The sequence below is a fragment of the Alosa pseudoharengus genome, unplaced genomic scaffold (assembly GCF_046254945.1).
Source record: "Alosa pseudoharengus isolate Yale_2024_CS ecotype anadromous, Long Island Sound unplaced genomic scaffold, YU_APseudo_1.1 YU_APseudo_1.1_scf_2, whole genome shotgun sequence".
Classification (NCBI taxonomy): Eukaryota; Metazoa; Chordata; class Actinopteri; order Clupeiformes; family Clupeidae; genus Alosa; species Alosa pseudoharengus.
The window spans coordinates 26031742-26174794 of NW_027468663.1; the positions used below are offsets into that span (position 1 = coordinate 26031742).

Below are 143053 nucleotides of genomic sequence, written 5' to 3' on the forward strand. Positions count from 1 at the left end.
CTGAGAGAGAGAGAGAGAGAGAAACACACACACACACGATAGATTTAGAAAGATTTACAAACAAATATTTAGCAGCTTTTCTAAAACCTAGCATCGCTGGCAGAGGCTAGACTACACAACAACACTGACCTAGGGTCATGTGACCATTTTCATGAGACATGACCTAGACTCTGAGTGTGTAATGTGATGAAGTTCCCAAGTGAACGAGCTCCCGAGTGCCTGTGAGACTGCATCAGTATGACAGGCTCCTCACGGGAGCGCCCCGGGGGAATGGCGCCATCGCCTGCAACACCTGCCAGAGGCTGATGCAACCCACCAGCCATCGCTCTGACTGCTCGCCACACGTCTACACCCACGGCCGACCGCCGCCAGGCACAGGAGCACGAGCGGACCCAACACACACACAACCACACACAACATACACACAACCACAAACACAACCCCCCACCCACAAACACACTAAACAAACAAACACACACACAAACAAACTCAACAGGATTTGGAGTCGTTCCAGCAGAAAGAATTCCAAAAAAGCACGCACCTGTACAGCATCACATTGTAGGGGAGAAAGGAGGGAAGCAGGTGCTTGATGATTCGAATGGGAAGCCACAGCATCAGGAGGACTATAGACCCAAACACCACCTGTGAGAGGACACACACATCACACACACATCACACCACACATCACACCGACACTTGATGTTCACACCTCCACACACGCTAGCTGATGACACTAGACCTCTGAGAAGGAGAAGGCTGGGGGGTCATGAACCCACTCACCACAGATAAAATGAACCTGCGCAGGTGTCTGTAGATTGGCAAGTGGATCATCTCTTGTACTGGGTTGAAATCAGGGTCATTTAAGTTTCGGAGGAACCACAAGACACCAGGCCTGAGCACCTGTATGTTAAGAAAGGAAAGCAATAGGAAAACAATAGCATCAATGTCATGTGGGTAAACCCTGTGGGTGTTGTAATTGTGGATAACGGGGCCAGCCCAAAGTGAAGAGCAGTCCTATCACCTCGCGCAGTAAGAGAATGAATGAGGCAAAGTAGAAGACGTAGACCATCCCAACGAGCCAGTGGAGGAACATGGTCGTGCCAGGGGCAGACTCAAAACTCAGCTCTCGGTCCTTCAGGGACGCATCAAACATTTCCTGTCACACACACACACACACACAGACACACACACACACACACACACACACACACACACACACACACACACACACACACACACACACACACACACACACACACACACACACACACACACACACACACACACACACACAGACACACACACAGACACACACACAGACACACACACAGACACAGCAAGCTTTAGAAGGTTGGCCCCCATTCAAAATACTGGACATTTACATTGGTCATTTCATTACATCAGAGCACCCCCTTCGGGCAGACCCATCTGTGCACTTCAACACACCAGGGAGCAGATATCCAGCCACCAGCCACAGATAAGGGGGAAGACGCCAATCTCCACCACCACCAGCAAAGACACCTACGTTTGGATAAAAAAAAACACACACACACACACATATGATGCATCAGGTGATGACAATGCTTTGAATTTATTGGCTTCTGATCTGTCACTTGTGTAGTGCGAGGTGGTTTGAGTTTACCTTCACAACGATGTAGCACACCCCTAATAAGCGTCGTGATCTCTGGAATCTCACTAATGCCGCTAATCCCTGAGATCATGCATAAGGAACAGAACAAGCACACGGAACAACTCGGCACACTGGAGTTCTACTCACACTCCAAAAGCCCAGGAAACAATAACTTACAGGCAGAAAGACCAAGACCATCACACATTTGGACATTTAAAGGCACTTTACAACCAGTGAACTTGTAGACTAATAAAACAGTACTATTATGTAATCATTGGAAACTGAACTCATAGCCCTTGGTATGTTGATACCTGAATTTTCCAGTCAGGCTTAAGGAATAGATTGTGTTCACTGGTTGGGGTCTTTGTTAGGCTATGAATGCTGGCTGTTAAGACCCATTATGTGTGAGTGAGACAGTTTGATTTTGATTTCCACTGTCCCCACTGTCTCAGCTGCAATGCCTGTACACATAGTCCCAGTTAGACACCGTGGAAGGATACGTGACACACGATCAGTGTAACAGCGAGTAGAACATAGCCCACAATGGTAGTGATGAGTCCCTCGAAATGGGATGCTTTCACCTGCAAAAGAAAAACAAACAAAAATGTAGACTTACAAAAAGACAAAAGCTTCGACACAATAAACAGCCTAAGTTGATCCTCCCTTGTGTAACAAAATGTATAGTACCACTGGTGGGGGCACGTGGTATAATTACATGTGATTGCACAAGATGGTGGCGTTCACATGAGCTTGAGTCAAGTTTGTAACAAGTTTGTAAGCTACTTGAACATGAACATTGTAAAAGCTGTTCTACACTTAGTGGTGAAAAAAAACATACAAAAGAATCTTATTCAAAAGTCTCAAAAATGTTTTTTGCTAATCATGTCTGTTCATTGACCAATACATCTTCAATAACAAGTCAGGTAACTGTACTTGGAGATTGTTTTCTCAGTCAACACACATAATATGTAAACATTTTAAATTAAAATCTTTCCCACATTTGGTTTAAGTATATAGTTGTAATGTACAACAACAACAACAGTAATATTACAAGGTCACTTACATATTCTTCAAAGCCAAGCCCCACCACTGAAAAATGCCCAATATGATATGGACAAAAAGCTGAAAAGACAACAACAAATGCTCAATAATCTGGTCATAAATCTGAACATATGTATGCCAGATGCTTAGATGAGAAAGGGACAAACACTTCAGATCAAATTCTAGATACTTACCAAACACCAAGATGAAAAGTGTATTGAGTGAGACCACCCAGAAGACATGCTCCTGAGAAAATAAAACAGAGGCAACAATTAGGTAGGAATCAGAAATACCACTTCCTCTGACATGCTTACTCAAATCATCCTGCAAATTAAAATACTTCTTTCCATACATACCAAAAAAACTAAAGAGCCATCCAATCCCAGCATCTGTTTGACAAGAAAAGTCATGTGATAAATTTATGATGTTAAAATAAATACACAAACAAAAAACAAATAACTAGAAACGAAACAGGAGCAAAAAGTCTAACAATTGTGCTGATTGCTGATTACACACATAACAATCACATTTCCTTTAACTGAGCTATTGCAATCTCAGCTCCATTCTATATGGCTTAATGCTCTTTTGGGCCCCCACCGTCGACTTCAAGGCACCTAACCGTAACCGTAACCCCAACCCTAACACCGCCCAGGCAGCGTTGCCTTGCAGTGGACGGTGGGGGCCCAAAAGACCATAAAACATTCTATATGTGTGAGTGGTAGTGAGTAGTTGTAGAGGCTGAGGAGGCGTGTGCGCCTGCAGTGTGTTCTCACCCTCTCCCAGGTGAGCTCTTCCGCAGCTCGGTCCCACTCCAGAGCATTCCAGTTCATGTCATCTACGACCAAAACACACAGATCAGCCACACCCAAACACACATCACGCTACAATAGCAGCAGAACGACACACTGGTCTAGGCACTCATGACGCCTTTCACATACTGTACAGTATACAGCAAAAATGTATTTGTAGAAAACAAGTATGTGCCGAAACATATATACATCATTATTATTCAGACAAGAATCACACACAAATGAAACCATGGCCTTGGCTTCAGTTGGACTAATAGAACCCACAACAAGGGGAGGGGGGAGGTCCAGGCAAAACTTATAGATGGGTGCTGTGGGGCGGTGGTTGCATAGTGGCTAAGGAGATGGGCTAGCATGCAGTAGCCAGTTGTGGGTTCAACTTCTGGTTGCTACCATTGTTCCCTTGGGCAAGACACTTCTCCTCAAGTTGCTTTCAGGAGAATGGCCCTTGTCACAATTGACGTAAGCAAGTCGCTTTGGATAAAAGCATCCGCCAAATGAGTAAATACATAAAAGTAAATGTATAGAAGATTACCCTTAACCCTTGTGCAGTTTTGGTGTGTTCGCTGTACTGTGCAGCCATAGGTGTTTTAGTGTGTTCGCTGTACTGTGCAGCCATAGGTGTTTTGATGTGTTCGCTATACTGTGCAGCCATAGGTGTTTGTGTAAACAGTGCTGGAGTGCTGTCATAGGTGTTTGTGTAAACAGCGCTGTCATAGGTGTTTGTGTAAACAGTGCTGGAGTGCTGTCATAGGTGTTTGTGTAAACAGTGCTGGATTGCAGCCATAGGTGTTTTAGTGCTGGAGTGCTGTCATACAGTAGATGTTTGTGTAAACAGTGCTGGAGTCCCTCACCCTGTGCAGCGTTGTTGGCGTCGGCGCCGTCCTCTGCCCCGGCCTCCTCCTCCTCCTCGTTGTCCAGCTCCAGCTCCTCTGGCTCGGCCTGCGCCTCAAGGGCGTCACCCAGCGGCGCGTTCTCCTCCGGAGCCGGGGCAGGACCCGCGGCCGCCTGCTGCTCGCCCACACCCGCCTCGTTACCGGCCGCAGGAGCCTGGAGAAACAGCGAGGCACGGAGGGATAAAGAGAGGAGGGGTCAGTTCAGTTCAATGCCATATTAGCATCTATCGCTATACCATGACAACATTAGAAGTTACAGATTAAAAAAATAAATGTAAAACATAAGAGGGTAAACAAAAGTGAGGAAACTAAACTCAACACAACACAGGTGGAACAGTAAAGCTAGACTCATAAAAAAACAGAAAGTGAGACACAAGTAAAACACAGAGGGGACAGAGGAGAGAGCAGAAAATTGCACTTGTAGGCTTGAATATCAGTGTAGCGTCTCCAGAGAGTGTCGCTGGAATAGCGGGCAGTAGACTATACTAACTGGAAATAAGGAGTGGAGGAAAGTAAAGGAACAGGGGCACTGTGCTGCTAATGGGTCCCTACAGAGTCTCTAGCGGCCTTCCAGGAACATTCTCTATTGATTCCAGCACAGCTCTGCTAGGAAGTGCTGTACAGTCTGACTGTGTAGTAACACACGCAGCAATACAATGCCATGACTGGGCTCTGCAGCTGGCATACTGGATACACAATACCATATCTCCATCTCATCTCCCTGTCATTTGTGTCTTTAATATTTCTATATAAATACTGCCACGTACAGACACATCTGATCATAATAACAGTGCTAACTGTCAACTTTGGTGGTCCTTAGCAAATTAACTGCTTAAGGAACCTTATACAGCTTTCAAAGTCAATGGCTTGCTCAGTTAGACCAAACATTTATTTTAGGATGACGACGTTGTTGTTGTTGTTATTGTGTGTGTGTGTGTGTGTGTGGGGCGGGGGGGGGGGGAGGGTCATACCTCGTTGGGCCGTACGGCTACGTTGGCAGCCTGCTGCTGATTGTGCTCCAGCCACAGCGGGGCGCCGCCGTGCACGATCTGTTCCCGGAGCCACACCAGACTGATGAATGCGCAGAGCGTGCACGTCACCACAAAGCAGCCCTGCAGACAGTCCGCCAGCAGGTTCTCTCTGTGGAGAAAGAGAGAGACATACAGAGAGGGAGAGAGAGACAGAGAGACATACAGAGAGGGAGAGAGAGACAGAGAGACATACAGAGAGGGAGAGAGAGAGAGAGACAGAGAGACATTCAGAGAGGGAGAGAGAGACATACACAGAGGGAGAGAGAGAGAGAGAGACAGAGAGACATACAGAGAGGGAGAGAGAGAGAGAGAGACATACAGAGGGAGAGAGAGACAGAGACATACACAGATGGAGAGAGAGAGACAGAGACATACAGAGGGAGAGAGAGAGAGAGAGACAGAGAGACATACAGAGGGAGAGAGAGAGACAGAGACATACACAGAGGGAGAGAGAGAGAGAGAGACAGAGAGACATACAGAGGGAGAGAGAGAGCAACAGAGACAGACAGAGACATACAGAGAACGAGACAGACAGAGAGAGTTCAAGATGTGTGTCTGAATTCATCAGACTTCCAACAAGCTATCAGCGTAAGTGTAATAAAGACAGAAAAAGACATAAGTCCAGTGATTCAGTTTAGCCATGTTCTGCAGTGCACTTACGTGGACAGCATATCCAGTGGCAGTGTCAGCAGTGAACTTACAGAGCCTGTAAACAGACATTTATAGATGCGACCTACAGGAAGAGACAAAAGGCAGTCACCCAGAGAAAGATGCGGTTAGGCAAAGGTTTGGACATTATAAATGACGCAAATGTCATCAGCAGACTACTTACATGCTGTTAAAGGGACAACACCAAGCCAGGCGAAAGCCACCAACGTGTAGTGGAACCAGTAGCGGATGGCTGTGCCTATACTGGTGACCAGACCAGCAAAGATATCCTGCACTGGCAGTCGGGAGGGCATGTCTGGAGAGTAGACTGGGAAAAAGGGGGAGGGCAGTTGCAATAACTCCTCAATAATATAAAGCCCTATACTGCTGACAGCATTATAACATGACACACATGCAGGGCTCTACACTAACATTTTTTTCCAGGAGCACTTGTGCGTCCAAGTTAAGAAATGTAGGAGCACAGACAAAAATTTGGGCGCACAGTCAGTTCTGTACTTAACTTACACATAATCTAACATTACACTCCAGCTAACAGTTAAACATGCCAGTGCACCAATTGCGAATATTAAGAATGACTGACAACATTTAGGCTACAGGAAACAGGATTTTAAAGATCAGTGCCTACTTTATTTTCAGTCTGTTCTATTTTCCTACATTTTGTTAATGTAAAATAATATAATACATTGCCATATTTGCATTTAGCCTGTATATCAAGTATCCTGCCAAATGTAGGCTAATTTATTTATTTGTGAATCCATCTGTAGCTAATCCAAATATGCCCATGGTGACCTATCTGACTGCATACTGTCTAATACTACTACTAAAACAGTCCATTTTCTCTTCCACAAAACCTAACATAGGCTATCAAGGATGTATATTTTTTTATCCTTTTATTTTTTATTTGAAATATTTGCATTGATGGGCGCAGTAGGAAAACGTTAGGCCTACTTTCGTTTTGCACTTCAGCTTGTATTCGGTGTAAACAAACAAGCATGCGTGGAAGCCTGGAGTTGTCAGTAGCGTTCTACCTTTGAATAAAATGGGAGTATTACGGGAGGCTACTTTTGTGCCTGTTCGCTACAGTTATATTTTGCATATTGCAGCCAATACGTCAACTGGCCTAAAAGGCATGTTAGGTTACCTTTCCTTCTCTCACTGCATTCTCAGAATCTCATCCTGTTCCTCCTATATCCGATGAATTCGGTGGATAGAAGCACTAATTTCTTCAATCTTTGCATCTTGGCTGGCTAGTCTAACTTTCCGCTTTTTCTGCGTGCTCTTGGATTTGATAGAAGCGACTACTAGCGAGTCACAACGTGAAACTGCTAACGTTGATGGGAGGTGTAGTTTTTATGCTGCATTCGCGACGTGATTCTATGGTTTGCACTAGTAATGTTTCTCGATGTTGCGGTGTATTTTGTAGACAAACACTGACATGGTTAGAAGTCATTCGCACCAGTGCGCCTAAATATTTTTTTGCACTCGCACGCCATCATTTTTACTCGCATGTGCGAGTGAAATGGGCGCACTGTAGAGCCCTGCACACTGGTAATATTTGAACAATAAAAATAACAATAAAACAAAAAGATAAGAAAATAGATTAATAATCTTTCAAGAAAGTTGGAGTTACAAAATAAACAATGAAATGACTTTCAAAATGGCAATGGACCAAAATGTGACACACTTGGCTTAAGCTTTAGTGGGCGCTAATGCGGTGATCCCAAAGTTTCTGCTCCAAGTAGAGCGGTCAGCATGAATGCTTATCTAGGCCCACATTCACAAAGCATTTTATCTCACCACTGAGAGATCTCCTAGGTTGCACTCAAGTTCTCCTCAATCATTTCAAAAGAACAAGCTGCTGAGACCAAGTTTTAGCAAAGGTGTTTTTAAAAAAGATATATAATAATAGACATGCCATGGGATACATATTAAATACAATCAAATATGCTACGCACACACACGCAACTTTGAACAGTTTTCAAAACGTATCTGTATGTTGCCATGCTTGTGTACAAGTATAATTCTACAATAAAATTATACACCAATTTCTGTGAGGAATGGGACCTTTGGGTTTATTATTGGCATTACTGCATCCCTTACAAGCTCTACAATCATGATAGAGACAGCATCTTTCAAGTCATTTTGTAATTGCATTTCAAAATATTTCAACATGGGATTTAGAGAGTTAGTCTGGGAGTTTATTTTAATGAGCAAGGAGTCCTTATGACTATCTCTTAGTTCTCCCAGACTTAAGTGCTTTTAGCTTTAAAGGGCTTTGTGAATTACTCTTTATGAAAATAAATTAGGAGTGCCGAAACTGACAAGACCATCATCAACAAGGCTTTCTCCTTGTTAGGAGCTACTTGGCAAGGAGATTACAATCTGGCTCCGTACAATCGGAACTCCAAGGAGGGTCAGTCTTGTGTCATGGAAATGTGTCAACAAGGCCCGGGCCAATACCAGAACACAGTCCAACATTGTTACACATCACATTACAGTTCTAAGCCACACAGAGTGTGGTGCTTTTCCAGCAGTATTGGCATAGACAACTTGACGATCTTCAACAGTTATAGAATAAGACCAAAAGCAAGGGACACTTACTTGGTGTGAAGGCAAACCTGTGTTTGCATAATTCACAGTACTCCTTTCTGCTGTGTTTTAGCCATTGAACAAGGCTGATGGGAAAGAGCAGAAAGGGATGGTTTAACAACATATTTTAAAACAGTTCCTGTTACATCAACAACTATCTGGGTTCTACTTGCAACCAGCACTTTATGGTTCTTATATCATGATGATATAGCAAGTTCTTACCATTCTTGATGGATGAACTTAATGCTCCCGGTGCAGACACAGGGGTGATAAAGGGGCTTATCCGGGGTCCCCTCTGACCGACATACCCTGCATATATCGGCTGACAAATCATAAAAGGCGAAGTCAGACTTTAACCAGTCACTACAACACTGTGCCAGTAAAGCCAGACTGGGAGAGGAAAGCACTTAGGCTTTTCAATGGCACACCATTCAGAGCCAGTGATTTCTGGATAGGTGAACACAAACTCAGACAAGCAGCGGGCTTGTTCAGACTGTCGGTCATATGAGATTAAACTGGAGCTGGAACGCTGTTATCAACACACCATGACTTACATGTTTAATCGGATAACCATGATTTATTGTTTACACATAAATATCAACGTGCCTAACATCACGTTACTAAAAAGGCATCTTGCATCACTTGTGCCACTGCTCCATTGATTAACATTAACGTTAGTTCACAAATTTGAGCAAATGTAAGCAATACAGTGTAGAACTGATAAACGCTTCTGTATCAGTATGTTTGGTCAATTATGCAACAATAATTAATTAGCTCGATGTGTTGACATCGTCAGCAGAGCTAGTTAATGTTACACAGCCAACAACTTATTAACTAACTAGCTTGAGACATTCTCTGTTTTGGCTAAATAAATGTCAGTTAGCTGGCCGGTAGCTAACGTTACAACCAAACTATCCTAACATTAATTAGCAAGATGAACGTCTACTGGCGATTGTGGAGATTCATCGTCTTACAATTTCCAGCAAATGAGGATGACATAAAGCCTTCAATGAGCTGTTGTCAGTTTGGGTAGATTTATTATGTTAGATCACATAATAGGCATGCTAGTTAGCACGCTATCGAAGCACACTTGCAGTGATAGTCAGTTCGCTAGCTAGCAAGATGTCCAACAGCCTTCAGCCAGTATTACCCACCATACACACACTTCTAGCGTTGCATTAAAGGACGTTTGAGTAGTGTAAAACATAAAAAACGTCACAATATGAAGTGGAAAAAATATTTCTGCTTGATGTGTTATTCAAGTGGTTAGGTTTATTCGGGTAAATTACCTTCTTCGGCAGTGTCCATCTTGAATGGTGACGCACTGTCCTTCCAGTCAACACATAGCGTGTTAGCTAAGCTAACTAGCTAACGACGTCTGACACAGATCAAGAAAATAATGCAATCGGAAAGAAAAGAAAATATCTATACATTTCGGAGTAGGTGTTTCAGTGCAACACCTGGTACATTTCAGTATGCTTTAACTCATTTCAGTTTCTCGTGAATATGAATCAAATGGACGAATTACAATCACCATAGTTTGTGAACTAATGTAACGGCTAGGCTTTCAGTGTTGAATGCTGTGTGTTTGGCAAGAGCCGTGCACTTGCATTTGCGTCAGATGTTTGCGCAAGCGCATGAAGCCACGCTAAGTGGTTCCAAGACAAAAACAAAAGATAAGTCGGGTCATAATTTCTAGAACAGGGATATTCAATTAATCTTCAGCGAGGTCCAGTTACGGAAAATTTCCTCAAGCAAAGGTCCGGAGCATCATAATGTTTAGGCTATGTGTATGTATAATATATATACAGGGGCGGAGCCAGAGGGGTAGCTCCGGGTGGCACAGGCCACCCTTGAGATTCGATTGGCCACCCCAGGTGCCACCCCAAATCCTAGTCTACGATTGGCCATTAACATGGTGTAAGCCGACCTTTCTTGATGCACTCACAAGAAACACACAGCAGTGTGAAGTGTCAGACGTCAGAAATGTAAGTGGCAAACACACTTGCCTTTATTGGCCTGCGGCACAATTGAACTTCGGAACGAAAGGTTTCCCACTGATCAGGAAATACTCCTTAATACACAACTTTGTGTAGGCTTAACAGAGGTAGCCTAAATATCGTGCCTATGACGATGACAGCTTTAAAAAAAAAAAAAACATTTATTTCACTTGTCTCGCTGGATTGAAGGCAGAATGTGGGCTGTTGCACAAATAGATGAATGAGGGTCGGGAGATTCCGTTAACAAAAACCTAAAGTTTTGCTAACATTTTCTCCATTATTATTGTAAAATATGTCTCCATGCAGGGCAGGGCTGGTTCTAACCTATAGGCTAGGCTACTATATTTGGGTGGGCTGGTAGAAATTTTGGGTGGGCAACATAGCAAAGCTGTCAAATTGGATCAAAACTAACATAAACACAAAACAAACACAAAACAATCAGTACTACCTGAGTTGCTGCAGCCAACAGCCAGGGATAGGCAGTATGTCTGATACATGTATGTAAAATACAAAATAGTATGTTGTCATTTTTATTTTATTTAGTTGGAAAAAAATGGCATCATATTTTGTATCAAAATACTTTATAGGTTTGTAGTTTAAAAATAGTGCCAAATTATTTTGGTAAAACCAATAACCTACTTTTGGTGATGTGATTATAAAAGTGCAAAACAATGAATGCAGCACTGGTGCTGACTTGTAATTTGCCCAGAGTTGTTGTGATCAGAATATTGAGATTCAGGCAGATAAGTTTCTTGAGAACTTTAGTCATCCAATTCAAACCCATGGAACCGGTTATGTGGTTGCCCTGCAAGAAGTTGTACCATGTGCAACGTGCACAATGTTTGCACACATCCACAATACACTCCTTCATACCAACCTCAAGTTTCTTGAGAAATTAAAAGTTCTCAAGAAACTGATGATTAATCATCTAATCGGAAGACATGGAACCGGTTATGGTTGCCCTGCAACCCCACGTGAAAATGTATTTAATAGGCTAATTTGCCCAGACTTGTTGTGATCATAATATTGAGATTCAGGAAGATGAAATTGCTCACATACACAATACACTCCTTCATACCAACCTCAAGTTTCTTGAGAGAATAAACAAATAGACAAAAAAGCAGGTCAAATTATTGTAACAGCTACAAAAATAGATGGCCATAGAGTGGGGGAAATGTCTTGGATGAGTGTATGAGTATATCTTCATTTACAGTAATATAATAAAATTGATTATATTTTAATGTCCCCATGATGGAATTTGTTTTAGAACAGCATAGCCCAGTGACAGACAACTTAGATAATTAACTTTAATGTTTGTATTACATTTTATTCAAATCCAAAGACATTTTATGTGAGAGTAAGGTATTTGTGTTTTTTGTCCTTCAATTTATGAGTATGGTGTTTGCATCTGGTTTCCCTAATGTATTTGTGCTAATTTTACATCTTGAGCCTGTTTCTGTTTATCTGGATGTTTTGCCTCATGCCACCCTTGAATCAGTGCCTCACTAGTGCCACCCTTGTTAAAAATGTCTAGAATCGCCACTGTGTATAATATTAGGATGGATGGATGGAGCTAGTTGTAGAGATAGATAGATACTTTATTGATCCCCAAGGGGAAATTCAAGAAGATTGTAGGCCTAGGCCTAATGTTTATTAATGTGAAATAAAATAAGTAGCCTAAAAGGCAACATTCGAAATGAGGAGAAATAAGGCAAGATAAGAGTGATTGGGGAGAAAAACTGAGTAGCCTTGGCTATTTTTAAAATCTTAACGTGAACTTAAAATAAAATTTGAGCTGAGACAAGGCTGGTTCCTTGAACCCATTAATCAGCAAGTTTTATGTTGACCCGAAATCCTGGAAACCCAGGAACATCACGTTGTTGGGCAGTGAATACATGTCGGCTTAACTAGATTGTGGTGGATCAATCATATTGCCTTCTTAAATCGTAAAATATTCTGTGGTCTCAGTTCACTGTTGAATGGGCCTACCCTACCCTATGCTTGCTCAATATGCTTTGTCTAGTTAAGGTGCTTCAAATTGGCGCTTTTAAAAATCGCCTGTCTCAGAATAGAAGAGGTCCAGGGCAATTCTGCGCAAAACTGTCACATCCATATTTAACCTAGTTGGTGTTACGGACGTGACAGTTTTGCGTGGTATTGCCCCCGTATCGTTATATAAAGCTATGTTCTCGCTGTCTAGCTTCCTCCTTTTTGAGCAATCGATGATATAACTTATCGTTAACTTAGATATCCATCTGATTGTTTCTCGTCCCGTCTCCTCTCCTCGCTCGTTTCAGGCTATCAATCTCTTCTCCATAGTAGGCTACTTACTCACTGACTTGACTTTATCAGAATTCACAGATTTCACTGGCTGAGTAGCAGCAAGCGAAATGATGGTTCCTGAAGCTCCTGAAGTAAATGCTGTTATCCTAACCAACGAAACATTTAGCGCAGATTTGAAATCTTACGTGAAAATCTAAATTACGCTATTATGGTCTGGGTCCGGATAGGATCACATCACGGTCCGGACTCGGACCGCCATTTGGTGATCCCTGGTCTAGGCCCATCATCGCCTTGCAAAATCCTTTATCAGTAGAAATATATCAATACGTATATTGTTTTTTACACATTTATTAGACTTTACAAACAATTTTGAATTCACACAACTAGCAGAATACATTCCGTCAAGAAATAGTAAGCCCAGGTCAGTTTACTTTTCAGTTGCCTGGTTTATCTGTGCTTGGGATTGAAATGTCTTTGCATTATACACCCACACAGAGTCTATCCCCTCGCCGACTGTGTCATCAGGAACCCATGAGGGGAAAGGGAAGCGGCAGGCAACCACCCTGGCAGAGTTTTGCAGTTCCTTCCCCAACTTGTCTTCAAGCTGCTCCATCTGTGACAAATGACAGAGGTAATGTAATTTATAAGACATTATAAACAAAAAGGTTAGAGCAAGTACATAATTGATTGATGACCCAGAGGCCAAATTATGCTTACCATCTGTGGAACTCCAAAAATCACAACATTGGAATACTGAGCAAAACTAACCTGGTAAAGAAGATACACTATCAGTATTACTGTAGATAGCCTACTATCTTTCCTCGTGTATTTTCAGTTCACTTATTTGCTATTCACATTCTGTTGAAATATAATCTTGATTAATCTGTTTACCTTCCATAGATCTGATATGTAGAATGAGGTAGAGTGATGAACCCCTTCCCTCCATGCTTTGTAACGTGAATACCAAACCAGCCATGGGTTGAGCTCAAATCCTACAGCTCTGAAGCCCTTCTTGGCAGCTGCAATCACCTACAAACAACAAATTAGGTGTGCATTAGTGAGTGCTGCATCACATTTGTGAGTAAGAACCTAATTAAACGTGAGCAAACAGGAATCCGAGGAATATACTGCCTTTCAACATGGTTACAACAAGAAACACCGCTAGTATCATGTAGGCCTACTTACTATTCTTCCATCTCCACTCCCGATGTCCACAAGCGAGCCTGATCTGTATCGAAGCACCTTCAGCACATTTTCAACCTGAACCGAAGTTGCCGGAACATATGGGAGGCATATTTTTCTTAGGGCTGGGGCAACAAATGGTCCTGCCACAGCATAGAGGGCAACCAGTGACCCTCCAACAACACAAGTCGCGATTATACCCAAGCGCTTCCCAATGCTGTTGCCTTTTACTGCACCGTTTATTGTTTCTTCCACCGCACTCTCATGAGCGTTGTAATTAGACATAACGTTGACTTAATGGTAAACTTATCATACCTTGTCCTATCCTCCGTCCTGCCCGAATGTTCAACACATGCTATATAAAATCGGAGGTTAGCACCAACTAAGACATGATAAGAAAATGACAACTAATAGCCATGTCGCAGTGGATTTTTGCCTTACGCGCTGGTGTTTTAATGGTGTGGATTTTATTCCAAATGGGCAGTGAGCCCCATTTAAAATAACATCTAAATGGCTAGATATTACACAGAGGACAAATTCATTCAGTAGCACCAGAGCCCGTCTATGGACATTCTCTGGTAGCACACCGACGTTGTAGCTGACGCACCGATTTTGTCCGTCAGAAAAAATCCCCCGACTCTGTAGCCTATGATTATTTTCGTTCCGCGAAACAGAACCTGTAGGCTATGCTGGCAGATTGACCTAAGAGTTTATTAACTAGATGTACCGCAGAGCGGTACAAAATATGACCGCCGCCCAGTCCAGCACATTTTTTCCACAAAAAGAAATCACGCTGAAAGGCCTATATGATTCTAACTGTCTCACTAAATTGCATTATCCACACTCAATTCTCACTGGTATCTGCTAGACAACAAGTACCAAAACATGATTAGTTCATAGATTTCACATGTAAAATTCATTTTATACAACCCCACCTCCATCTTGCCTGTTCATAATTCTGAGAAATTCTTGATTGTTTGTGTTATGTTTATGTTATGTGTGTGGGTGTGTGTGTGTGTGAGTGTGTGTGTGCGTGCTTGTGTGTGTGCCTGCGTATGTGCCTGCATGCAAGCGTTCATATGTCTACTGTGTGAGTATGTGTCATACGTATGATTACTGTGAATGTATGTGTGTGTGTGTGTATCCTTTTGTGCACATGTGTGCACATGAAATGGGTTAATTATGACCCCTGGAGGCAAACATACGGAAAAAAATGGTCATCCTAGGCCCTACAGTTCTCAAGATATTCACAGAGAACTGTGTCTGCCCTACCCTCCTTTCGGGGGTCCAGTCCAGCGGGGGGGCTACAGATCAAAACGAAAAATGACGGTTCCATGCTATCCATGTGGGGGTACATGCCCACCAAGTTTTGTGTACCCCGGTCTTTCAGTGTCCCGGGAATCCTTGTTGGTGTACGTCATTAAATGTACACATAAATTATTTTATTGTAAGGCCCCCCATGAACGAAAGTGCACAAAACGTGGCATGCATTCGGAGGGTGTCATAATGATCCTACACTTTTAATTTTGTGCAGTTTTGACCTTGTCAGCCAGAGATATTGTGATGAAAACACCTAATTTTTTGCTTTTTAATTTTTAACTAGGTGGCGCTATACATGAAATAAGTGGTAATGGGATGGGTTGACATGCCCCCTTAAGACCAACATACATAAAAAAGGTGGACCTCCTAGGCCCTATGGTTCTCGAGATATTCACAGAAAACTGTCTCCGGCCACCTACAGGCCAGTTGGTGTATAGTAACATAAATTAATTTATTGTGTGGCCCCCCATGAACGGAATTCCACAAAATTTGGCGTGCATACAGAGGGTGTCATAATGATCCTACACTTCCAATTTCGTGCAGTTTTGACTATGTTAGGTCACAGATACCTTCAATTACAACACCTCATTTTTACTTTTTTGTGTTTAACTAGGTGGCGCTATACATGAAATGAGTGGTTATGGAATGGGTTGACATGGCCCCTTGAGATCAACATACAAAAAAAACCGCTCCTAAACCTTACGGTTTTCGAGATATTCACAGAAAACTGTGTCTGCCCTACCCTCCTTTCGGGGGGTCCAGTCAAGCGGGGGGGCTACAGATCAAAACGAAAAACGATGGTTCCATGCTATCCATGTGGGGTTACATGCCCACCAAGTTTCGTGTACCCCGGTCTTTCAGTGTCCCGGGACTCATTGACGGAAATTTGGGCATGCGAAAAAGAAAAAGAAAAAAAAAAAAGAAAAAAAAAATCTGACTAAACCTATATGACCACCGCTTCGCTGCGCGGCGGTCATGCTATATTACGGGCTAATCAACACACACTAATAACAGTGTTTCTACATATGGGCAATTGAACGATTCTGTCTGTCTATCTACAGTATATCTATCTATCTAGCTACTGTATACCTACCTAACGTATTTGGACACCAGGCCATTACACTTACAGGAACTTAAATGACATCCCATTCCAAGTTTGTAGGCATAGGACAACAGCTTCCACTCATATCACTCCAACTTCAACTGGGAAGGCTTTCCACACGATATTGGACTGTGTCTGGGATGTTTTGCTCATTCATCCAGAAGAGGATTTGTGAGATCAGACACTGATGTTGGATGAGAAGACCTCACAATCGCTTAGTTCATCCCAAAGTTGTTTGATGGGGTTGAGGTCAGGGCTTTATGCACGCTGGCACGCTTGATTTGTACTCTATGACAGCAGGCTCTGCCAGTCTCACTGCGCTCTTCAGAATGATCCACTATTTCACTGTTTGTGAATACAGGCTGCGTGACGGTGCTTAATTTGATACATCTGTGGCAATGGTTCTGAATGAACACAGAGATTGGTTTGGAGCCTATGTAAACTTACATGTACATCCATGACTGAAAAAAGTAGCTACAAGTCCCAAAATCTCCACAAGGGGGCACAACGCCCCCATAGCTTGGCAGATTGGCCTTAAACTGATAGTGGGCCCTATCATGACATTCTAGGGCTATATTTTGGGGCACCAGCGCATGGCGTACAGTTCGTTTTTCAGTCGCGCGAAGTTGAATTCGGTATTTTGCACCTTTATTTTTTAAGCATTGCGCCCAGGGGTGTGGCAATTAACAACCTAGGGCGGGCCCTGGCGCGTTCTCTAAAAATCGCTATCATACACCACCTAAACCTGGTCAGAAGTCAATGGCGAGTTGTTCATATGCTATTTTAAGAGCGCATGTCAACAGTCATATTGGCAGGTGCACGCACCATCCTTCTATCATTCATGAACGCACACCAGCGCACGTCCATGCAAAGCATTACAAATTGCACGATTACAATGTTAAACATAATTAGAATAAAGATATTACGAAATACTGTACATCTCATGATGAGTAGTTATTCACCATCATTTGCAAATTGGTAATGACGGTTAAAAGTTATTAGGGGAGAGGCGAGAGACACGTATGGAGCACAGCTGAAGACGCACTGTCACGAGATATAAGCAACTCCTCTGCAGGATAAATGTTGTTTTATTCAGTCATTTGAGCAACATTAGGGTAAGTGTTGCTTTTTCCAGCCTATGTTTTCGATGGTAACCCATTGTCAGTCAATAGTGAAAGTAACTGCATATAACTGTCTTGTCGTTGACTGACTTCCTTGGTGAAGTTAGTTTCACTTTGCCAATGAGTTCAAATAATAGACGAGTGCAAATGCGTGAAGGCTATGCTAAGTTTTAGTAAAGCATGGTTTAAGAATGACTATTCCATACGGTCTCGCAAGCAGCCTCCTTCAAATGCGCCGTTGAATGCCAAAATACCGATGCATTTATCTGACATATCGCGCGTTGCGCCGTTAAAGGGAATGACAGATGTCATTCTCATTGGTTTAAAATGATGTTACGCCCCAAACACACCCATATGACTGATTAAAAGACCTAGGAACACCTTGTTACGCCATGCGCTCCACTTTTGAGGACGAAAACCCTCCCAATGTGAACTGGACATCCTACTAAATTTGAATAGACTTTTGACGAGTGACGATGCACTTTAGAATGTCATGATAGGGCCCTTAAAGTGCATCGTCACTCAAAAGTCTATTAAAATTTAGTAGGATGTTCAGTTCACATTGGGAGGGGTTTCGTTCTCAAAAGTGGAGCGCATGGCGTAACAAGGTGTTCCTAGGTCTTTTAATCAGTCATATGGGTGTGTTTGGGGCGTAACATCATTTTAAACCAATGAGAATGACATCTGTCATTCCCTTTAACGGCGCAACGCGCGATATGTCAAATAAATGCATCGGTATTTTGGCATTCAACGGCGCATTTGAAGAAGGCTGCTTGCGAGACCGTATGGAATAGTCATTCTTAAACCATGCTTTACTAAAGCCTAGCATAGCCTTCACGCATTTGCACTCGTCTATTATTTGAACTCATTGGCAAAGTGAAACTAACTTCACCAAGGAGTCAGTCAACGACAAGACAGTTATATGCAGTTACTTTCACTATTGACTGACAATGGGTTACCATCGAAAACATAGGCTGGAAAATGCAACACTTACCCTAATGTTGCTCAAATGACTGAATAAAACAACATTTATCCTGCAGAGGAGTTGCTTATATCTCGTGACAGTGCGTCTTCAGCTGTGCTCCATACGTGTCTCTCGCCTCTCCCCTAATCACTTTGCAAATGATGGTGAATAACTACTCATCATGAGATGTACAGTATTTCGTAATATCTTTATTCTAATTATGTTTACCATTGTAATCATGCAATTTGTAATGCTTTGCATGGACGTGCGCTGGTGTGGATTCATGAATGATGGTGCGTGCACCTGCCAATATGACTGTTGACATGCGCTCTTAAAATAGCATATGAACAACTCGCCATTGACTTCTGACCAGGTTTAGGTGGTGTATGATAGCGATTTTTAGACAATGCGCCAGGTCCCTCCCTAGGTTGTTAATTGCCACACCCCTGGGCGCAATGCTTAAAAAATAAAGGTGCAAAATAACGAATTCAACTTCGCGCCGGTGAATAACGAACTTTACGCCATGCGCTGGTGACCCAAAATACAGCCCAGTGTATTACCAGAGACTTTATAGAGGACCAAATGACTGTTATTGTCTGACTGCAGGAATGTTAACAAAAGATCTCATTAAAATGCGGTAGGCCTATTTATTAATGACTGATGAAAAATGTTACAATTTGCAATGACTCAGCCATTTTAAGATGGTTGGTATCATATGAGACAGTGACCATGCAATGAGAGGTATGCATTGTCATATATAATAACAACATGGGGATGAAGGCCATTAACAAATCCAAGATTTTTTTTAAATTTTATATAAAAAACACAATAACAACAAACATGCATGAGTCACATCAAATGAAAGGGACAAAAAGAGAGACAATATGTCAATAATTCATTAACTTCAGAGTTCAACATAAATGTAATAATAATAATAATAATAATAATAATAACACACAAGTAAATCAGCTTGACAGTGAAAGCATACATGGCTAAACAATAAAATAAAATAATGCAATAATGTAAACATAATGAAATCATATATTTTACTGTATCTACAATACTGAATGGCTGTAACCCTATTACCTCAACCTATTTTTGCACTGATATAGTTTTTATATTACCTTGTCTACATTATACATTACTCTCTTATTTGTCCATATTTAGACCTTATTCTTGCACTGTTGCACTGTTGTACTACTGCTGGACTACTTTTTGCACCTTCACCATGACACTCACTCTCTTAGAGCACCTTACCATGCACACAGAATTACAGGCCCAGTCCCGGCCCTGTCACTGCAAGCGCCTCATGCTTGATCATCCTTAAGCACACTGTGGATTTTTTAATTTAATTTATATTATATTTATATAATTATATATTTATATAATTTATATAGTTTTCTTATCTTCTACTGTCTCTATTGTACAGTGGAGTCTTGTTATAAGTATATACTTATATTTACTCTTTCTGCTGTAAGTGCATGTTGTGTGTGATGTCTGTACTACTGAGACCTTGAATTTCCCCTTGGGGATCAATAAAGTATCTATCTATCTATCTATCTATCTATCTATCTATCTATCTATCTATCTATCTCCAAGACCTGAAATAATAACTTAGTGTCATGGAATATCCACAAGCATAGTATAACCATCTCTCTCTACTGATATGCTCATGTTCTCTACACATGACATGACATATGATTTTATGGAAGGCGATGACGAAACAAAATAAATGAATCAAATGCTGGTATAACAAAAAGAGAAACATAAAGCACCACATTATAAATAAATGAATCAAATGCTAGTACATAAAGAAAAGAGAAACATAAAAACACCACATTCACAACTGGGGTTTCCATGCAAGTCCCCACACACCACCTGTCAAACACAGGGTGCCACCACAGGCCTCAGAAATCGTTGGATACTGACCGGTGCACAGCTCTCTCCAGTCTCGCCCTGCCGTGGCTGGGCCCTTCGTCCAGCTCGTCATCCTCTGGATCACATTCCTCGGCGCCGTCGTGTGAGTAGCTGTGCTTCATGACCAGGATGCTGCGGCGGCCACTGGGCGTGGTGATGGTGTGGTGCAGGGGGGGGTGGAGGGGCAGGTGAGGGAGCATGGCCTGGCTGTCAGCGTGGGCGGCGGCGGCAGCGGCAGCCTCGCGCAGGCTCAGGTCAGTGCGGCTGCCGTGGGCGCTGGAGGCATGCGAGCCGCAGTGGTGGTCGCGGATGCACTTGGACGAGGAGCGGCGCAGCTTCTGGAAGTCCTGTGGCAGCTCGTCCATCTCAGCGGAGTTGTCGCGGCGCAGTGTGCACAGTTCGTAGTGTGGCGGCTCGAAAGCCTCGTGGAACAGGTTGGGGTCAAAATCATCCCGGCGCACAATGTACTTTTTGCGTGGCTGCTTCATCTGGATAATGCCTGACACAATGAGAAGGATGACCACTACACCACATGTCAAGCCGATGATGGTAACGTTCACATGGTCCAGTTGGTCCAGGACACTTGGTTTCTTCTTTTCTAGAAGAGACCAAGATGAACCCACTTACTGGTGATAGTAAACTCCTTACAACTGGCTTAACAAATCATGGGCAATCATGGGCAACAAACAATTTGGAGAGTGGGTGTGCACATCCAAAGAAAGTTTTCTGCAGGTGCCAGACAATAATGTCAGACAGTGGAAGAAGTGTGGTCTGCACACTGCAATTGCTCCAAAAATATAAACTTTATTACTTTAAAAACATAGCAACGTTTCGATCACCCTGGATCTTCGTCAGGCATGTTGACCTATATTTCTTATGACAAAAGACGTATTTGTGTTAAGATTTCAAATATTCAAAAAACACAAAACCTTTTAGAGCCTTTTAGAGGTCAAATAAAATGTGTCAAGGGGTCCTTCGGAGTGAAAGTGGCCTTTGATGTTGCCTAAGTGTACTATTTTCAGGAATGTCTGACCGTTCAAAGTTACAATTGGACAAAAAGTGAGGACACACTGTGAACATGTCATTAGGAAAACATTCTTGCTCATATGGCATATTTTATAATTTTGCTTTCATGGAAAAAGTCTCTTTTTAATCCATTTATATCATTGTTTTATTTATAAATTATGGAACCCTTCTCTGTTTCAGTCGTAGTTAAGAAGTGCAAAGTGTCATAAATTGGATATAATAATGACCATATGAAATGAGGAAGAGGTGTTACATACACACTATCTTCATATTATTTACAATGTTAATTATTAAACCCGATAACTGTTACAATGTTTTGTCCCGTTTCTCAAAAACTTGGGATATAGGCTAGTCCAATCACTCACAATCTTAAAAGGTATTGCTCTATACATGTATATGATCCATCGATAATGTCTATAATGTGCTTAGTCCAACATAGACGTCATACAATCAAGAATGGTTTATTCAAACGGAAAAGTTACCTTTGCAGCCATTTTCATCCCATGGGTAGACACAGTTCTGTATTCCATTGCAGACAAGGGTGTTATTGATGCACATGTTACTGTGGCAGAAAAATGTGTCTCCTTCACACGGCGCTGGAAAAGGAAGAGTATTGGTGGTTAATTAAGTGTCATTTCAGGTAAAAACGGTGCAATAATTTCCCTAGTAGTGCTAAAACGTTTCAAGCTACAGTGCAAATAAAAGACTTGAGAGCAATAATAAATACTGCTTCAACATACAATACCTATAACCAGAGGATGATGGTGCAGAAGTTTAAGCAGCTGGGATAACAGTGCAGAAATACAAGAGAGTACCAGAGAGATAGTAGATAGTCTCCCATTACCACAAATGTGAGCAAAAAACTCTATTCTCTACATTTGCTACCTTTTATGGTTTTAAACATCATTGTACTTCAATGTTAAGTGCAGGTCAGGCATATTAGGTTTGTTTAGGATCGACACACCCACTATTTAGAGGAGTCTCTCTGGAATCTGCAAATTAGGAAATAGTTTTTCCCTTCAGATACCTTGTGAATATAGGCCCTTGTCTCCAATTACCACAAATGTGAGCATATTAAACTTCATTCTCTACATTTGCTACCTTTTATGGTTTTAAACATCTTTGTGTAAATGGTAAGTGAGTCGGGCATGTTAGGTTTATGAGGTGCGGAGAGGAGGCACTCTCGGAAGAGCTTGGTATTCAAAAGATTCTTGAGGATAGAGTGAGACGCCCATGCTCTGATATCTTTTGCTGGATCATTCTAACATGTGGGAACTACAAACGAAAACAGTGACAGAAAAGTGTTGCAATATGGCTGCCGAGTGGAGGGACTTGCCTAAAAGGACTTTGCTATTAGTAGCCAGCCACTGCCAATATGCACGGGTAATATACCCTTAGGTTAACTGAAAGCCAGATGCACTGGTGCATTCTGGAGCATCTGTAGAGGTTTCACCATACGTGCCGGGAGAATAGTTAGAAGGGTGTTTTCTGGTAAATAGTGTTCCTAAATCACAAGCTCTTTGACAGTATGATTATTGAGGTGTCTGCGCAGGGCATGGACATCAAGCTACCTTTTCATATAATGCACAGCTCCATGTTAGTTAGGCCATTACTTAGTTAAGACACAACCTTTGGAGTTTACAGTCCAACTACTATAGTCTGAGCGAATTAGGGTTGAAGGTGGAAGTAAATACAGCAAAAGGATATTTGGTATCAATCGAACCGTAATTTAATGTAGATTAAGAATTTCAGGTGCCTACAGCACAGATTTGTACCAGAAAAAATATATACAGCTTTGAATGGACCATGGTATAATGATTATTGGGCCAAAATCGTATATTATCACATATAGATATTAGATCAGATTGATATCTCCCATACTGGTAAAAGGATCTTTACCAAACTTGGTGTACTTACTCACCATAAGTTCTTGATGAAATTAGTAGGTGTTTAATGTTTTGGGGTCAAAGGTCCAAATACTGCATGTGAGTTATTTGTGTGTCCCCTTGTAACCTTGACCTTTGACCTTAAGACCTAAATTGTCTTGCCAGCTCTTTGACAACTTATAGTGGGTAAGTAGACCAAGTTTGATGAATATCTTTCAATTGGCTTGGAGATATCAGCTAATATCAAGATGTACTAACATGCGTTTTTGGCCCAAAAATCATTGTACCATGCTCCATTCAAAGCCCTTTTTATTTTTTTCGGTACAAATCTGCGCTGTAGGCACCACAAATTCTTAATCTACAGAAAATTACGATTCAAATGATACCAAATATACTTTTGCTGTATTTACTTCCACTTTTGACCCTTTTCTATGCTAATTCACTCAGACTACTAGTATTCATCATGTCATCAAATGGACTACATTAAATAGGAACTTATACATCACAACAAAAAAAGGCAGTAACACCTCTAGGCCCATATTCACCAAGCATTTTATTTACTGCTCCTAGTCACGATTAATGTTGGTTATTAACATCTCATGTCATGAGCAATGGTTACTTGATCCACATTAACCCTTCATACTGCCAATTCAAACCAAGCCAGTCAACATGGTTCTCAGGTCGTGGCAATAAAGACCAGAGGTCACACCTAGGTCACATCTCAGCAGAGAGACAAGAATTAATACTTAATACGGACCCGTGTCCAACCTATGTGAAGAGTCACCAAGATCTTGCTCACCATATAAGCCACCATTCATATGTGGTTCCTTGATACAGTCTTCTTCATCATAAATACTACAGACCTTTAACAACTTGAACCTATACTCTCACACCAAGGTGATCACTGATACAATGAGAAATGCATGACCATATTTTTATATAGACCTTGATTTTGCATCACTCCTATCTACTCAATTCCAACTACACAAGTAGTACCACCAGCAGATTTGGAGGTCAAAACGATGACTTCCTTGTGACTTGTCTGCGTTCATCTCCAAATGGTTGTTGGTGATTTCACACTTCCTCACCTGCTCTTGCAGGACTGTGTTATAATTTTCCAAAAATTCCTACTGCTGCCACTTCACAATTGGTGACTGAAAAGCCATTCAATCTAAAAGGCCCATACTGTCATCTGGTTAACAACCATATTTGTTGTGGAATCACATAATTCGATTGATTGATTGATTGATTGACTGACCAACTTTGGATGGGAATGTCTGCCATATCAATAGAGCAAATAACAGCACCAACTCACGTTCTTGAAAGGTAGTGAAAAGGATGCGAAAGCGACTCTTTCGACTCCTTTCATCGGCCCATAACCGCACAACGCCAACCTCAGTGTTTAGCATCACGTCAATTGCCACAGTGCTGCAGAACTTGTTCTTCAGGTGCTCCACTGAGCTACTTCCATCATACACAGCCACAAAGTTACGCTTGCACTCATTCGAGTTCTGCATCTCATATTCCAGGAAGCGCAAGAAGATCTATGGGGCAGATATAAAAAACAAACCAACAAAAAAAATTATCTTTTCAAAAATAATAACTTTGCAATGTGTTTTTTTATATTCCTGTATGGATTGTTTGTCCTCAAAACCTAAAATAAAGCACACCAAATTAAATGATAACAAAAAAAATCTAAAACGGAACAGGGATTTTAGGCACTCTGCTTTACATCGTGCCTAACAACACCCCTTAGCTATTCTAAAATCACTGGAAACTACATTCTCTTGGGGCTTATTGCTAATAGATAGTCTTTTAGAAATCTTTGTAATTTTGTTTAAATAATACTACTTGCACTGAAGGACTGTATATACCTGATTCTGCCAGTCCATGTATGTCAGTGTACAAGCATTATATTCATCTATGCCAAATGTGCGAGCCATCAGTAACAAAGGATACAGTAACACATTGAGAGGTAGGGGACAGTTACAGTGAGTTATGTAAGGGCATGCTGAACTGACCTTAGAGTTGGGTGGGGCCCGTATAAACCACCTACAATCCACAGCTTGTGTGTCTAAGGCTTTGGACTCCTTGGATACCTGGATAGATTCTACAATGCCCTCTGGCCCCCCCATCTCAAAGTCACAGTCTGCAAAAAGAAAGATTCTGTGAGTTGAAATGTTGTCTGTGTGTGACTCAGATGGCCATGTGAATTAAAAATGAAACCTACTAGGTAAGGGTGGCAAGGTTCCCATGTCTTTGAAATCAGGATCTGTAAAAAGAGGACACTTTTACATTTCATGGCAAAATAGCAGATGTGTTCCGGTGATAATCAGGATGAGTATAAGTATAAGTATACTCTTTTGATCCCGTGAGGGAAATTTGGTCTCTGCATTTATCCCAATCCGTGAATTAGTGAAACACACACAGTGAGGTGAAGCACACACTAATCCCAGCGCAGTGAGCTGCCTGCAACAACAGCGGCGCTCAGGGAGCAGTGAGGGGTTAGGTGCCTTGCTCAAGGGAACTTCAGCCGTGCCTGCTGGTCGGGCTGAGTGGTGAGCATGCCTAGTGCAGGAGAAGCACAACACTCTTGTTAGCTGAGCTAGTGCAGGAGAAGCACAACACTCTTGTTAGCTGAGCTAGTGCAGGAGAAGCACAACACTCTTGTTAGGTGAGCTAGTGCAGGAGAAGCACAACACTCTTGTTAGCTGAGCTAGTGCAGGAGAAGCACAACACTCTTGTTAGCTGAGCTAGTGCAGGAGAAGCACAACACTCTTGTTAGCTGAGCTAGTGCAGGAGAAGCACAACACTCTTGTTAGGTGAGCTACAGTAGTGCAGGAGAAGCACAACACTCTTGTTAGCTGAGCTAGTGCAGGAGAAGCACAACACTCTTGTTAGCTGAGCTAGTGCAGGAGAAGCACAACACTCTTGTTAGCTGAGCTAGTGCAGGAGAAGCACAACACTCTTGTTAGGTGAGCTTCAGTGTCTGTAACACAAGGAGGATGACGTGATTGAAAATCATAGATTTGACAAGATTAACCACTGGGACAGAATTGGGAGCTGCATGATTATTTGCAGCCTTTGTGATTGCATTCATTCTAATTGTGATTTTGATTAAAAATGAATTGTGCTACCCTAATGAATAACACAAGCAAAAATGTGTTATGACCACATTTATCTACAGTGAAAGTACTTGCCTTCAATGTGTAATAGATTTCTGTTGAAATGATGTTACTACTCTTAATGTTATTTCACAAACCCGAGAGCTGTTCATGAGAGTTATTTGGTAACTACCTTTGACCTTATCACTATCCTCAACATTGGTGCAATCATCCACTTTCTCCTAATAACTGCAACATGGAGGATTAGAGATTCTCCTGAAGCCTCACAATTGAGATTGTATGTGGATTAATAATCCTTGTACCAGCTTCATACAGATTAAACCGCTTCATCCTAGACATGCAAGACAAGATCATTGACTTCAATTCCTCTTCATGATGTGGAATAGTCATTCATTAGTGAATTTCCGTTTGTTATTAATTAAAATGGCTATGTGAAGTCTGATGTGCAATAAAAAATATATATTTCTAAAAAAAAGTAAATATAAATGCTTTGAGGTTTCAATCTAAAAATCATTCACGAATCCTTTCTAATCCTCTCATGTTTTCTTACCTCTGGTTCAGCTCAAAGTGGATTATTCTCAGGGCTGCAGGGATTGGGAGCTTGCATGGTTGTGGAATTTTGAGTTTAGGTAAATTCTAGTGTTTGTCATTTCAAACATTCTGCCAAACACTTTATTATTATAATTATTATTGTTATTATTGTTATTATTATTATTACTACTACTAGGATTGTTGTTGTTGTTGTTGTTGTTGTTGTTGCAGCTGCTGTTTCTCTTGCTCTTGTTGAGTCATTACTCTCCAGTAAAATTCTAAAATGACTGTTTTTATTCCAGGGTTTTGGTGTCCGATGTGCCTGTGTGACGAAGAGCTGAGCAGCATTAAACTAGCATGAGGAACTGACTTCATTCCACATCTCTAGTGCACACTGGCATAACCAGCCTTTCCTTCCTCCACAGTGCTGACCGGTGGGTGAGATGAAGCCACTGTAGCCAGTAAGAGAAATGTGAGCGTGCTAAATGGTGCACAGAGAGTGGACATAGAGTTCTCTCCCAAAGACAAGCTTTCATTAAGTGGGATGAAGAGAGATGACGCTGACCTCCCCCTCAGCTGGTGCACGTGTGCCTGCACTACAAATGCAGACCCTGCACACCAGAGTCCAACACACACACAACACACACACACAACACACACACACACACACACACACACACACACACACACACACACACACACACACACAGACACACACAGAGACACACACACACACACACACACACACACACACACACACACACACACACACACAGAGACACACACACACACACACACACACACACACACACACACACACACACACACACACACACACACTACTACATCAGGCCTATGCCATTCATCAGCACAACATGGAGCTTTTAAACTGTGATTTAAAGATCACTTTTTCCAGATGACCAATGCAGACGTTACTTTTATAAGTCACCTGCTGACTTACCTTGGGTGAAGTTATATCTTGCAGAAAATCCAATTGCCTCCAGTTCGCTGTCAGCAACAAATTTTATCCAAAGGTAGCGTCCTGAGGATCTGACATACATGGGGCTCTCCTGTCCACAGTAGCGGCCGATAATAGGGGAGAAACTGAATGGTCCATCCCGTATTTCAATGTGATCAAATTTACATTCCCAAGAAGGTTCAATAGAATATTTGTCATCAAAGAATAGGTCGATACATTGCCTTGGTGAAGCTAAAAACAAAAAGGCAGATAAGAAATCAGCACATCACACTGCAATGAAGTTGCATTACTATAATTAAAAGGGTTGGAAAGAAGTAGCCTACCCTCAATGATGTAGATACACTCCCTCTCCGCTGGGTACTTCTCTGGGTAGTTGGGGGAGGTGAACTGGCCTCCATCAGGCTCTTTGACCCAGGTGCCACACAGACCCGCTGGAGTCACCCCAGAATTATTTTTCACTGCAACAGACATCAAACTCTCAGCTCTCACGATATTACTCTAAAATGCTGCCCTTATGAGCCAGCTTTGACAGTTAAAGACAAACTTTGTGTTATGTTTTACTTTTTTTTTTTAAACTTCGTGTTTATGTGTTACTTTAACTTCGACTAGTGGCACCAGAGACTACATTAACAGTCTGTTCATTTCCCATTCACCCATGCAGTAAAGGTGAGAAATACTTCATGTATTAATGAAGGCCAGCAGTTGATTATTTTAGTGAGATGTATGCAGAACTAGAAACATTAGCTTACCCGCAGCTCTTTTTGTCTTTCCAGTAAAGCCCAGTTTGATCAGGCTGACAATCACTAACATTGCAGAGGAAGAGAAGGGTATGTTATGAACTAGGCTAGTAATGTAACAATTACCTAAATAGAACATTTTAATTTGGAAGTTGTTTACTTCCCTGAGCGTTGGAAGAAAAAATCATACTAAGTTCTAGATGGCTCCTCGCTCATTTAGATTTAAATCTGGATATAAATTCAAGTATTCTGTTAACCATGGCCTCCACCAAAATATAACCATCTGCGTTTCAGGCAAAACATGATTATTTTTCGGATTACGTCTGAAACTGTATTTTCAATCTTGTGACAAGGGAATTGCTAGCATGTACTGGACATGTACGCCCTGTAAAATCGAAATAAATAAATATTTTTTGCCCATATAAAGTTAAATGAACGCCAGTCAGTTTTCACAAAGAATCGCATTGCTTTGTCGAAGTTGATAGTGTAGGCTAATAATATTATATATAGGTCTCATATACTATATTATGCATGTGGTCATGAGAAATTAACTTACCAATCAACAGTTTGAGCCTGTACATGATCTCTCTCGGCAAAGGTTCCCCACCTTGGCTGTTTCCATGAAACTTTGGCAAAAAAATACGTCACTGGTGAATCCAGACATTTACTTTTACGTTTTGCGCTTCAAACGTAACAGCTTGAAAGCTGAAAGACATGGGAGAAAAAAATCAACGAAGTGAAAGGTACCACTCTATAAAATCGACTGACGAGGAGTGTCGGTATGGTTGTCTGATCTCCATGCCTGTGGAAACCTGTGGTGGGGAAGAGCGGATTAACAAATCCGTCATCATACCGCCTTCGCGCCGCCCTTGAGAGCCTGTCCAGGACAACAGGAAGAAACGAGATGGGCGAGTGGTCGGTTCTGCAATTAGAGCGAATGAGTGGCTCTTGCTTTTGCATGCCGTAATGACCCTCGTGTTGGAGATGCATAATTATTTAAGAGTTCAAATCACTTTGCCCACTCCAACCCAAAACTCCAGTGGGAGAGTTTTGAGAGTGAGCAAGGAAATCTACAGTGTTGAGGAAACTGTTATCTTAATCTGTATTGCATATGGTCAGCAAAAACTTTATTAATTTACTAATTAGCCTATTTCCATTTGCACCTTTTGACCTCATTTGTTCTCCAAGAAAGAATTCAAAGGAGCTGACATTTGATATCATGGATCAAAGATCATCAAAGATCTACTTACTCATTCTGATTTAAGACAGAACAAAGTGTGTGATGCTGTGTCCATGTGTGGTGGTGAAGAGACATATACCTTTGACTTTGCAGTCTCTTCCTGACATGGGAATTTTTCAGATTAGAGATGGGTAAACAATCAGGTCATGCAGAACAGCTGAGAGAGAAAGAGAAAGGTATCTGGTCCCAGATGTCCATCTGCAGCACAGAGGGTGCTGTAATTTAGTCTGAGATTAGACTGACCACCCTATGTTACATCATATGTCAGATCTGAAAAGATACCCATGTGGATGTTTACATGAATGCATCCGCTGTATTCTCTCATATGTACTGATCGACTTCCAATGCTGCCTGCTATGGGGTGTCAAGCCATTGCCATACATTGCATTTATTTCACGCATGTATTGGTATAGGGAAATCAAATCAACATCTGCACAATGTAACCTGAAAAATCCAGTCTTGAGGTGGACTGAGGTGGAGCGTGTCACCAGCTTCAAGTTTCTGGGTGTCCACATCTCTGAGGACCTCTCTTGGACCCTCAACACCTCTACTCTGATCAAGAAGGCTCACCAGTGTCTCTTCTTCCTGAGGAGACGGTTCACCTGTCTCCTCAGATCCTGGTGAACTTCATGGATTGAGAGCACCATCGAGAGCATCCTCACAAACTGTGTCACAGTTTGGTATGGCAACTGCTCTGCCTATTACTGAAAAGCTCTGCAGAGGGTGGTGAAAACTGCCCAGCGCATCACCGGTTCCTCACTCCACTCCATCGAGGCCATCCAGGGCAAGCGATGCTTGCGTAAGGCACTCAGAATCATTAAAGATTACCCAACCCCAACCACAGACTGTTCACCCCACTCCCCTTCTGGAGGCGTTACAGGTCTCTCTGCACCCGAACCAGCAGGTTCAGAGAAACCATCTTTCCTGTGGCTGTCACCCTACTGAACTCTAGCTCTGCATCCTGGTGACAACCAACCAACTAAGCCCCCAACCCCCTGCCCAGCCTCATGCTCCTTGCCTGTTGAGGTGTCCATGACCATGGCAACCTTGTCAGGGACATCAAGGAGGCTGACATCCCCCCCCCCCCATACACTATCCCACCACCCCATCCCACACTATTTATTTACAAATGTACAGACTGTAATTACACTTAATCATAGCCATATCATCCTGCACATACACTTATTCTTACTATTCTTATAATGTTACTGTTTCTGCACTACAATGGTACTGTTACCACACTGCACATAGCTGTACATACTGAATATCCATATTTATAGTTAATATAATAATAATATAATATTATATAAATTATTATAATAATTAGAATTTATAGTTCATAGTTTTTCTTATAATATATTCTGTTAATACACTGCATATATCTACATTATTCTTACTACTGTTATAATGTTACTGCTACTACATTGCTTATATCTGTACATGTTGTTCAAACATTGTTCATATTACATAGCCCTATTAAGTTCTGCTCTTATAAGGTAACTGCTAATACACTGCACATATTTATATTTAGTTTATATTACTCTAAGCCACCTTCTGTAAACCAACTGTATACTATTGTCTACACTGCACTATATTTCTTATCCTGTCTATGCACCACCTGTCTATACTTTGTATATCACATTGCACTTTTCTGCTTTTTTGTACTTCTGGTTAAACGCAAACTGAATGTCGTTGTCTTTGTACTTGTTCTCTGCACAATGACAATAAAGTTGAATCTATTCTAATCGAGTGTAATTCATGTGAGGGGGGATTAAGGCATGTATGGCAACCAGGGGTAGCCTAGGCAACCAGGGTGAGTTTCTTTGTTACATGGCGGATATTTGTTGTTCACCTAGCTTGCTATGGCGAAAAAACAGCGTTGCTGTTTACCTAGCTGGTTAAGGCAAAATCAAAGGAATACGTCGCCCTCCAGTTGGTGGGTCGGCAGGGATGTCCAGTCACTGTCCATCTTCTCCCGATTCCCACAGCCTGTTCCAGAGCCAACCAGAAGCTCTAGCTGCCTCCTCTTACTTGTGAGTACCAGTCTTCCTCTCCCTCCCTACTAATCCCATAGTGGTAGCCTAAGCATTTTCCACAACAACTGTTCTGGGAAACCCATATTGCCAACCTTCACTGAGAATAGCCAGGCCTGCCACCCTTGTCCGCCTGCACTGCAGGACCAGGCCCTGGTACTTTGTGGCTTCCCACTATCAGGCCTCTTTGTATCCGCCTTCCCCCAGGAGTTCTCACAGGAGGATCTTCTTTGCCTTCTCTGACCACATGACTATGTCTGGCCTCAGGGATTTTTGAATGACACAGGGCCAGTGTAACTTTGTTCCCAAGTCCACTCTCATCTTTGATGACTGAGCCAGCTGCAGCAGGCTCTTCTTGGTCTTCTTGGAGGAAGGTGTCTCTTCCCCCTCCCTGGTGAACTGGATGGATGATGAGGCTGGTCTCTCGTGGGTCCACTGCATTCTCAGTCTTTCCTGTTCCAAGATGTCAGCCAGTGTTCTAAGGACCTCGTCATGGCGCCATCTGTATCTTCCCTGGCAAAGTTTCGCCAGTTTGTGCACTTATTAGCCTCTCTCTCCACACGTGGGTCCTCTGTCAATTCCCACCTGTGCAGGTTTGTTGGTTTTGGTGGAGTTTCACACACTGAACTGAGTAAGAAATATGCTGAAGGGTTCCAGTCTCCAAAGTTTAGGACACTTGATGGTTCACTTTGGCAGTTGACATATGCCCATACTCTTCCATGTGTTGGACCTTGGCTTAACATGTATCTCCTCTGCTTCTGCCTTGGGTCTGCTCTGACATATGCCACTGTTGTCCCATTACTCCCGGATATAGGATTTCAGTTGCTCAACAGTATGGGGTATTCTTCATGTTTTTCATTCCATTATGCACCCAATTTGACAAATCTGGATTACATACAGGCCATTTTTGCACCTTGACTCTTCCTCTATGGAGAATTACTTTTCTTTTTAAATATGTGCAGAATTAATTTTGCCATTGTTTTCCTGAAATGTTCAAGTTCTTCCCTGGAAAAGACATTGCCTGGAATCCTGGTTGCTCAAAACCAGTATATATCATTCAGAATTGATTGTGCTTTGCCAAATGTGCAAGATGCCCATGCTGTAGGCATTAATGCTCCTCGACACCGCCATAAATGTTGGTTTCGAACTGAGCACTAAAACAAGTTGGATAGTTGTGATATTTGGATAGGCCCTCTCCTCTTTAGCCCAGATGAGTCCATGAATTCCAAAAAGAATGGCACATTTTTATTGGTCTGACCGCAGGACCCTTTTCCACGTTGCCTCAGTTCATTTTGGGATAAGATAAGACAGTGTTATTTTCTGTATCATGTCTCAATACAATTTTGGCTGTTTTGGCTGTTACAATTTTGGCTGTAGTTTTTTAATCAAACTGTGCACAGAGACAATAGTTATCAGAGGTGTTCCTGAGTCCATACAATGTCAGGTCTGGAAACAGGTCTGGTGTTGATGCAGTGCCATCTGAGGTCCAAAAGACCATGGCCATCCAATTTGTTTTTCAGCTCTTTCCCTTGTTTGCAAAGATTTGTCTGGATTCTCAGATTTTTTTAACAATATTATGTCCTGTAGATGATGAACTCCCCAGATACTTTACAATTTCATGTTAAGCAATAAAATTACATTGTGCACACAGGTTTACACAGAGTGATGAATACATCTTTACTTCTAAGAGACCCTGCCTCTCTGGGATGCTATTTTTCATACCCAATTATGTTGCCAGTTACCCTGATTAGTTGTGAAACATTCCTCCTTTTGTTTTCTTTATCATTACACAACTTTTCCAGCATTTTGTTACCCCCGTCCCAACTTTAATTGAAACATGTTGCTGGTATCAAATTCAAAATTAACATATATTTTCCATGAAATAGTCAAATTTGTCTTTTTCAACATCTGATACGTTGTCTGTGTCCTTTTTGCTAATATGAGTTTAAGAGATGTGCATATTATTGCATTCTGTTTTTATTCATATTTTACACAACGTCCCAACTTTTTCTGTTTTGGGGTTGTACTCAAAATTGATCACACTTGTTTCAAATGATGTGAACCAATATAATCTAGTTCAGAGTGTAAACAGGCTGCTGAACACTGTGTTTTCCATTTTTTGATGTAGTGTATGACTGCTCAGTAGTGTTTCATTTTGACTGCTTTGTGAGGCGATCTGAAGACAGTGTTTGGTTTGAGCACAGGTACAACTGTTTTGAGATTGGGATTTGTGTTTATAGCTTTGAGAAAAGGGTGGCAGGTTTCAAAAAGTGTTTTGGCAATTGTGAAAAACTGTAAGTACAATGTTTGAGGGAACACAACAACACCTCATGCAGACGGTACTGAAAACCACTAGATGGGGCAAGCGATGTTTATGATCACCTGACAAGAGACAACTTTACTGTCATCTTTGGGGACAGATCTATGCAATCTATGCCAGGTCTATGCAACAAATGAATTGTGGTATCAATACACTTTTTAAAAGATGTTTTACCAATTGCTATAATTTTCACTAATACGCAAATAAGAGAGGGCAGTATGCTGAGGGTGCTACAGTGTTAAAGGGCGAGCGAGAGAGAGCGAGAGAGAAAGAGAGAGAGAGAGAGAGAGAGAGAGAGAGAGAAAGAGAGAGAGAGAGAGAGAGAGAGTAGTTGGTTGCAGCAGGTGCTTGCGCTGTTACTTGTCTCCGAAGACTGGTCGTTACACATTTTGAGCAAAACGCTGTTCCTTCACTATGATGGAAGGTCACGATACTGGATTGTTTCCGTTGTGGTTGGCATCCTCTCTGCTTCTGGGATGTGGTGTTAGTCTTTCTTTGGGGCAGAATGAAACAGAACCAGTGGTTTTGGAGGGGAAATGTTTGGTGGTATGTGACTCGAACCCCTCCGCAGAAGGAGGGGTAACATCATCCTTCGGAATATCTGTTCGGGCTGCCGGAGCCAAAGTGGCGTTTTCTGCGGTCAGAGGAACGAACCATGAACCTTCAGATATGAGCAACCAATCTATGACCATCTACTTCGATCAGGTTATTATCTTCCGGCAACCTTTCTTGTGTTGTTTATTCTACAAATGAAGCATCTCCAGCTCCAAAATGTATTGTTTCCAGTAGGGTTGTATATGTTTAATTATGTCTTCATCTTGTTTAGCTACTTTTTACGTAAGTGGTGAATGTTGATTGCCAAAACCACACTCGCCTAACATGGACAGGCGATGGTGAGAGTAACACAGACATGCTCTTTCACACCATTACAGGTACTTGTCAACATTGGTAATCATTTCGACCTCAGGTCCAGCGTATTCCTGGCACCAAGAAGAGGGATATACAGTTTTAGTTTCCACGTTGTGAAGGTTTACAATCGACAGACTATACAGGTGGGTACAGGACAGGACACGATTGATCTTAGCCTACTTAGGTCTATACAGTGTAAACTCAAGTCCAGTAGATTCAACCGAAAGTTAACACTTTCCCCTCAAATACCTAGGTGAATCTGATGCACAACGAGTACCCAATTATCTCAGCTTTTGCTGGCGATCAGGACGTGACACGTGAAGCGGCCAGCAACGGAGTTCTCCTTCATTTGGAGCGCGAAGACAAGCTGTACCTGAAACTGGAACGAGGGAATCTGATGGGTGGATGGAAATACTCTACATTCTCTGGTTTCCTCGTATTTCCACTCTAATTTCACAATCTGTTATAACATTTCTGTTGTGCAACTCTCTCTCTGAGCTCTCCGTGTGAATTCGGATAACGTCTAAGGATTTTATTATATTGAATGACTTTGCTTTTCCATAATGAAGACATCCTCTGAAACACCAACATATTAAAGACACAGTGAAAGCGCATGTAATGCTGAAAAACTTGCTTTAATACAAGTTGGTAGGCAGATATGGGATGATTACGAGTCGTGTTTATTTTGATCATGTTAAATTCTGTTTCATTCTTTTTTTTCAGACCTATATTTTGATGTTTTTTTGTTTTTGTTTGTTTGTTTAATAACACGGTAGGGTACAGGTATTTTTACAGTCTCGGTTGATTCGTAGTCTTAACCTATTCAGTGTCAGTTAGTATTCAAAACACATGCATTTTATACTTGAATGTAATTATGAAAAGTAGCATTAGGAATGTAAAGAGTTGTTTTATTGCTTGATGTTATCAATGTTTTACATAGCCTAATCGTAAGCCAAAGTCATTAAAAACAAATAATTAGCTAAAGCCCTGTCCATGGTGCTGAAAGCGCCCGTGATATTTTCAGTTTAAAAACCCGTGTTGCAAACAACATTACACACTTGAGGCCATTTAAAATCATCTCTAGTCTACTTCAGCAAAGTATCGCCTGCAAAGAGCTGTTAGTATGACCACAACTGAGTTATCTAGGCCTACGCTGGAAAAAATCCGAGCATGATGTCTTAAAAAACGAATTAGTTTCCAACTATTTTGTGTAAATATGTGTAAGACAACCTATATTCTGTAGCAACTACATCTACTCTCAAGGTAGAGGACAGGTATCTCTAACAGTCTTACTGTATAAGTTGGATGGATGCCAAAACTGGGATTGGCCCTTGCATGTGCACCAATCAGGCTCCTCATAATTGAAAATTCAAACCTCAGGCAAAGTTCATTATGGATTCGATGGGATATTGTACTCTTGGAACTCAGCATGGTTTCAGACAAGCACATATCCTGTCTGTTGTGTGTGTTACAGTAATAATGAGGTAAATAGTATGACTACAGGCAATCAAAGGTGTTCAAAACATGCTGAAAGTGATTGAGGCTGTCCTCCTGCGGTGATGATCAGGTCTGCAGGAGTGCTACTTACTTCACAATTACAATCGATTCCTTGAAAACACTGAACTTTAAGGACAAGCTTTGTTTAAAACAGTATTTTTTAAATTATTGTATTGTATTGTTAGTTATAATCGTTGGTATCCTTTTCCTGTGTAATGTAGTCACTTCAAAAATGCGTGGATGAACCTCCCATAACTATATTTGTCTTGGTAAATGGATGAGAGATGTCATGGAAGCTGTCACTGATACTTTGAGTAAGAGTGAGACACTGACACTGGTGCAGCTACAGCATCATCATGAATATCTACTGTGAGCAGAGCTTAGATAGAGTCTAAAAGCAGGTCAGACAGAATCTGGTGTGTCTCTCAAGCAGTTGTTTTAAAGACAAACACACACACACACACACAAATATTATCACTTACATACAGACAGATATGAAAACACACACACATTCACACAAATGTTCCTACACAAGCTCTAAGACTCTCCCTCTCTCTCTCTCTCTCTCTCTCTCTCACTCACACACACACACACACACACACACACACATGCTTCAACGAAATGCAACAAGATCAAGTGAAAAACAGAAATAATTTTCCACCTGCAGAGTGTGCATAGAGTGGAAAGGAGTGCCTAACATTCTCCTCCAGGGATTCGCAGATGCACACAATGAGCCTTGGGTTGTGCTGTGACACAGTAGCATCTGAGCATCTTCTGACAGGAGGACTATCAATGAGTCTACGCACCTCTGAACACCAAGGATATTCCCAGATTTATTTTCTACTGGCATAGGAGGACAAGGCGCAGAACAAGGAGAGTTATTACCATGGGCACAATTAAAAACTGTATAGACAGCACTCCTGGAGATAAAATGCAAATTTGATGAGGCTTGGTAACAACGTAGGCGTTCGGTGTTAAATTGCGCAAGGAACATTGCAAGGGAGGCTCTTGAGAGAAGACGCAAACACATTTTTTCTGTTATGACGATGTGGACTATGGACCCAATCACACCTGTGAAACTATCTTTACACTCCTCAGTTGTCTGTATTATCCAAATCACATTCCTGTCCCTTTGTTTGCTGTGTTAAAGCAGAGTGTTGTTTTCCGGCTTGTTGATTTTTCTCTATCAGCTCTGATCGTGTGTGCTCCATCGCCGCTGTAAACGATCTGTGTCCCCTGACAGTCTCCTGGTCTGGTTCAAGTAAAGATGGCCCAAAGGCTAAAAGCTGTCTGAATCTCTTTACTGACCTTTCTTTTTCAGGAGGATGATTAAAACTGAACACATGAGTCAAGCAGACACGTTGGTGCCAGGTCACTTCACATGACTTTGAATTGGGGGGAGAAAATGCAGATTGCTCTGGTTCAAACTTTCTGTTCTCTTTCTCCTCAGCCAGAGGAAACGCTCCCTCTGCCCTTGCTTCTTTCTGTGGTTTGTCTTTAGACTGTTTGACCTTATTTTTCACAATGCACTGTGGTCCTACATTATTATTATTATTATTAGTAGTAGTAGTAGTAGTACTGTAGTAGTAGTAGTAGTAGTAATATTAATATTATTATTATTATTATTACTATTACTATTACTATTATTATTTTCAGAACACAAAATATCAGTTCAAGAGACATTTAGACATTGCTTAATGTCTTCATAGTTGTAGTGATACTTTTGGGAAGCAGAGTAATTACAAGTTTATTATCACTCTACACCTCACCCCTCTCAATCCTTATTCTCATTCTACATGTGTGTCTAGTAATGTCAAGTTTCCATGGCGGTACAGAATGGCCTCAGGTTCACATATATTATCATAGAATACAGTGCATTTGGCCTCAGGTTCACATACATTATCATAGAATACAGTGCATTTGGCAAATATCAACTGCCCTGGAATGTGAGCCCCTTCCTCTGAGTGGATGCAAGAAAAAGGTGTTGTTGTGCAGTGTGCTGCCTCTCTATCTGGATGCATCCTGCCATGCTCCCTCTGTGTTGTACTCCTGTGTACTACCTGTGTACTGCAGCATGTGTTGCACTGAGGAATGCAAGTCCAATCAGCACGGCCTCCCACAGAGCTGGCTCCCGTGAGGAAGAGACACTGCTTATTAAGAGAAATAGAAATGAGAGGAGACACTCAAAATAGACCTACTGTAGCTTCTACTGGATTCCAGTTTTGTTCTTTTCTGGGGCCTTCCTGGACTTGCAGTGTTCTGACGCTTTAACATAGTTTAGAAAATGCTGATTGCATCTTTGAAAATGGATCACGATAACATGCTTGAACACAGTGATATGCTGATATAAAGCTTGGCACATGCTACTGATGAAAAAACAAAGCTAACTTTAGGCTTCAGCTGCTGTTGTGCAAAAAGCAGTACTTTCTCTTTTGCCAGACAGACATCTTTCGCCTTCTTTAGCCAAGTGGCCCACAGTCAATTAAAAATAAAAAAATAAAATAGATAAATCCCTTTTGCCAAGATAACTCCTGACTAGTAATGACTATGAAAAATGTTCCCATTCCCGCGGCTCAAAATAACTTCAAAATGACAAAGTAACTGAACAAAGCTAGGGTGTGAACTTATATATAATGCCAACAGACTTTTGAATTCATCTACAAATATTTTTCATCATCTCAAGGTGTCACTCTTGCACACCCACGCACACACACATATACTCACCCCCCCTCCCCCCAAACACACACACACACACACACACACTGTGCGCTGTGCTTCCGTGCTCAGATGGTGAAAGCGATAGCATACTCCCCCATGTGCGCTCAGCTGAGGGCCTTTGATGTCCGCCCTCTCTGCGGGACGCCTGCTGGGAGATGGGCAGTGAGTGAGCACAGGCCCAATCTGTGACCCACTGACACCTGGCACTCGCTGGCCCGTAATCATCCTGAAGCCTGGACATGGGTGCAGATCCGCCCCGTCGCCCGGCGAGAGGGGAAGTGTCCTCTCCAGAAGCCCTGACTGATCTCTCACCAGAGAGACCTCCTTGCTGCACGCTGCGCTTAGAGCCGGCTGTTGGTTGATGGCCATTAATATTCAAGGCGCACTAGAATATTAAGATTTAGAAGAGGCTCAGAGCACACATGTGCAAATGTTTTGCTAACCCAAACACCCCCATGAGTATCTTTGTAATAGATACTAGTGTCAGAGCAGTAATGGTTGCTATAGGGTTTGCGCAATCACCGGTTAACAGTAAACAGTCAACAGTTAACACTGAACTGGCTCAAGGTGTACCTGAAATGCTACCATTAATCTTCAGTCCTGTGAAGAGACACATTATCCATTAAGTAAACATCCAGTGGTGAGGTAAGAAAGTACATTTGAGCAGTGTGCTGTTATAATTCTAAAGGTTTTCAGTAATATCAGTTGTAACAGGTGAACATTTTGGTCGGTGGATCTGTAGATGGATTGAATTGTAGATAATAATAGTAGTAAAGAGATGAAATTGGTCACACTTTACTTTGATGGTCTCCTAAACTATTTACAGAGTCTCCGATTGTCTCCTAAACTATCTACTGCGGCTCTGATTATAAACAAGGTATTTGTTGACACTCTAAGCAGACTATACTAGTAAAGTGTTTTTCTAGCAAACAAGTCTTTGGCATGCACCATAACACAACCAAGCCATCAAGTTAGTTAAAAGCCAAAGACCAAAAGAGACAGCCTGTCTCTCCTAAAAAGCATTTGAATAAGCAGACAACTTTTCAGACACTGATGAGCGTTTCATGCAAAATTCAGAAAGCAATGATTTATACCTCATTATCACAGTTATCAATTCAGTGCCTGTAGTGTAGACGTATCCATAATATTCACAAAATGTTTTTTTCTTGCAACTTCAATTATAAAACTGGTAGAATTTGTTATCTCTGAATGGGAGAGTCAGTGAAACTCAATGACAGTAAAATCTCTCAGATAATACTCTGATCTAAATTACCTTTCTTAGTTCAGAGATGTCTATAATCCAATCCCTTTCAATCCATGTTTAATGTGAATTTATAGTCACCATATTTTCTGTGCTTATCAAAGTTGATTGGAAGATTTTGAGCACAAGCCAAGTAACCTGATACATGCTTCTATTTTTATATTTCTTTAATCTTTTTTTACATTTAGTGGTCCAGGTCACTTCACAAATTGTAAGCACAGTCATCAACTGTTTATTCAGTGAGGTGAGAGGGTCTTGTGGTGCATGCCCCAAGCACATGCAAACCCAGAGCGGTTTAGTGTGAGTAATGCTTTGTGCATTGCTCAATCAAGTAGTGTGTTTGCATCTTTACTGTATGAAAGATGATAGACTTGATGAATATATTCAAGTAGAACACATTTTTTAAATAGCATGATGCACAGTTCAGCCCAACTGTAAAACACAGCAATCCTTTATCTCATATATTTTATTCAGTCTTTGTAGTGTTCAGCTTCCTGTGATGCTCATGTCCTATTAGCTCATTACACTTTGAAAAGCACCATTTCAATGCAGGCATGACTACCTGCAAGTTCTTTAGAAACACTGGTTGCCATGTGATTTTGTGAATGTTTTTTATCATGTGATGCATTTAACACAGTAGTACAAAAGCTCTTAGTCTGCACATCATTGTGTCTTCATTAAAAAAAAAACTCCACTTAGGCTGTTCTTTAATCGGGGGAGCATACGCATCGTTTATTTTACAGTCAGGACAACACATTTGCCTGCTGATGAACAGCTTGAGAGTGGAGAAGATGTCGTCACACTGTGTCTATGATAGTGGGTTTTTATGGCACTTTATGGATATCCTGGAGGTTGTTAGCATTCCGTTAGGCCTATGCAATTTGCATAGGCATGGACAAGACAATGTTGTTTTGATGAAGTTGGCCAGCTTATTTTAAATGCATTAGGTGCTACGTTCTGGATCCCATCTGTTTAATTACTTGTTTGAGAATCAGCTCTAATTCAATCAATTTCATTGCAAACAATTTCAAATTTATGGGCGGAGCGTAAGTCGTACGTCTTCTTAATGGCCTAGAATTACTTTTTGACACTTTTGGAAAAACAAAAAGTTCTTCAACAAAGGCAATGTACCAGTAGTAAATGTAACAGCACGACCTTGTCTGCATTAACATGTCAGTGTGCCATGTCTCCAGAAGTGTGCAGAAGTGTGCCATGTCTCCAGAAGTGTGCCATGTCTCCAGAAGTGTGCAGAAGTGTGCCATGTCTCCAGAAGTGTGCCATGTCTCCATACCTCTGGTCGTCTGCTCATCATGTCATTCTGTGACACCACACTTTCTGCTCTTTGCCAGTGATTATTTGTAATAGTATGCATTTGTGTGACATTCACAACCTGAGTAACTACTAAGTAAACAGTCTCTTCATAGGCGGCCAGTGAGTGCCCATAATCACTCAGAGCACAATCTAATTGCTCCCTGGTTTTCAAGCCTCTTAACTGGAGATGGAGAGATCTCCTTCGGGAGCAATTGGCTGGTTCTCTTCAGACTTGGATGCCAGCAGTTATGATATTTTCACTTTGAGAGTTGTCAGTGGCTGCCTGTAAATAATAAATAGGAGCATCTGTTGGATCCCATTATTTAGCCTTTACCTTCTTCTCATTAATTCTGCCAGTTCAGTCTTCAGAGTTGTTTGCTCTCCTATAGAGAAGCAGGCCCAGAGGGCTGTGGGACTGGTGAGATATGTAAACAACATTTCACACAAGAAGTGGAGAGGATTTAATGGAATTAAATTGTGTCTTTGCCAAACTACTGTACTTGTGAGTGTTGAGATTGTTGTTGTTGTTGTTGTTGTTGTTGTTGTTGTTGTTGTTGTTGTTTGCATGTGGGGAGCACAAACAGGAGAATAACAGAGACAGAAAATGTTGCCTGATCTGCTCTATGCCAAACAGAGCTCTCAAATGTGGCTTTGCCATAGTTAAGCAGAAAATGTCATAATTTGTTATGAAACAACCTTTTTTGCTCATGAAAGGTAAATGTAGCCTTTCTTGGATTCGACCTATGCTCTTCTGAAATGTGTAGATTCTGGATTTTACATTCAATATCAAATGGTAACAAAATTATACATTTATACTATCTTATATTTAACTAACCAAGATACAGATTTTACCTAGATAGCATTGGTGCATCTATAAAAATCATTATCTCTTTTTCATAGAACACAAATAATGTGGAGCTCACATTTGAATTTCATGAAGCCCGAAGGCAAGGCCTCAGCAAATACTGATGAAAGTGCTGAAAGATTGAAGAGGGCTGACTGCTTAATCAACTGTAATGACATACACAAACATTTCATACCAATACACACATTCATACCTGTACACATATTAAAAACAGCAAAGACCATGAGTGATGCTGAAAAAATACCTAAAGATTCCATTTTCATGCTATATTACACCAGGGCCTCAGGCATCAGCATCTTTGATCACTGAATGATCTCTATTATACTGGGAAGATGTGTCGCAAAACTGAAAAAAATCCGTAAATTCTGGAGTCTTTCTCAGATGGAGTTATTCAACAAACAGGGCAACAGACAGGGCAGCAGACTCCAATTGTAAGTAAGTGTGGCATCAAAAGGGAGTCTGAAGCTGTACATTGAGTTACTTTAAGACCACAGGTGCTCTCTGTCCTGAAGACAGAGAGGGAGAGCATAGAGGAGAAGAGAACAGAGAAGAGAAAAGAGAGGAGATGAGAGGAGAGGAGAGGAGAGGAATGGAGAAGTGAGGAGAGGAGGACAGAAAAACAGGACGAGAACAAATAACTCCTGAGATAAAATATCAGCCATCTAGCTCAGGAACCAGGGTCAGCTTCCTAGTGGCTGGCCAGTAAAGCTTCAGGTGCTATTCACATGCAGGTATTCTGGTGACACACCAGAATCAACAGCACACACCCAGACTTGTGTTATACCAGGAAACACCACACCCTGGTGTTATCAGTGCACTGCACAACCACTGCCATGTTATATACTTAAAACAACATATAGGCTAATGAAACCACATGCTAAAATCCTTTAATATTTTCTATGATTGCAAATGTTTGAGCTTCAACGTTGTGAGAGATTTGAATATATCAGATTGTTTTGGCTGAATACATCATTAAACATAATCTCTGCCTTGCTGGATTTTATGCAGACACCTGAAAAATTATTCATCTTTTTCTAAAAACATTTTATGAAAAATGTATCGCTTGCCCTGATCTTGTGTGTGTGTGTGTGTGTGTGTGTGTGTGTGTGTGTGTGTGTGTGTGTGTGTGTGTGAAATGTCAGGCTAATTAGAAACAAGCGAACAATGCTCCAAGAGAACAGACTCATCTCTTCTCTGTGACCCCCAGGTCTGCTCCTGCGCCGGGAGTCATAAAGCTCTCAGGGCTCGCCTGGGGCCTTCTCCAGCGATGCCAGCCCCTCGCCCCACTCCAGAGGCAGCAGCCACACAGCACATTATTAATACATGACCTGTCTGCTCCCTCTGCTTCACATACAGCATACACGCTTATCGCTTATCTCTCGTGCACCGCCAGTTTAGACAATCATTCATTTCTCCTCGGACTGAGTACTTGGCATTGGCATCATTTTTGAAACTCTTGTTTTCATAGCTTTCCTTATTCCCCCCACCCCTTTTTTTTCTCTCTTCACCTTAATCATGGGGATAAATTCATTTCTGAGTGGCATGAGGATGCAGGCTATCCAGGGCCACATATGAGCACCTCTTCACTGGCCTCGCAAGCCTAATCTGGTCCGGTGATGAAGCCGAGGTGGGGAGAGGCACGGTGCTCGGCGGTACCGCCTGCTTAAGCCTGCCTTTTATGTGGAGACACATGGTGCACCCGGAGAGAGGTCTTCTGGGGATGCTGGCAGATGGCGTGGCTCTCAGATAAAGGCAGCATCAGTGTGACAAGCGGTGCGGCGCAGCTCCACAGGCCTCTGCGCAAGAGCCCCCGCCGAAGCATCAGGGTGTGTGTGTGTGTGTGTGATGCCTGCCCGGCTGCCACCGCTGCAGTGCGAAGTCCCAGTCTTGAACACAAAAGGCGAATCAGTGCTCACTTGTGGAGACACTAACGCTTTTTTTTGAAGGGGGGGGGGGGAGGTGCAGTGACAAGCTTGAAGGCAACAGAGTTATTGTAGCAGAGCTTTGGTTTTGGGTTGGTACCCCCCCTCCCTTTCATCCTCATAGGTGATTAATCTTGTGAAAAATATTTTTTTGTAATCATGATCAAATCGCTTTGGGAAGTGCTGATGCCATGACCGAAAAAAACAAACATCCTGATTTGAAGGGATATTGACACTCAAGGCTAAGCAATTGTTTCTATCAGAAATGAAAGGCAAGATCATTCAAAATAAATATTCCAGCACAAGCATGCAAAACACACACACACACAATACTCTTACAATACTCTCAAGTTATTGAAATTCAGGTAATTCATCCTCTTGATGCTTTTTTTGTGAAAACAAGACATAATCTTTCTTCATACGTCATCCAACCCACTGTAGCCTACTTGACCATGATACATCATTTGTATTTTACTCCTTTCTGCTAAACAAATGACGCTATCTTTATGATGTGGCTGTGCTAGAAGAGATGGAGGACACAGCAGTACATAATTCCATTCCAGCACCACACATGGAGGAATAAAATAATTATTAAAGCTTTAGAAGGAAAAATGTAATTCTGGCAAAAAACTTTAAGCTCCTATAGGCTCCCCTGTTCTGATCTTTGGTAGAAAAGAACATGCACGCTCATTTATAAATTAGGATCTAAAGAGGGCATTTGCTGTGGAAAAGGGCTGTGAGAGACATGTTGGGCTTTTAAGTGACCCTTAGAGAAATATATAGTGGATGGGAGCCTCCATAGAAACCAATTAAATCTGACTCGGAGGTGCTGGCGTGGTATGCTTATGATCAGTCACCCTGGGTAATAAACTACACTCCGGGGTCGGCGAGGTGTAGTGTTTGGGGGAGACACCGAGACCCAAGCATGCCTCAAGGTAACCAGCTGGACATGAGATATGGGGGCCATGCATGAGGATGGCCCTGACTGGGGCTTAATTTTCTAAAAAAAAAAGAGGTCCAATGCAAATCAGAAACATTGTTGTGTTGGAGACAGCCTCTCAAGTCTCTAATGCAATGTTAAAGCTTATTTGAAAATCCTATGACTTAACAGATGCTTTGCAGCGATACACTTAGTGAATATACACATGAGAATTGTACCATGGAGGTAACATACAAGACCACACATATCAGAATAAGTCATTTTATTTACATGGTGTATCAGCAGATACAAAAAACCTTTTACACTGTATTCAAAATGTGCAATAAGTTGGTATACAGCCTGCCCCTTCAAAAACAAGCATGTCAGAGCTTACACTGCATTCTCGAAGGGCATACTAAACCTGGAACAAACCACAACCGAAAAAAATCACTGCAGCCATAGGCGTCCATAATCACCCATTGTGTCACCACTTCAGCTCTACTTCTAGTGGACAGACGCTCAATCCTAAGTGACAAGCCCAGTCATTCTAACCACGGTGAAACAACATTCGATGTATTCATATTTCTGTATAATCAGAAAGGCCATCAGTAATCATTATGGAGAAATGAGAATTACAACGTACCAAACGTGTGGATAATGAGGATATACTTCTATAAAGATCTGAATAAACTAAGGCCCGAAGCAACTTAAAATTATTAGTATGAACAAATGTAAACTTCCCTAAGGTAACACCTAAGGATAAAGAAATGGACAGCATTGGCTGGATATGCTAGATATTTGAAGATAAAATACTGACTTAACCAGCAATTTAAATAAAAAAGGGATGACAGGTCTATCACTATGAAGGACTGGGAAAACACTATGAAGGGTGTTTCTGTGCTTAAGCGACAAAGTGTTAGCATCAAATGACATGTTTATCGTTTACACTTGATTCACGCCTCAGCTCTGTGGGAAGGATTTTTAATACGCTGAAGGCCAATAATTTGACAAAGTCTTTCCCCAATGGAATGACACGCCAAGCCAGTACCATTTCATGTACATACATATTCTCTTTAGCCAATTGGGGGCTTGATAAAAGTGATAAAGTCCCATTGCTGTTTTCCTATTTACTGCCAACAGCAGGAAGATGATTAGCAGTCCATCTGGTTTAAGGTGTGCTAAGCACTTGGCCCCATAACGCTGTTCAAAATGTACTACTCATTTCTGCCTATACATACATTTCAGAACTATTTAAATTTTAACCCAATGTTTGATCAATGTATCCCAATAACACAACCTAAAATGTGTATCAATTTCCCTTTTAAGTATCACAGGAATGTTTTACTTGTCACAAACCATCGTCCAATGGTCACATGCAGTGCAGAGCAGCAAGTGAAAATTCCTCTAAAACAACCATGCATTTTGCCATCGGGACATGAATAAAACAGGTATGACAAATAGGTACCTGAACAATCCAACACTTTTGTTTTGATATGTTTCTGAACCGGATGATACAGTAAAGCCAAGGTTTGCAGATCTTTGACCAAGTGCTCCATATTCATGCTTTACGAGCCATGGTTTTCCTCAAGTTTTAAAACTCTAGACTAGAGACACAAAATGAAACAATGTACTACCCTCTTACAATGCCCAAATTATTGCCTCACTGCCTTCACACCAAAATAACACCGTTATTTAAAGGAAATAACACTATGACACCATAATGCCATCAAGACCATAAGAAATTATAACCGTTCACAACTTTGGCAGAAATGTATTAAGAAAAAAATGAATGGTAATGGCTGCATATACTGTAATGTTTTGGCAAGGTCTTCCAAGCTGTAATATTGAGCATTTAACATAATGTTCAACTTTTGTGAATCTGTGTGCGGGGAAGGGTGTCCCTAGGTTTGTTTGGCAACTGAATTCTAACCTAAAGTACATCAATCTCCCAAATAAAAACAATGAATACACATCATAAGGCAGAATTTGTTTCCCTTTTCATAAGAACTGTTTAAAAATGACCTGGCATCCATTCTGTCACCTGTGTGTCAACATTTTTGAAGTGTGCCTCCATGTTACACAGTCTATGAATTACACAATGAAATACTTCACAAACTTGCAATGGGAAGAGTCATTTCTGAGGTTATCGAAGCGCTAGAAGCTTCTGGGGAGCTTCTGATACTTTACATAACATCCAATAATACTTGAACCCTAGAAATGTGGAATTCCTTACAAACAAAATGAAATGACAACTGTCAACAAATTAGAACAATGTATCGTAGACCAATATCAGAGTGAAAGATTATTGTCAAACACACAAAATAAGTACCGTTCATGGAGAAACTTTCACATACAAAAAAACAAACAAACAAAAAAAAAACGATAACAGGTTCAAAGGGATTATAAGTCATGAGGATCACATTCACTGAAATGGTTGGAATAAGGGAAGCTGAAAAATAAAATAGCCAAATCATTACAAAACAAAAACGAAAGGAACATTTTCTTCAGATGTCCTTACTGTAAAAAAAAGTTAACGTGATTGGACATAGTAGTGTACTGCCTGTGCGGCTAGCTAATGTAGCTTATAAGTATGGCTCTCTGGAACAGCATACTACACAGGTGGAGTATCAATGGAAAACGCTCAGGCTAAAAGCAGTAAGAACAACAGTGTGGCAATCACTGAGCCAGAAGGGTGGAGGGCAGCGGGAATTACATGATGACTTACTGCCTCTCGTGTCAAATTGTGCACAAACAATGGAGTCAAGAGTTTCAGAAAAATACAAGCAACCCTAAACAACATTAAGACATTTCCCTGTGTGTATCCACAACTGATGACATTTCAATGTTACTAAAGCTTGGGGGGGTTGGGGGTTCTTCTCATGTGCTTCTCGAGTTTCCTTATTTGGGATATGTATGTGTTTATGCATACAAAAAATAAAGAGATAACTTTGTCCAAAGACTACTGATCCTCACAACCAAAGAACAACACAATATGCTTCCCTTGTCATGAACATGCAGAAAATATTCCAGTATATGTTAATCCTCTAAATCACATTCTTTGCACTTGATATGCCCAACAACATAATGACTATCTAATCTAGTATGAGGGAGACACTGGAACCCACTAACACAAACACACATCACCTCTCATCTTTTCCTCGGGAAAAAAAAGAAAATAAGCAATGGCACCAGAACATGTCTAAAAGTTGTTAAAACCTGCTTTGTTGTTTCATCTATCCCAAAAGTGCAAGTAGCAAGCAAAATCTTCTGAAGTTCCAAAACTATTTTAACCATTTTCAATAGTGCTTTTCCTGCAAGTAATCTTTCATCTTATTCGGTAAAGGCAATTTCTGGATCAGGTCTATCCGTGTGTACTGGCGAATGACAAACCGGCAGAGATACTGCAGAGACCGCACTTGCATAAACCGGGACACGGGATTGGTCAGTCTGACGGGGTAGGTCGCAGATCCGGGTAGGCGTGACCTGGAGTAGCAGAAGGCTCCGCTCTCAGAATCCTTTATCGAGTGTTCAATGAGATCCACAATGGACGTGTGTCCCTCTACATCCGGCTGCTCATAGAAGCTGAAACTGCCGTTGGAGTGTTCTATTCTGGTGTGGAGTGTCTTTCCTTGGGAGCGGAAGCTCAGGCTAAGCAGGTAGCGGTCGTCCGAGCTGTCCCGCACCAAGAAGGACCCATCGATCAAGTTGGTCAGCTTCTCCTCCGCCTCCCACCGGGTGATGGGACCCCAGTACCAACCCTGTTTGGCCAGCTTCTTCAGCTCAACGGTCAGACTCGTCACCACCATGTGCCCGCTGTTCTGAACGGCGTCATAGACCCGCCGCACGCCTGGGGCCGAGTTGGGGTCAAAGTTGAGGTGGTGCATGACCCGCTCAGCAACCTGAGCATGAGTGCCCCCAAATGCAGGTAAGGTCCTTTGGAGGAGACTGCCCGACAGTGGAGGTAGAGGAGGTGAGAGGGGGGCTTCGAGTTGCGAGCCTTGCAGCAGAACGTTGGCCGTGTTGAGCAGCAGTCTGTTCACCGACGGTTCCATGAAGAGGTCTGGGGACATCAGCTCCTGGTCGATGGGGTCCTCATCCGCATCAAGAGAGCATCTATCTGACTGTGGCCCTACCTCCATAGGTGACATGCCATCCAGGCAGAAAGAGCGAGAGCCATCTTCAGAGTACAGTCCATCATCTAAAGGCATTGTGTACTGGATATAGTCCTGAGCTGCAAGGCCGATGACTACAGGCACATTTTCATCAATATCTAGATGAAGGTCTCCATTCTGAGGTTCTGGATCCTTCAACGAGTCACTTGACTCTTTAAAGAGTCCATCCCTAGGAAATTCCAGGAAGTCTTTCCGAACACCATTAAGTGCAGGGCTCGCGCCGGATGAATGGATCAAGGCGTTCACCGTGGCTTCCATTTTCATACACGTCTCTTCAGAGTTTGCTGGTCTAAGAGGCCACGGGGTCGGGCTGTAATGGTGGTTTCGGACAGAGGACCGCAATGAGGGCTGGGATTTTAAGTCACTAAATGTAATGGGTGCTGAGGATGATGAGAATGTGTCGTCATCTACAGAACTTACAGACGGTGAACTCCCTTTGACTTTGACCTTCTGTTTTGTAGACAGTCTCCTTTTCAGGGTGCCCATTAGGCTCTCACTCTTGGAGCGATTCTTGGGCCCTTTCTCCTCTTCATTATCAAAGTCACTATTAACAAGATCTTTGCTGTAACAGCCTCCAAACAGGGAGTCTTCCACTGCAAAACTGGCTGCCAGTGTTGACGGTGCAGCAAACTCATTTTCATCTTTGCCTTTTAAATTTAGTGACTTTCTTATGGTCTTAAGGCTTATCTTCTTCATTCTGATAGTTCCTCCCAAATTTAGGCAAGGGGGTGACTCAGGCAATGCTTTACAGATGACCAAGTTGCCTGTCCCTCTGCTTGCTCATCGCTTATCAGGTGAACACCTCTGCCATTCCTGGAAAAGAAATGACTGCTTAGTATTCACTTATTAAGTATGATACATAACTACAACTCACATAACTCAGGATTGAAACACACAGACACATACTTACAAACATTTTCTTAATTATATTATAATAACCAACATTCATAAATAGGCTAGGGCCTACCTAGAAATAGGGGAACAAAAGCAGATAATCTATTTACACATGTATTACAAACGTAGTTCTCCTTTACATTGAAGAAAAGTTTGAATAAACATACATAATGTAACTTAAGTCAAAAGTCTAAAGCAATACAGTTAGTAATATCTGGTTAACAATACATTTTCCCCTTCAGATTTCATCCTGTTTAGAATGCAATAGTAAAGCTATTATAGAGCTTATGATGTTATGAGCAGCCCAATCATTCATACAATTAACCCTTGCGAATGTTTAATTTTAAACAGCTTAAATGTCTGATTGAGGGAATCTGACGGTGACGTTAAATTGTCTGCGAGAGAGGAAGCCAGGAAATGTAATGCCAAACAACAATGTGTTGAAAGTTAACGTTAGCATGCTATCTGGCTTGAACTGATATTGAAGATAGCCAGCTAGCCAAGTTGTTCTTACGTTTCTATTACACACGAACTAAATAAAGGAGACCTGGCTACGATAACCATCATTCTCATCCAAATTCAAGTCCTTATATTAGTTTACAGTCACAACATGAATCATTTAGGAATATTCGGTATTAGGAAACGGTGGGCCTAATTCACGAGCCTAGTGACTGCCAAGATATCCTAAATAGTTAGTTAGCATGCTGGCTAATGCTAACTTGACAAGCTATCATTGTTGGACAAATACAAAGAAAGCCATTTTATCCAAATATTTACGTTTCACATCAATCTAGATGGAATGTGTATATTTACCTGTTGTGTTTCATCCGAAAGACAAGAACTGGTGTATTTCCGAACTATGTCCAAAATATCTGACTCACATACTGAAATAAAACAAGAAGCTAATATCGCTAACGTTTAGCCCAAAGGCTGTACAACCTCTACAACTCTCACTGATGTTGGTTAGCCAACGCTAAAGCTAACGTTACTGCTAACTAGCTTCCAATGCTAAATAATAAAAAATCGCTTTGTCGTGTTCTGAATATGCGATTCACAGCATAAAACACAATTCAACGGGATATACGTTTGAATGCGCGACATTTGCTTAAGGTTTAAACATATCTACAATCACGATGTTTAGCATTTAAAACTTTTCTCCCCCTTTTCAATCGTCCTCTTGCTCTACCCCTTTGTTTGCTGTTGCATCATGGGAGAAAGAGGTAGGTGGTGTTGAAGGGAGAACCTGGGGTCGCTGCTTTACACCAGTCTATGCTTCACACACGAATGGGCTACAAGAAAAACATACGAATCTGTAGTAGCCTAAGATTTCGCGCATAATTTTACTCAATGTTTAGTAGTGTTTTATGTTTCATAACCGCAGGAAACACTAATTCCAGAATACAATATGATTTATTTTACCTATCAAAAAATCAGTCTGAACTTTGTGTAGCCTAACCTTTTTTTTCCAGTTCACCAAAAACATTGTGGACATCAGATTCAAATAATATCAGCATCCTGCCTCGATACCAGCATAGGCTATTTTCCAAATACCATGAAATGAGTTGACACATGTAGGCTAGCCTTTTATAGGTGTGTAGGGCTACCTTGAATCATTGTGAAATATAACAAACCTGAGGATAGGCTGCTAATCAATCCATTGCTGGATGAGGATGAAGTAGGCTAATCAACCCATTGTTGGAACTGTTGTTAGATTGATTAGGCCACATGCATATCTGCTATTAGGTTAGGTATAGGGTTTTTTTTTATCCAGGCACATACTTATTGATCAGATGGACTGTGTGCTTCTATATATTTTAAACACACACACAAACACACCCTCAATCCCCATACACAAACACACCCTCACTCCCCATCTTTGCTTCTGCCAAGATGGGGATGCCAGCCCCACTGAACCTTTCCCCAATAAAATCTTCCCCTTTCTGATTTGCATGAGCTCAGGTCAATGAGGCCTGCAGGCCATAAATAGCAAATGGAACTTGGAAGTTCAAAACTTGTCATATCCAATAGAACATACGTTCTCACTGGCCATGAACATAATTGTCAAGTCGGCTGAGGTGGAATGCAGAGGGCCCAAGTCAAGATCTGGGACCCGTCAGCCCCGCATAAGAGCCTTCATGGATGACTTAACAGTGATGACAACATCTGTTCCAGGGTGCAGGTGGCTCCTCAGGGGCGCCATCGGCTCATCTCCTGGGCAAGGATGAGCTTCAAGCCTGCTAAGTCCAGGTCTCTGGTCCTAAAGAAGGGTAAAGTGTCCGATCGTTTCCGCTTTGCCCTGGGAAAGACCATAATTCCATCGGTGACAGAAAAACCGGTCAAGAGCCTGGAGAAGATCTTTGATAGCTCCCTGAAGGACTCAGCTGCCATAAAACAAACCAAGCGCGACCTGACTACGTGGCTCATATCGATTGACAGATCTGGCCTCCCTGGGACATTTAAAGCCTGGATCTACCAGCACGGAGTCTTGCCAAGAATACTCTGGCCCCTGTTAGTCTACGAGGTACCAACATCAACAGTCGAGGCTCTTGAGAAGTCTATCAGCCAGCTCCTCAGGAAATGGCTGGGGCTCCCTCGGTCCTTGAGCAGCATTGCCCTGTACGGCCATTCCACCAAGCTGCATCTTCCTTTGAGTGGACTAACAGAGGAGTTCAAAGTCACCCGCTCCAGAGAGGTGTTAATGTACAGGGACTCCAGAGACACAAAAGTTGCAGCAGCAGGAATCCTCGTGAAGACCGGGAGGAAGTGACAGGCGCAAGAAGCTGTCACTAGAGCTGAGGCGCGACTAAGGCACAAAAAACGCTGGTGGGCTCCGTGGCAACGGGACGGGCAGGTCTTGGTTGTTTTCCCAAGCCACGTTACGATCTGGCTCGTGGAAAAGAGAGGCGCAGACTGATTCAAGATGAAATACGAGCAGAGGTGGAGGAAGAATGTTACACCAAAATGGCCGGCATGTCCAAACAAGGAGCGTGGACCAGGTGGGAACATGCAGATCCCCGCAGAATCACCTGGGCAGCTCTGGAAAGCCGAGCCACTTCGGATCAAGTTTCTTGTCCAATCCATCTATGACGTCCTCCCAAGCCCAGCCAACCTGCACACCTGGGGCCTGGCAGACACTCCTGAGTGCAAGCTGTGCCAGAAGAGGGGCACCCCGGAGCATATCAGCTGCTCAAAAGCGCTAGGGGAGGGGCGGTACCGCTGGCGCCACGACCAGGTGCTAAAGGCTTTGGCGGACTCCATCTGCTCAGCGATCCAGCACAGCAAGACCCAGGCAGCCCCCAAACAATCAATCACCTTCATTAGAGCTGGGCAGAAGGAACAACACCACCGGCCTAGCTCTACAGGGGGGCTCCTCACCGCCGCCCGTGACTGGCAGCTTCAAGTCGACCTAGGAAGACATCTCAAGTCCTCAAGTTCCCAGGCAACATCACAGCCACTTCTCTCCGCCCAGACATGGTGCTAACATCTGAGTCTACCAAGCAAGTGGTAATCCTGGAACTGACTGTCCCCTGGGAAGACCGTATTGAAGAGGCCCACGAGCGCAAGAGGGCTAAGTATGCAGAGCTCAGCTCGGAGTGCCGGAACAACGGCTGGAAAGCTCGCTGTGAGCCAGTCGAGGTCGGGTGCCTCACTGCTGCGAACCCTCAAACTCCTTGGAGTGAAAGGACTACAATTGAAAAAAGCCACCACAAACATCTTAGAGGCCGCAGAGAGGGCGGGGGGATCCGTGGAGCAACATGCCACTTGGACACAAGCCGGGGACTGATCACCCCCGGCTGGGTCGCCCGGGTGAGGGTGTATGAAGATTAAAGACCCGAAACACCCTATGACCCCGGGTTCTTGACTGATGACGTGTCCAAGTAGCACCAGAAGGTGTATTCAAACTCTAATACAGAGGTCTATCACAACATTAGATGATAATGTGTGACTATGGATTTATAACAATAATGCAGCGGCCATTTTTGACCGGGAACACAAAACTAGTAAACATGAAACACAACAGGAGGGTTAAAATGCACGAGATGAGAAAGTCAAGAGTATAGTGGCAGGAAGCCTAAATGGCTCGGTTTCCTTGTCCCCACATTAGAGTTTGATATTCTGAGTCCACCTGTTCATATCATCTACAGCCTTGGGCCTCCACACTGGGTGCCTAGGCCTATGTGCAGTGGTACGTTTGTCAAACTAGTCATAGGTCCAGTTCTGTTTTGTTACACTTTAGTTGTAATCAGAACTGTACTGTTGTGATATTGTGAATCTTCGACTTTTAGAGCCATAGCACAGTGGGAAAACAATGTCATGGTCACCTGAATAAATACACATACACATCAACCATAATGGTCTGTTATTTTTTGTTCCTTGAGAAATTGGGACTCATAATAGGGACTCATAATTAACATCAACTTTTGTCAAACAAGCACCTCATTCTGAAATATTTTATGTCAGGATAAAGTGGATAATTGCCCCTAGCGTTGCCTAATCAGTGTCATAAACTATTCTTATTGTTCTCCCTCTCTTTCTCTCTCTCTCTCTCTATCTGTGTGTGTGTTTGTGTTTGTCTGTGTGTCTGAGCCTGTTGCGGTGTGGATTCCTGAATGCTGCATGAGAGCAGGAGTTCTGTGAAGAGACATTAATTAGCCTTACCAATTAAAGCTGATCAGTTTGCCTTTTCATAGGCCTCGGAGACAACAAACCTGCTAATGGTCCTGTCTGGCCTCATGGCACATCCAGTAAAATTACTCACGAATATCTGTTTTGAACTAAACAAAACAGTGAATGTGTAGATGAAAGTTGCCAGCGTGTATCTACTATTTCAATGTTACAACCTGATCAAAATCAGCACCCAAAGCACAGGTAACATACACATTCGTTGGAATGACTGTTGCTGACCACATACTTGTTATTACGTTTTAAAAGAATCAATTATGCATTCCAATTTTAGATTAAATGTGCCATCACTTTAAAATAATGGCAATCATCAACTGAAGCAGCTCTTGTTAGAGTGACACAATATGGTGTAAAATATCACTCTGAACAACGTAAAAATGACGATCTAAATTTAGCGTAATTGATGAAGTCCTGTTGAACAGGCACATCATCACATCTCCTTCCGTGTGGGGCTCACAGCTCACCTGATGCATGTTCTCTCTCAGCCTCATCAAACGGTCAGGCCAGATGGACAATGGCCGTCACGAGCGACTAACGGCGTACCACCGCCCAGAGGTCGTATCTCAGTTATGACAGGTCATCCACGACACCACACATTTAACAGGTGTGCACAGGAGGCGAGGGCTTGATGGACATAAGAGGGGGACTTGGGGAGAGCCGAGGCCCAGGCCCAGAGCCCATCGGGGTGACTCACACGACAAGCTGTTTTTGGACCAGACAGATGGTTCCTGCCCATGACATGAGTGGCAGCTACCAAGTATGGTCAATCATGCCTGATTGTCAGAGTAGACTTCATACTTTGTCCTGGAAGTCTCCAAGGGGAACATTGGAGCTCTTGTCTGGTGTCCTAGATACATATTTATACATTTAGACATTTTAGGAAGATTTTCTAGAGATTTTCCTTCTGGAAATCAATGAGGAAAATGTCCAACAATGTCTCTGACCCTGACAGTGTTGTAGTCCTAGGTGAGATTTATCAGATTTTGAGAATCATGCTCACCAAATGAATGCCACATCAATGCCCTTCGAAAAAGAAAAACATTTTTGTAGAGGAGCATCTGATCATTGGCCTTACATTGATTGGGAAGTGGAGAGATTAACCAATCTAGTCCAGTGTTTCTCAGGAGAAATAATACATTGCTGATTACTTATTACTCCTTTTAAAAGTAATCTTATTACTTGACTTATTTCTTGGTATCAAAAGTTATTAGTTACATTGCAAATTATGTTACTACCTTACTTTCACACCCTCTTCTTTTTAGATCATTAATAATATAATATATGCATCCAGTATACAGTATAACCCTCACATCCGCACACTTTAGAACATAATATTATCATTGCACTTTTCAAAGCCCTGTGACCCCCGACTTACTGATAGATGTCATGTTATATTACTATCTATTACTGAGTAATACATTACATCCCAACACTGCCTCTATTTAGAGGACACCAGAGATCTAAGCTAGTGCTCTACCCATGTTTTCAGTTCAACACACTGCAGCTTTTCATATTGTTCAGCATTTACATCTGCCATCCACAGGAACCGTGACGACGATACAATTTTGTATCTCCACACTCCACACAAGATCCCCAAGGCCAGCTGAAGCATTGTAATATGAAAGATGTATTCACTTTCTATGCATTTTGGTGTTTATTTTGTTGAGGCTGTGGTAGAATACATTTCCACGCATTAGCAGTCTACTGTAGATGCAGCTGAAATAGAAGTCATCTGTCATGGGCGTATGAACCACCCTTCCATGCCTTTGCACCGAGGACACATTGCCAAATCACCCACCCAATACTTCAATGAAGAAGAGCAATCCAGACACACCAAACTGGGTGAGGATGAGGAAGGATGCATTTAAAAAGCCTTCATTGTAATGGCTACATACAGATTACAAAGCCAACATGTTTCCACCAAACTGGTCGTCTTCAGGGCTAAGCATTCAAACCTTCTACAAGGTAGGTTTCACCTTTTATAACCTAGGTTGACAGGTCATGAACTTAACACCAGCCAATAGGAAAATCACATCCCCCGCCCAATAACTCTGCAGGTTCTCCTTTTTCCTGATATCTTGGTTTCTTTAGCACCTAAAAGGTGCTTCCCTTTTCCTATCTCCACTCTCCATATCATGGTGGGATGAGGATCTCTTCTTACAACTCCCACAGCCCTCTCCCAAGCCCTTCTCAGCTGTCTGCTCTGCGCTGCCTCCCTCCCCTTCTCTTTCTCCATGCTGAAGTCCCCCGGTGTGGTCAGTGTTAATTGGGACGCTTTGAAATGCTTTGGAGGGGGGGCTTTGTTGAAAGTCAGCCTCACAGCTTCCTCTGCCAGTCACAGTTTGTTTGCTTTTTTTGCCCCCACTCATGCATCCGCTTCCTGGTGACTGGGGCGGCACGCTGGTCAGGCCGATCTCCCACTGGTAGAGCAGAGCATCCGGGGAAAGTAGATGCTGCCATCCAGAGGTCTGATTGCATCTCTGCGTGTGAGCTAAGCCATGTGAGAAGCATGCAATAAGTTTTGCTCTAGATCATGCCACCACCCAACTTTTAAATTTGTTCCTATTTTGTGAGCCATTTACAGCTTATCTACTGTACAGTTTAGTGAATATAATTATATATTTTTTCCAAGTTGTTGAAAATAATTTTTTAGGAAATATTAATCTTTCTACTGTTCCCACCCAAGCCTTGAGGGTTTCAAAGATTCCGTTGAATTGAAACAACAAAGGAACTCAATTTCTTCTTTTGTTTTTTTAGGCCAAGGCAACATGCATGCTATTGTGGAGTACCTACTGAGAAGTTGATTAACATAGACTTTGATGTGTACAGGAAGTGTGTTCAGGTTGGGTTTTGCTAGTGTTGGCGTCCGTTCAGCCTCTGAGTTGGAGCAAAACACGTCGATCACATAACGTGGGCCTCTCTCCCGAGGTTTTCCCCAGGTTCATGGGGCACGCTGGCAAAGAGCAGCAGGCCTCAGGGTCTCACATTTCCTCCTGCAGTCACTGCAAGGGCACATGTGATTACATTAACCACATTTAATGGACTGTAATTCCATTCAAGGAATTCAAAGTAACCTTGTAAAATACCTTTGTACTGTATGTGTAAGATGCAGAAAAATGAGAGCTAAATAATGATAAATAGTGTGAACATTCCAATAAAACAGCAGTGAACCATATGCATGTATGGGGGTGTATTGAGTGAAGCCTGAGTGCTAAAAACTGTTAAAAGTTAGTTTTAGGGAAAAGAATCAAGATCAACAAAGAGATAAGCAGTGTACACAGACAGCCCAGGAACACAATATGTACTGGATCTGTTTACTTATCTTGATCACACATGACAAATTGCCTCAGGTTTTGGAAAAAAACTGAAATAGCCGACAAACTTCTTCAAGGAGAAGATGGGAAAGCGCCACAGAGAGAGCACAGGGCCAAACAAGTCCAGTGTGATGAATTTTGGGTTTATTTTCTTTCTGCTCAGCTGAACTCCAGCGGTTCCCTGTGGTCTACACACACACACACACACACACACGCGGTTCTGCTGCATTGGCTGTTTCTTTGATAATCAGGAAGAAAGCATTATAAATTGTGCCAAACTTCCCTGAAGCGAGACAAAATTTGGGCTTCTTCCACGTACCCCTGCTTTCACTGGTCCCCTTGTGTCCCCTTATGAAGGGGTCCCTTGTTATCCCAGACTTGATGAGACTGAATTTAAAATGCTGAAAAACAGGAATCGAAAAAAGCAGCAAGAAAGAAAATAATGTTTACTGAAGCATGTAATAGAAGCAGAAAAAAATTAACCTCTTGCATCACATTCCATTGTGGAAGCAGGCGTGAATGTGATTAAACAAGAAAAAAAAAACGCCTGGAGATATTCCAACGTCAATTATTTCTGCAAAGTGCAAAATGCTTTTTATGCTTGAAGATGTGTCTATCCTTATAAAACCGTTGTACGTACAGCTTGAAACCATGCAGTGACTGTGCTGTCAGGGCATAACAAGGACAATACAGGAATAACAAAATATTTTATTGATGCCATACAGTATATATCCACTGTTAATTGCCTGTGATGAATCCGGGTCAGCAATGCAAGCACATTTCTGTCTGTTTATCTGTTATCGGTGCGATACATTGGGTTGGGCTGCTCCATCATCACATTTCTTCAAAAGGTCATCTGCCGTGGGGAGGCCTTGAGTGACCGTGCTGACCAGAACTGCCATTGTGGGCCTGTGGGGGGCAGTGCTATGTTGGACTGTACAGTAGCCTATCAGTTCTGAGTGTCCAGCAAAGAAACTTCAGTTTGGTATTGGAAAGCCAGTGTGTGTGTGTGTGTGTGTGTGTGTGTGTGTGTGTGTGTGTGTGTGTGTGTGTGTGTCTATATTTTCACTGTTTATAGTTGCAGAGGTGTCATTTCAATTTGTAGTTGACAAGCTCCAAGTTGATCTTACAGATGCCAAGACTCAAATTGTAATGAGAAATGGGAACTAGCTTAGGGATTGAACACATCCAAAGAGTTACTTCATACCTGTAACTTGCTCTTTTACAGCACTCATCGGCAAAAGGGCAAACCAAGTAAAAGTAATTAATGGAAAAACACATTCGTAAGAATGTTTCACACGTTTTTAGGTGTTGAAATAGAAAAAGAGCAACTAGTAATTTGAAACAGTTTTGCCCTGTATTCACACAGCTGTCACTCCGCATGCTCTTTCATAACTCCTAACCCGTTGACAGGCTCCAGAGGGGAAATGCATACACCTGAAAATGCTTTATCAAATGAATTTTAATGCCCATTTGATTTAATCTGACAGCCCTTAATATATCCCAGCTGAGGAGTGTGTGTGACTGTGGAGGCTCTGCTGGTCCTGTGCCATTCTTTCACGGCTTGGCTGCGAACCCACCGGCCCAATCTACCATCACTGGATCAGGACTAAGCCACCATTTCATACCCACGCGCGTCCCACAATGGCTTATGTGTGAATGCTGTAAAAAATAGGGGAAATCAAATACCTTGTCCAAACAGAGAAAGGTCAGAGATGACGTAGGCTCCGAGGCCCAGCCCCCCTGATGGCTACATTATTACTTTGAGTGGCCCAGTTCTATAAGTAGCTCCTGCTGTTGTTTACACTCGACGCAAGAAACCCCAGTTCCTAAATAAACACGGGAGGCTTGGATGAAATCTTATGTCACTACAGTAGTATTTCTGTGCCAATTTGCATTGCGGTCGATGCTCTCAAAGTTACTGAGAGGCAATATATGCAGACTGGTGTTTGCATCCACAACAGCTCTCTTGCTTTTAAAACAAGTGGGTTTAGATTAAAGGAGTGATTGCTTGATTGGACATTCACACATGTGCATGCATGCACACGCATACATATACCACACATATGTAGACAGCACAAATATATATTTGGCAGTATTTGCAGGTCAGCAAAAAAGCTACTTTTGTGAATGTGTCATTAGATCTGAACAAACATTCAGTGTTGCTGAGTTGCCACAGCCTACACTTCAAGAGGACAGAGAGAGAATGTAATATTTCCATCTTTTCTAAAGTTTAATTTCTGAAGCAATATTTGTCAACCTTGACCTTCATATACACATATACACCATATACACCATAAAAGTACTTTGCTTACAGATTACTGTCAGTTGTACAGAGGATGTATGGTATTATATGAATGCAAAAGAGTATCTATAATTGCAAAATGCAAAACTTTAGAATGCTGATATACAGTATATATACAGTACACCTCAAAGACATGCATCACATGCATGTTTCTTTCTGATTACAAGGCATTTTCCTGTGTTTAGGACGCCTGGTTTATGCAAGGGACCAAATAAACGCTGAAGGGTGTACATAAGCACTAATGCTGAATGCGTTTGGTGTTTGGCATGGCACATGTGTGTGCACTTTTATCAGTGCCAGTCCATCGGTGTGGTCAAAATAAAACGGGCTGAGGAGGTGGGCGCTGGTTGTGGAGGTCAGTTTTACGTAAGCAATCTAAATTGAATGCTGCGGTGATTTCAAAACACAGAGTGTACTTTCAGCCCTGGGAAATAGACTGCTTAATGAATTTTATATATATTGCGATGAAAATAGTACCATTGGTTGTGTATTTATGTGTGTGTTCATGTGTGTGGCTGTGTCTACGTGTGCGTGTGTGTGTGTGTGTGTGTGTGTGTGTGTGTGTGTGTGTGTGTGTGTGTGTGTGTGTGTGTGTGCTCTCGTCCGGTTAGCGACATAGGGGCACCAGGGGCCTTTGCCAGCTTTCTCTGGGTACTATTTCTGTTGCCGCGGAAAATTTCCCCCCAGGTTCTTTGGGGACATACGATGAGTCCATGAAAAGAGCAGCATGGTTTACTACAGCGGTGTGAGCTCTGGGCCAGGGTGGGGGGATTACACACTTACCGCACTGGCATGGGCCGGCCCTGTGTGGGATCCCAACAAACACAACCAGTGGAGGGGCCAGCACGGACTGGACCAGGCTGCCAACATCACAGCTAGGTGAATGAGAAAGACACACAGAGAGACTGAAAGAGTGAGTGAGAGAGGGAGTGATAGAGAGAGAGGGGGAATGATAGAGAGAGAGGGGGGGAGGGAGGGGAGAGAAAGAGATAGAGAGAGAGAGGTGGGAGGGAGACCATGTGTGGGCTGGTCAGCACAAACCACACTTAGAGATTGATAGCTCTTTCATACCTGTATATTTCTATTTAATGATTATGTGCTGCACTATTAAAATGCATGTTCATGTGAAATATTTCAAGGCGGAAAATGATTTTGAGTCATTGTTTATCAAACTGGATTTTCTTGTTTCTGTGGGTTTGAATTAGAGTGTTGGTGAAATGAAAATGGTCCGTTGTAAAGCTCTTTTATGAGCCTCTACTTAGTATAAATATGTGTCAGACAGTTCAGACTGTAGGCTACAGACTACCATACACATAATGTTACACTGTCCTTCCACACTACTTGATATGTAAGTGAGTAACTAAGTAAGTTTCATTTATAAAGCACATTTAAACACACCATAAACTGACCAAAGTGCTGTACAGCAGATAACTAAAGATAAAGATTAAGACAAATAATACAGAAAAACACATTGGACCATTAGTCATAAGAACATAAAAACATAAATAAAAGTAAACCTTCAATATCAGGGCACACAACACAGACATACATAGGATGAGCAGGAGTACAGGGTACATATGCATGGACAGTGTTTGTATTCAAGAGCATATAGTCTGTATATTGCTTGTTTGATGGGTCTCATGTCTTTATGTGCATTGTCTGTATACTGTATGCATCATCTGTTTCGATCATTGCCTATTGTGTACATTGTTAGAGTGACACCAACGACCAGAATGACATTTTGTGTATGTGCGAACATACTTGGCCAATAAAGTCTGACTCTCTCTCTAGTTCAGATTTGAATTACATCACTGCAATTTGCATGACTGCTCAAACTGTAGTTCACTCTAACTTCATCTTGCAAATTCAGAATGCTTTGTTGCAATGTCTGTTGCCCATTCTCCTGACAAATTCCCCTAAGACTTCTCATATTCAAATAAGAACATATTTAGACAAACCTCCAAATCTATACATAAACCTGCTTTTGTGTGGTCTGGGATCTTGCACGTAAAGATATTTATGTTTATGCCTAAAATATCCCATTATCATTAAACAACCGAAAACTCAAACATGGCCTTACTGTGACTGAGTAAGTATGTTAGAATAATAATGATTAAATCTCGGCGGTAGCAAAGACAAATAAAGTGAGGGCTTCTGTGCCTGGGAACATGGTGTTTGGTGGTCCATACATAAGCCATATATATTGTACATCCACCCAGCAATCCCACTCCTGAACATGCACCAAAACAGTAAAAACATATTTAAAGACGGCCAGTTGCTCACATACTAATGGTGACACAGACGGTGGTTGGCAGGCCAGAAATTTCCAACATTTTTCAGCAACCGTGTAATCAGAAACTGGAGGTTTTGCGTGGGCACAGTATTTATAGAGCCACAGATGGAGGGCAAACGGGAATCATCATGGGAGAATCAGAGCATTGGCGTGGCTCACCATTACAGTTCGACTTCTGTCCTGTTGCACATGGGAGTAGACTCGGCCAAAGCCACAATACCATGCACTTGTTCTACAGTGGCTTGGTGCTGATACAGCACTCTGATGTGACAACGTCTTCATGACCTAACTGATGGCTCAAAAACAGCCCTGGATCTGCTGTCATTGCATGTGCATGAAGTGAAAACACTGTGCCAGAAGGTTAACATACTGTATATTCACCAGGTCAATGTGAACCTCGCTTGATCTCACTCAAACTGAGTTTCAAGCCGAAATCCGAAATCCATCAAAAAACCCTCCACATTTCCCCCAAAGCGTCTAACATGTGTGACCCATAGTGTTCTCCTGGCGCCATTTTTGTCTGCAGTTACCACAATGCCTCCTCTGAGCCAAGTTCATCAGTCCTGCATGTCCAGCGTATCTCCTGATGCAGCACATAGAGGAGGCTGGACACTCATATCCTTATGTCTCCTCTCCATATCCCACTGTGGCACTTCCGTGTGAATTCTGACAGTACTCTGATGCATGCCTCTTCCCTTTAGAGAGTACCGCAGAACCCACCCACCCAACCCAGGCTCTTGATATGTGACCTCTCTGGAAAGTTCTTGGCGATAGGTCATCCACTAATACTGTACTGTTCAAATAAAGAGTTTTTGAAACCCTTGTGTCAGCCAAGTTGCTAAAGCTATATCTTGTACAGTGTTGGTTGGAAATGTAACATTTTCTGATTGTATTGTCAAAACAACTTTGGAACCTTCATTGGTCATTTAAACGAAATACTGAAACTGTTGAACAGGCAGCCAATTTTGTTTTAGGCTTGGTTCATGGGTATTCAGTTAAGAGTGTTTTAAATATCCAGAGTAGTCTGGAAAATCACTGTATAAAACACCAATTGATAGTGACAGAGTTTTCTAGAAATGCATCCACCACATTTGTGCCAAGCCTGTGGAGGAAATACAACAGAAAGAAGCAAGATGAAAATCTAAACACACACACACACACTGTGTTCCTTTGTCTGCTGCTGCAGCGGTGCCAGCCTTGAGTGCTTTAACATGAGGTGAGTTCAGCTTTCATTTCTCCCTTAAAGGAAGTGGATGTTGGTGCCTTTCAAAGTCGTCCAGCCAGAGGCCTCTATTAAAGCAATCTTTAGAAAACTTCTAACTAAAAACATACTGAAGTCCAAGTAAGAAACTGAACTAAACTAAAAACTTAAACCAAAAGCAAGTCGTCAAAGATAAATTACATGGGCCTCATGTCTGAAATCCACCATGGGAACATGGTTAAAGTGAAAACAAAAAGACCGCATACAGAACACATACAGTAATCAGTCCCAGTATGTTCCACTGATACAGTTTATTTATTGGTTTTGGTTTGTAATAATAAATAGCACATTTTAGGGATGCTTAAACACTCTCAACATGCATTTCTAGTAACCTGTGGAGCTTTTCTCATTTTTTTTCCCCTTTCTGGAACATTTCATGATTTCCTGGCCTGCCAGGTACTTACAGTATCAAATTCCAAACAAAAATTAAAATAGAAAAAAATGTAACTATGAAATACAACATATTCACCAGCAGCATTTTGACATTTAGGTACCTATAAAAAATAAACATATAAAAATATATAACCATGTGTTGCATACTGTCTTGAGCTCTGAGAATACCAAATGAAGATTTGTTTGTGCAGGCTCAAGACTATTTCCATATCATTATAATAAGGATCTTTATGTGCTTGCCTTAAGATGACCAGATTTTTCCTGTTGCTTACCTTATCCATAAAAAAGATGAGAGACAACAAATAAAGCATTAATATATTTACAGAGTAAAATTGTATATACACCAAATGTACAGTTACACAAAATAGCTTGTTGATACAGGTTAAGACCCCATATTTCACATGCTTGACAGGACCAAGGCCAGCACTTTTTCCTCCGCTGAGAAGACCTGTCGTGACAGCGTTGGCCTCAAGCACAGCTCAGTGTGAGCCGAAAAACCAAACACACCGTAATTACAGGCTGGTTGTAACCAAGTGCTCTATTTCATTGCACGTCCTTGGAGCAGGGCTTCAAATGACCGCAAACACTCTGAAAGCTTTTCCTCCTGTGGGATTCCTCAGGCTGAGAGAGAGAGGGGGAAGAAGAAGATGAAGAAGAATGGCCCATATTAGTGGGTAAAGAGAAACACATTACGCACTGTGCTGCACATGCCATGACCCTCGCCGGCCAAAACGTCAAGGGTGGCCTAAAACCCAAAGGCCGTTTGTCATACCCAGCTCGCTGAACAGTTAATACCCCCTAATAGCCCACAAAACAGAGCCCCCTCGTTTCCCAAGCATCTCTCAGGCTTCCTTTTTGCAGCCTACCTCTCGGAAGTGATCCCATTCTGGTAGGAACCGCTGTACTGTCTCCTCCGGTCCACGGGCATGACGTCCAGGTAGCCTCCTGACTCACTCTGGATCACCCCAGCATGGATGGCAGCGCGGCATATGCTGGATTTCTGGAACAGTATGGGAGACTATCTATAGGTCTTGTGTCTATAATATGCCTTGCATTAACACAATCAAGTTTGAAGTTTGGTGTTTGCTGGGTGGATAAGGGTGCATAAGGGTAAGAGCTTACGTCGGCATAATAGCGGGATCCTACGACCCTGGTGTAGCTGCTGTGCAAGCAGTTGCGTGGGCAGTACAACCTGTATGACGTAGAATTTGAGTATGATTTGACATGTCCATCCATTTACTTGGCATATAAGGCATTTCTAACAGCATCAGACTGCATAGCATTAAAGGGGCCATGTATAGAATTTGAATTGTGTGTATTTGATACAGTGCCTCTTGAGGTGCAAAGTGGTATGAGACAGTATGACTTGAAGCTAGCTGGTTGGTATGCCAACATTTGTAAATATCTTAGCAAGTCAGAGCATAGGCATTTTTGACATTACATCAAAGTGGTTATTTCCTCACATTCTGGTGCAAGCTCTAGGTCATCTCTGAACGTTTTAGTCTAAAAATCATGGCCCTTTTGACTGTCTTCCTGGGGATAATGAATATTTACCTTGGGCAATGCCTAACAGGCTTTTTGAATGGGCAAAACTGTGCCACTGTGGTCTCACATGAAACTGCTTTCACTAGAAGGAGAGAGAGAGAGAGAGAGAGAGAGAGAGAGAGAGAGAGAGAGAGAGAGAGAGAGAGAGAGAGAGAGAGAGAGAGAGAGAGATGCTTAGATCACAGAAGTCTGGCTCTGCTCAACACACCAGAATTCCCAGGCAGATAATAAATAGCACGCACCTGGCACTTTTGATACGGTGAAGGCATTGGCACTCTGATTTTTCCTGAAGGTGTGAAATTTAAGATGTCATGTGGGGCAATGGCAATAACAGCAACACAGATGTGTGTGTGTGTGTGTGTGTGTGTGTGTGTGTGTGTGTGCGTGTGTGTGTGTGTGTGTGTGTGTGTGTCTGTGTGTCTGTGTGTGTGTGTGTGTGTGTGTGTGTGTGTGTGTGTGTGTGTGTGTGTGTGTGTGTGTAAAAGATGGCACGAGGCCTCACCCATGGGTCTGAATTCCGTTTTTATTGGACTTTGAGAAGCGCTCCTTCCTGCCCTGTCTGGTGATATCCAGCCAGCCTCCATCATTATCTATGATCCCTGCATGCAGGGCAGCTCCACACACACTGGATTGCTGACAAATGGGAAGACATGAATAACACAGCTGGTACAATGTAAAGGGTGATACACGGATGACCTCAAATCAACATCACTATTATTTCAAACCTTTTACGATTAGTGAATGATTAAACTATTTAGCCCTTTGGTTCTCTGACAAGGTACTGTTATAAAATAAAACAGCTGACACAGCATTTGTTTAGGTCTAAACTGCAGGGGTTGAGACTTGCTGAGTCAGAGTTTGCTCACATGTCATATACACCACCAGCTTGCCTGAGTGAACTCAGATTGACGTTAGTTGAAACTGTAATTTTTGAAGGAGACAGCTCATGAAGTCATGCACTGAGGAAAGGGTGAACTGATAAATTGACAAAATCAAGACTAAGTCAAGGAGACATTCTAAATGTCGGATTCAATACAATTTTGGCGAATTGTCCAACTCTAATTCATTGCCTCTGTGAGCAATCAGTAACTGTATACGTCTTGGTTGTACTCACCATGTCATAATATCCTGTCCCAATGACCTTGCCACTGGTGTAAAGACAACCAGGTGGACACTCATACCTGGGGCATCAAGCAGAACATGTTAAATGTATGAATACACACGCTTGTGCAAAAATAACACTGCTATACAGTGAACAAATACACACTTCTGTGTACAAAAAAACCCCCACTAATGTTACAGTAAATCAGACAAATGTGAAATAGCCCTCACCTATTACAAGTTGTTCCTTTGCACTGATCCCTCAGCTTTGTGCCACATTGGACTTGCTGCGCTGTATAATGGATGAAGTGTTGTAAACATTCTTTTGATTAGGGTGGGGAAGGCATTGACACAGCCAGGCATCTTAGTGGTCTAACGGAATCTCTCTTGTCATAACACAACTTAGAAGTAGTTCGGAGTAAGTATCCATGTAAGTATGAAACTTAAACGGCGAACATTTTGAAGAGTGCACTCTATAATTGGGGAGGCCATCAGTTAGGCCTGACCTTGATTTCAGGCAGGGCCTCTTAGAGAGAAAGAAACCCTTTTCTTCTGCTAAGTCTAGCCATGGCTGAACCCACATGTGGGGCTTAGAGAAACACAAGACAGCCATGTCAAATACACTTCACCCTAAATCTCTTGAACATGAACCAGGAACAACCAAAGTATAGTAAGTATATATATTCTTTTGATCCCGTGAGGGAAATTTGGTCTCTGCATTTATCCCAATCCGTGAACTAGTGAAACACACTCAGCACACAGTGAACACACAGTGAGGTGAAGCACACACTAATCCCGGCGCAGTGAGCTGCCTGCAACAACAGCGGCGCTCGGGGAGCAGTGAGGAGTTAGGTGCCTTGCTCAAGGGCACTTCAGCCGTTCCAACCCTCCGGTTACAAGTCCAAAGCGCTAACCAGTAGGCCACGGCTGCCCCAAAGAGCACAATCACACACACACACACACACACACACACACACACACACACACACACACACGTAAATGTGTGTTGCAGTGGATCATCTTCATCTCCAGATTACAGGGATTGAAACATGCAGAGCCTTCTTACACATCTGTTCTGTGCTGGTGACCTCATTCCTCTCCACATTCTCATTGGGCGATGGGCTTGGGGACTGTGCTCTTGGGCGGGGCTCTTGAGCCAACGGCGCTTCCGGCTCGATGTAGTTGGTCTCTTCTGGCTCAGGCACATAATGCCTGTCCGTGCCATCGTCTGGAACAACACAAAAAGCAGCTTTTTGACCAGTGGCCAGAGGAAAACTTTTGTAAGTAAGCCAGGTACTTCTTTATTGTCACTAGGCAGAAAAAACACCATTTTGTTGGCAGGTATCAGCACACGGGTACACACGTGAGGTGAGCGGAACTGATGTCTCCAAAGACATCTCCATGGTACCTTTGTAACAGAGGTTGTTTCTGCAGCCTCCTCCATAGCTGGATGGACAGGCAGAGCAGGGGCTGCCATATTTGTATGGTGCGTGTCCCCACCAGTTACCCCTGAGAAGGCCAAAGAAAATAAAGGCACCTGGAGTAGCATCAACTGCAGTCAAGATTCAGTTACATAATTCAATTACATTCAACTCAATTACAAGCATGTATGTTAATACTGTCCAGATGGACCGACAGAGTTGCAGGAAGGAACGTTGACTTACGGTGGCGAGTAGTTGCACACCAGATAGACGGCTTTGGTCCAGATCATGCCCCATACATTCATGTTGTAGCACACGTTGATGGCGCAGCCGATTCGACTGCTCGTTGCCCAGACCAGCTGCGAAATAAATAAAATGTGAAAGAGTCTTTGTAGAGGAGTCCATGGAGCACTCGGGGCAGATGATGTCAACACACATATATTTGGTTTCCAAAGGCAAACAAACAGCCTGGGCTCAGTCCTCCCACTCTAGCCAAATATAATGTGGTTCCACGGATCGCCCCATTAAAGCGTCCATTTGCACTGCGTGTGGACATCACCTGTGCTCAGCGCTTACCTGAGTGTAATGGGTGCAGACAGGCCCTGAACAGCGGTATGGGCAGTGCGGGTTGCAGTCCTGGGCATAGGGGTAACTGAAGTCTCGGACCTCGTCATACCACGCCTGGACATGGAACGTTGGAGGTCTATCCCTGTGGAGGCATTAGTGCAATAGAACAGAAACGTTTGATCCACACAGCATGGCTCGTCATGGAAGAGTTCAAGTACTCGTTCAAGTACTGTGTCAGCATTTAGATATTTCTACAAATCAAGTCTGTATGAGGGTCCATTTAACCTGTCAGGCCCAGTACACTATGTCCCTGTCTCTGTCCTTGTGTAAACATCATGAAGCTCTCTCTCTCCCCATTTATCTCTCTGTCTTTCTCCCTGTCTCTCTCTTTCCTTCCCTCCCTCGCTTTCTCTACCCCTACCCCAATGTCTCTCTTTCTTTTGTCTTTCTTTCTCTCTCCATCCCTCATCTTTCTCTCTCTCTGCCCCATCTCATTTCTCTCCTTCTCTCTCTCCACCTCTCTCCATTCCTCACCCCCCCCCCCCCACCTTTCCCCCACAGAGCCCCATACCTTCCCCAGTGGGCTCCTAGGTTCTGGCCGATCTGGGTCAGTAGATGGGACGGTCCATGTTCCCACAGACACGTATGCGCCCAGTCCTCTGCACTCCTCTCCAGCTCTGTGTCCCAAACCTTTACAACAAAATGACCCAATCTTAGCTTGTGACTTGGAACTGGTGCACTCACTGATCCAGAGGGTTGTGTGTGTGTGTGTGTGTGTTATTGTGTGTGTGTGTGTGTGTGTGAGTAGAAGGGCAAAAGCCCATGGAAAGTGTCTAATTGACTTAAAAACGGTGCCAAATTATGTGTGAATTCCAGTCAAGGCTTACTAATGCTAGTAAACTAATGTTAGATAATACTCTTGCAGTTGGAATTCTAGCTAAGTGTGCCCAAATTCTTTGATGCAAAAAACAACGTTTACCCTTTGTGCGTCAATTAATGGCTATAGGTCATTCAGGGCAATCAGATAAGAGCTATGCACTGCATAAACTGCAGGATAACCACTGCTATTCATTTACGGATGACTTATTTCTAACAAAGAATGCCTTAAAAACGGCAACATACAGCTGTTTTGCTTTTACCCAAAACAGTTGTATAATAGCTGAGTGATAAAAGAAAAGTAGCAGTATGTAGCAGCGCTGCTTTGCCGAGTTTGGCGTGTTTCAGACAGGGATCAGGCGTCATTGGAAAACACAAATGTAAAGGTGGCTGGCCACAGAGAACTCCTTCCACATGTTAGTGCAGGCAGCCCACTGCTTCCTGCTGTCTGTCAGAGCCTCAGTGCTGACTCAAGGGCGCAAAATGATACTTCCACTCTTAAATAACCTGACTCACATTCACCCACTTACATACACAACGTTCATTTTTACCTCATGACACACACGAATTCACATGAAATAAGGAGGAGTGGGAATGGCGAAGAATACAAATGTAAGAACTGTGGGAACGGATTTGGGATTGGACTTTTGAGTGGCACCTGTGAGTAGAGCCTGGGAAAAAAAGAACTCTCTAAACCCCAACTCTGCTGGTTTTGATTTGCTGACATTAATACATGACTCAGAATAAAGGTGGCCTACTTCTGTCTACTCCGTGGCAGCTAACAGTCAATCTTTCAGGGGAGCGCCACAAGCTCAGCTCACAGAACCCAGCAGGCGCTCTCACACTCTCACCCGGCTACACAGGGAGGACAAAACTGGCCTCAGAATTCCACCTGGTAGTTGTTTATTTGCTTTAACACCTCATTTGCGGTTATGCCAACCATCTGGGCACATTCCAGGGGAGATATGAATCCTCTGTGACCTCCCGGCTTCCTGCCCCTAGTAATTACCCCCAGAACTTAGGCAGAGGAGAGAGTGACTGTGAATGGAGGTGGTAACTGTCCCTTAGCAAGCTCGTGCACACAAAGGCAGCCACTGTTTCGCCTCCATGGAGGATGTGGTTGTTTGAAGTCTGAAATATTACACATAAATGATTTTTACAGTATCCTATGGCCCAAACGGGGAGGCTCTGCATAGAGCACGAGGAGCAGGCAATGACATTCACACATTTCATCTGTTGGCTTTCTGAAACTGCTGTTAACTCTTGTAAACCCTGTAAAGTCACAGCATGGTCCTGTGGCAGACTAATGGTTTCCTTCGTTTGCTGTACACTCACAACAATGATTGCACTGGCAAGAAGATATTATAAATGGAAATGCACTGACTTGGGCTACACGGTCAGCAACTTTTTGCACTTAGGACAGGCCCAGAGAGAAACAGCTTGTGAGACTCTGCTTTTGCATTGTGCAAATGCTGACGCTCAACTTTTAATTTCGAACAACCTTTAATGGTAGATTCCAATGCTGGCAGCAGCAGTGGGGCTGTAAGGTGAAATTGGCCTTGAAGATCTCTGATAAGTTAAGTCATTTATTTGGCTAAACTAAAGGCTGTTCACTACCACAAGAAGGGAGTACTGGCTGCCTGCCATGCACAGAGTGAGCCTGGGTTTGTGGCCAGTGGGGGAGACTGAGGGAGGTCCTTCTGGTTTGGCTGATGAACTAAGTTGTTTGCACTAGACCACAGACCTGTCTGTAGTTGGGTGTTTACAAATCCATTTGTGCAGTATACACTCTACAAATCATAGCATAAACACTTTTCATGGACGATATCTCAAGCACTGGAGTGACTGCTGTCAGTTTGCACAAGAAAACCTTAAAATAGTTCAATCCTGTGACACTGGATTTTATTTAACCCAAGGACAAAAATAATTACCCTGTCTTGTATAAAGCAAACAAATGTGTGTGTGTTGAACAACTGCAGTGATATGAGTGTATACTTACCATATACTCCATATTCGATGCAGGAGGGTAAACCTGGCCCCTCAGCTTGTTGTGAAGGTCAAGGATGAGCTGCATATCACTCTGTGAAATGGCTCTCTTTCCCCTTGCGTTGGGCTTCCATGAACTCTCATTCATGTCCAGGTACTTTTCTAGCAAGTCTTCCAATTGTGTGGCATTTGGGATCACCATGGAAACCACTGTTTGGACAATCAGCAGCAACACTACACCTCTCAGCAGATCCTGCACACCGAGTCTCATGGCTGAAAGACTCCACGACTGAGGCACCCTCCTTAAAGGTTCAAAGGCTTCGGTTAACATGTGAGGGAGCAGGGAAACACATCAGTAAGGGTAGCAGGGTTAGATCAGTGTCTGACAGGACAAAGTGTACCTGCAGTTAAGCAAATGAAAGTTGACATGAAACTTATGAGCATTACTCTACACATTCATTTTAAAGCTATTATATATTTGATTCAACCCACTCTCTTGAAAGAAAGAAAGAAAGAAAGAAAGAAAGAAAGAATTATATTAAGAGTAAATTATTTACATTTCAGAGAGGTTTTAAACAAACAGATGCATGACCCAGAGGTACAATGTGTAGGCTTGATAGTTTAGATATGTGGTAGCCTATACAACTATTTATTTATTAATTTGACAATTTTCTGCTGATGAGCCATAATAATTTTCCACCTTGATGGCGTTCATTGAACAAGTCTGTGCAAGCTGAATATGGTCATTTGAGCAGCTGCACATTTTTCATCACTACGTTGAAAAGTAGGCCAATTTCCAACAAGGAACAAACTTCAGGATGATTTTGTCGTGCAATATCTGTCATGCACACGCAATATTTCATAACTTGACACCTATTGGGGAGGGGGGGGGGGGGGTAGGCTGCTTTTAAACACATGTTGAAGTGTCATTAGCCTATGTGTTATTCTACAGCTACCCAGAATAGCTACCTAGAACAGTTAACTTCATTATGCCACGCCATATATGGTCCAGGCAATAACAATATCATTGCAAAGCGTTAACACACTCGGTTGTCACGAGAATGCCGGAAGCATCAGATGATGCAGAGTCCATCAACCAGGAGTAAAGACTAGATGAAACAAAAAAAGATCGGCGTACAACGGTTAAGGTGAAATTACCTTTTGACGATGTGTGCGGTTCCTCTACGTTATGGCAAATATAAATGCTTCAGATTTGCATATTCCACATTCTAAGTCGCCTTGGTTAAAAGGATGATAGCATGAAGACAGGATGCAGGGACTGATGGAGTCGATGAGTGTCCAAGTCAATGCGTTTCAGATGGACTGATGACACAAAAAAACTATTTTACGCTTGTTACCGATGTCTCACCGATTTCGACCATTCTCAAGTAGCCTAGGTTTGGGCGCCCACCGCGCTTATATCCAAAAATGTACGTTCAACAGAGCGTGACGTTTATAACCACTCCTCTCCCTAAGGTCTTTGAGAGTGCTGTCCAAGATGAATTTTGGTGCAACCAACGTGCAGCCCACACGTTCAGACTTGGCTTTAGTTAAGCGATATAATGAATGCCAAGTTTCTTTTGGTTAAGTCATATTTTCCTTACATCAGCGATGTAGGTTGTTAGGTTGGGTGAATGCAATGTTTTCCTCATAAAATAGATCATTGCAGTGATGTAACAAGTGTGTAGGCTGGTCTATCCACATGATATAATGCATGGTATTGGCTGCCACATGCTACTTATTTAGAAATTGATAGATTACACTAATTGCAATTCATAATGAGTGTGTTGGCAAATCCTGCTTTTCTCCTGCAATGATGATTGGGTGATGACAAGCTGCTGTATCAAAGTTAAACCGGAAATGAGGGAACTGGTTGTTTAAAGCAGGTTAGCTCAACATTTAGAGATGACTTCAGTATAACTTATGCGATCAGGAATCAGTGCTGTACTTTTTGTACTACCACATATGGCCATCTTAAAACATTGAACACCTTGTAAAAACATAAGAAAAATATGTGTCGGGCAATAGAGTATGAAATGACCAAAAATCAACTATACTGCCTTTAAAAGGAAGTATTATTCCTACATCTTTTGTGGCAGTCAGCCATTGGGCCTAGACTATCTCTTGGTGAAGTTAAAGGATATATAATGATGACCCGCTGCATCATAGCAGTACAATGTGCACAGAGGATATTAGATGTGTCAGAGAAACATAAGGGACCAAGTTCAATACTGGTTTAACAGGGAAGCAGTTCACAGATCTACAATGGCAGATACAGTTTATAGTGATGAAGAAAATACATCAGTTATTATAAATAGTCAGTTTAATTTGTGTATTAGTACATGTATTATGGGGATGGAGGTTTAATCAAGTTGTCAGATATCTCAAGACCTCAACAGATAACCCAGAAACAAAGTTTGCTTGTGCCCCCCCCCCCCAAAAAAAAAAAAAGTTTCTTGTAAGGTTTCAGCTGAAAAGGATGTGTTGCATTAATCTCAAGTACAGGATGCCCAAGTAATGTCAGGGCTTGTAGACAAAGCAGTGTTGTAGGCTCGCCCCCTAGTGTTCATTTTGCCTCATAACAGATATTATACAAAACGTCAAATAACAAAATTACACAATTTTAACTAATCCAATGATTTTAAGATCCTCCCTGGCCTGTGAGGACTAACGTCCTCTCGTGTCTGTGCAAAATGTCTTTATGTATTTAATGTTTTCTTTAATAGAAAAAAAAACTTGATTCACCTCTTGACAGAGCAGGCTCATATTTGAGGTTTGCTTTAAAAGATAGAACAGTCACACTAGAGGGCTGTGTCAATAGTTTTAAGCCATCAAACAGTCTATCTGTCTACCTATCTATCTTGTTCATAGTAAAATGGTAGCCTACCCCATATCCTATTGTTACTGTAATTTTAGCTATAGCCTTTCATTATTCCTGCAAATATTTGACCAACATTTTGCTGGGATTTCCAAGCTAATATATATGTTTATTCATCAGAGTTTGTTTTCTCAGATCAAGTTGCTTTAGATGTTTTGCCAAGACTGGTTGTCCACAGAACTACAACAATAAGAGGACTTGTGTCAGCCAGAACAAACATACTCCTGGCTAACCCTCTCAGGGTCCACTACGAGGAGCACCCTGAAGTACAGAACACATTATCCCAAGATCTTTACCATCTCACTTTGAAGCCTTTGGCGGGGAATACTGGCTGTGGTATAACATCATTAAATGTGCTCTAAGTGATGTCATACGTTTTTTTAGGCTAAAACATTTTTTGTCACTTACAGCAAACATCACCTCACCATCTGCTAGCTGCTTGTGTCCTGAATACACTGTAAAAAATGCAATCTCTGTTGACAACCCAGGCTCCAAAAACGGCCACAAAACAATTTGGGCAAACCTTGCCCATAAAAACATAACAAACTGTTCCAGCAAATCACTGACGAGATGCGCGTTTAGGAGAGTTTCAATTGCACGGGAGGGAGGGGGGGAGGGGGGAGTAGCGAGCTAGCTTTCTGAACATCAACAGGAGTGACGTTACCCAGCATTGCTTAGAGCGCCTTTAATTGTCCTGGGTAAACAACAAGTGAAGAAAAGGCATTTGTAGGGGGAGGGATGGACAGGGGAGGATTAGAGGGTAAAGGGAGAGGATGAGAGGGTAAAGGGAGAGGATGAAAGGATAAGAGGGTGATGGGAGGATGAGAGGATGAAGGGAAAGGATGAGGGTGAAGGGAGAGGATTAAAGGATGAGAGGGTGAAGGGAAAGAATGAGAGGGTGAAGGGAGAGGATGAAAGGATAAGAGGGTGATGGGAGGATGAGAGGATGAAAGGATGAGGGTGAAGGGAAAGGATGAGGGTGAAGGGAGAGGATGAAAGGATGAGAGGGTGAAGGGAAACAATGAGAGGATGAGAGGGTGAAGGGAGAGGATGAAAGGATGAGAGGGTGAAGGGAAAGAATGACAGGATGAGAGGGTGAAGGGAGAGGATGAAAGGATGAGGGGGTGAAAAGATGCGAGTGTGAAGGGAGAGGATGAGAGGGTGAAAAGATGAGAATGTGAAGGGAGAGGATGAGGGTAAAGGGAGAGGATGAAAGGATGAGAGGGTGATGGGAGGATGAGAGGATGAAAGTATGAGGGTGAAGGGAAAGGATGAGAGTGAAGGGAGAGGATGAAAGGATGAGAGGGTGAAGGGAAAGAATGAGAGGATGAGAGGGTGAAGGGAGAGGATGAAAGGATGAAAGGGTGAAGGGAGAGGATGAGGGTAAAGGGAAGGGCAAGTGAAGGGTGTGACCATGAAGATGTTTCCAGGAAAAGCTCAACTGCTAGAGTGGAAACACAGACTCACACTTCCGCTGTGCGCACCATCACTGGCTGTGTAATATACTTTGAGGAGGAGTGAGCCAGGAATAGTTGGCAGATCAAGTGTGAGCAAATGCACGCTGACAGTTTGTCGAATGTAACAACCAAGTGAAGAGGGGGCCTTCTGATTATAACAGACATTTTGAATGAGTGGGGCTCTTCTGTAGATTAAGTGTAAATTCATCCCTTCTGTCTCCTAAACCTAAACGCATGTCATCAGGCATGCACTCCTGCAACTTGACACAGTATTTGCTCTCGTGGTGCGGACAAAACACCACAGGCCATGCACTCTGATGACTGGATTTGATAAACAATGTCAATGTAACAAGGACGTTTTCCTTCCATGTAAGTATACAATTATTTAAAAATTATGCTGTGGAACTGGAGAGAGAAACCAAGACATCTCATATTGATGACAACAACCTCAAAATACAAGTAATGAGTCCCTTTATTCAACTTCATTCTACACAATGGCATTATGTAGAGGTTGATGCTTACACAACTAGCAAAGTTACATCACAAAATATAAATATAATCTGTTATTAGCCTTGGTACACAGTATGCAGTAGAATGTCTGTCAGTGCATGTAATGTGTCATTACATGGGTATCTTTCATAATTTAATGAGTTAATTTGAATACAATATCAAGGATATGCCATTTTTCTATACACTTTTGCCCAGTGCCTTCAAATATTTAAAGATAGTAATCTGCTCCCAATTGATGGGAGGTTTGTTAAAGATTGTAAGCCAATCAAAGAAATATGTTACCCTGTTCAATAAACATGATCAGTTTTGCTGGTTGAAGGCTATGAAAGCTTGTAGAGTTTTCACCTTTGAATTTTAGGACAGGTAACATTCAATCATGTTTTCATTAGCTTATAAGATCTTTCATTAGCTTATAGCTGACAATCAGCTTATAATAAAATGTTTTGGTATTTCTGAAAAACAATAAAACCACAAAAAATCTGCAATAACAATATGTGCTATACAATGTGCATAATTGAAGAAGAAAAGTAGCTATCCAATAATCAGTTTTACACCCCTTTACATGTGACATAACACTCCACTTGGTCCTATTTCTAACTCATTTCCAAATTCTTCCCTTCCCGGATCTACACAGCATGACAGAGGTACTAGGCAGCCAACATACACACAGCCCTCATATTTTACTAAAGTATGCCATTGATCAAGCCAGAGATATCATGGGGATACCGCACATGCTCCATCACAGATTTTGGAGCAAATGTCAAACTCCCCTTTGAATATTTTGCCATTCTGAGCAACTATCAGTGATTTGGTGTATGTAATATTTGAGCACCGTCAGAACACCCTGAAATGATATACATGAGTATCACAGTTTGAATGTAATGTAAGCTACTCCAGACAACAAGGACAATGACATCAACCTGACCTTGAGTCGTGTATTGCTAGAATGGTCAAAACACAGTAATGTAATGAATGAGTGCCTTTTACGTATACGTAACATATTAGCACCTTTGAAAAACTGACATAATGTAAACAATATTAAACAGATTTTGAACTGAAATCCTAAGTGTATTGACAGTGGAGAAGCAAGATCAATGCGTTGAGCAAGGCAGCATCAATGCGTTGATGCTCATGGGCAGCACTTAAATAATATTTTAACATTTCCTTTTCCGTTTACTTGAACCAATAAAGGTAGTTTGAGTTCACACCTGGGTAGCACTGGTTGTTGCTGCACGCTCCTCCATAGCTGGGAGGACACGCTGAGCAGGGCACCCCCACCCTGTATGGAGCCTCACCAATCCAATTCCCCCTGGAGGGTAAAGCATCAGTTAGTGGCAGCCTGGTGTGTGTGTTTTTATTTAAATATAATTTGATTTGTTAAATGCCATGAACATAATCAGAGAGAGCTTACTTTGGTGAATAATTGCAGACCAGGTACGTTGCTTGTCTCCATACGGCACCCCATACCAGCATGTTATAACAAGTTTGAATAGCACAGCCAACTCTGTTCGATGTGGCCCACACCATCTTTGAAGTATGAACAGACAGCAGTCAGTGTAGAACTTGGTTGAGGTGATTTGGTCTGTGCATTTTGAAATCACAGAAGTTCACATACCTGTGTGTAATGAGTGCACATAGGCCCATAGCATCGCAAAGGACACCTGGGGTTGCAGTCCCGGGGGTAGGGAAAGACGTAGTCATTCACCTCATCATACCAAGGTTTAACAAGCTGGAGGATAGACCTGTAGCTGATGACAATATAAATACATGGATTACATTATGGAACACCCCCAAAGAGATTTTCATACGGATGGATAACTGTGCAAGAGTTTTGCAAAGCATAGAGAGTTAAAGGAGAATTCCGACGATTTTTCACATAGAGCCCTCGAGGTCACCAAATACTGTTGGTACGTAAAAAACTGCTACACTCTGTGGGCATGGTCATGAGCCCCCATGTTCATGTCCCCAGAGTGTAGCACTGTAGCTGCCTGGAAGCTCTAGCTGTTGGCTGCAGCAACTCAAGCTAGGTAGAACAGATTGTTTTCGTTTTTTTCATACAGTACTCTGTAACCTCAAGAAACAGATCTATGCGAAAAATCGCCAGAATTCTCCTTTAATTAAACCAGATGCTTATCAGGAGTCAATGAAATCAGACAACAGACATCAACATTTGTTCTGTTTGAGAGGAAATTGAGTAGTAGATAAAATCTGAAAATGTATTAAAGCAACACCAAAGAACTTTTCATCTGTCGCACGCACTATTTATTTATCCAGCACCGGCTTTGCAAATAACAATGTCCACAGACAAGGTAGAATAAGTTGCATGATTTTATGAAAGTACGATGTATTGCGACATCAGATGCAAGTGAAATTTGTAGTTTCTCATGTCTCATTCCATCGAACTACAGATCCGCTACCCGATGCAGCAAACTTACATAGTGCGGTAATAGCCGATAGAGGGCCGCGAAGCGAATGCAAAAAGTGCCGTTCACCCTGTTACGAGTTGATGAACCACTGAAACGATTTTGGAAACATTATTTTAAGGTACAAAAAACTCTTTGGTGTTGCTTTAAAGAGAGAGAGAGAGATATATTCTGTGTGCACTACATGCTCCTACTCAAGTCTTTACCACTTACTTGCCAGTTCTGACAGAGAGATTCTGACCCAGGTATCTCAGGAGGTACTGTGGTCCATGGTCCCAGATACAGGTGGCAGCCCAGGCCTCAGCAGATCTGGCTAGACCATCATCCCAAAGCTGGACAAAACAAAGACGTGTCAGCGTGCATGACATAATGCATACTTTTTCTCAGCAAGGAAAGACATAACCCCGACATTTACTTTGCCTCTCAGAGGAGAGGACATTCCCCTTGTACAGTCAATCAGTCACCATGAGCAGGGTTTGTCACTACTGCCCTCCTTAGGCAACAATGCCACAGTGCAACACAGGAGCAGGTAGCGGAACTGCATCCTCACAATAACGGCTTTACACTTGTGTGCGAAATAACTGTAGTGTAAAGGGGGGGGGTGAGATGCTGCAGCAGCCTTAATCTCACTCTATCCAACAACAGTTCAAGGCAATCTTCAAGCTTCCATGCATAAACTCGACATCCGACAGAGGAATTATTCACGTTTCTCAAATAATACAAAAAAAAGTTCTAAAAGGATAGCTGTGACGCGTGTGATCCCAACTCAGAATTCAGTGGAGGTTTATTATTAGAAGTAGGTAATGTTTATTATATAAACACGCTTCTTAGTGTGAGTATAAGGCCGGATGAGATCAATTTAATAAAGCGATGGGTGTAGCCTACACATTTTTTAGATAGTGCTTGAGTAGCCTACAGCGTTCAGGGTATACTTTGGCCACTGTTCCTCGCCACAGGGTATTTATCTATCTCAATTGTTTTGCTGCACAAAGTCTGTCCATTCTTGTCCATACATATGCATAGTTGAAATAGCCTACAGTGCGTTGTGTAAAAGCTGTTGTTTCAGTCCACTCTGCAGTGAGAAACGTGCGTTAAGGTGACCCATGATACATTATGTCAACATTCAGTGGTCGATGTCGACTATCCTTATCTTGACTATTTAACATCTCTTCCCGGTCAAACCAGGCAAGGTTGACGAAAAAGCGACGCAAGAAATAGGCTAACCACAATGACCTTATCAGCTCCATCAAAGGAAAGCTCTACCAGGCTGCGCCAAGAAGCACCATGACTCCGCTATTGATTAATTTAAAACATGTCAAGGATATTGAGAACCGAAATCATACATTTTCGACAGAGGTAATAAACATGTCATTTGAAACTCAAAAGGCTATTTGGCTCAAGTAAATGTTTGGTTGGTTGGCAGGATTCGTTGAAGAGAAAACTTACCATGTATTCCATGTTGGCTGCAGGTGGAAAGACATTCGCTCTAACTTTGTTGTGGTAGTCTAAAATGGAAATCATGTCGTTATGAGATATATAGCGCTTTCGTCTTGACTTTGGTGCAAACGCTGATAATTGGTCCCGAGAAGATTCCTTTAGCAAAGTGATGTTCGATTTATCTGTGGACGACGTGGTCGAGTTCACAACCACAGCACCTGCCCCACTGGCGATGAAGAACAAAACGACATAGTTGGAAAAGCGGGGATTCTTCATTTTGTCCATCCTGTCGAACACTTCACTTGGCAACGCGGGGTCTGAAATCAAAAAAGCATACAAGGAGAGGCTGCGTGAACCTGTCCCCACTGAATATCGCCTGAGTTAAACTTGCTGGGAGATAATATTCAGATGTTCACACAGTACGACGACAACACTCAACTCAGCGTATGCCTAGAGAGATGCACTCCAGAGTTGTGAACGATTGCTTACCCAACAAAGAGTTTGTGGCACGATTACGATTTAAAACAATGCCATTTTACAGGACTGGGTAGTATTTAGTTCCACTTGTATCCGTCTTGTAATCATTGCATTGCATGTCGTCCGGTTTATATTCTGACTTACGACCCTGGAAACGCTTGCTGTGGGAAGGTGCAGACGGCCCCTCCCTGCCACCTGAAACATGACGAAAGGAACCATCGCCCACGTGCTCTATGGCTCAGCACCCTTCAGATAATAAATTAATATTAATACTCAAGTGTTCTTTTGAGATCTCTTGATTTATTTAAAGAAATAAGAGATGGTACACAACTGCCTTTTACCATTTTGTCAAAGATGTAAGAGACTGTGATTCAGAGCTGCCTTGAGTAATGCTGAGGAGGGAAGGCTGAAGTTGAGCCAAATTGACTCATATTTCATATTGTACCTGGTTGGTGTTTGTTTAGCAGGGATAGAGAGGCACCGTTGCCGGGAGAAGTATTTTCTTCTGGTTTATTTTTGCTGTCATTTATTGCACTGAAAAGATTACACTTGTGCAAGATGATTTTTTTCAAGACCTTTGTATGGCTAAATATTGCAAAACTGCAAAAAGGTGCCTTCAACAGCCCCGTCATTTTCTTTGGCAGGTGGAGTGATGGCAGCAACGTGACACGGAATACTGCCCTCTCCCATTCTGTGAGCAGAGACTGTGCCAATGTTTTTGTAAATGATGAGCCCCTGGATGATTTCAGACTTTGAAAGTCGGTTGGCTGCAAACTGCACGAGTTTTATCTAGACCCACCATTTTTCTAATGAGAAGGGAGTTTAAGGTAGGTTAGTATATCATTGCGCCAGTCAGATATTTGGATGCACGTGCATAACCGCAAGGAAAACCACACATAAACGTATCTTCCACTGGTAATAGGCTGTATTTGTGACACTGTGCTCAGAAAGACATTTTTGTTGAGTCTGACACTTATATTTCCTAAACTGCAGTAGAGTCAATTAAGTCAGTTGGCTTAAGAAATAACACGGATATTTACACAGAGTAATTTCAATTATTTAGTAATTACAGAGCATAATGAATAATTTGAAACCTAATGACCTCGCTGGATAAGAAATGTTATTGGAAATATGATGCTATTCACATTCTGATGCTTAGGAAAAGGTAAGGAAATTATAAAGTGAAGCCCAAGAGCCCCATCGCATAAAACAGTTATTTGATTTATACCCTGTGAACTTCAATTACTTGTATTCCTCCTCTCCACTGGATCTTACTCTTACTCCCCTGCAAGGAAATTAATTTAACAGTGTGTGTGTGTGTGTGTGTGTGTGTGTGGGGGGGGGGGTAATGACAATGGGCGTTATGGATCAAGAGCCACTCGAAGTGCCAAAGATCACCTTACATCTGCTTGGATTTTAGTTTTTTTACGAGTGTGCAATGAATGTATTGTTTCTGCATACAAAACCTTTAATACAAGGCCCATATGTTTTCATCTTTAATTGATCCTGATTCAGGGCCCAGGGCCACTCTTTGCTAGCTTTAGCAGTAGTGCACTCCACCCAGTGATGTCCTTACAAATTGGCAGGGCACAGTCACAGCATTGCACACAGTCCTTTCACTGCTCTCCTCAGCTAGGAAGTAAATAGCCTTAGCCTACACTCCCAATCCCTGTAAAACAGCCAAAGGACCAACCTATAATCACTTCAATGAAATGCTTTTATTTTTACCCATTGTTTATTTATATATTTATAGATTCAATGTTTATTATGTCTGAAATATGAAGCCTTTGCAATGGTGAAAATGCCACAGTTGACTGAAGTATATACAAAGCCTGGATATCCATTTTAAATGGCTAAAAAGAAAAAGAACCGTTGGGCACACACGCCACACAAGATGCAGTCCTTCAGACAAGGCCAAGTTACTTACTCCACTATTACAATTACAAAGGTCTTAGGGAAATGGAGTCATTTTGACAGATCCCTTAGTCATCTGTGAACTTACTGGAAGTGAGAATCTTTTTTCACATGGAAGCCTAAGACGATGCACTGGTCAAAACATACAATACTTTTTGCTCAAGTATATCTGAGATTGTAAAGTTGTAAAACTGAATAATGTTTAATTTGTTATTCATCTCAATTTTTGTGCTGTAACTGTGTATAGGATGCTTTCATGCAGTGACCAGACTAACTAAGATTAAACGAGGGCACAATTTCCTGTTGTCACATTTCCATGTGCCATGCTCAGATGGCATTTTCACATTGGTTCAACACCATTGCAAATGTGGACATTTCATGTGGACTATCTGATGCCATTTGCTTGCTAAGCCGCATGTTCATGGTCAAGCTCCACTTGACTCCACTTTAGTAAATGACATTTAAACTCATGGATGTGATCCATCACTAACATCCTCCAGCTGGTCACCAAAGGGCAGGGGGCAGCCGTGGCCTGCTGGTTAGCGCTTCGGACTTGTAACCAGAGGGTTGCAGGTTCAAACCCCAGCCAGTAGGCACGGTTGAAGAGCCCTTGAGCAAGGCACCTAACCCCTCACTGCTCCCTGAATGCCGCTGTTGTTGCAGGCAGTTCACTGCGCCGGGATTAGTGTTTCCCCATCCTCTGATCAGCGCATAGAGCAATAATATAGCAATGCTGGGGTCACAGAATCATTTTTTTGTTATAGAGAGTGCATAAGCTTGCAATAATGTATGGATTATCTTCACTTACATTTTTTAAGAGGAACAAAATGGTCTATTTGGTTTGTCTGTGTCCATATTAGATGTTCGAATGACACAGTTTAGTGGAGTGGAGGAGTCCCTTCTGTGGCCATTTGTCCAGTAGGGAGGACAGAGAGGGCAGCTTTTTCCCAGCATGGCCAGATGTTCACTTGCACACCATGCAGCGACAGTGTAGTAGTATATCTTAGCAAGTGGTATTGCTCAGTGTTCTGCCTCAGCAGCAGATTGGCTTCACTTCCCCAGTGGCCCGTCCAACAGAAACAGAGCCCATAAATCTACAAAGTCCCACACAACTGTCCCGCACTCCCCTGACTGCTACTCTGCGGTCATTTGACCAAATCATATCTATATTTCCATGTGAAAGTTGTTTGATTGCATGCACATTCTACTCTGTTGTTTGTTTTGCATGCTGCGTTTTCCACAAGGAACTAGACCAAAGTTTGGCCTCTTTCATACAGTGCTGTCTGGCAGGCAGATCCATTTGGAGCTTGGCAGGGAACATGCAGCAAGTTGGCAATTAACCAAAGATGATGACGATGAGAATGTTGTTTCAGATTTTAGCCTGGTGTTGCCTCAGACCCCTACACTGAACTGGTCAGTCACTTGAGCTCGAGGGACACAGGGTATGTGGCCAAGCAGGAAATCTAATTTGGATAAAGTTGAAATATTACTGTAAATGTGATAACGGATTTTATATGGTGTGTGTGTGTGGGTTGGGTCTCTAAAAAACAGAATAAAAAGACACATTAAATCTACTTGCAGCATCTGCATCTTTTAGTGTTTCTTTTCTTTTTTTTCTTTGTAAAGACCATACAATCACTAATGACTTCAAATATTGCAGAACTATCTCTGAACAGGTGGGGACAATCATGTGAACAAAAACATTACAAGTCACTGGACACACACACACACACACACACACGCACACACACACATGTATGCACGCACGTATACGCACACACCGTGGGCACAGGCCAACACACCTCAGCCCAGCTGGAGCTAAACATCTGCCTAGTCCCATCTGCCCATGGTGTTAGAGAGAGCAGCACCAACAACATCCCCCTGAAATCCCCTCTGACATCATGGTGTTGCCTCAGCGCTGTGAGCTCCGTAGGAGCACATGCTTGCATTTAGATAAGGCCTAGCTTTTTTTCTTATTGTTTCCACTGCTTCCCTCCCTGCTCGGTGGAAGGGCCCCCACAATGGCTTAATATTTTAGGACAAAACAAATTACAGACATGCATGTATCTGAGTGTGTGTGTGTGTGTGTGTGTGTGATGAAACGATTAGACAAAGGAGTAGGTGTCCCCTGAAATGAAGTCCCAAACATGACATCGCTCTCACAGGCCAAGCTGTCATTTGAAAGTGAAATGAGAATGATAGGGTAATTAAAGGCACTACATGATTCCCTCTGCAGAGTCCCAAACAAACATCACGCACCAGCTATTCCAGTTAGTGGCCAGAATATAGTGTAACACATGGTTCCATTTCTACTTGGAACTGCTAGTGGAGATTCCACTCATGAGACAAGCTACAAGCCTTGCGTCATGTATTGGAAAGTGAGTGTACAACACACCAGAAAGCCAGCTTAGTATTGGCACTTCAGAGCTGATCTGGATTGAGATGCCTTGCCAAAACACTTGCTAAGTCTCCCAAAGGGAGAGTGAAAGTTGTAATTGTAGTTTTGTTTACTATTATTTGTCAAACATGTTGTTGTGTTTTGGTCAGTACCTTACAGGGCTGCTGTTGGCCTTTGGATGATTCTAAGGGCCCAGCACTAACAAGGGGCCCCTAGAGAACACTTACTGTATATATCATCATCAAGTAGGCTAAATAATGTAGTCAAAATTATAATTTAGTGTTTGTTTAAGATATAAACCAAACAAATCCATGGTTATACGTCATTGTTGGCAAAATGATCATTGATTATTGATTTTTGGTTATTGAGTTGATTGAGTTCATTTATAGAAGAGTAGCTACTTTGATAGGGCCCAACATTTCTAGCAGTGCCCCTGGTACCTTATATACTTCAGGGAGAATAACCAACTATGTGTCCCACCATTTTTGTCTTTTAATTCCACAATCCACATAGTTTATAGAACTATGTGTGGGAACCAATATTTGATTTACGGACAAAATGCTGTGTATAGCAGTGAGCCATCATCATAAATTTATCTTCATAAACATGGAGCCAGAAGCTTGGGAAATCTTCTCCTGGCACTGGGTTAGGTCAAGACATTCTAGCCTCATTTAAACAATTACCAAAGTGGATTTACAACTTAAGGCCTGCTTCTCTTAAAAGGTAGACTTTCTTTTTCTCTCACTTTCTCTCTTTTTCACTTTATCTCTCTTCCTCTCCATCTGCATGTCTCTATCTTTGTCACTTGTCTCTAACTTTGTCACTTGTCTCTATCTTTGTCACTTGTCTCTATCTTTGTCACTTAGTCTTGTTTCTTTCTTTTAAGTTAGCACAGTTGTCATCAAAATGAACTTTGGCCAAAGTGAGACTGTGTGGTGCAGATTTAACATGAACATTATGTGTTGGAGGTCCTAGTTTTAGTATCCTGCATATAGACGGCAGGGAAATGATTACAGTACCGGCGGTGGCGGACTTGGCTGGTCAGCTGTCTGGACTGGGCAGGAAGCTTCTGTGACCACACTCACAGTCTGGCCAGCCCTGTCAGGGGGGACAGGAAGCTCTATACAGTCCTGCGGATGGGATTTCTCTGGTGCAGGGTCCACTGGCGGGGGGGGGGGGCTGTTGAGAGACGGGAGTGATGTAAAATTTGATTTCATGGGTAGGTCTAATCTTTACCCAATGTTAAGTCGGTTTTATGACATCACTGCATACCATGAGCAGCTAACTTATGATTTGGTTTCTATTTTCAGAGTCAGTGGTAGGGCCTTTTTTTGGCCGTTTATTTTCAGAATCAGAATCTTTCAAGACATTGCTGCCTTTTCGAAGTGATCATAGTAGTGTTCAGTGGGTATAAATATTGAACACCGCAGAATTTATACCCAAGAGATTTGCATAACATACTGCTTAAGTCTAGAGGATTTTGCCATATTTTGTGCTTTGCAAACTCCGTTTTTATTTATTTATATCCTTTCACACAGTGGGTAATGATTCGCTCTTGGTGTGTGTGTGGGGAGTGCTGTGCAGCACCATATATAGACTGTTATCTTTGAGCAGAAAGCAGGGAAAGGTCGCTAAACGAGTGAACACTGCCAATGAAAACTAGCAGCCTGTTTTAAGTGTTTGAGGAATAAATCGAAATACTGAAAGACCATCATCAACAATTAAAAACACACACTCAAACTAGCACAGGCTTGCACTCTGTTGCACTCCATGCACATCTGTTTCCAATATACTAGATACCCTTTTTATTAGTTAAAAAAAGATTATTGCAGTAGAAAATAATAGGAAAGAGTAGAGTGAACAAAGCATACTACAAACATAAGGGGTAGGGTATCAAGCTACTCTGTGTTGGAAAAAAGGTTCTGCTTTAACAATAACATGTGACATAATGGCAAGGACTCATGTTGCCTTTGCTGAAATCATTGTTTCTATAAAAGAGGATGATGCAATCCACTTGTGTTTATTCAAGCCAATAGAAGGGGGACGATAAGAAATAAATATATCAAAGTAACTCTCCAAGAGAGCAGCACATTGGATGAGTCCTAATGAAACTAGTGGTTATTTTGGCCCTGTGTCTATAAACTACTTCGCAGGGTTACGTTTTCCCTTTTTTGTGGTCTTTTGGTGTTTTGGGTCACAGGGTGCTGCAGTATGTTGTGAGTTGTTGTTCTTCTTCACTCTGCTACACTCTGTCGACCGCCTTGTGGAATTACAGTGTTGAAAGGCCACCTGAACACCAAAACATATAAGGTTGTGTGTGTGTGTGTGTGCATGTGTGTGTGTCACTTGCTTACTGTTGGTAGTGGCCAGGACATATTTCTATCTAATGCCTCCAGAATATAGGTTAACATGGATGTTTATCAATTTATACGCTAGGATAAATAACATCTCAAGTCACATATTTTGCAGTGATATAAAAAAAACTGAAATGTGACTATTTCAGTGTTTTTGAAGTAGGCTACAGATTGTGTAGCTAGATCTTTACCATCTCTAGATAGTCTCTAGATATCTACATACATTTACCACCACATAGCCTACTTAGTATTTATAGATAGATAATGCTTGTAAATGTCAAATGTTTACAACATTTAAATCTGACTAAGTAAATAGAAATTTGAGTTTGACCATTGTGAGAAATATGCAAATAACTGCAACATTATTCTCTGTCAAACTGTGCAACTGGTCAATATCAGGACACACTTATCCAAACAGCACGATAATGACAAGACTTGAAAATAGCAGGAGAAACTGGTCTTCATTGGCTATGTTGTCATGGCACCGTTGTAGTTACTCTGTGGCTGAGCAACAGTAAAAAAAAAAAAAAAAAACAGATGCATGCACAGGCTACTCCTTTGCACACTCCAGCAAGTATGACTGGGTAAAATGCTTGCCTATCCTGACACCTGGTGGTGAATTACGTAACTGGAGCATGACACCTGTAGGTGTAATAGACTTCAATATATCCTCTTGAAGAAGATATTGTTCATATACGAGAATTAAGTAGACTAAGCCTGTTTAATTCATTGTTAAATGATAGCACATTCCTAGCCCAAATACAACTCTTCTGTCTGCGACAACATGTAGCTGAATTCCTACATAGTAGCCTAGGCAACTAGCTTAATGAAACTCGGTAGTCTAGAAGTAGGCTAGGTTATATCGTGTATCTAGGCTATTATCTTGCATTATCCTAAACCACCAGAACTTGATTCATGGCATGCTTGATAGAAATTATCCACAGTAGTCTATCGTGTTTCGTAACGGCCTTCCCACTCCAAGAGGTGTGAATATTGTCTGCATGACGCGGCGGCTCTTTGAAAGCGCGTGTGCCGTGTGCTCGTTGTTTTAGCGTGTGCAATAACCACCATGTCCTAATGGATCAGGCTTGCTATTCTGGGAAATGATGACGTTCTTTGTCACCTTTTGCACGACACAAGTTGAACCATCTTTCAACAACTGTCTGACATGAACTGTACTTCTGCAAATCTCAGTCTGGACCAGCTCTTACATGCCAAAAGCCAGAGGCACCTTCATATGCTGACTGTCAGTGTGACTATAGCTATATTAATTTGGGGACAATTGTCTATCTTTATTATAGTCAGCATGATTGATGAAAACGTGGCACAATAAAGATTGTATGTCCGTTTGCCTACAGTGTTGGTATGTAACTATGTTGGCCTGTCCCGTTACTATTGTAGACCTAGGCCTACTGCTGTGTGAAGTATAGGGGCCAGTCCACTGTAACACCTTGACAAAAAAAGCTTTTCTAGGCTCTAAGTCGAGCTGAATCATAGCCTACCAAATAAAACTGCCCATACGTTTGAACCGAATGTGCCTGGACTTTAATCAGCTTTATTTCCGTGTTTAATCGCGGAAAGTGCTTTGTTGCATATGACACATTTTCAGGTAACCGGAGCACATCTGAATTACTCCCCAAATAACCCCGAAGAGAAAGGCCGGGCGGCGCTATAGTACTGACGTCAGTAATTAGCCGTCTCTTTCCCGGCTTTGGACTTCTCTCCCCCTGTATCCCTCCCTGTGTAGTGAGCAGGGGGAGAGAGTCATAAAACAAGCCTGGAACAGCGACAGTGACAGCGTGCAGCTCCGGCGCCTGTGCGCTATCCTCCCTCTCACTCACCGCCAACATCCACACCAATGCACGCACTCACCCATCTCCCCGCGAGACCGCATCGCCACGCAGCGTTGTTTTCCAGGTTTCTTTTATAGCGGGTCTCGCGTCTCTTGTCTACTTTGATCCTGGACAAAGCCACAGATAATTCACCATCAAGCTTCTGCAACGAGTTTTAATTTTTCGAACCTGATCTGAATGACGGGCGGACGGTTTGACTTCGACGATGGCGGCACATATTGCGGTGGTTGGGAGGATGGAAAAGCCCACGGACACGGTATCTGCACGGGCCCCAAGGGCCAGGGCGAATACTCCGGGTCCTGGTCTAACGGCTTCGAGGTAGTTGGCGTGTACACCTGGCCAAGTGGAAATACGTATCAGGGCTACTGGGCGCAAGGGAAACGCCACGGGCTTGGCGTTGAGTCGAAAGGGAGGTGGCTCTATCGTGGAGAGTGGGCTCATGGATTTAAGGGGCGATACGGGGTCCGACAAAGCCTAAATACACCTGCTAGATATGAAGGCACATGGAGTAATGGTCTGCAGGATGGATATGGGGTTGAGACCTACGGTGATGGTGGTAAGTTGTTACTTCTCATGATCGATTATATAGAGTTGAAGCTTAAACCGTGTTTGTTCAAGTTTTATGAAACACAAACAATTCATGTCATTTTTAAAATAAAATGTAACATTGTTCACAAGTTAGATGGCCAGTCCCTTACATTTGTTAGTCTTACTAGGATTATTCCTTTAGGAGTTGCTGCTTCTTAAAAATAAACCTCAAATGCACAGCAAAAATCAGGCCAGTGCATTTTCTGTTCCTCTAAACAGTCAGAAAATGGATGTAGTAGATACATTATCAGTGCAAAACAGTCAGTGAATGGCTTTTACACTGAGCTGTATTGATAGGCTACATGGCCCGAGATTGGACTGGTCAGCACTGGGCTTCCATAGAGGTCATGGCTAATAATAGAAACATCTGCAACACTTCAAATCAAAGCCCTTTTTAACCAGCACCGACATGAAGAGCTGTATTGATCTCTTTCACTATGGAATTACTGGTTTGTGTGTGTGTGTGTGTGTGTGTGTGTGCGTGCATGCATGTGCGAGTAAGTGTATGTGTGTTAGAGTGTCTATTTGTACTACCCAGTCATGTTGTTAGAGTTTGCCTAAATGCATTTTTTATGTTAATCAATGCATTTTGTGTAACACTTCCACACTGAGTTGAGAGCAGGGAGTGGGACATGACATGGGACGTGAATGCTGAATGGGTTTATTCGGAGCCCCGGATAATATTTGGTTTCTGTTTCTAGCACACCTGTGTCAAGTCAGTTACTGGATTATGTCTATGAAAATATTGTAACTTGCCTGTCCAGATAAGACTATGGGCTTTAATTGTGTACAGAACTGAAAGCCATTCAAAGAAAATAAAAAGTCAAGCGAACAGATTTAACATGTTCAAAAGAAAGAATTTTATTTATTGCTGTCATGTCCTGTTCAAGCCAAACTTCCTTGGAATAATAACTGTAAAAAACAAAACGGTTTAGAGGGGTTACTGCCACAAACTTTACAATATCTTAGATGACTTCCATGTTTTAAAATAGCTGTGCCTCCTGGCCTGGCGCTGTCAGATTGGGCAGACAAGCTGGTGAGATATAGAGAGGAGAGCCGCACACCTCGTCACGCTGTCGTCATGACCAGGCTTGGGTTACACATGCGGCTATCATTGCCCCTACATAAAATAGGAGGGTGCAAGTGATAATAAAAAACACATAAATCTAAGATAAACGTGTCAGGTTATCAGAATTCACACACATACGGTTGCTATGTTTGTTTCCCAACAATCAGTATACGATTGTGTTAATTTGTTCTGATATACCCTACTAGTCTTATTCTGGCATGGAGATTCAACAAAATTGACATAAATGGAGTTAGTGGTCATGAGGGGAAAATAAACTCGGAAGAAAACGTGCAAGGGTAGTTCTCTTAAAGGTCCTAAATATATCTGTCATAAACAGAGTTGCTTACTCCATGGCTTTGAGCAGGTGCAGAGTTCTCCAAAGTAACCTGGAGATTGATTTTTGTTCACTAGTTGTACACCAATAGTTCACAACGTCTCATATTTCTTTTTAATTCCTCTGGCAGAACCTCAAGCCAACTGGCGGGACAGCTGGCTGCTAGAAACCCTATGTGTGTGACTGTTTCATAAATTAGACACATATCCACAGATCGTGCCAATTTCTCTCCATCTTTCTCTCACTTTCCTTCGCACCGTCCCCCTCTCTCTCACACTCTCATGCTCTCATAAGAGCATCAGTTCCTGCAAAGATGTGGCACAGGCACACGGTAATGGACACTGATATATTGACACAGATGGAGAAAGGACAGGCAGAAGAGTAGAAAGATAACGGGAGAGAGATCTGATCATTCTGTCTATCACTCCCGATTGTCCATGTGGCCATTTAATGATCTGTTTTTCCTGCCAACACTAGTGGGAAGTAACATAAAGATTGAAAACACATCTTGGGTGTTAGGGTCAGTGGCAGAATTTGGATATAGCCAATGGTCTGAAAGAGACACAAATAGAAAAGATGAGCTCTATTATTTAGTGGAGCAGATCCAGTGAATCAAGCGTAAGCAGTGTATTGACGTGCATTAATGGCCTGCTATGATATTCTCCTTAAACATTTCAACAATTACCATTCCCCAGAGGGGCAGTGTTAAAGAGTGGAAGGTATAAATAGACATCCCATGTGATTTCCTCTCTGACAGAAAACAAAGCAGTCATTCAGCCATACAAAGTTTATTGGATTGTCAGCATTCACGTTATAATTTGATGAATTTGAAAGAGTTTAAATCCATTTATCCTAAGCTATGAAAGCTTAAGAATACTGTGCTGCCTTATTCAAACTGAATACTATGTCGCCTGACTTTGTTTGTGTATCCACTTATATAGACCATCATTTCTTACAGAACCATACACTTTTGGTTAGTGTGTATGTCAGGTTACTTGACTTGATTTTTCCTTGCAGCCAGAGTTATGAACGATATGAAGAGGGAAAAATGGAAATAGCTCTTGTTTTGAGATCTCATTTTATAGGGTCCACTGAGAACTGAAGAATGACATTCAGCCTCATGAATTCAAGTGACCCTCTCAATAGCCAAATTGACCACAACTATTTACAATGAACAGGGATGCCATGACCCTATAGGCAAGGCCTCAGTAAATGACCCTAGACAGGGCCTCTGTAACCTCTCCCTAACGGCTGTGTTTTATGATCACGGCAGGGACGTTCCAGGGCCAGTGGATGGGCGGCATGCGTCATGGCTACGGCGTGCGGCAGAGCGTGCCTTACGGCATGGCCACGGTGATCCGCTCGCCGCTGCGGACATCCCTGGCCTCGCTGCGCAGCGAACAGAGCAACGGCTCGGTGCTCCACGAGCAGCTCTCCGACAGCCCGGCGGGGACGCGCGGCGGCTTCGTCCTCAACTTCCACAGCGACAGCGAGCTGGGCGGCTCGGGCAAGAAGAAGGGCCTGTTCCGGCGCGGCTCGCTCTTCGGCAGCCTGCGGCAGCTGCGCAAGTCCGACTCGCGCTCGTCCATCTCCAGCAAGCGCAGCTCGGCGCGCAGCGACGCCACCATGAGCCGCATCAGCTCCAGCGACGCCAACTCCACCATCAGCTTCGGCGAAGGCGACGTAGCCGACGACTACCTGCCGTCCGAGGACCACGTTGACGCCACCACCACCGAGGCCTACATGGGCGAGTGGAAGAGCGACAAGCGCAACGGCTTCGGCGTCAGCGAGCGCTCCAACGGCATGAAGTATGAGGGCGAGTGGACGAACAACAAGCGCCATGGCTACGGGTGCACGATATTCCCCGACGGCACCAAGGAGGAAGGGAAGTACAAAAATAACGTTCTGGTGCGGGGCATCAAGAAGCAGCTCATTCCACTCAAGAACACCAAGACGAGGCAGAAGGTCGACCGCGCCGTGGAGGGAGCCATCCGGGCAGCTGCCATCGCCAGGACTAAAGTGGAAATAGCCACTTCAAGGTAAAATTAGCTCACACACACACACACACACACACACACACACACACACACACACACAAACACACACACACACACACATACACAAATACACACACACACAGCCATGTGAACAAAAATCCACAATACCAAAGCAGTACCAAAGCACACATATCTCAGACTCTGCACAGAATTATAATCTAAATCCTCCATCCTGTAGATCTCACGCCTGCCAGCCCTACCCGTCCTCCACCAAAATGAGAGCGCGCTGTGTACTTTAAACTGTGGGGCGTTATAGCTTTTTGGGGGTCGGGTGTCCCATGGTGGAGGACTACGACTGGGGCAGCGATATGATCCCTAAAAATGAGCCCATAGATTGCCTTAATTATCATGAGTGCAGCCCTGCTGAGTTCAGCATGAAGGAGTGTGGCCCTGGAAGCTGTCCTGTCTTGTCATGCAAGCAGAGGATATAGCCAGACAGCCAGGCAATAACCTTACACAGGGCTGAGCCATATGGCTCATATGGAAGAAGTTCAACATGCTGAGGAGAATGGCAATATACAGTGTGATAGAATATGGTATAATAATAAAGAACAACTATAATGTGTAAGTATCAGCATTTTTTTACCAAAAAAGCAGACACAGCATGCTGCCCAAAATAGTTGTTCAAGATAAAAGCAAATCGCACACACAGCATAGCTATCAAAAACTACTAAACTAAGTTTGGCTGTACAGAGCATGAAACACAATTCTGGATAAAGAACAACACCATTTGTTCAGGCAAAGACAACTGTAGGCCTAAACACCATATATCATAAAGCAGTGAGGGGTGAAAGCAAGTTGAATCAGTTTAGCTCACCACTACTCAAGTAACAACCGGCTACTATGCAAGATTAGTACTGCTCCAGCTAAATGAATTGCTTGTTTGGCAGTTTGCTAACATTTACTGATAATCAAACAATCCCAGAAAGGGCTTTAGCCATGGACAATTCTCATATATTACACTCTCCTCACAATTGAAGAATTTGATAGGATGGTACTATGATGCATCTGACAGTCAAACTCACATTTTCTATTCACTAACTACAACTGAAGATGTGGTGAAGTGTTGACTGAAGCTGAGGACAACACACGCTTGGTTAAAGAATACAGCCCCATTCCCCTAATTTCCTACGCTCCGGGTGGTTCCAGAGGATTGTGTATGTGTTTGTGTGTGTGGGAGAGAGAGAGGGAGCTGTAGCATTCTTCCTTGTTAAAATGTGGTCAGTTTTAAATGCACACAGATGATAGCCTGCATAGCACAATATTACACATACCATACATATTCTGAATATGGTAAGTGTTGTATAAAATAGCATTGAATATATTGATATTTCTGATATACGGGCCAGTGCTAATGTTACGTAGCAGCAAGGCGGAGTAGCTGAAGTGCATGGGGGTTGTCGCATGGCCGCCGGCCATTCTCTAATGCTGATCAGCTGATCGATACTGATCCAGAAGAGTGCATAGGGCAGGGGTCAGACTTTGGTAGGATGGGGACCTGAGAGAGAGGGGACCATGTGTTAAATGATAGATAGTGCGGTTTGTGGTGCGGTCAGCTGTTTGACCCTTTATGGACGTCTTGTCTCCTCCAGAAAGTGATAGGGTGAGGGTGAGTGGGTGCAATCAGCAGGGGAACTGAACATCTCTGTGTTCATCTGGGAACATCTCGCTGATAGAGAGGTTATGTAACTACACATTGGCTAGTTGATGCACGTGTTCTTTTTATTTATGCCTATTTATTTAATATATTAATGCTGTTTATTCAGTGCCAAAGCTTTTTGCGTTGTAATTATTGCACTGCACTGTGCATAGTTGTGAAATAAATTTAGAATATTGGGTTATTATGGATAATGCCTGTGAGCACTGAAAGTATAGTTTAAAAAAAAAATACAAGCAGGTCACAGATCTTCTACACTACAACTGCTATGCTGTACTTCAGTCATTGATTGTTGAAATCCCAGTTGATTGCCTGTTTATTTCCTTAATTTCAATTGCTTTAATGCATTAATGACTAAAACATTCATGCAACCCAATGTAGTCACATGACCCGAGATTCTAGCTCAAGTTCATGTTAGGACATGTGGGGAGGCTAACTGACCCTAGCACCTTGCAGGTCTGGGATGGCTGAGCCACGTCTCAGTGAAACATTATGAAAGATGAGTCTTCTCATGACACACTTCCACACCTCAAGAAAAAACATACTCAGCTGCATGAGTAATGATTGAGACATGTATTTGTCCAGTGAACGCTTTGCTGTTGACTATCTACTATCCCTATCAGACATGTTTTTTAAAAGGCATGGCTAGGTAACAAGAAAAGCCTCCCTTGGCTTTGTTTATTGTACCATGCTCTCTGACGCATTCAGAATTAGCTTCATGTTCAGACGTGATCAGACATTAGGCCTCCTCATGTTTTTTTAGGATCGGTGTAATTAAACATGTAGTCATGACACGTCACATTAGACATGCCTTTGACCTGTTTAAGAGCTTTCAGGCATTCCTCTTGATTTGTCCCACTAACCCTTTCTTATCTCTGAGGCTGTCTTCTCTCCTGAATCTGGCCACTCTTGCCTGTTGGTTACATTGTGGGATCTGTAAAAGAAACACCTGATTAACATGTGCTTCGCACACAGTCGATCGCCAAGCCTATGAATTTTAATGCAAGCTCTAATAATGAGGCCTTACGCAACCCGTGTAGTTAATGAAATAGTAATGTGTCCCAGAGCAGCATAATGAATGAAATGTCTGGCCGTGCCTTTGAAGATTGTTATGGAGAGGAGTGATAAGCGCGGCCGAGATGCTGGAGAATGTGCAGAGAGTTGGAGAGGGGCTTTGGCTTGCGTCAGTACTTCTGTCGCTTGACTGGAGGCCTGGGAGAGAGAGAGAGAGAGAGAGAGGGATAGAGACAGAGAGAGAGAGGGAGGGAGGGAGGGAGAGGGGGAGAGAGAGGGAGAGACCGAGGTGAGAGGGGAAGAGGGCAGTTCCTGGTACTGGCGGCGGTGTTCTCACACGTGGGTTCTGTCTCCAGTGTGTCAGCACCAGGGCCTGACTAAATAAGGCAAGACAGGAGTACAGCTCTGTAGTGGCGGCTCCATCTGTGCCACTGCTATCATCTGCTTGAGTACTCAGAGAAAGAGAGGGAGAGAGACACAGACAGATAGAGAGAGAGAGAGAGAGAGAGATTGTGTCTATTTGACCTGCAACTGAGATGACTCAGAACTTCATCGTTAATTTACTGGTGCAGTATGGTTTCACAATACATATTTGTAGTTTATGTCTGCAAAACAGTCATTCTTGTTCAGTCATCAGTGTCTAGGCTGTCTCACGTCACAGTTAAGAACAGATGTGTAGGCCTGAGAAAGGGAACTGAACAAGCCATGACTGGCACTGAATGTCAAAGAAGGGCAACAAGAGAGCTGATTATCAAAAGGAACCCTAAGCAATGGAATGTCCAGTAATAAAATTAAACATTCCATTTCATGGAGTAGATGAAGCTTGGTTCATGAAGTGAGAAAAGTGATATAACCATCTGGTTATATCACTTTTGGAACAACATTCTCAAATGGCCTCTTTATACTTGAAAAAGCCCCAGTGGAGGTTTTAAACATCCTGTATGTTGAATATCTCACCATGGCCCCTGCTTAATGACTTCAATACTGTAAACTAATGCCCTTCTCTATATTTGGTGTGTTTAAGGGGCAAATGGAATATGATGACTGTTGACTAATGCATTATATCGGGATGGAGATCCTAAGGAATCTTTTCCCCTCTAAGGAGTTATTATCACCTGGTAAAATATTTGCAACATGCTCCACACATCGCCCTGAGTGCGAATGAGTCATAATGATTGAATTAATTACAACAGAATAATTTCACAAACCCTTGTACTCCACCACTTACCTTTAGGGATGAACCGTAGCACGGATAACATAAAGGGACTGTGTGTGTGTGTGTGTGTATGTGTGTGTGTGTGTGTGTGTGTGTGTGTGTGTGTGTGTGTGTGTGTGCTCCTCTGTGGAAGGCAGGATGTCCTGGTCTTGACATCTTTATCGGAGCTCTTGTGTGAGATAGTTGGAACGAGTGGGTGGAGGTGGAGGTGGAGGTGGGAGAGATGACGGCTGCCAAATGAAAACCTCAGAATATCTGCAAGTGCTCCTTCTGTCACCAAGGAGATGGTCCCTGGCTCAGTGTACTTCATACCACATCCACTACCGGGCTTTTATAGAGCACAAGCAATGCTTTAAAACGGACGCTTGAGATGACTTGTCAGTCCAAATGCATACTAAGTGCCATAGCACTGAATGGAAATAGATTGAGTATTGAGTAAGGGAGCTGTTACGCTGCACAGCTTATCAAGCTATCACCCAAGATAGACTGGAATTCTTCATTTGTGTGGGCAAGAGATTCTTATGTAATGAGGACGGGCAAGAAACAGATCTGATGCTGGTTAGGTAATAATGAATGACGGTGGTGGTGGTGATCAAATGAGTAATGTCACTGACACGATCTCTTTGGGAAATCCTCTGGAGTCCAGAGAGATGGATGCATCCATCTATGCGGGTGTATCAAGCACAGCAGAGAAAATATACTTGAGCTGTTCTGTAATAATTACAGTGATCAAGATAACTGGTAATTAGCACAACAGTGCCATGCTTCATATAGCCTTGTTAATGAGCCCAGGGTGGTCTGACATATAGTTCATAGGTTCATAATCCATAACTAATGTATGCAAAAACACACTAGTAATAGAATTACGTTGTGTAAAGAAATATGTTTATGGATAGAATATATGATATTGTTCATAGGAAAGAATCTATATGTTCTTCCAAAACAAAACGGATCTCTGGTGATCTCTGAATTTAGACATTCAATTCACTTTAATGTCTAAGGACAGTTTGTCTTGTGTCTTACAAAGCTTATCACAAGGGGAAAGGCCTGTAATCTTTTAAAAGCAAGCTTAGTGCTCCCGAGGAAAGTGAAATGATTGATACACACTCTATCTTGGATGTTTCTTTTAGCCTTGATGGTCTGTATGAGACAGACTATATAAAGCTTCATTGAATTGGAAGAGTTTTTCCAATATAGATAAGGCAGTGTCAGGGAACCAGCATACTCCCAAGTGGATTCAAAGGCATTAGACTTTCTGGAGTAGTCCACAAGGTGATTGGGCACAGATGGGCATGAATAACCAGACAACAGATCATTCTGAAGGGATGAAATGTTAGAAAGGGCTAAAATTAGAGTGACATGTACAAGCTATGCCCCGCTCCTCTTTGGCAGTCTTTTATGCTTGCTTTTTTAAAGAAAAAAAGAGTAAGTCACTTGAGGATAATACCATCTGTTAAAGAAGGACTTTATTATTTCTGCAGGACATGCCACCCCAAACCTCTGGGTGTCAAGCTATTGTTTTTGAGCCCGCAGAGGGGATCTGCAGAGCAGCTTATCTCATGTTCAAGCTCCTCTCCTCGCTCAGTATCTGGCAGTGCCATCCCCTTGTCTTACCCCAACCCCACCCCCCTCCATTCACTCACTCTCTCTCTCCCTCCATCCCTCTGTCCCTCTCTCTCTGTCTGTCTCTCTTTCTCTCTCCTCCTTTCAGGACGGCACATGCCAGGGCCAAGGCTGAGGCTGCTGACCAGGCTGCACTGCTGGCCAACCAGGACTCAGACATTGCCCGGGCAGTGGCTCGCGAGCTGTCCCCCAACTTCCATCAACCAGGTACATACCTCAACTCCCTACAGTACACACACACACACACAGATACATATACACACACACACACACACACATACAGATGCACACACACACACACATACATACAAACATACACACACACACACACACACACACACACACACACACACACACACACACACACCTGCACACACACACACACACACACACACACACACACACACACACACACACACACACACTCTGGCCCTGTATGTACCACTGATACGTGCCCCCTCCCTCTGAATAACCCGCCCTTTGTGTCCCTCTCTTTGTGTCTGGCTTGAATGTCTCCCTTTTTCATGTATTTTTTCCACCCAAAGAAAGTAGAGCAGCTGTGCATGCAAATGAGCTTTGAATAGGATGAATATGATTATCATAACTTATCCCATGATCCTGTCAAACATTTCAAGGTTTCGTGTTTCCATACGGATACCATAGAACAGAGAGTTTAGGGCCCAGAATGTTTTTGTGTTCTTAAGTTCACTTTGTATTTTTTAGATTTGTTTTCTCCTACAAACGAGAGCTACAGATCAAAGGAAATGAAGTAAATTTACAAGTTTATGCCTTGAACAAAATGTTCTAATTACTAGCGAGCTACATTTGCAATTCTCCTCTTTAACATGCCTCTCTATACACTACCTTACACAACCTTACACAATGAGCTTGCATGCATATTTACTCGCAGATACACACACACTCACACACACACACACACACACACACACACACAGATAGACAGACGATCCAAGTTGATATCATGAACTCTATTTTCTGAATTAGCCCAAGTGGCTCTGCGTAGATACCTAGATATAGGGCCTAAAGCTATGCTAACCCGTTGGTGCTTGACCTAACAACAGTGCTGTTGTCTAGATAACAGCCCCAGGCAGTGAACTCTAGAACCTGTTCTGTTCCTGGCCTCCCTACTCCACGTACCGGCATCTCCTAACGATATGTCTGACTAACAAGAATAGAGAGTTAACTCTTATTGAATCTATTTATCTTTATCTTTATTTATTCAGCAGCTTGTAGCAGAGAACCCAAGGGGCTAAAATCATCTCATAGTTTGATTATGAGATGTGTCTTTTACAGTTCAAACCAGGACATGACTTTGAGCTGTAAACCACTCCAACCCTGATAGAATTATGCCATCTAGAATGAATCTAAGCAGCTGTCCTTTACCTCTGAGTCTATGGTATCTTTCAAGTCCCAGATTAGCTGACCAGTTCTCCATGACCGTTAACAGTTTACTGAGAATACCTTGACATGCATCACAGAAGGATTCATCCATTTTTAATAAATTAACTCAGTGGCTTTGTCTACACTTTTGATTGCATCACCTGCTGATGAAGGCAAGTTTTGGTTAGAGAAACATTCACACATTTCAGTAGTGTTCTAGAAGCTCAATATTCTGATGAGCTCACATACTACTGGACTGGAAATGTGTTGTGCTCATTGTCATTATGGATTCTTCAGGTCTCTTGTTTAAGGGAAGACGGTCTTGCAAGATTAGCGCTAACGGCTTCCAGTATCAGTCTGAAATCCCATGGCCATGTGAAATGAGTTTGTTTTGATGGGAGGAGGTGATATTAAACTGCTCCTGGACACAGCACGTTGCACTGCAGAAGCGATAGCCCGGGATCGTCGCTCCACAGGCAGATTTACAGAGTTGGCGATGGCTAAGGGCCCAACTGGCTCATTGGAGCGTCGTCTCAGGGTTCTGGAGAGTGTGTGGGTGTCAGCTGGGGGAGCACTTTGCATTAGTGGTGGTCAGGAGAATGCAGGGAATGCCTGGAACCTCACACGGCAGTCGTAAACCAGCTGATGGACATTTTTAGAGCCCGCTCATCCACCACTGGTGGGATAAATAGTGCAAAATCCTGTGTTCTGCCAACATTTTATTTTTTTGTCAGCGGGTAAAATAAATGTGCAATAAATGTGCAATACTATTTGTCTTGTCCAGATTTTCCTTGTTTTTTAATGGAGAACTGATAAAACACCATATCATGTGAATGAAAACCAAGACCAACCACTGTGTATTAACCACAGTGTGTGGTGGTTGGTCTTATTTAATTGATATGTTCCTGCTACCAACCAGCAACTGCATATTGGCTGTGCATGGGGATTTCTTTTTAGCCTAGCATACATCATATATAAGTGTTGTTGTCTGTGTGTCTCTGTTCTTGTCAAGGCCCCGACTACATCAAACAGAGGTTTAATGAGCCAGTGGAGATTAAGGAGGTCCCAGAGGAGAAGAAGGAGAAGTCCCCGTCGGGAAGCCCTCACTTCTACCGCAAAGGGACAACCCCCACCCACACCCCAATTCACAGCCCGGGACCCACACCTCCCCCCTCCCCGCCTCCCCCCACCAAAAAGAAGTCCTTTTTCAGTCGAAAACAAGACAATAAGACGCCCACTACGGAGACCGCAGTCACGGGCATCACGAAGGCCGCCTCCAAGATATCAGTAAAGCAGGAAACAGCTCTGGAGGTTGCTCCACCACCCAAGCCTGCCAAGTTAGTGGCGCCGGTCGCCAATGCCCACAGCAGCCCCGGAAACGGCGAGCTGCACTCGGAGTACCACGGCTACAAGGTCAAGGCCGAAGTGATGATCCCACCGGACCCACCAGAGGAGGAGATGGAGATGCAGGTGGAGGAGCCCCCAACACCACCCCCCATGAGGCAATACAGAGCACCCACCCCCAAACCCATGGCGCTCAGAGAAAGCAAACCTGAGCCGAAACTCAAGAAGCAGGAGTCGTTGAAGCCAAAGAGCCTATCCGAAACCAAGAAAGCCAGCCTGGAGATTACCACCGACAGTGTCGAACAAGAATCGGTAAGTGTAGGCTATGGGTGCCCTCCAAATACTTGGTTGTCTTCCTACTACACTTTCTCTGATATCTCTCACATGCTGGAGCACCCATGTGTCTCCTGTGAGAGGGGATGAGGATGAGTTAACTGATCTTTTTTCTTCTTTTTTACAGGGCCCTAATTCAGTTCTGGTTATCCTTGTGATGCTTATAAATGTTGGTTTAGCTATTATTTTCGTCCATTTCCTAACCTGACAGAAGATCAAACAGGTAAGACACTGAGCATGGGAGCTTTGTGCAATGTATATAATCACAACAATTACGGCAATACTCTTTAATAAGCAATGCCTGTGATTCAACTCAATGACTATAACCCCTCTAACTGTTTTGACTCCCTTAGTGACCTCATGAAAACTAGTGGCATAGGCCCCTAATTCTCTGCAGTTACGTCGACGGCCTTAAAAACAAAATGGCGGCAGGCAGACTCAGACTCAGGCAAAGGACTGGACGACTGGACTTAGAGCGAAACAGAAAGAAGGAAAAGAGAGTGTGTGAGAAAGAGAGAGAGAGAGAAGACACCTGGAGCTGTTGGGCCAGAGATTTTCTCAACAATCTCTCTGGTTATGATTCGTGTCTCTCTTGGTGCCCACTAGAGCCGAAGGAAGCAGATGTTGGGGAGAGCCAAAAATGAAAAATAATGATTAAAAAAAGAAAAAGAAAAAGAAAAAAAAAAGAATCATAAGTAAATAAAAGAGAGAAAAAAAGAGAATTCTGCTGATCCAAGCCAGTACCCCGTCAAGTGCATGGCCCCTCCAGTGGCGCTTTGAGAAGGGGGTGGGGGCGAGATAGGGGAAAGGGCTTAACTGGGTATGTTCGGAGATGCACTTTTAGATGACAGAAGCTAACAGCTGCCTTACTATTTTGCCATCTGACGTTTGCGGAGGGAGATGTGCGGCGCTTGAGCTGCCAGAGTGTGTATGTGTGTGCACACGTGTATCTGTGTGTGTGTGTATATGTGTGTGTGTACTGTATGTGTATGTATGTGTGTGACTGTGTGAGTGTGTGTGAACAGAGCTAACTGCCATTTCTCTGGCAGAATGTGTAAGTGTGTGTGTGTAGGAATGTGTGTGTGAGTTTGTGTGTCTGTCTATGTGTGTCTCTGTCTGTGTGAGTTTGTGTTTGTGTGTCTGTCTATGTGTCTCTCTCTCTCTGTGTGTATGTATTTGTGTGCGTGTGTGTTTGTGTGTGTATGTATTTGTGTGCGTGTGTGTTTGTGTGTGTATGTATTTGTGTGCATGTGTGTGTGTGTGTGTGTGTGTGTGTGTGTGTGTGTGTGTAGTGTATGTGTGTGTGTGTGTGTGTTTGTGTGTGTGTGTGTGCTCGTGTCCTTCTCGTCCCAGAGTTGAAGAGGCTGGGCATATTTATAAGGATAAGGGTCACTCAGTCTTATTCCATTACCTGCAAATGGACAGCCCTGTCCTACATCTCTCTCCGCTGACACTTGGGGAGGGTCACTTATGATATGGCCACGCGTAGGACTGGAGTTATGACGGTGTCTGAATTGTGTCCGTTTCTTAAATTTTTTTGTTTTAATGTTATTTTTACTACTGTTCATATTCTGTTGTGAGCAACAACTTTACAATCATGCTGTTTTTGTTTTGTTTTATTTGGTTTCATTTTTTAAAAATCCTAACTCTAAATATGATATGAATATAATCTTCACAAATATAACACTAGCCAATAGACAGGACATTGTTTACCGAACAAAGATATTATGTTTCCAAGTACATTTAGTGTTGTAGAAATGACTCCTTTGAATTATTTTTGTTGATGTTATGAATTGGTGAATAATTAATTTGTACCAGTATCTGAAATAATAGTGTGGTTTGGTTTTAAAGCATTTTGACATGGGTGTAAGAGGTGATAAAACATCATGTCTCAGAAAACAAATACTTGATCTTGTTTGTTCTTGTAATATAACAGTAGGGTGTATTGCATGGATTTTTTTCTTTAGTGTATTTACTTCTTTTTGGTTTGGGGAATGACCTGTTGCATTTGAATTTGCACCTTTAATTCTTTAATCGCTGAAAGTTACCCCCTCACCTTTTATGCCCCTAGAGTTGTGGGGTTGTGTATGGCCATCATTCAGAATGCTTGAAAGTATTGTTTTGAGAATATTCAGGTAGAGCTCCTGATTCTGAGAGACTAGAATATGCAGAGACAGATGCCTTAAAAAATCATGAACCACTGTCAGTGTTTACCTCAGAAAAATTACAGAAGTCATTTCATTTTTGTTTTTGTCTTACCAGACAATTTCAACATCATTAGAAGGATTTATTTATTTGTATTTATATCTGCCATCACTATTTAATGTGTCATTGATCTTTTTGTTAGGTAGAGCACAAGGGATTTGGATTTTATTTAATTTCAATTTAAAAGAGAAAACTTGTTATTTTTGCACCAGGGACAGAATAATATACATATATATTTTATATATTTTACAGAGTTCTATTTAGCTCAGTGCTAGACATTAAAAAGGTATTAATCGTGCTAACACCTCTGAAGCTACTTGATTTGAGACATTTGTTTGCATATAAACTTGTTTTGACACTGATAGACTGGAGGAAGTGTTGTGTTTGAGATAATGGCTGTAGATGAAGAATTAAGGGGCAGTAACGGCAAGGTGGCATATTTTACAGAGGGTTGTACTGACTGCCGCGGTATGTGGAAAATGATGGGGATCACCCGAGGAGTTTCCCAGAGGGAGAAATGGCAACAAGAATGTTTTTTTTTTTGTTCTTTTTTCTTTTTCAAATGAACTCTTTTTCAAGGTGAAGGCTTTTATTTTTAATGTGGGAATTTTGTGGGTGCAAGACCCATTTGTGGCTATGTACATGGCTATTTTTTTAAGCGTACCCCACTGGCCTTCTCCAAAGAAATATTATTATTGAAAGGTAAAACCCCCTTTTTGGTAATGTTTATGTGCCAATAAACAAACATATGTCATGTTTCTAGTAATTTTTACACACAATAAATGAACTTGTTTGGGTATTTTTCTAAAAAGAAGCAACACTGATTGTATGCCATAACGAAGTTGTTAGAAAATGTAACGCATATTATACTTTTTACAGTCAAATTAATTTGTGCTGATGCAGTCAAAACTTTGAACTGTTGATGTGATTGTACTATTTCAATAATTGACAAAACAATGAGAATGTGTTGATAAAATTTTTGATACACACTACCCCTCAAGCCTTGATTAATGAACTCTTGTGTCTGTATTTTTTTGAATATTGCTTCTGTTAAATTAGGATTAAAAATGTGATTTTATGACATTAAGATATTTTTAATTAATGTGTGTGTATAATATGTCACTTGGCAAATGCTCATCATCTGTATTAATTCTGCTATTCCAAAAGCATTTAACAACACCGGGACCAAAACCTAGGTTCAGATTTGGAAGGGAAGTCCCCTTGCTATAGCCTACACCCCAGCCATGGCAGCAGGTATGTGATGCTTTATTTAAGAGCAGTTCACCCTACCACACACACTTGGGTGTCAAAACTGCCCCCTTGTCTGGAGGATTGCTGTGGTGATCCTGTGACCAAAATAGTGAACAACAGCTGCAGCAGGGAGTGTCATATTTGAGAGCAGAGAGTGTAGCTCCCCCTGTCCCCAACACACTTTACCCCTCCCCAACCCAACCCCACCCCACCCCACCCTCCCATGAGCACAGGGCTGCCATAGCTTAATCCCATACAGCAAAAGAACATACTGCAAAAAACTGGTTATTGCATGACTAACACATGTCTGTTCTCTATACAGATTCTATGAATTGTGTTGAAAATATGTTTTTCAGTTCATAAGGTGTTCATAACATGTATATAACAAAAAATAAAACTCATTAATCAATCAAAGGGACATGCCAAGATTAAGTGGAGCCGTTGTTTAAGCAACAAATTAATCAAGGCTTTTCAAACAGTTGCTATTTAAGTAAACTCAACCTTTGGTGTGATGTAAATGGATATGCACGTGTAAAAGGTACAAATGAAGCTCATGGGACATGAGCCAACTGTATAGGGCTGATGTAACTGCACCACAAAGGGACAGAAAGGTGAGGACCCAAACAGAAAGTGTCATTGTAGTTTTGCTGTCCAACTGTTTTCCATGACAGTGAGCCATCATCTTTAAATATAGAGGCAGCTGGAGATCTACAGTGCCATTACAGAATCACACAGAGCTGGTTGTATTTCCCTTGATAACTGCTCTCCCCTTACTGCTCTCCTCACATTAGTTACTCCCCTTCCCTCTTAAAATGTGCCGCCAGTCACTTCAAATACCAAGCTATCTGATTTCTCTCAAATCTCACAATAAACATGGCATTCATTTTTAAAGGTTCTTTTGAACCAACAGAGAGGAAGGGGTGTAAACTTAGAGGCTGAACAGTTTCAGAAACATTTCTGGGGGAATGGCCAAGGTCAGACAACACTGGTGACCAGACCATGTGAGGCATGCGAATGCGAGACAGCGACAAACCTCAAACATCTCCGACTACATACACAATCTCATGTTTCACAGGTCATAGCTTCTTTCATATAAAAGGCCCCTCACAAGAAGAGGGAAGGAATCTAACATTGGGGAAGATACCATCCACGTTTACTGCTCCCCCATGCATGGCAACTGGACACCTTCCTGCAGACCAAAGAACGGACACACTCCCTTTATAGAAACTGTTATATCCATTTTCCAATGTTAATATGTGTGGCACATGCATGCATGGTCTCTTTTATTTTTAATCAATGTTAAAGCCACCACATGACTCTTTGAACGGAGGTAAACAATCATAAATATTCAGGCTAGGACACTCCCATTAACAAACTCAAAGGCATCTCATGTCTGTCCAAACTCAGGGACTCATATTGGCAGAACCAGACCACAGAAAACATGTTGAAGTCCATTACAAACTGTAATTGAACAGGGTTATCATATGCGCGCTGCACCTATGCCTCCACATTCACCTTTGGCGTATGTTAGAAGCACGCACAGACACACACACACACATATAGACACACACATATACAGACACACACACATATCCTCCCACCCTGCACCTACGCCTCCCCATTCACCTTTGGAACATGCTATAGTGGCTCCTTGATTAACCCCTCGAAACCCCCCCCCCCCCCCCTTTGCCATTAGAGCTAGATTGATAGGCCCCCAGGGTCAGAGCTCAGAGGTGGGCTTGTCCGTGGGCACCTGTTGCCTCTCGTCAGGGAACCCAGCAACACTGTGCCCACTGGCGGATGCCACTCCGGCCCCCAGGGTCTTTCCGCTCCGCGCTCCACCCATGCCCATGGTGTATATATAGCAAGCATGACACTATGGCAAAGGGCTGCCGTTACACTGCCCCAGGCCGGCGGGTCCACCTGCCATGGCTGAGGCCTCTGGTGATTTAAAGAGCAGTTTAAAAACTCCTCAGAGCAGAGGAAGACCTGCTTCCTGGGATTGACGGCTTAGAGCTCAGGACACAACAACAAGAGACATCTTTATTTTATTTTTATATTTTTAATGAGGGTGATTTACATTGCTGAATGGAGCTAAGTGTACCAAGTATACTAAGGCCGTAATCTCCCCCAAATACCCTTATCCTCACCGTTGTCCCAAATGACCTGCCGAGGTACAGTCAGCGAATTTATGCAATTTCAAGCGCATACAATTTTTTGTCACATTCAGCAATCATCTACCCACGACCGCTAGCTGTCCATTCCGTGAGCACACTGGAAAAAAGAACCTGGTCTCTGTAGGCAGCCCAGGCTCCAAAAACTGGAAACAAACAAAGTGGGGGCAGACTGTCTCCATAACAAAAACAAAACCCTACGTGGAATTTCTATGGGAATACTGAAGGTTGGGGTGAACTTCCTCTCTGGCGTGTTTTGTTTGGTCCTTGGTTCAAATACAATGTAGGCCTACATTGTTTTGGATAAAAGTGTCTGCATAAACATAAACACAAACAAATGTGACTTCCTGCACAATCACTGACTGCACCTTTAACAACTGTTAACTAGAATAAATTCTATAGGCCTAAGTAACTAGCTAACAGCGCATCACTTAAATTTAGGATTCGTTAATGTTCCCAATTCCATCAATTGTTGATGGGACATTTATTGTTCTAACACCATACCATACCAATACTACTTAATTTATACAGTCTACGCAACTGTACAAAATGAACGGATTTCGTTGTCAGTTAAACTCGTATTTAAAGGTTCTCTAAGCATGGTTGGGTAATGCCACTTCTGTTGACATTTCAAATAAAACAGAGAGCTTGCTCACCCCTCCCTCCCATGCATTTGAAACTGACATGAACACGCATGTCGTCGGTGATGAGCTGGAACAGTTTGTTATGTTTCATTCTAGGCATAATCATAATTGCATATGGCTTGCCATATCTTATGATGTTTAGCCATTAAATGTTCAAATGGCTTGCCATTGATGCACACACTGCCAAACTTCGTAATATAGCACCCCAAAATAATGAATTTCCTCTCCATATCAAAGAATAAAAAATGAGTCATGCACAACTCTCAACTTGGCATTTGGATACACGACATCTGCACAGCACAGCTTAACCGAGCCTACTTCAGGTTACAAATGTAGTTTGCAGTTTGCATATCAGTAGGCTAGTCTTGTAGTTTCACAGTTGTGTTTTGCACATTTTGTCAGCAGGTGGTGTTAACTTGGTGGACACTTATTTAAGTGACAATACGTGACAAAATCTAATGCTAAGTGGCTCATTAAAAAGCAAGCACCTTCAACCCCCATGCTGTGCATGCCTCCCTTTTCTATTGCGTGAAAAAATTAGTTGATAGTCTACTATGTCGCTCATAAAGCAACTGTGTTTGACAGTGGGCCTGAAATCAATAATTCATGTCATGTCATCAAGCTATTCATTTACAAATAAAATAACAACAGCAAAGACACTTACCACTACTGCCTGACTACTGTGTTCTAGTTCATCATATGAAAATATTTTCTTTCCCTAACTTATTTGAACAGTAGTGGTTTGATAAAACCATTGGAGAAAAATGAGTGAATATGTGTCAACAAAACTCTCTCTTTCTCTCTCTCTCTCACACACACACACTCTCTCTCTCTCTCTCTCTCTCTCACACACACACACACACACACACACACACAGAATTCTAATACGGTACTCCCAGGTTGTGTCGGAGACAGTCCCTCAGAAAGCAGAGACCTTGGTTCCCATGGATGACATGGAGAGTTGGCTTATGGTTTCAAAGAGCAGCATCTTTCCCTGGCCTGTTTAAGCACAGAAATAAGATACGTTGCCAGTTCCTCAATGAATGACAATGCTCAGCAGCTGATGATGTGCTTGGCCGTGAGTCAGAGCCAAGATCCTAAATGCTACACTGGCCCAGAGGAGTAGAGGGCTGCTCCCTCCTATTGGGCTAATGCACTGGCCCCGAGGAGTAGAGGGCTGCTCCCTCCTATTGGGCTAATGCACTGGCCCAGAGGAGTAGAGGGCTGCTCCCTCCTATTGGGCTAATGCTTTCTATCTTCCCCACCACAGCTCACACTCCACCTGGTAAGGACATTCCCTTGAACACATTAGGATGGATGTTTACAGGCAATAATAAATTGTATACATGATTCTCATATTCGTCTTTCTGTAATCAATCACAGTGTTTCGAGCTAAACATATCTAAAGGGGCTACTGGTTAGCGCCTCGGACGTGTAACCAGGCGGTTGCCGGTTCGAACCCCGACCAGTAGGCATGGCTGAAGAGCCCTTGAGCAAGGCATCTAACCCCTCACTGCTCAACGAGCACCGCTGTTGTTGCAGGCAGCTCACTGTGCCGGGATTAGTGTGTGCTTCACCTCACTGTGTGTTCACTGTGTGCTGAGTGTGTTTCACTAATTCACGGATTGGGATAAATGCAGATACCAAATTTCCCTCACGGGATCAAAAGAGTATATATACTTACTTGTACTTATAAAGTTTTAAGATGACTGGGTATTAGTCAGATGGCAAAGGAATCACTACATTCTTAAGTAAGACAAGGCAAAAAGCCACATGGCTTGTTGGGATGTGGTAAGAAAGCTCAGTCTATATAGCTGTCTTTCTATAGCTTGCTGTAGAGCAGCCTCTGCTGGTGGAGCATCTAGTCCAGAAAACCTGACGCTTATCTGCATTGGCAGTTTTTCCACACATGCACACACACACACAGACACACTGGCAGTGCACACAGGTGCACAAATTTGTACACACACACACACACACACACATGTAAACACAAATAAACATAAGCTGACATGCATTGGGATGTCACCAACATATATTTTCTCTCCAGTTTGTATAGACACACAAAAGTGTACACGGTCACACAAACACACGCATGCACACACGCGCGCAAGCACGCACGCACGCACGCACGCACACGCACACACACACACACACACACACACACACACACACACACACATACACATAAACGCATGCACGCAGGCACGCACGCACACACACACACACTAGAAATGTTTGGATGGGTTATTATTTAATCCGCAACCGCATCAAAAAACTCATCATCCATCCGCACCAACGTTTTTTGACCAATTTTCAAAACCGCATCCGCCCTCCATCCACTGTTTTTTTTAAGGTCTATGGGCAATGCAAGGCGCTGCTGACACGAGGCTAAAGCTCTTGCTTGTTCTAGAAAGGAGACTGATCCAATGCAGCAAAGATATTTAAAGGCTAAAGTTCCTAGTATAGCCTTTTGGCTATGTTGTACCCCCAGAATATCAGCAGTGAACTCCGTCTCCGATCGGTACACAGGGACAGAAATAAATAAATAGACTACATAAAATGCACATCGGCAAACCTCACCTTACTTGACAATTTTTTATAATTGTAATAAAAAACGCAATTTGGCACATCATTTCAACATGCTGCTATACCTACTAATTAATGCCTACACTGTAAACCCGAATAAGTTCCCAGAACTCAAAAAAATTAAGGCAATCGATTGCCTTAATTGTTTTAAGTTGACTAACTTAAAAGTCCACATTTTCCAGAACTTAAAAGGTTGGATGAATTGCCACTTGTAGCTTTTGATAACAGTTAAATTAAAGTGCTCATTTAGCTCAACTCAAATATTTGCAGTTAATATGACTTACAATGTTCAGTTTAGGCAACTCAATTATTTCCAGTTAATATGACTTACAATGTTCAGTTTAGGCAACTCAATTATTTTCAGTTACAGTTTTTTTCAACTGCTTACACACTAAATCTTTGCTTGTCACACAATTTTCTAAACATGTCCTCCAAACATAATAACCCGACACCAAATCTGCAAAACCATACACTAATTCTCAGTGTTTGACTCAGTTTTCAATTGACTAAAACACATTTTGCAAAACACCACACACAATTTTCTACCTATACAAAAAATCTAACAGGAAGTAACTTGATTTCGTTCTTCAAACACAACCCATCAAAATGCCACACTAAATCACCAGTGCTTCACTCTTTCTCTTCACATGTGCAAACACTCTTTACTTTACTGAACACCATCCAATCATTGCCTTAGTATAGGTCTATGAATAGATATTATCTCTATATAGGTATAGACCCTTTCAATCTGCTCCTAGATTCAGATCTGCTCCTATTCAGAACCAATGCAGATACTTTGCAAATTACAGTAATCGCACTTTAGCTTACAGTAATGTTCTACAAAAAGTTGACTTTACTGTATGTAAAATTTGTCTTTTTACTCTATTTTTGTTTGTCCCCATGTTACAGTACCATTAGCTCAATACATTTTTCTGTGCCTCCAGAAATGCCTTAGGAACGCTTACTGTAGAATTGTTTGTTTCTGCAGTTGAAAGGGTCTATAGGCCTATGAATAGATACTGTACACGACCCCCCCCCCCCCCCACACCCACACACACACACACACACACACACACACACACACACACACACACTTGTCTTTAGAAAAAAACAAAATCAGTGTTTTCAAAACTCCATGTACATCTGGTGATCACTGTATTCTTCTTTGCTTTTTTTCTTGTTTGCTGTAAAATACTGTATTCACAACAGCAAATTATTTGGGAAAAATCACTATTTTGGGTTTCAATATTGCTTGCATTTTTACTGTGTATTGCACTTTATTTTTTTGCAAAAAGAAAGAAAACCTGAATAAAATAATAATATGTCATTCACATTATAGGTTAATTAACTCTATCCACTGTCATATCAGGTTGATGACTAGGACGAGCCTGTTCTGAAGACTCCCGTTAATTTTGACTGCATGGGAAAAGAGCGCGTCTTTTTCAGGCAGATAGTGCAATTAATTTTATACCAGCATAACAATCATACAAGAAACAAACTATGGAGCCTCGATATTAAAGAAACGCCGACTCGATTCATTCCGAAATTTGCTGGTATAGGTTACCATAGGCTACTTAATTTAAGGTTTTGTTACCTTTAGTGTGTGTGTGTGTGTGTGTGTGTGTGTGTGTGTGTGTGTAGATTTTTCATTTGATTGGTTCAACCAACAGTTCAACAGTTTTGGGTCTTTGAATGACATCTGTTAACTGTTTTACAAAAGGGTGTGAGAAATGTGTAAACCCAATGAAAACATGTGAACACATTTGCAAGAGTTTGACTTCTGCTGTGCAAAGAAGGTGTTAATGAAGACCAAGTCAAGTGGATACCAGTTTCTTTAAGCAGGTCAAAACAATCGAGGAAAACTTCAATTATTTGTGAAGGAAAATAAATCAGATCAAATAAATATGGCTATTATCTAACATACAAAGACAGAACTCAGCAAGAGGTCTCTTTATCTGGAGAATTGCTTATAACTCATATTGTTCTTCAATCTTGTCACAGTGACTGATTCAAAAATGAACATTCAAAAGGATAGCCTAGGTGTGGATTTTAAATGCTGTGCTAATTACTCCATTTCTCTTTTTAGTGATTGATGGTGGATGGATGGATGGATGGATGGATGGATGGATGGATGGATGGATGGATGGATAGATAGATAGATAGATAGATAGATAGATAGATAGATAGATAGATAGATAGATAGATAGATAGATAGATACTTTATTGATCCCCAAGGGGAAATTCAAGCCCAAGGGGAAATTCAATAGAGATGGCACAATGGCTGTAGACTATTTTTCTTTTATGTCCGCTGTGATATTCAACTGGAGAAAAGTTTCTGGACGAAACAGCTTCACAAAAACCAAGTAGGTCCCCTATGGGACAAAAAAGACAAGAGTCAAAACTTCTGTAATCTGCTCGTTGTATTTTGGTAGCCTATATTTTACCGGATACTTACTGGAGTTAGTGGTTGATGAAATGATTTGGTGTATAAAGGAATTGTGTCACGGAAAGATTCTGAGGATATAAGGAAACATTAAAAAGTTGACATTATTCATTCAATTATTCATTATTCATTCAAGTTTAACAACTGTAAGAAATCTTTAATGTCTTGGTGCTGGAACAAGGGAAGAGAGTGTGTTGGTTAAACTAACATTCCAGTGTCAACACTCAACTTTTACACATAATTTATATTTCATTAGATGTGACTTAGATTTTATCATTGCAAATATGAGGTAGCTCCTGTTACAACAACAACATATTTGAGTTTTTCATCATGTTTCATCATGCATCCTGTTCATCTAGACCAGTGGATCCCAACCTGGGGTCCGCGGACCCCACTAGGGGTCGCCAGAGATTGCAGGGGGTCCGCACAATGTTGCCAGGGCTGAGGTTGTAAGGTTACCACAATTATATTTGCGCACATTAAATGTATAAAATCCCAATAACACACCCGATTGGATAATGAAAATTCTGTATAATCCAAATTAAAACATATTTTTGTTCCACATTTAAATTCATGTAGCTATTTATTACCTCTGACCTAAGTTTGTAATTAATCACTTTATACTTTTTGTGTGTGTATGCGGGTAGGAGTTCGAGTAGGGGGCCATGGGTTGTCTTAGACACAGGCAAGGGGGCCTTCAAGGAAAAAAGGTTGGGAAACACTAGACTACACCTACCCCCTTTGATGAGCTGGCATATTTTGAAGTATTCACAGGGCTCTGTCCTGTGATGGACCTCAAACCACTTTACACCTTTAAACCACACAGACACAGTCGCTCCAATAGAACTCACAGGACTCACTGCAAACAGCAAGAGCATTAAAATATAGCTGTCAATGGGATAAAGCCTTGCAAAAAATTGTGAACTCAAAGTGAGTGTATTTATAGGGGAAAAAATATGTGTATTTGAAAAGAAAGATTAATCTCACTTAGGATTCCTGATATTGTCACATGATATTCACTCTGTCTTAATAAACACGGTGATAAACTCAAAAAAGCGTCCATGAACTCACCTGTAGATGAAGAAAAAATATTCAATAATTTGGATGTATTTCATTTTCAGTCACTGAAATATGAGGACACATTAAGATGCACTAAATCGAATATAGTAAATGTATTTGATTGCTCAGGTTTTTGTTTGCTTTTTGCAGTGTCAGCCTCAAAGTTCTTGTAAAAAAGATTTGATTTCCAGATTTCCTGACACCAAATATATACTTTGTGAGGATGGTGGTCACAAAAAGGTGCTTGAGGTAACCTGTTCCAAAGATAATAATTACTTTATGTCTCTTCAGGAATACTATTTTTCTTTCAAGGCGAATTACACGACAATATGATATCACCCAAAATACAATTGAATAGGTTTAAAACTATCAGAGCATAAGCCATGCTTAAGTTCATATTTTAAGACTTGTAATGGATTAAAAATACTTTTAATTACGATTAAGAGTACACCTGATGAAGCATTGGCGAAACACGTTGTTCACTGAAAAAAAAACAGCAAAGAAAATCCACCAGTGTGCAGTGATCGTTCACTTTCTTTTAATGGAATAAAAATACGGTTTAAAAGAAAAAATGGATTTTACAGCATTTTCCACATTGCACACTGTTGCCATGTGGCAACAATTTACCACCATCCTCACATGCTCTACTCCAGTAGAGCACCTTATTTTTACAGGCTTCATCGACGACATCTAGATGGCAGACATTTCAAAAAGTTGGTTGTGCTCAAAAGGTATCAAGCTAAAAAGCCCCCTGCAGTGAAGGCCATGGACACATACATACACTCCCTTCCCCACACTCACTCAATCCAGTTACTTGCTCAAACACAAGTTTGCCTGTTTTGGTAGAACTTTGAATCGTTTTGGAATAAATGTAGCCTTAATGAAATTTTGAGATTTAGTTTTGCAAAGGGTTATCAGGCTTCTTTTGAAAAAAGTATTTTGAGTATTTTTAAACTACAAAAATACAGTAGGCATATTTTATTTTGATACATGGCATGGCAGCTGTATTTTGTATTATACTAATACATTTAAAAATGAAGGTATTTGGCAATTTATTTTAAAATAAATGTTTAGGTATTTTTATCCATCCCTGTCTACTAAATTCCTGATCCTGAAAAAACAATTAATCTCAGTATTCCTCTACACTTAATACAATATTCAGTCAACCCACAGACAAAGGTCTAAGATATACAGGCAAAGCATCAATGTCAAGTAATAACCAGATAATTAACTTACCCTCATAGGTATACCAGATTGTGGCAGAGTCTGAAGAGCATAACAACTTCTTTCCAAAAACATATGCGATACATGAGACCAAGATGGCCACCTTTCGTAACATAGTGCACATAGTGTGAACAAATTATGATTTAACTGTTTTGGATTCCAAACATCCTCCATATGTCTGAAAAGACCTATTGTTACATATGACATTTGTGCCAAAAGGGAAGTGTGGGTATTTTTCAGAGAAGAAGTCAGAGGGTCACTTCCTCTATTAAACATGTTTTTTTTTCCTTTTTCATGACAAGCAAACCTCATGTAGATATTCAACAACTAAACCATGTTAATAATAACCTAATAAACAATTTTATTCCATATGCATCCCAGAAGTCAAACATGTAGGCTACAGCATAAGATAACTTCATAGCCAACTCTTTACAAAAATGTGATTCAACGCATTGAAAGCATCCTCAAAACAATATTGCAGCTATGGTATTTAACTTTAATAGATGTAAGATACCAATTTTGTGGTTTCTGGAAATGGACTGGGTACATCCTCCTTTTTCTTTCATACCTTAGTTACTTGTCTGTCAGCTACAGTAGAAACAGGTGTAGTTTGAATTGTCCTTTAGTTAAAAACCTAGTCCAAGTCTTTAAGCACCAATATTTGACTGGTGGAGAAAAGAGAGGCCATTGATTCTTTTAATGAAGGCTGTGCCAAATGCAAAGGGTACACCGTTAAAGTGCAGAAAAGTAAAGTTCTTCAGCCTCGACTATACAGTCCTTCTTTTAGTCATGAATTACCCATATTAAAACAATGTCTTCAACTTCAACTTTAATGTACGACTACATCCTGAAGGGGACACATGTTGTAGTTTTGAACATTTGGCCTATTTTTTATCTGGTTTGTGGTCATCCACTTCAAATGTGAAAGGCTGGTCATAGCCCATTAGGTGGTTGTAATCATGAGGCAAAGTGAAGGAATCAGGGTTCACGAGCATGGAGTGGTTCTTTGCATAGAAAGTGGTGAACATCTTGCTGATTTCCGGTACCTTCACGTCACTCTGATGAAACACAGTCTTTTTCTCTGCTAGTAGAGCATTGTATGTGACGGCTGTATACAAATCTGTTCCCTCATTGTGATACAGGCGCACAACGTAGCCTTTTGTGACCAAGTGAAGAAGAACAGGGGTGATGAAGGTGAAAAAACCGACGACTCCACAGAATGCCACCTGTAAGGGCAAACTCTGAACACCAAGGCCGGTCTTCATCAAGACATATGGCATGACACAGATACTGAACATGCTGCAGGAGTAGGAAAAAAACTTCACACCTGTCGACAGAGAAATACATTATGACCAAAGTGCTCTATAGATTACTCTGACCAAACTGAGTGTATGACTTTTCTATTTCCCAAAGCTAAAAGCTATGTGGACATTTCATGAGTGACATAATAATGTAGGGATATACCAACCAAGGACAGACTTGGAGATATCCCCTGAGTAGACAAGTCGTCCATCTTCAGAAGGTCTTGCGGCAGATGCATACCTCACTGTGTTTTGTTGTGATATCTAATAATAATAATAATAATAATAAAAAAGCAGAACATAACTAATAACATCAACTTCACACCTGTTTGAAAACAAAGAGGCTGGCTACTGTTTAATTTATCTCCAGCCCACCATGCAGCAGAAAAGCTAGTGGCAATGCGAGATAACACAAAGCAGCAGTCAAGGACGCTGTCTTCATACCTTATTTCTTTCTGTACTTGTAATCGACCTTTGTAGGCCTTCGGTCAGAGGCAGGCGTTGATGTGCATTCCTTGAAACGGTAACGAACATGCGCTTGAACGCTGCAGAGGTAGTGCGATTCCATACATTCTGATTTACCTGTGCACAGACATAATTGGAAACCAACTGTGATTTATATTGCGAAAAGCTACGCAACCCACACATCAAACGTACGTGGTACATTCTAAATATACTTATACACTGTTTGTGTGTGCTCTCTATCTGTAAGGTAACTTCCAGACACTGGCCCCTTCCCAGAGCCTTATTTCTTCGTCAATGACACATTTCGTTTTGCTTAAACAAACACTGCCACCTACTGCATTGGATGTGTAAAGAATCCCAATGTAGTCAGTCACATATGGTCATATCATTACATTCATTATCTTTGGACAGTCAAACGAACTTCTTCTTCTTATTCTGTTTCTTGGCAGATGGCTTTTTGAAGTATACCGCCACCAACTGTACAGGAGTGTTTAATATCATGAACGTCATTGAGTCTAGGCTTATGTTAATTCAAAACAAACAAACAGACAAAAAAAAGCTTTAAGTCTCTCCCTTGTCATGCCCTTTTCCTCAAGAATGTCATGAATTAAGTTCTCCCCTTCCATGTCCTGCCAGATCACTCTATTATAATTATACTTCTCACAAGTAAGTATACATGCTCCACATCTTCATTGTCTTGGCACTAAACCATTTCCCTTTCCTACTATCTGTAAAGTAGAATTCAAACCTGTATGTCCTAATCTAAGTCTGGTATAGAACACTTCTTCCCTTCTGTTTAAACTCAGTGAAGTAACCCTTTTCCCTGTCACATTGTTCTGAATTGTATGGTAGTGTCCAGCCTTCTGTCTCCCATTCCCTTTGCCATTTTTGTATAATTTCAGATTTAATTATGGATTTGGCTTCACCCTTTCCCATTGGAACATTAATTCCTATATTTGTTTTCCAACATCTTTTTTTGCAATCTTATCCGCCTCTTCATTTCCTTTGATGCCTATATGAGCTGGAACCCAACAAAATTGAATACTAATTCCAAGACTTCTGAGCTGCAATAACAACAAGTCTTCCCTTGATGAGTGGCCTGTGTCTAGGCTATGTAAAGTGGCCATGGAATCTGTACATATTAGGCTATTCTCAATGGTTTAACCTCTTCAATCCACTTAAGGGCTGTTATTAACCCAGTCATTTCAATAGAATATACAGACAAAAAGTGATTTAATCTATATCCATCTATATCTATATCCAATAAACAACACATCCATAGTCTATATTAGATCTTATTAAAGCTTTATAAATGTACATCAAAGACTCCCCAACACTATCCAGTGATCATCCTCATTAGATTTAAAACCTTTTTACATTTTGTTTCAACATGATTTATATGATACTTCCATGAAGTCTTTCATCTAACCACATCCTCAAATATTTAAATTTCTTCTCCCTTTCTACTGATTGTTTGTACAGCATACTTTTATATCTTTCCCAGAAAGATATAAAATTATCTTCTTTCTGGTAAAGAACATGACTTTTGTTTTAGGAATGGAGAATTTAAATCCCCAATCAATACCCCATTGTTCTAACATGTTTTGAATAGCTGTGGTTATGTATGCTATGTTGCGTCCCCTTTTCCATATGACAGCATCATCGGCATACAACAGCCCTTCATTTCTTTCCCCACATCTTTCAAATATATAATTTACCATAATATTGAATATGGGACTAATAAAACTCCCTTGAGGAATTCCACTTTCCACCATATACTCTTTACTTTACCAACTCGTTGTGACAGGAAGTATAGTATATAATTATACATTGATTATACAATGATTCCCATTTTATCTAACTTAATTAATAGACCCTCTCTCCACATAGGCCTAGTGTCATATGCTTTTTCAATATCTAAAAACACTGCCACCATGACTTCTTTCATAATTAGTGTCTTCTCTATTTCATTGCTGAGCTTTACTAGAGCATCAGTAGTTGATTTGCTTTTCCTTAACCCTGTTTGATATTTTTTAAATGGACATTATATTCAAGAAAATAATTTAACCGTGCCACTACCATCTTTTCCATTAGTTTTCCTAAATGTGATGATAAAGCAATAGGTCTGTAATTCTCTGGATTGCTAGAATCCTTTCCTGGCTTGGGAAATGGAAGAATGGTATATATGTAATATGTTATCACATCCTGGAGAAGAGTATCCTGTTACTTGAAGCCATTTTGCGTTCTGATAAGCTAACTTCAGTATCTAATATAGACATACTTCCCTCTCTGATATTAAGAATGTCTTTATTAGCATTTAGTATCTCTTCCTTTCTTTTCTTAAAACACTCATCCATATGATTACCTTTGTGAATTTCTGCAAATTTGAATCCAAGTAAATTGGCTTTCTCCATATCTGAAATTGCTTCATTTTGTCCTTCAAGTAATACAGGAACATGGGGGGTTATATTTACCTATCATCTTTTTAACCATCATCCACATTTCATTCAGTGTAGTTTCTTTTCCAATTGTTGAACAAAATTGTCTCCAAGATTCTTTTTTTGCTTCTTTGATAACTTTCCTAGCCAAAGCCTTTTTTCTTTGATAGTCCATAAGATTATCTATTGTAAGTGTTGTGCGCAATATTTTAAAAGCTCTATTTCTGTTCTTAATAGCTCCTGAACACTCCTCATTCCACCATGGGACATTAGTTTTTCCCTTTTGGCTCATATTGTTAGGAATACTCTGGCTTGCTGCTATACAACAATACACATACTTAAGTTATGATTCATTTCATCAATACTCTGATCTGTTTCTTTATGTATTTCATTTAATTCATCTTCATTAATCCCAGTTTGCTTTCTTAAAACACCATCTATGATGAGCATACATTTCATCAATCTTAAAATCAATATCTATTTTACATAGTATTGGAAAATGCTCAATGCTCAATGACCCGTCATGACCACATTCTACAGAGGGACCATCGAGAGCATCGTGTCCAGCTGCATCACAGTGTAGGGCGGAAGCTGCACAGATCAGAACAGGAAGACCCTCCAGCGCATTGTTAACACAGCTAAGAGGATCATTGGAGCACCACTCCCCTCCCTGCAGGACATTTACACCACCCGCCTCACCCGCAAAGCACTAATGATTGTCAAGGACACAACCCACCCTGCACACGAACTGTTCAGCCTCCTGCCCTCTGGAAAGAGGTACAGGAGCCTCCGCTCCTGCACCACTAGACTTGCTAGTAGCTTCATCCACCAAGCAATCAGGATCTGGAACACTCTACCCACTCTCCCATCACTGACAGCCCCCCCCCCAAGGGCGCGGGAAGGTGGGTGCTGAGGGTGCTGCAGCACCCCTTGCTTTTTGTCAATAGGCCTACAAATTCGCAGTTTGTCATTTGTTGTCAAAAAGGCAAATAGCAAAAACGGTTATGGATAGCTTTGAATATAGCTATCCATAGTCAAGATTAAACGTTATAGTCTAGCTATAGAAGTGAAAGTGACGTGACTCGCTGACGAGACGTTGCAAGCAGGCTAGTTGACTTCGAGAAAAGAATATTAGGCTACAGAAAAGAATACAGGGTTTTTTTCTCTCCCGGCAGTAAAGACAGTAGATTCAGTGTTTAAAATGAAAATGCAAACTAAAGGTAGGCTAACTATGCATATGACCATCCAGAGGCTGCTGATATGTCAAAAATGATGAAGATCAAGATGGTTTTATTGTTGCTGTCATTATTACCACAAACACGAATTGATAACGAAACCATGGCGATCGTGGGTTATATCTTGCCTGCTTATTAGGCCATGCACCTGTTAGAACTCTGTGTAGCATGCATAGCCTACTGCCAGCACCAACTAGTCCGCACTTACCATCACCAACTAGTTCGCACTTTGGATATATCGTTGGATTGTGAAAAGCCCAATTTCGAATACCAAACGACAACAGATGAGGTAGGATGCATCTTTTGCAATTAGTCTTTGGCAAGCCCACGACCTCACGTACGGCTCAGTTTCTGTTAGTGTCAGGCAATGTGGCTGATCTAGCCCAAATCCACGAATTTGGTGAGACCTGTTGCCTATCAGTAGACATGTCATCTCGAGTTCCACGACAGCTTAGCTAGTGCCACCGAAATATGACACTGAAATCCTTTTACTATTGGAGTCGCTCAGATAGAAACCGCTGTAATTGGTGGTTAGGACACTTTTGCTGTGGAGTGGAGACGCCATAAGTTAGGCTACTCAGAAATTGTTTGCCATTGTAGGTCATTGCAGCCTAATTATATTTTCAAGCCAAACATCTCTAGTGTGGTTTTGACAATCAGAAAAGCAATATACTGAAATAGTTTAATGAAGTCAAGTGCGCTTCTATGGGTCTGGTGTGTGTGCGCGTAGTTTTTATTGATGAGTCGGAGTGGCAAGTGCTGCGCATAGTTGCAGTGGAATGTGGCTGTTCTCGCTCTTAAGTCTACCAGAGGGTCTACTCATGAAATGGCGTATTTAGCTGTCTAAACTCGAATCATATCATACTAGGGGAGAAATCGTCGGACATCCATTATTTTGTTATTCAGCACCCCTAGTCAAAAATATGTTCCCGCGCGCCTGGCCCCCCCACCCACCAGCCAGCCAGGAACCTAGAAACCTAGGATCCTGTCTACCCTAACCTAACCCCCAACACCCCCCCAACACCGCCCTGTGGAACTGCACTGTGACTGCGCAGTCTAACGTGTTGCTGCTTCATATCAAGCCTGATATACTTGAAATGACTGCATATCAATGTCAATATACAGTACACACAAGCACAAGTTTAATGTTATCAATGTTATTTATCACTCTGCCACAATGCTGCTGCTACTACTACTCTGTCAGAAGGTTACACTAGGACTATGTAAATATACAACACAACTACCTCTTTTTTTAGATATATGTTCTATATTTCTATATTTTGATATATGTTATATATTTCAGTCTCGCACTTTAATGTCTGTATGTGGTATGTCTGTATATTTTTATTTTTTATTGTCTATGGCTATGTCTATGTCTAAAGTATGTAAAGTATGTCTATGTCTGCATGGGAAAGTAAGAAACGAAATTTCAATTCTTTGTATGACCAGTGCATGTAAAGAAATTGACAATAAAGCCGACTTGACTTGAAATGATCACTTCCAAGACTTGTGCTATGATTAACTTCCCATTCACCTGCTGGTTTATCCTATCAATTAAAGTGAGGTCGATACATGATGTCTCATTCTTGTAAATATTTATTCTTGTACCATTACCATTATTCAAGCATACTAGCATCCTGTCATTAATCATGTCTTCTAATACTTCCCCATTTAAATCTGTATATTTACTTCCCCATAAACTATTGTGAGCATTAAAATCTCCACACCATATTTCTCTTTGGCCTCTTTTATTAGTCAAACGAACTGACTGCACTTTGGATTTAAAACGTTTTAGGCCTACCCATTTTTTTTTTCACTGATTTGGATTCGATATGGGGACTTCATTCATTCATCACATCCTGCATCGAGCCATTTAAATGTGTGACTTAAGTCTATGGGCGCTTGGATGCAAAATAACAGGAAAGTTTCACAAAGTCGTTAGCATAAACATCGATAGGGCAAGGACAATAGGCCGAAAAGAAACTGTGAGTGAGCAGTTTACAGCGATACTAGCCCGACAAAAAGGTCCATTCATTGCATGTTTGCAGCTGGATATAGCATATACGAGTTTCTTTCAAATTAGCTTAAGCTTATTCAGCCAAGCATAAGCTACACGAGTAGGAGCAATACAAACGTTTTACTCATATAGCATATGGCCTCCTATGTAATGTAGGCATGCCCTATATTTAACCTCATTTGTTTTCTGTTCTATGCAATATTGTGTGTGTGTGTGTGTGCTTTCTTTTTGTTTTATTTTCACGATATGTTGTCCTTACACATTTTACATCCCTAGTTCTGTCTACTATGGCAGGACTGCCCTACTGCATTTCTTATTCACCTACTTCATTGCATGCAAAAATCAAAGAAATAATGACACTGGATAGCCTAATCATAATCATGTTGCATGAGTAGGCCTAGTATCAGTAGTATCCACCAGGACTGTAGATGGCGGGCAAACAGCATGACCTCACTAATCCTCTCGGCCTGCCTCGCTCCTCAAATCGACACACTTCCGGTTCCGGTTTAGCGCTGCTCAAAACGGCTTCGTCTGTAAACACGTAAAATCATTTCAGAGGGAGTTTGCTCCGAGTCCTTGTTTACTATTATGCAAAGACCACATTTCCGACACCCAGCAAATTCAGCTGGACCCCCCCCGAGGCCAGGAGGATTCCGGAGTCCGCCGCCAGGTTTCATAGGTGGACAAGGTGGCATGTGCTCTCCCCCATGGGCGTTTGCAGGTGCTCCACCGTCGCCATTTGGACCGCGATTTGGACAATATTGTGGTTCTCCAAATACACCTCCGAGAGATTTTAGAGGTAGTAGCACTAACGATAGTTTTAACCGCAGCAGTGGAAGTGGTGGCAAAACAAGGCCGTATGGCGCTTCTCCAGGCCAGCACACACCGCGTAGACAGTATGAGAACCATCGCGGTTTTTCGCCCAGACACTCGCCGTTTCAGTCACCGAGTCCAAGGCACAGCGGATATCAGGTATTAAACGTTTGTTCGTATCGAATAATGCGAAGTGTGTTACCTACGCTAGTTAATAACGTCGATGCATTCATTACCTTCCCGTCAAACTTTACCATCTAGTAAGGTAAAACTCGTTAAGTTAATACGTCCAATCATATCGTTGGACGTTTGGATGGATTATATGATGGTTATGTGTGATAAATGGAATGAACGTGAATTTCGGTCTATTCTGTTGTCAGTCGGAGGGCCTTGACCAACACGTTGTTGTAAGGGCAAACTGCTTTGTTGTGGTTAAAATGCTAATGTCTTGCATGATTGGTTCTCTCCCGAAGGGCTCACCCCGGAGTTCCACACCGTTCAGGTCACCGCATGGCAGGGAAAGGGTGGCAGATAATGTGGAAAAGTATTACAGACCGTCAATGCTACAAGACCCTTGGGCTAATCTCCAGCCAGTGTCCGTAACAGATGTACAGCAAAAATGCGGTACACCGAAAGTAACAGGCACAGGCAGGCAAGGCAGATACTACAACTAGAACTTTATGGACTTCAAACATCGGTGACCTGACCGATTCTATATCTTTTTTTTACATTGGATGACAACCATGCGGCCTGACTTGCGTGTTCTCATTGTCAGAATTGAGAACGTGTAGCGGCTTACATGTTTGATGCTTTGGACATAACGGAGGACTTGATGTCAAGATTTCACCAGCGTCACGGGAAGTTGACTTGTTATTACCCAGACCCAGCACTGCCTTCTGGTGTTTAAGATTGATACTAGGGAACTTTTGACTTGTCAGTGGCTCAGCCGTTGATAGTTGGACGCGCAGCTTGTGTCTCGTATGCAAGTCAAACTTCATTTTCCGTATCTCATGAGTTGTGGGGCTATCTGCAAGTCTTAATTTGCAGATTTAGTGTTTGGCGTTTGATTTAATTGTTTATCACTGATCTGTTTTTTTGTTTTTTTACAAAAATACATTATGCATACAATTAGATGTATGGAGTCGGAATATGGATAAACCAACAAATTGAGGAAAAGTTGCATTACCAGCAAGACAACTTTGTGTTGAACAAAGTTTTTTTATATATATATTTTTTAAGTCCTTTAATATACGAAGCCATATGCAATACAATTGATTCAACTCAGGACTTTCTAATGTCGGGTCTTAAATATTTTAAAGCTCAGTTGTACTTGTGTAGTCACTGTTTATTGTTAGTTTGTATTAGTGAAAGGTCCTTCTGTTGGATGTATGAGGAAAGAAAAATCCTAATGTCATATATCTTGGCCTAAACTCGGGGATGGTATCATGACACCAGTTTTTAAACTCCAATGTACTTTATATGTATATAAATACATAAAATCCAGATTCTTCTTTTTCATACTGCATTTGTGTATGTAGGCTACTAGTGTTACATTAGCTTGACATGTTTGTCATTAAGTGGTTTTTAAACAGGAACTAAACCGTGGAAAGGTGGCAAAGGAGATGGTATTGCAATTTAACTTCAGTTAAGTGAAGGCATTGTTCATGTGCAGTGTATTGTATATTCAGCTATTTATCAGGAAAATTGAATCTTGGATTCTCACACTTTCATATTTATTTGAAAACATGATTAACAAAAAGTATGGTGTTTGGACTTGGAACCCGATTTTTTGGCTCTTTGCTCTGGATAATTAATCACCGAAACACATCAACTGACAGAACAATTCTCATCACAATTACACCACAGCCAACGGTAAAGGGAGCACCAAAAATAATCTTGTCTACAGGTTATTTTTTGTCTGTCTTTAAAGAGCATTGTACAGTTTTTAAAAAAAAAAACACATTCAAAGACTTCTTTTTTATTACAACTTAAGTCCTTTTTAATATTTCTCTTTACGTCAGTTTGCTCAAAGCACAGCAATTAGAATGTGGGCACCAGGAGCTTCAGCTATGTAGTCGATTGCAGCTTCATGGCACCTGACTTGCTCTGATGAATCAATCACAACAGCGTTTTAATTAAGGACGTCTGGTTACCAAGACAGTTTGGGTAAACCAAAATACCAAGGCTAAAGCATTAACACATTTTATAAAGAGGTGGAGAAGGTTAAAAAAGTAAACAATGGCAATGCACCGGTATAAAATATTTTACCAGTATATCCCTACTATTTGTGGTTCATATCTCTGTAGTGATCCTTTTCCAAAACAAACTAATACAAGAAGCATGAGTACGTCACTTGCATCAGGTCCTGTAAATTCAGCAGTTATGTGTACGTATACAGATGTCTGAGACTTATCACACATAAACGGGCTACATCTGGACATTGACATTGCTTATTCTTCAACAATGACGTGAGGCTTTATATTGTGTAATTTTAAACAAATGACTGCCCAGTTTAATTCTCATAAATACATTAATAAAAATGTTATTGATGAGGGCCCATCCCAAAGACTAATCCAGGTGTACATATTGAAAAGGAGTAGCTCCTTTAAATCTACACTGGAACTGGTCATGGCATTTCTTCATTGAAATAACTGGCTGTGGCAAGTTTGCAAGATGGGTGAGCAATATTTATAGTGTTCCATCACTACCTTAACCTGACCCTAGCCAGATGAATTTCGCTCCGCCTAGCTCCACTCATCCATCTGGAACCGATCCATTGAAATGTTGCTTCAGAAGGCTGGACCTAATCAAAAAATGCTTGCATATGATTGAATAAGCCACTTGTCCGTCATCTATTGACGTGCTACTTCAACCACTCTCATCGAAGCCAACCCGTGACGCTGATAACAGTCTCACAGTCGCTTCTACGCTATGTCACATCTATGAAACTCCCGCCCTGCGTCCTGATTCGCTAAACCATAAAGTTGGTTGGAGAAATCACTCTCAATGGAAGAGGTTCCAGATGGATGTGAGTGAAGCTAGGCGGAGCTAAGCGGAACTACATTCATCTGGCTAGGGCCAGGTTATCACTACCTGGCTTTAGATTGGTTTCTTAAGAACCAGTGTCCTGTTACAATTTAGCTACTACAGTACATACCATTCCTCAGAATACCCATTGTGTCAGTGAAACAAATGAAATGATCTGCGAGAATGTTTAAAGTCAAACAATAAAATATCACATTGACATTCTAAGGTTGTGAAATGCCTGTCGACTTCCAAGTTCAACTTGTTCTTTTTTTAACCTTAAATACAGGAGTGTGCTTTCGGTGGACACCCGTCACCCACTCATGGAGAGGGAACCCGGGGGTGGCTCAGTCAGTCAGGGCCATGTTCGGATGTACTCTGAAATTAAGGCAGCATGTCCAAAGTACAATGAAAATATGACCTGAAAGCAAACGGCAGCCGTCAAACCTCCTTCCAAACAAACAGGAAAAGACATACATAAGGTGTTGCATATGACATCCGTGTGAAGACACCTACATCTGGGGTGGGGAAAGCTTAATTATATTTGGAGTGTGCATTGAGGCAGTAGATCATCTTGCGTACTGTACAGTTAATGCAGCAATTGAATAACAAAATGAGATTCTGGAACTGGGTTAGCAATTTACAGACCCAATCCGTGCAAATGCAGCAAGATGGTTATTTTACCCAAAATCCTCAACTCGTGACATGAGCATGGAAAGGATTTACGGAGTTAGAGTGAGTATGAAGTGTTTCATTTGAACCTGCTTTAACTACGGAGCCAATATATAATAAGTTATATGTTAAAAAACAAACAAATAAAAACAATATATAGTGTAGTCCTTAAGTAAAATAAAATTGTCATGACTGTGCCGAGCCACAAAGTAAGTTAAAAATATTCAACGATTAATATGCCTCTCACTGATTCCTCTCCATGATGCTTCACATTTTTTCTCTCTCTCTCAAGATTCAGTTTGTTTTGATTCACACAACCCACCCATATCTTGTGGACAAAATCAATTGCCATGAAACCTTGAAACTTGTTCTCCCAACACCCACAGCCTAAAGGAGGTGTTGTCACAGGTGTCCTTGGCAGGTCAAAGGGTGGTGAGAAAATCAGACGGGCTGTGGGGGAGCAGGGGAAAGCGGAGTCTGGTGGTGGGAAGTTGGCATTACAAGGACAGGTCACCCAGTCATTATAGAATGCAGCATCGCTCTCGAATTCTCTTTGCCAAGCTCTTCCTCTTCTTTTTGCCATTCTTTTCTTTGCTGTCCTCCATCTTTCTTGCTCTTATTTCACGCATCAAGTCGAAAAACACCTGTAAGATGCAGAGAGATGTTTTTCAATACACTAGTGATTGAACTTACGAAAATGAAATTATGAAAATGTGATTGGTTATATCTCCAGGCCACCTGCAGTTTCTTATTCCTTCAGTAGTGAAAGAATGCTTATACTAGAATTCCGGCGATTTTTTACATCTATCTCTTTCTCGAGGTCACTGAGTACTGTTGGGATGAAATAAAACGAAAAAAAAAGAGTTGCTGCAGCCAACAGCTAGGCAGTTACAGTGCTGTACTAATGGGGCATCTTTAAAATCATCATATGTTAAAGGCTAAGGGATTCATTGTGTTTATATAATATGTTAAAGGCTAAGGGATTCATTGTGTTTATATAATATGTAAAAGGCTAAGGGATTCACTGTGTTTATACAATATATAAGAGGCTAAGGGATTCATTGTGTTTATATAAAAGGCTAAAGGTCGGTGTAGTGGTTAAGGAGCTGGGCCAGCGTGTAGTAGCCTGAAAAGTTGTGGGTTCAATGGCACTTAACCCCAAATTGGGGACAGTGTAATCCCTTGTAATATAATTGACATAAGGTCACTTTGGACAACAGTGTCTGCTAAATTAATAAATGTACATGTGAAGGATTCATTTTACAATATGTAAAAGGCTAAAGGATTCATTGTGTTGATACCTTGTCCACATTGGCGCGAGTCTTGGCAGAGGTCTCCACGTAGCTTACACCCCACTGGTCAGCGCGCACCTTGGCTTCATCAGTTGACACCTGCCTCCGGTCCTCCAGGTCGGACTTGTTCCCCACCAGGAGGAAGGGCACGTTCTCATCCTCCTTCACTCGGAGGATCTGCTCCCTGAAATCATAAACCAGATCGCTGAAGGCATCGTCCGCTCTGCCCAAACAAACTGCTGCACTAAATGTCACTTCATTTTATTTACAGGTGCATCTCAATTTTAATATAATGGAAAAATGGAAATTGATTTCAAAAGTTGAGACTATAAATTAGATTCATTACTTTTTTGTCGTTTTAATCTCGATGATTACAGTTTACAGGTCATGGAAGTCAAAAATCCAGTAGCTCAAAATATTAGAATAAAGAATTTGTAATACATAAATGTCGACCTGAGAAGAGCTCTAATCAGCTAATTAAGTAAAACACCGGCAATGGTTTCCTAAGCCCTTAATGTCAGTCTGGGCTTTCCCACGATATATTACAACTTTCTGAGATGCACCTGTATAATACAAGAAAAGATTAAAAGTACCAATTTAGTTCCAGTAAAACGGGCCGAACTGGTTTACAGCAGGTTCCTGATCATTCCCTTAACATTAAAGGTGCAGTCTGCGATTGTACAAGATTTCAAGCCCATAACATATTTTGTCACATTCAGGAATCGTTTCCTCACGTTCCGCTAGCTGCTCATTCCGTGAGTACACTGTAACAAAGCCCGGGGGGTATTCCATCAACCTTGCTAATGAAGGCGGCGCTTAACAGAAATAGCCTGGCTTGAACTAGCGTAGACTTTCACTTGGGGCTGAAGCAGTTCCATTAACTGAAGTTAGCGGCATCTTGGCCTCGTTTATTCAAGCGAGGTTTAGTTCAGCTTTATCTCTGCTCGTGCACGAGGTAGAACAGTAGACCAAAACAGTAGATTGACGAAAAGAGGATATGTCGTAAAATTAAGACTATACTAGATGATTTCTGTTCGATTTGGCAAGCGCCATCTACAGGATTTTCATCGAGTCATCAAATTTAACATCGAGAGAAAAAAAAAGATAGTTGCCTACAGAAATGGGAGAATAATGAAAGCATAGGCCTACATTTAAAACAACAATGCTAATGGTGAAATAAATTGCGAGTTTGATTAGCTTCACTCTATACAGTCATACAGTCTATGCTTGAACAAAACGAGTGAATGAATAAATAGTATAAACTAAAAACAACTTTGGCATATGGACATTCAAAACTATCTATAGCCTACGTTCTTAGATTACTGTAAAAGAGTTCACTCCAATTATTATCTAGGTGTAGGTGGTCATAAAATAAATTAGTATCAACATAATAGTATTGTCTCCCATAAGTCCCAAAGTGTTTGAAATATAATGATCTGAAATGCAATATGGCTTTCAATTTGTTATTTATGCCTAGTATTTAATCTGTGTAGCACACAGTTGATTTGACATTCATGAACAATCGTCGACACATGAAGCAGTTTTAATTATTAGCTGCCTATAGGCCTACAGGCTACAGAATTATCCTTTGGCTTGCATCAGCTATAATAGCCCACTGGCAAAGCATATTACTGTCAATGAACAGCCTACCAAATGTGCATGACCCTTTATCAACAGTATATGTCTAATTAAAGAGTATAACTAAAAATGTCATTATCAAGGTGATAAGCTATGTGGGAAGCGAACCTGTAAACACGCAAGAATATAACTCCTTTGCTGTGTCGTCTCGCTGCACGTTACGCCACCACAGAACGTAAATGATGCAGAGTAGCAAGATCCCTAGAACCACACGCACGTGAAGTTAAAAAATTTTAAGTCGCATAATCTTCATAAATTCTTTGGAGCAAGTGGATGTGTAAATCCATGCTTGGTGACACTGTCGGAAAAAACATTTCTAGGCCTACTTCTATTTTTGAAGTTGTAGGCTACAGGTGACTAAAGCACAGGTTGACAGAACCATCTTTTTGGACTCGTTTTCCGACTGATTGGGTTTTTTTGCAACACAGCTTAATTAAGCTTGAAAGTTAGCCTGCTACGGAGCAGGTTAGTTCTGTGGCATAAATTCCCATACAGGGTTTCTGCAGGGTTTAGTCAGTCAAATTTAAGACTTTTTAAGACCTTTTTATGACCATTATGATATAAATTTATGACCTACATGAATTCTGAAAAATAACTTCAGTCGTTAAAATTTCTTTAAAAAAATCTTCTTTTTTTATTGACTTTCATTGACAGCAACAAATTGTATTCTTTAAAGGTTCCATTTTCTGAAGAGTAACAAACTGAAGGCTCCCTTTTCAACATCACAGGAACACTTAACAACTGTAAATTGTATTGTAAATAAACAATTCTATGGCATAACAAGTCAGTCTGTCTGTCGGTCAGTCAGTCAGTCAGTCAGTCTACATACATGTATCTCAGTTCGTCCCCCTTAACGGTGATCTCCTCCTCTTTTTCAGCTCAGCCAAGGCTTGTATGCCTAAACTGGAGAGCTCAATGGTCTTCTTGCACAGGGTGCAATATGCTTGATATTTGTTGTTCGCGACGGGCTTAAGCCAGCTCTTAAACGCGCCATCATCAAGCCATAGCATGTTAAACGTACACTTTCCCATCGTGTAAAAGTTCACTAATCAATTAATCAGACCCAAATATATCAGCTACAGCAGTGGTTCTCAAACTTTTTCTTTTATTCCCCACTTTGATCAAGGGGGCATTTTTGAGCCCCACCTGTCCCTCATCGCTCTAAGAAAGTGGTAGGTCAAGCTTAAAATGGTCAAATTTACTAAAATACTAATAATGATAAGTTCTAAATATATCCTCTTCAGCAGAGTTAAAATCAGCTGGTGCTGCAGATATAATAATAAATAAATAAATACATGATGTGACATTGTACATTAAACACACATATTTCTGTTTTCCAGCAACATATTAGGAAGCATAGGCCAATATTTTACAGCATTGTACAATTCAATGAAATACCTGCATTAAATGGATCCATAATCCAGTCATACTGAGCACTGCTGGTTGGGAAATATTTTTGAAATAAACTTTGCAGGGATGCGATGTAGGCCTACTGTTTAATACCATGGGATCCCAAGAGTGGCTCCCGAATCAGACGTTTCAGCGATTTCACTCAGATTCTCAAAGGCATAATACTGTCGCGATCGAGGCGCCTGTCCCATACAAGTTTTTTGGTGAATGAAGTAATCTTATCTGCTAGGTGAGGTGGGTGCTTGTCTTTGCCTTGTAACTGGAGATTTAACTCATTGAGCTTTCCAGATATATAGCTAAGATTGGCCAGCTTCGTCAAGAAATGTTCATTAGTGAACATGCTTGCAGATTCAAACATGCGCTCTTCTTCGAAGAAGAGGCGACTCGGAGCTCAAACACGCGCGACAGCACTTTACCTCGGGAAAGCCACCTTGCCTCGCAGTGAAACAGTACAGCCCGTTGGTCAGCTCCCATCTCCTCGCAAAGTGCGGAGAATAGACGCGCTTTTAAGGGCCGGGTCTTGATGAAATTCACCACTCTCACAACCTCAACCTCGTTCAAAATCTCATTCAGGTCGGGACTAATAACTAATCTGCCTTGACACAAGCGCTTCCCTGTGAATAACACAGTGCGTCCATTGCGCATTGTGTGCTACCTGGGCCTAGGCTACAGATAGAAAATAAATAAAAAAAACTCCTGTTTTTTACGTCAGTTCGCGCCCCACCTCGCATGTCTCCGCGACCCAGTAGTGGGTCGGGACCCACAGTTTGAGAAACTACAGAAATGAGATGTGGTAAGGAGAGAATACCTGGCTACATCAGAACACCGGCAGTGAAGCTTTGAAGTTCGCGCAGGTTTCTGTGAAAGTCCTTCCCGACAAGTCTGTTTCCTGCACTGCCGCATGGACTTTGTAGTTCTGGAACGCGACGTTACCACCCAGATTCCTCAGACAGAACTACAATAGGCGAAACAAATGAATCCCGCCACCAGCGTATTTTCTCGGGGGAAAACGCAACGGTAGAACAATGAATGAACGAACATATCAATTTAAGACATGGCTAAATGTAATTTATGACCTTGTACGGGAAATCCGAATGTTTTTATGACTTTTTGTGGCCTAAAATTCTCATTATTAAATTTAAGACGTTTTATGACTTTTTATGACTCCGCGGAAACCCTGCCATAGTTACCAAGCTGGGATTCACGTTAACCTCATTAATGGAACGGAATTCTCACTAAAATTAGCGAGACTTATCGAAATAAGCCAGGTTTGGCCTTTAGCGAGGTTGATGGAATACCCCCCAGGTCTCTAGGTAGCCCAGGCTTCGAAAACTGGAAACAAACAAAGTGAGGGCAGCCTGCTCCCCAATCAAAAACAAAACCCTGGGATTTCCCCTGAGAATACTAAAGGGAGGGGTGAGCTACCTCTCTTGTGTGTTTCATTTGGTCCTGTTTCAGACAAAACCGTCTGCTAATAATTAAATAAAAACAAACAAACTTGACTTCCTACACAATAGCTTACTGCGCCTTTAACCAACTGGCAAACATTTCTTGTGCTTCACCTGAAGTCTGCAGTGGCGGCGAAAGACTCCAGCTCTGTAATGGAGAACACACAGAGGAATCCCTCTCCACTGCGGAAGTAATTATCTCTGATAGCCGCATAGTCCTCCTGTCCGGCTGTGTCCAGAATGTCTATTTGAACCTCCTCGCCATCCAGAACCACTTTCTTCCTGTAGCTATCTGCTTTTGTGGGTTCATAGTCCTCTACAAACTGAAAGAAAAGACTAGTTAGTATAACTCTTTTAATGACACTAGGGAGGAGTGTAACACAAAAACACAATCCTGATGTCATTCCAGGAAATCGTAGGCTTCTGCCGCAGCCACCACATTGAGCTTACCTCATCATACATAAATTGCAGCGTGAGAGCAGATTTCCCCACTCCACCACTGCCCACCATTATCACCTTGTGCAAGGCTAGGGAGTTCTGCCCCTTTGGCTTGTTGGCTGCCATCACTTTCCAAACAGGGAGGCAGGAGAGGAACCACAGACAGAAAGAACGAGACAGAGGGCAGGAGGGAAGTAAGAGGTGAACAGTTGCCTTTAGAGAGCTGGACCAATCTATGGAGACAAAAGAATATTTATTGTAACTACGGCTCTACAATTAACATGTAAACTCATACAGTTTATTGCCAAACCAAATCCACCAACGACCACATTCTTCATAAACATGAGCATTGTAAGGCACAATATAGAAAAGAATGCTCTAGACCAGGGGTCTAGACCAACTGGTTCTGTGCCAGGGACCACCATTCTGACTAACAAGTAATCCACGGCCCACGGTGTGGGGGTATAGGCCTAGTTGGAAAGGGTAAAAGACACCTCACAGCACTCTTTGCATAATATAGGCTTCTCAAGAAACTAATGTGTCATGTGTCTCCACATGATGCAAGTTTCGGCGGTTTCATGGCCTCGTTGAAAACAACGTTGAACATACGAAACAGTGGTGGGCCTACCTCCTCTTCAATCGTTACTGTAAATCCAAATTTAACAATCTTTACTGTATTTTCTTTCTCGTTTTCCACTATGTTTTCACCGAAGTTGTAGCTTTGTCTGAAGAGCATGCAGCAGAAACCTGTCCATCTGTCCTGACATCTGTCACTTTCCTTACTAAATAGTGATCCATGCTGGTGCTGACTGGCTAACTTCACCTTAGTTTAGAAACGTTAGTTAACAGCTCCACTCCGAAACCTCAAAGCTAGCCTATCCTGTGTCAGTTTTAATCTCGTCTCCTCTATAGTATTTTAGATATTTTCAATAAGTTCAGTATTTACACCAATGTGCAAATATTCTGGAAACGGTTTGGAAAAATTAATTATGGAAAAAAAGTTATTAATTGTGAAATTCCGTATGCTGGAATGCATGTCACGGTCCACCTGCAATGACGGTGCGGGCCACCAGGGGGCCGCGGACCACCGGTTGAAAACCCCTGCTCCACTATACGTCTGTTTTTTCTGTTTAGATAATCATGTGCTTGCTTTTAGAAAAATGTGTGAATCAGCATAAATCCAATCTGAATGAACCCAGTGCCCACTGCCCTCCCAAGGCATCTCCCCACCTGTGCCGATTTTGATTACTTCCCTTATAGATAATAAAAGGTGGGGAGAACACATTAATCCAATCTCTGTGTTTGTCACGTTTCATAATTAGCCCAAAAGTGTGGCGTAAAGAAAGACATTTTGTACATAGGCCATGAAAAGTCGTGGAAAGTAGGGATACACTGATTATGAAACTCTGGGCCGATATTTCTTTTATTTGTTTACTTAAAATTTGTCTATTTTACCTAGTACAAAATTGGTGCAACATAACAGATAAACATCAGCCACTGCCATCGGTAAATGTCCTATAAATTTGCTGTTAGCTGATATCAGTTAACAAGGTGGATACTTATGTCGGGCCGATATATCGGTACATTCCCTAGTGAAGTTTTGAGATTTTGACAATGAATCACATATGAATCACTGACAAGATAACTACACTTAATTATGCTGGACAAGTAGTCTAACTGAACTCTAAATACTACACACATTTAGCCTTATAGTTATTCTAATCATGAATAGGCTACACCTATTATCATTTTATTTATTGTAAACTTCAATAAATATAATACATATTTACGTGCTCATCCTCACATCAAAACAAACATGAAGGCATTTTCCCCCACTCACTACTGTTTGAACAATGACTGGCATAGACAATCTCTCTTGCAAACAAACTCTGGGTTTATTGTGAGGACATGTGAAGGTTTTTTTCTTTCTTCTGTCCCCTCAAAGCTAGTGTTTATTAGATAAATAAATAAAAAATCCACACACAACCACAACAAAGACTCTTTTTAACTTGTGTGCTCAATGAGACTAGTCAGTCTGTCAGGTGCCAGCCCCCTAGCTACAATGCATCATGGCTGCACGGGCTGAATCATAACCAGGTTTTGACGCTCCAGCTCTGAGAAGGGAGTACGGGGCTTCAACAGACACCTCACCCGAATTCAGCTCAGTCGACCCACAAGCTATCGATGTGACAGCTACGCTCCTGCATACGTTTGCAGTGCCTACTGTGGATACAATACCGGGTGAGCAGGCCCTTTTTTGAGGAGGAGAGCTGCTTACAACCAAACAAGGTCAAAAAGCTGCAACATTGTTTTACAATTCAAGGCTAGGAAAACCAACCACTTGCTTGCAGACATCAGCATGTCAGGGGCTAATAAATAACCACACAGTTAGAAAATAAATACCAGTGATGATGACAAATAGTAGGATTGTGAACAGGAACAAAAAGGCTGAGCCCTGCCCTCATCACACAGTTTGCAATCTAAACTGTCTGCTAACAGGGTGTGGCACAATAAACAAACATCTCTCCAAATACAGTCAGCAAATGACTCCAGCAGTTTTACAGTGAGTTTTCTAGTGATGAGGAAAACTACAAACAATTTAAATCTGTCAAATGTTTTGGAACCAATGCATTGTACAGTTTACAGGATGAGTGATTGGACACCTTGATTTTGTTTGAATGGGTCTTTTGTTCATTTATGTGTGCCAAGGTCAGTGGGTAAAGAACAAAAACATTGCAGTTCCAGAGGAAGTCCATGGCCATTTGATTCTTCATGATTTTCATTTCCCTTTACCGAGAATTAAACAAGGTACTCTGCTTCCACCATCTTTCACCACAACCAGAACCAAACAGAGTTTTATACAAAACCCCTTGGTTAGAGTGGAATTTCTAACGTTCAGTAAGCTTATCTTTTCCTGTATTTCCTACCACCCTCTGCATCACAAATCTTGTGGGGATTTCCTTGTGCAGACATGGTTGCTAAGCTACAACTGTTTCGTTAACCCATCCTCCCTCTCTGAGCGCTGGCAATTTTCCACAGGATTTCCATTGGAGTATGAGACCACACAAACAAATGTACACAGCAGGGTACATCAGAATTTGTATGGTCAGTTTTTTTTTTTTTTTTTAAAAGGGCACTCAAACTAAGCTTTAGCCTACATTTATAGTACTCTAACTTTAAATTGTTCTAGAATTGTTTTAAAAAGCTTAAATTGTCTATCGTGTTGTAAGTCGCTTTGGTTACAAATGTATCAGCCTAATGTAATGTTATTGCAGATACTCTTTTAGGACAGTGCCATTAGAAACGCCTTGATTCACACAGATGAACATTTAAGATGGTCCAGTGTTTGTTATTTTAAGTGGCTGATACTAGAGGTGTGTGTCCACAGTGAAATATCCTGTTTAAAATGCCATCCATGTTTGCTGCTCCTTAAACCTTCCACAACCACTGCATCAGATAATAGGCCCCTGTGTCTCATGCCAAGGGTATGTTACTTCAGCCAGTACATCCAACTCGCAGACATGGGTGTCAATCTATCTAGTAAACGTATAACTATTGCTGATAAAACAAATAAGTCTTACCTATTGCACACATTACATGCACGTCAATAGTCTAAAATCAGCCAATGCCAGGTAACAACAGTAGGCCTATAGGCTAAACCACTATACCAAATCCATGGTCCCAATAAGTTCTCGGATAAACATAGGTCTATCCACTTTTATGGGTCCAGGTGTAAAAAAGTTAAACAATTCACAAATATTTCTAATGTTTTTCGTGTCTCGTTTCATTATTTTGGTGTCACATAATATTATAGTTTAGCTGGTAAGCCTTTGTGTATGCACCCAAAATTGTGAATGGTCAATTTGATGACAGTCACACAGTTTCTATATCACCCCATTTACATTTGTCTTTAAAAGGTGTTTTGGGTGATCTTGGATGACAAGTGGTCAGTGAAGTGTAAACAATCACCAACACGCATTGGGACAGCTTAGAAGTCGAGAGGACTCCTAACTCACTAAGACCTATTCACAAACCACTTTCTTTGGCATTTCGCGTTGCGATCTTTTGAAATCCTATGTGGCTACAGTAGCTTCCAATCGTGAGGGAACAATTTTGCATTGTAGGCTAGGCATAAGGGATGCAATAACGCCACCAACAACCAAAACTACTCATTGTCAACATGTAAATTAAATGTAACGTCTCATTGTGAATCAAATTAAAATGTTATCCTCTTTGCAAACATAGGCATATGGTGACAGATTAATTTAATAATGTTGCAAAGATACAGCATCAATCCGTATGTTTCATTAGGCTACTAGGCTATTTGTTTTGCCTTACTCTTTATTCATTTAGGCTAGGCCTTTTTATTTAGTTATTCATCAGCTTACGTCCTTCGCACTACTTGATTAGCGCACGCAGACCTGTCACTCATCATCCTAAGGGAGGTGTTTGGAATCATTCCCGCGTTAGGTTACAATCATCAGCCAATCAAGGTGGTCACTTCAGTCAAGCTTGTGCATGAGTAATGACTTCATCCATAGCAACGAAGACTCACTCTTAGTTTAGGAGTTGTCATTTTTCCTTACTAAGAGTAGGTCTGGAAGGCTTTGTGAATAACTTTTAAGAGAAAACTCCTAGCTAAAATCTTTTAGTGCGATTTAGGAGTACTCCTAGTGGTAAGATAAAAGGCTTTGTGAATACGGCCCCAGATCACTCAAACTACTTGCTGACGTGGTCTGAGACCAATCTGACCACATATCTTTTTTGTAGTGTATATCTTTTCGCTGTGGCGTCACAATGGGAGTTCTAATGAACGTGGACGCTGGCAACATCAGAATCTAAACACAAGTGGTCTCTGGCTGTACACCTTGGAAACATGTGTAACCAGCAATGTGTCTCGGCTGACTGCTTTTCAGGTCACCCAAGACACATTCTAAACACAAATGTAAACATGCCCTTAGTAGTTGAAATTAGACACTGGTGGATATTAACTCTGCCACTGTTTGGACACTGCTCCCCTTTAGGTGATGCCTATTTCCATGTTTCTGCAAATCTCAGAGCAAATTTGCATCAGTCTAAACCCGATGCTACTCACACAAACCATGAGGCTAGTTAGATTTGTAAGAAATCAGGTGGCATGTTCCAACACTTAAATGCCACAACTGGGTGAAGGTTGCACCACTTTAAGAATGGCAACTGCAGAGGGGGTCATAATTATCATCCTATATGGCCTATCCATCCCAGGCTAGAAAAAAAGAATGGCAAAGCTTGTCGTTTCCTGCCTCTATATCCAGGCTCAGTGAAGTAGGCCTAGATATTTACTCTTCCTCCCTGGGTTCTGTGCCCAAATAATTTCCGTTGGAACCATGCAAAATCCAACTCTAAAGATGACACCCTGGAGTGAAGACACTATTCAAATGATCCAACAACACATTATATGAGGGACTGAAGTATTGACCCCCACATTCTTAAAATTGAAGTTCTACTCTTCAGCACAAGGATTAAAGCAACACCAAAGAGTTTTTTGTACCTTAAAATAATGTTTCCAAAATCATTTCAGTGGTTCATCAACTCTAACCAGGGTGAACGGCACTTCTGCATTCGCTTTGCGACCCTCTATCGGGGATAACCGAACTATGCAAGTTTGCCAGATGGGGTAGCGGATCTGTAGTTCGATGGAACGAGACATAAGTAACTACAAATTTGACTTGCTTCTGATGTCGCAATACATCATACTTTCATAAAACCATGCAACATACTCTACCTTGTCTGTGGACATAGTTATTTCCAAAGCCAGTGCTGGATAAACAAATAGTGTGCGTGCAACAGAGGAAAAGTGCTTTGGTGTTGCTTTAAGCTAGGTTAAACATGAACATTCATCAGAGAGGATTTCTCCATGACAGTCACAGATCTCACCCGACACTAGAGAGACAAACACACCACACATACACTACATCGGGTATGCACCATAGAGCTGGTAATCACATTGCACCCATCGCGAGGAAGGGAGAGAGTACCCCATCTGCCTGTTGGTGTATGGAAATGTCTGCTTTTCTCACAGAACTTTTAGGAGCTTTTGGCATTCAAGCTTACGGCAACTAAGGACAGTGCAATTTCTAAGTCTATTATCAAGTAAGACAGCAACCACAATGCATTATTTGGCATCTGAGTTCAGGCTTTTGCCTGTCCCAGCCAAAGGACATTGCTTGTCCTTTATACCAAAGGTAGATGAAATATGCTGAGGATTTACTATTAATGACACTGGGCATAAAATGAGCCTCAATCAATGCATAATAAATAATAAAATGACAGATCAACTCCCCCAGTGCACAGTAGAGATATCATGACTAGAATTTCTAGGCCAAGTGGGATCTCTGTGCAGGGTGTGGTAACGGTCTTCTTCTGAGTGGATAGCCATCATACATAAGTGTGAAGCGACTGGCTAGACGACAGGCGTAGGTTTAAATTACACAAAACACTAGACTTCTTGAAGTAAGATTTAAGCCACCTGTTAGGCTACGTTGCCATTTTACTGAGGGGAACTGAATAGGCTGCTACATTTTGTTGGTAACCTGGATTTTTCGCCTATAATTTTGACCGGGCAGATTAATCAACCACCTATTTTGCTATAGCGTAATCACCGTAGCCTACTGAGTTCTGGCACACCCTCGTCCAGAATAAGCTACTCACTGCATCCTGCACTGACAATGTTGGCCGTGTAGTGGTAAAAGAAACAGGAACATTACCGGACCAATAAGGAATGTTGCATCTAGCAAAATACTTCTACATATACGCAAGAAAGCGGCCTTGTGGTCCATTTCGCTGTAGTTTATCAGCTGCTATAATACTATCGAAACATGCTTTGCAAGGCATTTCGTGAATCCTCTTAATCCGAAATGTAGTTAGGCTACTATGCACAAATACTACTGTTATTTAGTTGGGGACATACAGGAAACGTCAACCTATAGCGCTACCACAGCCATAACCAAGACACATTTGACATGAGTTAATGAGGAGTAGCCTATATAGCTAACGTTAACGATAATGATACATGTAACGTTAACGTTGAACGAGTTAGACAGTCAGCTAGCTGAACGTTAGCTAGCAGCCACTTTAACTCTAGAAGCTACATGGCAGTTTACCCAGCCAACAGGCAAGTTATTCCACAAGAAGCTATCAACGTTTGGCTGCAAATCAAAGGTGTTTTTAATTATGTGCAGGGAAATGCTTGCACTTACCAAATGATGATGATGCGGTGTAACGTTAGTGACACCCGTCACCAATTTTACCCTGTAAGCTAGCGTTTCTCGTCACAGCATGTCGACCCAGATCGAGGCGGAGACCACAGTGACCGGTGGGGTTTGGATCCACTGTTTCCAAGCAAGCTGGAATAGCTAGGATAAATAACAAAACGCTAAACTAGCAAATCGGCAAACGAAATAACGCTTTCATACAAGCCGAAAGGATCCCGGATTAGATCCAAATAAACCGGTACACTAGATGGCGAACTAGCTAGCCACTCATCAAAAAGAGCCTGGCAATTCTAAAATAAATCTATTTAGTTAGCAAACTAGCTGCTATCAATGGCAACGACAAAAGAGACAAGTTAGCCAGCTAGCAGCTTGGAGGGTAACCCGTTAACGCTAATGGTCCGGTATTTCCTCTCCTGGTTTACGGAATATTGACTTGAACGAGAATTTCGTATTGAAACGCCCCTCAGAATTTGAGGCTCCTTGTATCGCAAGCAAATTTTCCCCTCGCTCGCCGTTGGATATGTGAACACGTCAGTTTTTGGCTGAAATTCAGCCTGGAATATGGCGAAAGGGCGTGGGCTTTGGCGTGGCTGTGATGTCAATAAGCACACAGGGCTTGTATCCGATTAAAACCAAGGGGTTAACATTTCGTCATGATTTACCGGAAAGTATATCGTTTAAAACTAGAAAAGCAGTTTGAATGAAGTTTCTAAGCAGTTGAAGCTGCATTAAATGCGTTAGAAGAAGAAAAATACTAAGAATACTTTGGAAAAACAGTGCATTTTCATGCACTGTAATAATAATAAGAAGCCACCGGATTTCAATCCATGCACCCCCTTTAACTGTGTTTAAAACCATAGAACCAGAGCCTGTCTACGAAGAGCCTCCCCACTCTCTATTAATCCCATACAAACCGAATTTGGCTGCAGTTCACCAGATTTCACCTAGAAATCGAGTCCAAAATACATGGGGTCCTATGGAGCTACATGGCTACATTTATTGTTTTCACCTATTTAACAACTGAAACCCTCAGATTTTATTT

General features: G+C 41.8%; 11 protein-coding genes and 1 pseudogene across 17 annotated transcripts in view; 4 read left to right on the top strand and 8 right to left on the bottom strand.

The window, feature by feature from the left end:
- marchf6 (membrane-associated ring finger (C3HC4) 6) overlaps window positions 1-10369 on the bottom strand; it is a 20489-nt gene extending 10120 nt beyond the window's left edge. Inside the window, exons 1-17 of the mRNA XM_076294314.1 lie at window positions 9952-10369; window positions 8885-8984; window positions 8675-8748; window positions 6237-6380; window positions 6065-6137; window positions 5345-5513; window positions 4332-4527; window positions 3445-3506; window positions 3028-3060; window positions 2866-2917; window positions 2694-2752; window positions 2131-2211; window positions 1643-1711; window positions 1447-1521; window positions 1022-1156; window positions 781-900; window positions 542-642 (exon numbers count right to left, since the gene is read on the bottom strand). Coding sequence (XP_076150429.1) covers window positions 542-642; window positions 781-900; window positions 1022-1156; window positions 1447-1521; window positions 1643-1711; window positions 2131-2211; window positions 2694-2752; window positions 2866-2917; window positions 3028-3060; window positions 3445-3506; window positions 4332-4527; window positions 5345-5513; window positions 6065-6137; window positions 6237-6380; window positions 8675-8748; window positions 8885-8984; window positions 9952-9970 — 1562 coding nt within the window. The 5' untranslated portion in view covers window positions 9971-10369. The remainder of the gene's footprint in view (window positions 1-541; window positions 643-780; window positions 901-1021; window positions 1157-1446; window positions 1522-1642; window positions 1712-2130; window positions 2212-2693; window positions 2753-2865; window positions 2918-3027; window positions 3061-3444; window positions 3507-4331; window positions 4528-5344; window positions 5514-6064; window positions 6138-6236; window positions 6381-8674; window positions 8749-8884; window positions 8985-9951) is intronic.
- Window positions 10370-13277: 2908 nt separating this feature from the next.
- Window positions 13278-14736, bottom strand: atpsckmt (fATP synthase c subunit lysine N-methyltransferase). 2 transcript variants are annotated; one of them, XM_076295897.1, is made up of 4 exons: window positions 14131-14736; window positions 13837-13974; window positions 13663-13713; window positions 13278-13558 (listed from the first exon to the last, which is right to left on the bottom strand). In XM_076295897.1, exons 1-4 carry the CDS (start codon window positions 14410-14412, stop codon window positions 13373-13375), a joined length of 657 nt encoding a protein of 218 aa, XP_076152012.1. In that variant the 5' UTR covers window positions 14413-14736; the 3' UTR covers window positions 13278-13372. The 2 variants fall into 2 exon arrangements, with proteins under 2 accessions (XP_076152012.1, XP_076152013.1); XM_076295898.1 differs by lacking the exon at window positions 13663-13713.
- A 5805-nt stretch (window positions 14737-20541) lies between these two features.
- LOC143135174 (neuropilin and tolloid-like protein 1) lies at window positions 20542-29416 on the bottom strand. The gene is made up of 9 exons (XM_076295899.1): window positions 29392-29416; window positions 28848-28901; window positions 28422-28556; window positions 28081-28329; window positions 25694-25735; window positions 25485-25612; window positions 24779-25007; window positions 22060-22173; window positions 20542-21149 (listed from the first exon to the last, which is right to left on the bottom strand). Exons 1-9 carry the CDS (start codon window positions 29414-29416, stop codon window positions 20542-20544), a joined length of 1584 nt encoding a protein of 527 aa, XP_076152014.1.
- A 5429-nt stretch (window positions 29417-34845) lies between these two features.
- Window positions 34846-35789, top strand: cbln2a (cerebellin 2a precursor). Its single transcript, XM_076295901.1, has 3 exons — window positions 34846-35133; window positions 35361-35480; window positions 35591-35789. Exons 1-3 carry the CDS (start codon window positions 34846-34848, stop codon window positions 35786-35788), a joined length of 606 nt encoding a protein of 201 aa, XP_076152016.1. The 3' UTR covers window position 35789.
- A 10309-nt stretch (window positions 35790-46098) lies between these two features.
- Window positions 46099-52094, bottom strand: socs6b (suppressor of cytokine signaling 6b). Its single transcript, XM_076294315.1, has 2 exons — window positions 51710-52094; window positions 46099-50815 (listed from the first exon to the last, which is right to left on the bottom strand). Exon 2 carries the CDS (start codon window positions 50696-50698, stop codon window positions 49127-49129), a length of 1572 nt encoding a protein of 523 aa, XP_076150430.1. The 5' UTR covers window positions 50699-50815; window positions 51710-52094; the 3' UTR covers window positions 46099-49126.
- A 9-nt stretch (window positions 52095-52103) lies between these two features.
- Window positions 52104-54717, top strand: LOC143133430 (uncharacterized; annotated as a pseudogene).
- Window positions 54718-65239: 10522 nt separating this feature from the next.
- Window positions 65240-78795, bottom strand: crispld1b (cysteine-rich secretory protein LCCL domain containing 1b). 2 transcript variants are annotated; one of them, XM_076294317.1, is made up of 15 exons: window positions 78695-78795; window positions 72655-72943; window positions 70351-70469; window positions 69789-69921; window positions 69456-69571; window positions 69200-69300; window positions 68858-69019; window positions 68023-68083; window positions 67805-67871; window positions 67193-67323; window positions 66933-66976; window positions 66700-66772; window positions 66268-66337; window positions 66012-66145; window positions 65240-65766 (listed from the first exon to the last, which is right to left on the bottom strand). In XM_076294317.1, the coding sequence occupies exons 2-15, from the start codon at window positions 72910-72912 to the stop codon at window positions 65715-65717; spliced, it is 1521 nt and encodes a 506-aa protein (XP_076150432.1). In that variant the 5' UTR covers window positions 72913-72943; window positions 78695-78795; the 3' UTR covers window positions 65240-65714. The 2 variants fall into 2 exon arrangements, with proteins under 2 accessions (XP_076150432.1, XP_076150431.1); XM_076294316.1 differs by lacking the exon at window positions 78695-78795 and adding an exon at window positions 73800-74014.
- Window positions 77431-81982, bottom strand: pi15b (peptidase inhibitor 15b). The gene is made up of 6 exons (XM_076294318.1): window positions 81836-81982; window positions 81356-81663; window positions 80123-80241; window positions 79102-79234; window positions 78898-79013; window positions 77431-78795 (listed from the first exon to the last, which is right to left on the bottom strand). Exons 2-6 carry the CDS (start codon window positions 81629-81631, stop codon window positions 78660-78662), a joined length of 780 nt encoding a protein of 259 aa, XP_076150433.1. The 5' UTR covers window positions 81632-81663; window positions 81836-81982; the 3' UTR covers window positions 77431-78659.
- Window positions 81983-90242: 8260 nt separating this feature from the next.
- jph1b (junctophilin 1b) lies at window positions 90243-106228 on the top strand. Of its 2 annotated transcripts, none has more exons than XM_076294319.1 (6): window positions 90243-90898; window positions 93607-94372; window positions 99989-100107; window positions 102314-102957; window positions 103106-103201; window positions 103332-106228. In XM_076294319.1, exons 1-5 carry the CDS (start codon window positions 90520-90522, stop codon window positions 103184-103186), a joined length of 1989 nt encoding a protein of 662 aa, XP_076150434.1. In that variant the 5' UTR covers window positions 90243-90519; the 3' UTR covers window positions 103187-103201; window positions 103332-106228. The 2 variants fall into 2 exon arrangements, with proteins under 2 accessions (XP_076150434.1, XP_076150435.1); XM_076294320.1 differs by having other exon boundaries at window positions 105631-106228.
- Window positions 106229-113655: 7427 nt separating this feature from the next.
- tmem70 (transmembrane protein 70) lies at window positions 113656-118618 on the bottom strand. 3 transcript variants are annotated; one of them, XM_076294321.1, is made up of 7 exons: window positions 118313-118618; window positions 118036-118132; window positions 116580-117894; window positions 115272-115355; window positions 115021-115143; window positions 114297-114355; window positions 113656-114213 (listed from the first exon to the last, which is right to left on the bottom strand). In XM_076294321.1, the coding sequence occupies exons 1-3, from the start codon at window positions 118532-118534 to the stop codon at window positions 117452-117454; spliced, it is 762 nt and encodes a 253-aa protein (XP_076150436.1). In that variant the 5' UTR covers window positions 118535-118618; the 3' UTR covers window positions 113656-114213; window positions 114297-114355; window positions 115021-115143; window positions 115272-115355; window positions 116580-117451. The 3 variants fall into 3 exon arrangements, with proteins under 3 accessions (XP_076150436.1, XP_076150437.1, XP_076150439.1); XM_076294322.1 differs by lacking the exon at window positions 115272-115355; XM_076294324.1 differs by lacking the exons at window positions 115021-115143; window positions 115272-115355.
- Window positions 118619-124527: 5909 nt separating this feature from the next.
- mplkip (M-phase specific PLK1 interacting protein) lies at window positions 124528-126341 on the top strand. The gene is made up of 2 exons (XM_076294326.1): window positions 124528-124995; window positions 125310-126341. Exons 1-2 carry the CDS (start codon window positions 124612-124614, stop codon window positions 125508-125510), a joined length of 585 nt encoding a protein of 194 aa, XP_076150441.1. The 5' UTR covers window positions 124528-124611; the 3' UTR covers window positions 125511-126341.
- Window positions 126342-126596: 255 nt separating this feature from the next.
- On the bottom strand, window positions 126597-142575 carry LOC143134165 (ras-related protein Ral-A). 2 transcript variants are annotated; one of them, XR_012988600.1, is made up of 6 exons: window positions 141997-142575; window positions 134771-134991; window positions 134435-134643; window positions 129834-130008; window positions 127930-129176; window positions 126597-127544 (listed from the first exon to the last, which is right to left on the bottom strand). XR_012988600.1 is itself a non-coding variant. In XM_076294325.1 (5 exons), the coding sequence occupies exons 2-5, from the start codon at window positions 134882-134884 to the stop codon at window positions 129054-129056; spliced, it is 621 nt and encodes a 206-aa protein (XP_076150440.1). In that variant the 5' UTR covers window positions 134885-134991; window positions 141997-142575; the 3' UTR covers window positions 126597-129053. The 2 variants fall into 2 exon arrangements, 1 of the variants encoding a protein (XP_076150440.1); XM_076294325.1 differs by having other exon boundaries at window positions 126597-129176.
- Window positions 142576-143053: the final 478 nt, after the last annotated feature.

Bases quoted from the DNA above. Each gene is read 5' to 3' on its own strand.
- atpsckmt (XM_076295897.1), bottom strand. From the start codon at position 14,412: ATGTCTAATTACAACGCTCATGAGAGTGCGGTGGAAGAAACAATAAAC. The intron at 13,975-14,130 runs GTAAGTAGGCCT...TGTTGTTTGTAG, and splicing joins GGAGTGGAGATGGAAGAATA to GTGATTGCAGCTGCCAAGAA. The intron at 13,559-13,662 runs GTAAGCATAATT...CATTTGTCACAG, and splicing joins TTTTTGGAGTTCCACAGATG to ATGGAGCAGCTTGAAGACAA.
- LOC143135174 (XM_076295899.1), bottom strand. From the start codon at position 29,416: ATGTACAGGCTCAAACTGTTGATTG. The intron at 28,557-28,847 runs GTAAGCTAATGT...TGTCTGTTGCAG, and splicing joins AAAGACAAAAAGAGCTGCGG to TGAAAAATAATTCTGGGGTG. The intron at 28,330-28,421 runs GTAGGCTACTTC...TTTTGTTTTTAG, and splicing joins GTGTATCTACATCATTGAGG to CTTCACCAAGGCAATGTATC.
- cbln2a (XM_076295901.1), top strand. From the start codon at position 34,846: ATGGAAGGTCACGATACTGGATTGTTTCCGTTGTGGTTGGCATCCTCT. The intron at 35,134-35,360 runs GTTATTATCTTC...ACACCATTACAG, and splicing joins TGACCATCTACTTCGATCAG to GTACTTGTCAACATTGGTAA. The intron at 35,481-35,590 runs GTGGGTACAGGA...TCAAATACCTAG, and splicing joins ACAATCGACAGACTATACAG to GTGAATCTGATGCACAACGA.
- socs6b (XM_076294315.1), bottom strand. From the start codon at position 50,698: ATGAAGAAGATAAGCCTTAAGACCATAAGAAAGTCACTAAATTTAAAA.
- crispld1b (XM_076294317.1), bottom strand. From the start codon at position 72,912: ATGAGACTCGGTGTGCAGGATCTGCTGAGAGGTGTAGTGTTGCTGCTG. The intron at 70,470-72,654 runs GTAAGTATACAC...TTTGTTGTAAAG, and splicing joins CATCGAATATGGAGTATATG to GTTTGGGACACAGAGCTGGA. The intron at 66,146-66,267 runs GTAAGCTCTTAC...ATACTGTTCCAG, and splicing joins GATCCCGCTATTATGCCGAC to AAATCCAGCATATGCCGCGC.
- pi15b (XM_076294318.1), bottom strand. From the start codon at position 81,631: ATGGACAAAATGAAGAATCCCCGCTTTTCCAACTATGTCGTTTTGTTC. The intron at 80,242-81,355 runs GTAAGTTTTCTC...TGTTTTGTCCAG, and splicing joins CAGCCAACATGGAATACATG to CTTTGGGATGATGGTCTAGC. The intron at 78,796-78,897 runs GTAAGCTCTCTC...TTTACCCTCCAG, and splicing joins GTCTGCAATTATTCACCAAA to GGGGAATTGGATTGGTGAGG.
- jph1b (XM_076294319.1), top strand. From the start codon at position 90,520: ATGACGGGCGGACGGTTTGACTTCGACGATGGCGGCACATATTGCGGT. The intron at 94,373-99,988 runs GTAAAATTAGCT...TCCTCCTTTCAG, and splicing joins GTGGAAATAGCCACTTCAAG to GACGGCACATGCCAGGGCCA. The intron at 102,958-103,105 runs GTAAGTGTAGGC...TCTTTTTTACAG, and splicing joins ACAGTGTCGAACAAGAATCG to GGCCCTAATTCAGTTCTGGT.
- tmem70 (XM_076294324.1), bottom strand. From the start codon at position 118,534: ATGTACCACGTACGTTTGATGTGTGGGTTGCGTAGCTTTTCGCAATAT. The intron at 118,133-118,312 runs GTATGAAGACAG...TATTATTATTAG, and splicing joins CAAGTACAGAAAGAAATAAG to ATATCACAACAAAACACAGT. The intron at 117,895-118,035 runs GTTGGTATATCC...CTCTGTCGACAG, and splicing joins TATCTCCAAGTCTGTCCTTG to GTGTGAAGTTTTTTTCCTAC.
- mplkip (XM_076294326.1), top strand. From the start codon at position 124,612: ATGCAAAGACCACATTTCCGACACCCAGCAAATTCAGCTGGACCCCCC. The intron at 124,996-125,309 runs GTATTAAACGTT...TCTCTCCCGAAG, and splicing joins CAAGGCACAGCGGATATCAG to GGCTCACCCCGGAGTTCCAC.
- LOC143134165 (XM_076294325.1), bottom strand. From the start codon at position 134,884: ATGGCAGCCAACAAGCCAAAGGGGCAGAACTCCCTAGCCTTGCACAAG. The intron at 134,644-134,770 runs GTAAGCTCAATG...CTTTTCTTTCAG, and splicing joins TGCAATTTATGTATGATGAG to TTTGTAGAGGACTATGAACC. The intron at 129,177-129,833 runs GTATCAACACAA...TGCATCTTACAG, and splicing joins CTCGCGCCAATGTGGACAAG to GTGTTTTTCGACTTGATGCG.